The sequence below is a fragment of the Stegodyphus dumicola genome, chromosome 1, assembly GCF_044657685.1.
Source record: "Stegodyphus dumicola isolate Sdum_Otavi_A_Nest chromosome 1, ASM4465768v1".
Lineage (NCBI taxonomy): Eukaryota > Metazoa > Arthropoda > Arachnida > Araneae > Eresidae > Stegodyphus > Stegodyphus dumicola.
The window spans coordinates 288,039,503-288,183,681 of record NC_140768.1 but is presented as its reverse complement, the minus strand read 5'-3'; the positions used below and the strand labels follow the sequence as shown (position 1 = coordinate 288,183,681).

At 33.0% G+C, this 144,179-nt stretch overlaps 1 protein-coding gene across 3 annotated transcripts; it reads left to right on the top strand.

Moving 5' to 3' along the window:
* Positions 1-73,182: 73,182 nt before the first annotated feature.
* LOC118205910 (homeobox-containing protein 1-like) lies at positions 73,183-134,239 on the top strand. Of its 3 annotated transcripts, XM_085808346.1 has the most exons (7): positions 73,183-73,358; positions 78,631-79,112; positions 80,206-80,940; positions 93,579-93,784; positions 112,263-112,460; positions 115,429-115,542; positions 122,845-134,239. In XM_085808346.1, the coding sequence occupies exons 3-7, from the start codon at positions 80,243-80,245 to the stop codon at positions 123,150-123,152; spliced, it is 1,524 nt and encodes a 507-aa protein (XP_085664472.1). In that variant the 5' UTR covers positions 73,183-73,358; positions 78,631-79,112; positions 80,206-80,242; the 3' UTR covers positions 123,153-134,239. The 3 variants fall into 3 exon arrangements, with proteins under 3 accessions (XP_085664472.1, XP_085664473.1, XP_085664469.1); XM_085808347.1 differs by lacking the exon at positions 78,631-79,112 and having other exon boundaries at positions 73,185-73,358; positions 115,441-115,542; XM_085808343.1 differs by lacking the exon at positions 78,631-79,112 and having other exon boundaries at positions 73,185-73,358.
* Positions 134,240-144,179: the final 9,940 nt, after the last annotated feature.

Sequence of the window (144,179 nt, the reverse complement as noted above, 5' to 3'; positions counted from 1 at the left end):
TCTTTGCCTTGGTCAGTAAGTGTTATGTGTTTTTTCTTTTAACTCCATTTCGCAGTTTCCTTCCTTTATCCCAGGTATTTTTCTATAAGTAATTGGTTCGTGAAGGACTCGGATATCACAGGAAAATCCAGTATTCAGATTCTTAAGAGTTATTTCGCATAGTCGGTAATCTTGTTTTGGTAATGTTGATCCTCCAAATACCGAATGTATGATACTTTTAATTTCAATGAATTACAGGTTCATTTCCTTATTTGTTCTCTGCAACAAAAAAGACCTCTGTAAACCATTATCAATAAAAGCTAAGATTCTCCGTGGTGTGCCTTCTGTCTAAATATGAAATAGTAAAGTTTGAAGGAGAACTCCTTCACAGCGTCTCTATTAAAAAGCAAGCATTGTACATTTAATTTACAAACTCTTGATTGATGCCTGGTATTAAGCAATTAAAACAGCATTTCTTGTATTTTAGAACTTCTTATTTTTTCTCCAAGTCAAGTTCTTTAGAGTAGTAACATTCTCTGTTTTCGTGAAGTACCTCACAAAAGACAAAGGGAGCAATATTTTTTTTCTTTTTTCTACTCCTTCTACAAACAAATCTGTAGTGGGGGACAGAGGAGCTGAACAATTTGTTTTTTCTTTATTCTTATTGCAGCCCTCGGGTTAAATCCACGAATTATTTCTTCTCCTTCTATTCCGTTTTCAAAAAAAGCAACAAATTTTTCAATTTTTCCATATAAACATTATTTGATGAGTCATCATCGGAATTTATAATAGGATTACGTAACCATATTCTAAAAATATCTTCCAGTATGTAAGACTCAACGAGAGGGAAAAACATTGCTGAATACTAGTCAGATTTTAAACCAATTGATTCTAAGGCTCTTAACTGTGCTCCTAATCATAAATTTGTGAAGTGCTTAATTTTCGTTTTGCTTCCGTAGCGTTGATTATAACTAATTTAAGTAGCTCACGAACCTTAGAATAATTTTCGTTTGTCGGTGGATAGCTGCTTATAATTTCACTTGCTCTTGTTCCTTCACTTACGGACTGGATCAAATTTTGAAAAATATCTACATTTTCTAATTAATCTTCATCATGAATGCGTTTAAATTGGCTCCAGTAAGCTAGTCAATTCTTAATTTCGCCGTTAAATTTAGTCAGTTCTATTTTTGGTAGTTAAAGGTTTCGTTTAATCTGTGGAGAAACTGTGCCAACGCTTCTACTTCCCGAGTCAGAAAGTTTATTCAAATACATGTCTACGCTTTTACGTCAATCATTTTTGTATTGTACTCCTAGATTGCTGCATATTCTGTTTCATGCTTTCCGTTAACCGGATTTTCTAACAGAAAACAGTATTATTTAATTATCTAATTCCGGTATTTACCTTTTCAATCAAAACGTAATACAATCTAGTAAAGTTACCCCTAATAGGTGCTCGTTTCTTAAAAATTCTTTCTTCAGTAAAAATATAGTACTTTAAATTTAACGATCAGATCAGGGTCACCACTTTATGTTGAGACTCTATCTGAATTTCGTTTCATTCAGTTGTTTCTTCTCTTAAATTACGTTTGTGTTGTGTCGTCAAAAGAAATATAACCTTAATCTGATTCAATGAGTTTTTTCATTCATATATAAAAATGGATGTCATTCCCAAAAAAGAAAATTTATTTCAAGCCGAACAATAAAACTAATTTCGCCTAGCACTAAGCGCTCATCACAAATAATATAATTTTTAGTTTCATTATGTTTAATTTGTGGTTTCTTTGCATTTATTTCTTGATTAATTATCTTCTAGATTGCTTCTGCATTTTTCAGTTAAAAGTTAGCAATCACATAAAGTAATTATTCTTTTGTTCCACTCATTTGGTGGAAACGTTTTTACATCCTTGTATCGTCCGATTTTTAAGTTCCAAAGAAGATGCTGGATGTAAACAAAAAATGCCACAACTCTCTTAGAAAGTTAACGGGCATATAGAATTAAAAGCTGACAGATGTATACTTATTCATCCATTTCACATATACGTACACGAAAACACTGCACGAAACACAAGTGAGACCGGAAACAAGTCTACAGGGCCTATATATCTCAAATTGTGTAGATTCGTAATCTTCCCGCCATGGGAATCTTAAAACATCCTCGTCTTCCTTTTCAACAGAAATTTGAAGAAAGGCTTTTTAATATCCAAAACTACCCTAATATAATTCAGTTTGAACTTCCTTGATTCAATGGTAGGCACTTGCCTATTCAGCAATGGCCACTCCTAAGGCCAGAAGCGGTGCCATTTTATTGTGAAGGCACCTAATAAATAGCCACCGTTTCCTCCTATGAAGGGCGGACAGTTACTACCATGCCTTCTCCAGGATTCGAAACCGGGTCCTCCGAATTTCATTAAAATGGGTGGAATTTACTGTATGAGATTCGGTCCCTTATCCACACAATCATTAAAGGATGCAGCTTTCTTGTCACGATACGAAGCGTCAAACACTGGATGCAGTTTGTAGAGGTTTCTTTAAAAATAACTCTATGAGGCAAATAATAGCTTGACTTTCCTATCACATTTTCAGGAATTTTCTCAATTATATCTTTGTCAAGCCACTCTTCGAAAACAGCCTCATAGTCTGTAAACTTCCCTTTATCGTTGAACTTCTGGGAAGTTCGGATATTACGCTGTTCAGCTATGGATATGTTTTCTTGTAGAATTTCTCTAGCTTTTATGTAAGCCAATTTGACTATGAATCTTCCATTTTCATATGTCCGCTTTTTTATTTTCAAAAAGTGATCCATAGCATATTTTACCATTTCTTCTCCAGACTTAGATTCAGCTTGATTCTTAATACCCAAAGTTTCTATCTTCCAAAGATCAGAGATAGAGTTGTTTTTTATTACAATGAAGTCACCAGATGAGCAGAATTATTCTCTCATTTTTTACCAAGAGCTTTGCTCATGATTAGAAAGCCTAGTTTTGTTTCGCATGTGACGAATCCATATTTCGGTGGATGTATTTTACCGAGAGTAAATGTCAACAAAAATCTGTTCCTATCAGCAGCTCAATGCCTGGACAATGTCTGACCAAGGATCGATGTCTTTGCCTTGGTCAGTAAGTGTTATGTGTTTTTTCTTTTAACTCCATTTCGCAGTTTCCTTCCTTTATCCCAGGTATTTTTCTATAAGTAATTGGTTCGTGAAGGACTCGGATATCACAGGAAAATCCAGTATTCAGATTCTTAAGAGTTATTTCGCATAGTCGGTAATCTTGTTTTGGTAATGTTGATCCTCCAAATACCGAATGTATGATACTTTTAATTTCAATGAATTACAGGTTCATTTCCTTATTTGTTCTCTGCAACAAAAAAGACCTCTGTAAACCATTATCAATAAAAGCTAAGATTCTCCGTGGTGTGCCTTCTGTCTAAATATGAAATAGTAAAGTTTGAAGGAGAACTCCTTCACAGCGTCTCTATTAAAAAGCAAGCATTGTACATTTAATTTACAAACTCTTGATTGATGCCTGGTATTAAGCAAGTAAAACAGCATTTCTTGTATTTTAGAACTTCTTATTTTTTCTCCAAGTCAAGTTCTTTAGAGTAGTAACATTCTCTGTTTTCGTGAAGTACCTCACAAAAGACAAAGGGAGCAATATTTTTTTTCTTTTTTCTACTCCTTCTACAAACAAATCTGTAGTGGGGGACAGAGGAGCTGAACAATTTGTTTTTTCTTTATTCTTATTGCAGCCCTCGGGTTAAATCCACGAATTATTTCTTCTCCTTCTATTCCGTTTTCAAAAAAAGCAACACATTTTTCAATTTTTCCATATAAACATTATTTGATGAGTCATCATCGGAATTTATAATAGGATTACGTAACCATATTCTAAAAATATCTTCCAGTATGTAAGACTCAACGAGAGGGAAAAACATTGCTGAATACTAGTCAGATTTTAAACCAATTGATTCTAAGGTGCTCCGATGATAACTGTGCTCCTAATCATAAATTTGTGAAGTGCTTAATTTTCGTTTTGCTTCCGTAGCGTTGATTATAACTAATTTAAGTAGCTCACGAACCTTAGAATAATTTTCGTTTGTCGGTGGATAGCTGCTTATAATTTCACTTGCTCTTGTTCCTTCACTTACGGACTGGATCAAATTTTGAAAAATATCTACATTTTCTAATTAATCTTCATCATGAATGCGTTTAAATTGGCTCCAGTAAGCTAGTCAATTCTTAATTTCGCCGTTAAATTTAGTCAGTTCTATTTTTGGTAGTTAAAGGTTTCGTTTAATCTGTGGAGAAACTGTGCCAACGCTTCTACTTCCCGAGTCAGAAAGTTTATTCAAATACATGTCTACGCTTTTACGTCAATCATTTTTGTATTGTACTCCTAGATTGCTGCATATTCTGTTTCATGCTTTCCGTTAACCGGATTTTCTAACAGAAAACAGTATTATTTAATTATCTAATTCCGGTATTTACCTTTTCAATCAAAACGTAATACAATCTAGTAAAGTTACCCCTAATAGGTGCTCGTTTCTTAAAAATTCTTTCTTCAGTAAAAATATAGTACTTTAAATTTAACGATCAGATCAGGGTCACCACTTTATGTTGAGACTCTATCTGAATTTCGTTTCATTCAGTTGTTTCTTCTCTTAAATTACGTTTGTGTTGTGTCGTCAAAAGAAATATAACCTTAATCTGATTCAATGAGTTTTTTCATTCATATATAAAAATGGATGTCATTCCCAAAAAAGAAAATTTATTTCAAGCCGAACAATAAAACTAATTTCGCCTAGCACTAAGCGCTCATCACAAATAATATAATTTTTAGTTTCATTATGTTTAATTTGTGGTTTCTTTGCATTTATTTCTTGATTAATTATCTTCTAGATTGCTTCTGCATTTTTCAGTTAAAAGTTAGCAATCACATAAAGTAATTATTCTTTTGTTCCACTCATTTGGTGGAAACGTTTTTACATCCTTGTATCGTCCGATTTTTAAGTTCCAAAGAAGATGCTGGATGTAAACAAAAAATGCCACAACTCTCTTAGAAAGTTAACGGGCATATAGAATTAAAAGCTGACAGATGTATACTTATTCATCCATTTCACATATACGTACACGAAAACACTGCACGAAACACAAGTGAGACCGGAAACAAGTCTACAGGGCCTATATATCTCAAATTGTGTAGATTCGTAATCTTCCCGCCATGGGAATCTTAAAACATCCTCGTCTTCCTTTTCAACAGAAATTTGAAGAAAGGCTTTTTAATATCCAAAACTACCCTAATATAATTCAGTTTGAACTTCCTTGATTCAATGGTAGGCACTTGCCTATTCAGCAATGGCCACTCCTAAGGCCAGAAGCGGTGCCATTTTATTGTGAAGGCACCTAATAAATAGCCACCGTTTCCTCCTATGAAGGGCGGACAGTTACTACCATGCCTTCTCCAGGATTCGAAACCGGGTCCTCCGAATTTCATTAAAATGGGTGGAATTTACTGTATGAGATTCGGTCCCTTATCCACACAATCATTAAAGGATGCAGCTTTCTTGTCACGATACGAAGCGTCAAACACTGGATGCAGTTTGTAGAGGTTTCTTTAAAAATAACTCTATGAGGCAAATAATAGCTTGACTTTCCTATCACATTTTCAGGAATTTTCTCAATTATATCTTTGTCAAGCCACTCTTCGAAAACAGCCTCATAGTCTGTAAACTTCCCTTTATCGTTGAACTTCTGGGAAGTTCGGATATTACGCTGTTCAGCTATGGATATGTTTTCTTGTAGAATTTCTCTAGCTTTTATGTAAGCCAATTTGACTATGAATCTTCCATTTTCATATGTCCGCTTTTTTATTTTCAAAAAGTGATCCATAGCATATTTTACCATTTCTTCTCCAGACTTAGATTCAGCTTGATTCTTAATACCCAAAGTTTCTATCTTCCAAAGATCAGAGATAGAGTTGTTTTTTATTACAATGAAGTCACCAGATGAGCAGAATTATTCTCTCATTTTTTACCAAGAGCTTTGCTCATGATTAGAAAGCCTAGTTTTGTTTCGCATGTGACGAATCCATATTTCGGTGGATGTATTTTACCGAGAGTAAATGTCAACAAAAATCTGTTCCTATCAGCAGCTCAATGCCTGGACAATGTCTGACCAAGGATCGATGTCTTTGCCTTGGTCAGTAAGTGTTATGTGTTTTTTCTTTTAACTCCATTTCGCAGTTTCCTTCCTTTATCCCAGGTATTTTTCTATAAGTAATTGGTTCGTGAAGGACTCGGATATCACAGGAAAATCCAGTATTCAGATTCTTAAGAGTTATTTCGCATAGTCGGTAATCTTGTTTTGGTAATGTTGATCCTCCAAATACCGAATGTATGATACTTTTAATTTCAATGAATTACAGGTTCATTTCCTTATTTGTTCTCTGCAACAAAAAAGACCTCTGTAAACCATTATCAATAAAAGCTAAGATTCTCCGTGGTGTGCCTTCTGTCTAAATATGAAATAGTAAAGTTTGAAGGAGAACTCCTTCACAGCGTCTCTATTAAAAAGCAAGCATTGTACATTTAATTTACAAACTCTTGATTGATGCCTGGTATTAAGCAAGTAAAACAGCATTTCTTGTATTTTAGAACTTCTTATTTTTTCTCCAAGTCAAGTTCTTTAGAGTAGTAACATTCTCTGTTTTCGTGAAGTACCTCACAAAAGACAAAGGGAGCAATATTTTTTTTCTTTTTTCTACTCCTTCTACAAACAAATCTGTAGTGGGGGACAGAGGAGCTGAACAATTTGTTTTTTCTTTATTCTTATTGCAGCCCTCGGGTTAAATCCACGAATTATTTCTTCTCCTTCTATTCCGTTTTCAAAAAAAGCAACAAATTTTTCAATTTTTCCATATAAACATTATTTGATGAGTCATCATCGGAATTTATAATAGGATTACGTAACCATATTCTAAAAATATCTTCCAGTATGTAAGACTCAACGAGAGGGAAAAACATTGCTGAATACTAGTCAGATTTTAAACCAATTGATTCTAAGGTGCTCCGATGATAACTGTGCTCCTAATCATAAATTTGTGAAGTGCTTAATTTTCGTTTTGCTTCCGTAGCGTTGATTATAACTAATTTAAGTAGCTCACGAACCTTAGAATAATTTTCGTTTGTCGGTGGATAGCTGCTTATAATTTCACTTGCTCTTGTTCCTTCACTTACGGACTGGATCAAATTTTGAAAAATATCTACATTTTCTAATTAATCTTCATCATGAATGCGTTTAAATTGGCTCCAGTAAGCTAGTCAATTCTTAATTTCGCCGTTAAATTTAGTCAGTTCTATTTTTGGTAGTTAAAGGTTTCGTTTAATCTGTGGAGAAACTGTGCCAACGCTTCTACTTCCCGAGTCAGAAAGTTTATTCAAATACATGTCTACGCTTTTACGTCAATCATTTTTGTATTGTACTCCTAGATTGCTGCATATTCTGTTTCATGCTTTCCGTTAACCGGATTTTCTAACAGAAAACAGTATTATTTAATTATCTAATTCCGGTATTTACCTTTTCAATCAAAACGTAATACAATCTAGTAAAGTTACCCCTAATAGGTGCTCGTTTCTTAAAAATTCTTTCTTCAGTAAAAATATAGTACTTTAAATTTAACGATCAGATCAGGGTCACCACTTTATGTTGAGACTCTATCTGAATTTCGTTTCATTCAGTTGTTTCTTCTCTTAAATTACGTTTGTGTTGTGTCGTCAAAAGAAATATAACCTTAATCTGATTCAATGAGTTTTTTCATTCATATATAAAAATGGATGTCATTCCCAAAAAAGAAAATTTATTTCAAGCCGAACAATAAAACTAATTTCGCCTAGCACTAAGCGCTCATCACAAATAATATAATTTTTAGTTTCATTATGTTTAATTTGTGGTTTCTTTGCATTTATTTCTTGATTAATTATCTTCTAGATTGCTTCTGCATTTTTCAGTTAAAAGTTAGCAATCACATAAAGTAATTATTCTTTTGTTCCACTCATTTGGTGGAAACGTTTTTACATCCTTGTATCGTCCGATTTTTAAGTTCCAAAGAAGATGCTGGATGTAAACAAAAAATGCCACAACTCTCTTAGAAAGTTAACGGGCATATAGAATTAAAAGCTGACAGATGTATACTTATTCATCCATTTCACATATACGTACACGAAAACACTGCACGAAACACAAGTGAGACCGGAAACAAGTCTACAGGGCCTATATATCTCAAATTGTGTAGATTCGTAATCTTCCCGCCATGGGAATCTTAAAACATCCTCGTCTTCCTTTTCAACAGAAATTTGAAGAAAGGCTTTTTAATATCCAAAACTACCCTAATATAATTCAGTTTGAACTTCCTTGATTCAATGGTAGGCACTTGCCTATTCAGCAATGGCCACTCCTAAGGCCAGAAGCGGTGCCATTTTATTGTGAAGGCACCTAATAAATAGCCACCGTTTCCTCCTATGAAGGGCGGACAGTTACTACCATGCCTTCTCCAGGATTCGAAACCGGGTCCTCCGAATTTCATTAAAATGGGTGGAATTTACTGTATGAGATTCGGTCCCTTATCCACACAATCATTAAAGGATGCAGCTTTCTTGTCACGATACGAAGCGTCAAACACTGGATGCAGTTTGTAGAGGTTTCTTTAAAAATAACTCTATGAGGCAAATAATAGCTTGACTTTCCTATCACATTTTCAGGAATTTTCTCAATTATATCTTTGTCAAGCCACTCTTCGAAAACAGCCTCATAGTCTGTAAACTTCCCTTTATCGTTGAACTTCTGGGAAGTTCGGATATTACGCTGTTCAGCTATGGATATGTTTTCTTGTAGAATTTCTCTAGCTTTTATGTAAGCCAATTTGACTATGAATCTTCCATTTTCATATGTCCGCTTTTTTATTTTCAAAAAGTGATCCATAGCATATTTTACCATTTCTTCTCCAGACTTAGATTCAGCTTGATTCTTAATACCCAAAGTTTCTATCTTCCAAAGATCAGAGATAGAGTTGTTTTTTATTACAATGAAGTCACCAGATGAGCAGAATTATTCTCTCATTTTTTACCAAGAGCTTTGCTCATGATTAGAAAGCCTAGTTTTGTTTCGCATGTGACGAATCCATATTTCGGTGGATGTATTTTACCGAGAGTAAATGTCAACAAAAATCTGTTCCTATCAGCAGCTCAATGCCTGGACAATGTCTGACCAAGGATCGATGTCTTTGCCTTGGTCAGTAAGTGTTATGTGTTTTTTCTTTTAACTCCATTTCGCAGTTTCCTTCCTTTATCCCAGGTATTTTTCTATAAGTAATTGGTTCGTGAAGGACTCGGATATCACAGGAAAATCCAGTATTCAGATTCTTAAGAGTTATTTCGCATAGTCGGTAATCTTGTTTTGGTAATGTTGATCCTCCAAATACCGAATGTATGATACTTTTAATTTCAATGAATTACAGGTTCATTTCCTTATTTGTTCTCTGCAACAAAAAAGACCTCTGTAAACCATTATCAATAAAAGCTAAGATTCTCCGTGGTGTGCCTTCTGTCTAAATATGAAATAGTAAAGTTTGAAGGAGAACTCCTTCACAGCGTCTCTATTAAAAAGCAAGCATTGTACATTTAATTTACAAACTCTTGATTGATGCCTGGTATTAAGCAAGTAAAACAGCATTTCTTGTATTTTAGAACTTCTTATTTTTTCTCCAAGTCAAGTTCTTTAGAGTAGTAACATTCTCTGTTTTCGTGAAGTACCTCACAAAAGACAAAGGGAGCAATATTTTTTTTCTTTTTTCTACTCCTTCTACAAACAAATCTGTAGTGGGGGACAGAGGAGCTGAACAATTTGTTTTTTCTTTATTCTTATTGCAGCCCTCGGGTTAAATCCACGAATTATTTCTTCTCCTTCTATTCCGTTTTCAAAAAAAGCAACACATTTTTCAATTTTTCCATATAAACATTATTTGATGAGTCATCATCGGAATTTATAATAGGATTACGTAACCATATTCTAAAAATATCTTCCAGTATGTAAGACTCAACGAGAGGGAAAAACATTGCTGAATACTAGTCAGATTTTAAACCAATTGATTCTAAGGCTCTTAACTGTGCTCCTAATCATAAATTTGTGAAGTGCTTAATTTTCGTTTTGCTTCCGTAGCGTTGATTATAACTAATTTAAGTAGCTCACGAACCTTAGAATAATTTTCGTTTGTCGGTGGATAGCTGCTTATAATTTCACTTGCTCTTGTTCCTTCACTTACGGACTGGATCAAATTTTGAAAAATATCTACATTTTCTAATTAATCTTCATCATGAATGCGTTTAAATTGGCTCCAGTAAGCTAGTCAATTCTTAATTTCGCCGTTAAATTTAGTCAGTTCTATTTTTGGTAGTTAAAGGTTTCGTTTAATCTGTGGAGAAACTGTGCCAACGCTTCTACTTCCCGAGTCAGAAAGTTTATTCAAATACATGTCTACGCTTTTACGTCAATCATTTTTGTATTGTACTCCTAGATTGCTGCATATTCTGTTTCATGCTTTCCGTTAACCGGATTTTCTAACAGAAAACAGTATTATTTAATTATCTAATTCCGGTATTTACCTTTTCAATCAAAACGTAATACAATCTAGTAAAGTTACCCCTAATAGGTGCTCGTTTCTTAAAAATTCTTTCTTCAGTAAAAATATAGTACTTTAAATTTAACGATCAGATCAGGGTCACCACTTTATGTTGAGACTCTATCTGAATTTCGTTTCATTCAGTTGTTTCTTCTCTTAAATTACGTTTGTGTTGTGTCGTCAAAAGAAATAAAAGCAAACAACCTTAATCTGATTCAATGAGTTTTTTCATTCATATATAAAAATGGATGTCATTCCCAAAAAAGAAAATTTATTTCAAGCCGAACAATAAAACTAATTTCGCCTAGCACTAAGCGCTCATCACAAATAATATAATTTTTAGTTTCATTATGTTTAATTTGTGGTTTCTTTGCATTTATTTCTTGATTAATTATCTTCTAGATTGCTTCTGCATTTTTCAGTTAAAAGTTAGCAATCACATAAAGTAATTATTCTTTTGTTTCACTCATTGGTGGAAACGTTTTTACATCCTTGTATCGTCCGATTTTTAAGTTCCAAAGAAGATGCTGGATGTAAACAAAAAATGCCACAACTCTCTTAGAAAGTTAACGGGCATATAGAATTAAAAGCTGACAGATGTATACTTATTCATCCATTTCACATATACGTACACGAAAACACTGCACGAAACACAAGTGAGACCGGAAACAAGTCTACAGGGCCTATATATCTCAAATTGTGTAGATTCGTAATCTTCCCGCCATGGGAATCTTAAAACATCCTCGTCTTCCTTTTCAACAGAAATTTGAAGAAAGGCTTTTTAATATCCAAAACTACCCTAATATAATTCAGTTTGAACTTCCTTGATTCAATGGTAGGCACTTGCCTATTCAGCAATGGCCACTCCTAAGGCCAGAAGCGGTGCCATTTTATTGTGAAGGCACCTAATAAATAGCCACCGTTTCCTCCTATGAAGGGCGGACAGTTACTACCATGCCTTCTCCAGGATTCGAAACCGGTTCCTCCGAATTTCATTAAAATGGGTGGAATTTACTGTATGAGATTCGGACCCTTATCCACACAATCATTAAAGGATGCAGCTTTCTTGTCACGATACGAAGCGTCAAACACTGGATGCAGTTTGTAGAGTTTTCTTTAAAAATAACTCTATGAGGCAAATAATAGCTTGACTTTCCTATCACATTTTCAGGAATTTTCTCAATTATATCTTTGTCAAGCCACTCTTCGAAAACAGCCTCATAGTCTGTAAACTTCCCTTTATCGTTGAACTTCTGGGAAGTTCGGATATTACGCTGTTCAGCTATGGATATGTTTTCTTGTAGAATTTCTCTAGCTTTTATGTAAGCCAATTTGACTATGAATCTTCCATTTTCATATGTCCGCTTTTTTATTTTCAAAAAGTGATCCATAGCATATTTTACCATTTCTTCTCCAGACTTAGATTCAGCTTGATTCTTAATACCCAAAGTTTCTATCTTCCAAAGATCAGAGATAGAGTTGTTTTTTATTACAATGAAGTCACCAGATGAGCAGAATTATTCTCTCATTTTTTACCAAGAGCTTTGCTCATGATTAGAAAGCCTAGTTTTGTTTCGCATGTGACGAATCCATATTTCGGTGGATGTATTTTACCGAGAGTAAATGTCAACAAAAATCTGTTCCTATCAGCAGCTCAATGCCTGGACAATGTCTGACCAAGGATCGATGTCTTTGCCTTGGTCAGTAAGTGTTATGTGTTTTTTCTTTTAACTCCATTTCGCAGTTTCCTTCCTTTATCCCAGGTATTTTTCTATAAGTAATTGGTTCGTGAAGGACTCGGATATCACAGGAAAATCCAGTATTCAGATTCTTAAGAGTTATTTCGCATAGTCGGTAATCTTGTTTTGGTAATGTTGATCCTCCAAATACCGAATGTATGATACTTTTAATTTCAATGAATTACAGGTTCATTTCCTTATTTGTTCTCTGCAACAAAAAAGACCTCTGTAAACCATTATCAATAAAAGCTAAGATTCTCCGTGGTGTGCCTTCTGTCTAAATATGAAATAGTAAAGTTTGAAGGAGAACTCCTTCACAGCGTCTCTATTAAAAAGCAAGCATTGTACATTTAATTTACAAACTCTTGATTGATGCCTGGTATTAAGCAAGTAAAACAGCATTTCTTGTATTTTAGAACTTCTTATTTTTTCTCCAAGTCAAGTTCTTTAGAGTAGTAACATTCTCTGTTTTCGTGAAGTACCTCACAAAAGACAAAGGGAGCAATATTTTTTTTCTTTTTTCTACTCCTTCTACAAACAAATCTGTAGTGGGGGACAGAGGAGCTGAACAATTTGTTTTTTCTTTATTCTTATTGCAGCCCTCGGGTTAAATCCACGAATTATTTCTTCTCCTTCTATTCCGTTTTCAAAAAAAGCAACACATTTTTCAATTTTTCCATATAAACATTATTTGATGAGTCATCATCGGAATTTATAATAGGATTACGTAACCATATTCTAAAAATATCTTCCAGTATGTAAGACTCAACGAGAGGGAAAAACATTGCTGAATACTAGTCAGATTTTAAACCAATTGATTCTAAGGCTCTTAACTGTGCTCCTAATCATAAATTTGTGAAGTGCTTAATTTTCGTTTTGCTTCCGTAGCGTTGATTATAACTAATTTAAGTAGCTCACGAACCTTAGAATAATTTTCGTTTGTCGGTGGATAGCTGCTTATAATTTCACTTGCTCTTGTTCCTTCACTTACGGACTGGATCAAATTTTGAAAAATATCTACATTTTCTAATTAATCTTCATCATGAATGCGTTTAAATTGGCTCCAGTAAGCTAGTCAATTCTTAATTTCGCCGTTAAATTTAGTCAGTTCTATTTTTGGTAGTTAAAGGTTTCGTTTAATCTGTGGAGAAACTGTGCCAACGCTTCTACTTCCCGAGTCAGAAAGTTTATTCAAATACATGTCTACGCTTTTACGTCAATCATTTTTGTATTGTACTCCTAGATTGCTGCATATTCTGTTTCATGCTTTCCGTTAACCGGATTTTCTAACAGAAAACAGTATTATTTAATTATCTAATTCCGGTATTTACCTTTTCAATCAAAACGTAATACAATCTAGTAAAGTTACCCCTAATAGGTGCTCGTTTCTTAAAAATTCTTTCTTCAGTAAAAATATAGTACTTTAAATTTAACGATCAGATCAGGGTCACCACTTTATGTTGAGACTCTATCTGAATTTCGTTTCATTCAGTTGTTTCTTCTCTTAAATTACGTTTGTGTTGTGTCGTCAAAAGAAATAAAAGCAAACAACCTTAATCTGATTCAATGAGTTTTTTCATTCATATATAAAAATGGATGTCATTCCCAAAAAAGAAAATTTATTTCAAGCCGAACAATAAAACTAATTTCGCCTAGCACTAAGCGCTCATCACAAATAATATAATTTTTAGTTTCATTATGTTTAATTTGTGGTTTCTTTGCATTTATTTCTTGATTAATTATCTTCTAGATTGCTTCTGCATTTTTCAGTTAAAAGTTAGCAATCACATAAAGTAATTATTCTTTTGTTTCACTCATTGGTGGAAACGTTTTTACATCCTTGTATCGTCCGATTTTTAAGTTCCAAAGAAGATGCTGGATGTAAACAAAAAATGCCACAACTCTCTTAGAAAGTTAACGGGCATATAGAATTAAAAGCTGACAGATGTATACTTATTCATCCATTTCACATATACGTACACGAAAACACTGCACGAAACACAAGTGAGACCGGAAACAAGTCTACAGGGCCTATATATCTCAAATTGTGTAGATTCGTAATCTTCCCGCCATGGGAATCTTAAAACATCCTCGTCTTCCTTTTCAACAGAAATTTGAAGAAAGGCTTTTTAATATCCAAAACTACCCTAATATAATTCAGTTTGAACTTCCTTGATTCAATGGTAGGCACTTGCCTATTCAGCAATGGCCACTCCTAAGGCCAGAAGCGGTGCCATTTTATTGTGAAGGCACCTAATAAATAGCCACCGTTTCCTCCTATGAAGGGCGGACAGTTACTACCATGCCTTCTCCAGGATTCGAAACCGGTTCCTCCGAATTTCATTAAAATGGGTGGAATTTACTGTATGAGATTCGGACCCTTATCCACACAATCATTAAAGGATGCAGCTTTCTTGTCACGATACGAAGCGTCAAACACTGGATGCAGTTTGTAGAGTTTTCTTTAAAAATAACTCTATGATGCAAATAATAGCTTGACTTTCCTATCACATTTTCAGGAATTTTCTCAATTATATCTTTGTCAAGCCACTCTTCGAAAACAGCCTCATAGTCTGTAAACTTCCCTTTATCGTTGAACTTCTGGGAAGTTCGGATATTACGCTGTTCAGCTATGGATATGTTTTCTTGTAGAATTTCTCTAGCTTTTATGTAAGCCAATTTGACTATGAATCTTCCATTTTCATATGTCCGCTTTTTTATTTTCAAAAAGTGATCCATAGCATATTTTACCATTTCTTCTCCAGACTTAGATTCAGCTTGATTCTTAATACCCAAAGTTTCTATCTTCCAAAGATCAGAGATAGAGTTGTTTTTTATTACAATGAAGTCACCAGATGAGCAGAATTATTCTCTCATTTTTTACCAAGAGCTTTGCTCATGATTAGAAAGCCTAGTTTTGTTTCGCATGTGACGAATCCATATTTCGGTGGATGTATTTTACCGAGAGTAAATGTCAACAAAAATCTGTTCCTATCAGCAGCTCAATGCCTGGACAATGTCTGACCAAGGATCGATGTCTTTGCCTTGGTCAGTAAGTGTTATGTGTTTTTTCTTTTAACTCCATTTCGCAGTTTCCTTCCTTTATCCCAGGTATTTTTCTATAAGTAATTGGTTCGTGAAGGACTCGGATATCACAGGAAAATCCAGTATTCAGATTCTTAAGAGTTATTTCGCATAGTCGGTAATCTTGTTTTGGTAATGTTGATCCTCCAAATACCGAATGTATGATACTTTTAATTTCAATGAATTACAGGTTCATTTCCTTATTTGTTCTCTGCAACAAAAAAGACCTCTGTAAACCATTATCAATAAAAGCTAAGATTCTCCGTGGTGTGCCTTCTGTCTAAATATGAAATAGTAAAGTTTGAAGGAGAACTCCTTCACGGCGTCTCTATTAAAAAGCAAGCATTGTACATTTAATTTACAAACTCTTGATTGATGCCTGGTATTAAGCAAGTAAAACAGCATTTCTTGTATTTTAGAACTTCTTATTTTTTCTCCAAGTCAAGTTCTTTAGAGTAGTAACATTCTCTGTTTTCGTGAAGTACCTCACAAAAGACAAAGGGAGCAATATTTTTTTTCTTTTTTCTACTCCTTCTACAAACAAATCTGTAGTGGGGGACAGAGGAGCTGAACAATTTGTTTTTTCTTTATTCTTATTGCAGCCCTCGGGTTAAATCCACGAATTATTTCTTCTCCTTCTATTCCGTTTTCAAAAAAAGCAACAAATTTTTCAATTTTTCCATATAAACATTATTTGATGAGTCATCATCGGAATTTATAATAGGATTACGTAACCATATTCTAAAAATATCTTCCAGTATGTAAGACTCAACGAGAGGGAAAAACATTGCTGAATACTAGTCAGATTTTAAACCAATTGATTCTAAGGCTCTTAACTGTTCTCCTAATCATAAATTTGTGAAGTGCTTAATTTTCGTTTTGCTTCCGTAGCGTTGATTATAACTAATTTAAGTAGCTCACGAACCTTAGAATAATTTTCGTTTGTCGGTGGATAGCTGCTTATAATTTCACTTGCTCTTGTTCCTTCACTTATGGACTGGATCAAATTTTGAAAAATATCTACATTTTCTAATTAATCTTCATCATGAATGCGTTTAAATTGGCTCCAGTAAGCTAGTCAATTCTTAATTTCGCCGTTAAATTTAGTCAGTTCTATTTTTGGTAGTTAAAGGTTTCGTTTAATCTGTGGAGAAACTGTGCCAACACTTCTACTTCCCGAGTCAGAAAGTTTATTCAAATACATGTCTACGCTTTTACGTCAATCATTTTTGTATTGTACTCCTAGATTGCTGCATATTCTGTTTCATGCTTTCCGTTAACCGGATTTTCTAACAGAAAACAGTATTATTTAATTATCTAATTCCGGTATTTACCTTTTCAATCAAAACATAATACAGTCTAGTAAAGTTACCCCTAATAGGTGCTCGTTTCTTAAAAATTCTTTCTTCAGTAAAAATATAGTACTTTAAATTTAACGATCAGATCAGGGTCACCACTTTATGTTGAGACTCTATCTGAATTTCGTTTCATTCAGTTGTTTCTTCTCTTAAATTACGTTTGTGTTGTGTCGTCAAAAGAAATAAAAGCAAACAACCTTAATCTGATTCAATGAGTTTTTTCATTCATATATAAAAATGGATGTCATTCCCAAAAAAGAAAATTTATTTCAAGCCGAACAATAAAACTAATTTCGCCTAGCACTAAGCGCTCATCACAAATAATATAATTTTTAGTTTCATTATGTTTAATTTGTGGTTTCTTTGCATTTATTTCTTGATTAATTATCTTCTAGATTGCTTCTGCATTTTTCAGTTAAAAGTTAGCAATCACATAAAGTAATTATTCTTTTGTTTCACTCATTGGTGGAAACGTTTTTACATCCTTGTATCGTCCGATTTTTAAGTTCCAAAGAAGATGCTGGATGTAAACAAAAAATGCCACAACTCTCTTAGAAAGTTAACGGGCATATAGAATTAAAAGCTGACAGATGTATACTTATTCATCCATTTCACATATACGTACACGAAAACACTGCACGAAACACAAGTGAGACCGGAAACAAGTCTACAGTGCCTATATATCTCAAATTGTGTAGATTCGTAATCTTCCCGCCATGGGAATCTTAAAACATCCTCGTCTTCCTTTTCAACAGAAATTTGAAGAAAGTCTTTTTAATATCCAAAACTACCCTAATATAATTCAGTTTGAACTTCCTTGATTCAATGGTAGGCACTTGCCTATTCAGCAATGGCCACTCCTAAGGCCAGAAGCGGTGCCATTTTATTGTGAAGGCACCTAATAAATAGCCACCGTTTCCTCCTATGAAGGGCGGACAGTTACTACCATGCCTTCTCCAGGATTCGAAACCGGGTCCTCCGAATTTCATTAAAATGGGTGGAATTTACTGTATGAGATTCGGTCCCTTATCCACACAATCATTAAAGGATGCAGCTTTCTTGTCACGATACGAAGCGTCAAACACTGGATGTAGTTTGTAGAGGTTTCTTTAAAAATAACTCTATGAGGCAAATAATAGCTTGACTTTCCTATCACATTTTCAGGAATTTTCTCAATTATATCTTTGTCAAGCCACTCTTCGAAAACAGCCTCATAGTCTGTAAACTTCCCTTTATCGTTGAACTTCTGGGAAGTTCGGATATTACGCTGTTCAGCTATGGATATGTTTTCTTGTAGAATTTCTCTAGCTTTTATGTAAGCCAATTTGACTATGAATCTTCCATTTTCATATGTCCGCTTTTTTATTTTCAAAAAGTGATCCATAGCATATTTTACCATTTCTTCTCCAGACTTAGATTCAGCTTGATTCTTAATACCCAAAGTTTCTATCTTCCAAAGATCAGAGATAGAGTTGTTTTTTATTACAATGAAGTCACCAGATGAGCAGAATTATTCTCTCATTTTTTACCAAGAGCTTTGCTCATGATTAGAAAGCCTAGTTTTGTTTCGCATGTGACGAATCCATATTTCGGTGGATGTATTTTACCGAGAGTAAATGTCAACAAAAATCTGTTCCTATCAGCAGCTCAATGCCTGGACAATGTCTGACCAAGGATCGATGTCTTTGCCTTGGTCAGTAAGTGTTATGTGTTTTTTCTTTTAACTCCATTTCGCAGTTTCCTTCCTTTATCCCAGGTATTTTTCTATAAGTAATTGGTTCGTGAAGGACTCGGATATCACAGGAAAATCCAGTATTCAGATTCTTAAGAGTTATTTCGCATAGTCGGTAATCTTGTTTTGGTAATGTTGATCCTCCAAATACCGAATGTATGATACTTTTAATTTCAATGAATTACAGGTTCATTTCCTTATTTGTTCTCTGCAACAAAAAAGACCTCTGTAAACCATTATCAATAAAAGCTAAGATTCTCCGTGGTGTGCCTTCTGTCTAAATATGAAATAGTAAAGTTTGAAGGAGAACTCCTTCACAGCGTCTCTATTAAAAAGCAAGCATTGTACATTTAATTTACAAACTCTTGATTGATGCCTGGTATTAAGCAAGTAAAACAGCATTTCTTGTATTTTAGAACTTCTTATTTTTTCTCCAAGTCAAGTTCTTTAGAGTAGTAACATTCTCTGTTTTCGTGAAGTACCTCACAAAAGACAAAGGGAGCAATATTTTTTTTCTTTTTTCTACTCCTTCTACAAACAAATCTGTAGTGGGGGACAGAGGAGCTGAACAATTTGTTTTTTCTTTATTCTTATTGCAGCCCTCGGGTTAAATCCACGAATTATTTCTTCTCCTTCTATTCCGTTTTCAAAAAAAGCAACACATTTTTCAATTTTTCCATATAAACATTATTTGATGAGTCATCATCGGAATTTATAATAGGATTACGTAACCATATTCTAAAAATATCTTCCAGTATGTAAGACTCAACGAGAGGGAAAAACATTGCTGAATACTAGTCAGATTTTAAACCAATTGATTCTAAGGTGCTCCGATGATAACTGTGCTTCTAATCATAAATTTGTGAAGTGCTTAATTTTCGTTTTGCTTCCGTAGCGTTGATTATAACTAATTTAAGTAGCTCACGAACCTTAGAATAATTTTCGTTTGTCGGTGGATAGCTGCTTATAATTTCACTTGCTCTTGTTCCTTCACTTACGGACTGGATCAAATTTTGAAAAATATCTACATTTTCTAATTAATCTTCATCATGAATGCGTTTAAATTGGCTCCAGTAAGCTAGTCAATTCTTAATTTCGCCGTTAAATTTAGTCAGTTCTATTTTTGGTAGTTAAAGGTTTCGTTTAATCTGTGGAGAAACTGTGCCAACGCTTCTACTTCCCGAGTCAGAAAGTTTATTCAAATACATGTCTACGCTTTTACGTCAATCATTTTTGTATTGTACTCCTAGATTGCTGCATATTCTGTTTCATGCTTTCCGTTAACCGGATTTTCTAACAGAAAACAGTATTATTTAATTATCTAATTCCGGTATTTACCTTTTCAATCAAAACGTAATACAATCTAGTAAAGTTACCCCTAATAGGTGCTCGTTTCTTAAAAATTCTTTCTTCAGTAAAAATATAGTACTTTAAATTTAACGATCAGATCAGGGTCACCACTTTATGTTGAGACTCTATCTGAATTTCGTTTCATTCAGTTGTTTCTTCTCTTAAATTACGTTTGTGTTGTGTCGTCAAAAGAAATAAAAGCAAACAACCTTAATCTGATTCAATGAGTTTTTTCATTCATATATAAAAATGGATGTCATTCCCAAAAAAGAAAATTTATTTCAAGCCGAACAATAAAACTAATTTCGCCTAGCACTAAGCGCTCATCACAAATAATATAATTTTTAGTTTCATTATGTTTAATTTGTGGTTTCTTTGCATTTATTTCTTGATTAATTATCTTCTAGATTGCTTCTGCATTTTTCAGTTAAAAGTTAGCAATCACATAAAGTAATTATTCTTTTGTTTCACTCATTGGTGGAAACGTTTTTACATCCTTGTATCGTCCGATTTTTAAGTTCCAAAGAAGATGCTGGATGTAAACAAAAAATGCCACAACTCTCTTAGAAAGTTAACGGGCATATAGAATTAAAAGCTGACAGATGTATACTTATTCATCCATTTCACATATACGTACACGAAAACACTGCACGAAACACAAGTGAGACCGGAAACAAGTCTACAGTGCCTATATATCTCAAATTGTGTAGATTCGTAATCTTCCCGCCATGGGAATCTTAAAACATCCTCGTCTTCCTTTTCAACAGAAATTTGAAGAAAGGCTTTTTAATATCCAAAACTACCCTAATATAATTCAGTTTGAACTTCCTTGATTCAATGGTAGGCACTTGCCTATTCAGCAATGGCCACTCCTAAGGCCAGAAGCGGTGCCATTTTATTGTGAAGGCACCTAATAAATAGCCACCGTTTCCTCCTATGAAGGGCGGACAGTTACTACCATGCCTTCTCCAGGATTCGAAACCGGTTCCTCCGAATTTCATTAAAATGGGTGGAATTTACTGTATGAGATTCGGACCCTTATCCACACAATCATTAAAAAATGCAGCTTTCTTGTCACGATACGAAGCGTCAAATACTGGATGCAGTTTGTAGAGTTTTCTTTAAAAATAACTCTATGAGGCAAATAATAGCTTGACTTTCCTATCACATTTTCAGGAATTTTCTCAATTATATCTTTCTCAAGCCACTCTTCGAAAACAGCCTCATAGTCTGTAAACTTCCCTTTATCGTTGAACTTCTGGGAAGTTCGGATATTACGCTGTTCAGCTATGGATATGTTTTCTTGTAGAATTTCTCTAGCTTTTATGTAAGCCAATTTGACTATGAATCTTCCATTTTCATATGTCCGCTTTTTTATTTTCAAAAAGTGATCCATAGCATATTTTACCATTTCTTCTCCAGACTTAGATTCAGCTTGATTCTTAATACCCAAAGTTTCTATCTTCCAAAGATCAGAGATAGAGTTGTTTTTTATTACAATGAAGTCACCAGATGAGCAGAATTATTCTCTCATTTTTTACCAAGAGCTTTGCTCATGATTAGAAAGCCTAGTTTTGTTTCGCATGTGACGAATCCATATTTCGGTGGATGTATTTTACCGAGAGTAAATGTCAACAAAAATCTGTTCCTATCAGCAGCTCAATGCCTGGACAATGTCTGACCAAGGATCGATGTCTTTGCCTTGGTCAGTAAGTGTTATGTGTTTTTTCTTTTAACTCCATTTCGCAGTTTCCTTCCTTTATCCCAGGTATTTTTCTATAAGTAATTGGTTCGTGAAGGACTCGGATATCACAGGAAAATCCAGTATTCAGATTCTTAAGAGTTATTTCGCATAGTCGGTAATCTTGTTTTGGTAATGTTGATCCTCCAAATACCGAATGTATGATACTTTTAATTTCAATGAATTACAGGTTCATTTCCTTATTTGTTCTCTGCAACAAAAAAGACCTCTGTAAACCATTATCAATAAAAGCTAAGATTCTCCGTGGTGTGCCTTCTGTCTAAATATGAAATAGTAAAGTTTGAAGGAGAACTCCTTCACAGCGTCTCTATTAAAAAGCAAGCATTGTACATTTAATTTACAAACTCTTGATTGATGCCTGGTATTAAGCAAGTAAAACAGCATTTCTTGTATTTTAGAACTTCTTATTTTTTCTCCAAGTCAAGTTCTTTAGAGTAGTAACATTCTCTGTTTTCGTGAAGTACCTCACAAAAGACAAAGGGAGCAATATTTTTTTTCTTTTTTCTACTCCTTCTACAAACAAATCTGTAGTGGGGGACAGAGGAGCTGAACAATTTGTTTTTTCTTTATTCTTATTGCAGCCCTCGGGTTAAATCCACGAATTATTTCTTCTCCTTCTATTCCGTTTTCAAAAAAAGCAACAAATTTTTCAATTTTTCCATATAAACATTATTTGATGAGTCATCATCGGAATTTATAATAGGATTACGTAACCATATTCTAAAAATATCTTCCAGTATGTAAGACTCAACGAGAGGGAAAAACATTGCTGAATACTAGTCAGATTTTAAACCAATTGATTCTAAGGCTCTTAACTGTGCTCCTAATCATAAATTTGTGAAGTGCTTAATTTTCGTTTTGCTTCCGTAGCGTTGATTATAACTAATTTAAGTAGCTCACGAACCTTAGAATAATTTTCGTTTGTCGGTGGATAGCTGCTTATAATTTCACTTGCTCTTGTTCCTTCACTTACGGACTGGATCAAATTTTGAAAAATATCTACATTTTCTAATTAATCTTCATCATGAATGCGTTTAAATTGGCTCCAGTAAGCTAGTCAATTCTTAATTTCGCCGTTAAATTTAGTCAGTTCTATTTTTGGTAGTTAAAGGTTTCGTTTAATCTGTGGAGAAACTGTGCCAACGCTTCTACTTCCCGAGTCAGAAAGTTTATTCAAATACATGTCTACGCTTTTACGTCAATCATTTTTGTATTGTACTCCTAGATTGCTGCATATTCTGTTTCATGCTTTCCGTTAACCGGATTTTCTAACAGAAAACAGTATTATTTAATTATCTAATTCCGGTATTTACCTTTTCAATCAAAACGTAATACAATCTAGTAAAGTTACCCCTAATAGGTGCTCGTTTCTTAAAAATTCTTTCTTCAGTAAAAATATAGTACTTTAAATTTAACGATCAGATCAGGGTCACCACTTTATGTTGAGACTCTATCTGAATTTCGTTTCATTCAGTTGTTTCTTCTCTTAAATTACGTTTGTGTTGTGTCGTCAAAAGAAATAAAAGCAAACAACCTTAATCTGATTCAATGAGTTTTTTCATTCATATATAAAAATGGATGTCATTCCCAAAAAAGAAAATTTATTTCAAGCCGAACAATAAAACTAATTTCGCCTAGCACTAAGCGCTCATCACAAATAATATAATTTTTAGTTTCATTATGTTTAATTTGTGGTTTCTTTGCATTTATTTCTTGATTAATTATCTTCTAGATTGCTTCTGCATTTTTCAGTTAAAAGTTAGCAATCACATAAAGTAATTATTCTTTTGTTTCACTCATTGGTGGAAACGTTTTTACATCCTTGTATCTTCCGATTTTTAAGTTCCAAAGAAGATGCTGGATGTAAACAAAAAATGCCACAACTCTCTTAGAAAGTTAACGGGAATATAGAATTAAAAGCTGACAGATGTATAGTTATTCATCCATTTCACATATACGTACACGAAAACACTGCATTAGCAGTGAAGGAAAAATGTCTTCTGTTCTTTCTGCGGCAAGCCGCCCAGACGGTACAGTTGTTAGGGGAGCCGATTGCGATACCTAAAGGACCAGGTTCGAATCTCGGAAACGCCATGGATGTAAAATATTTGCCCCCTCACAGAAGGTAACGTTGGCCGTCTGCCTCCAAAAAAGGCAAGTGCCCACCATTCGATTAAAAAAAAAACTTTCCATGGCAGAGCGGTAAAGTCGCTGAACACTGGTAGTTCGGTTCGGGGATCGAATACCGGCGACTAGGCCGGCTGCATTTACGTTTTTAGGATTTTCTGCATTGTAATGTATATACGTGCAAGTTTTTCTTCGAAAGTCCTCCATTAAAGCATCCCTGCCCTTAAGCAGATAACCCTCCAGTTCCCTGCCATGATGAAATAAAACAAACCTTCTATTCCTTTCTCCATCTTGCTCTCAAGAGGATCAAAGGTAATGGAACTGTATGCTCAAGGTAACTTATTTATTCTGATTCTCTTTCTTCTCTTCACAATTTGAACAGTGTTACGAGCACAGGCAAAGTGGAAATCGAAACCCTCTTCCCTGTCAGTTCAACTAGAGGAGCTGATATTCGTTTTGTTTATGTGCACTGTCCTCACGGCATTTATGGAAATGAAAAAGCTGATTGTAATATTGGGCATATCAAAAAATTCTTTCCTTCTGTTAAATACATACTACATTCGAAATGTTTCTTTACAAATTTTAAAGTACCTCCATTTAATTTTCGCCTAACTCAACTTATCTGTTTTTATAAAATCTAGACAGTTATTCTCTGCTCTTGTTTGTTTTATTAATGCAAAGAATATTTACTTAAAGCCCATTTTAAGCCCCGAGTTGTACATTTGAAATGCAGGGAAGTTTAAATATGTTTTTAAAAAGTAAGTTTACTAATTATAAAATTAAACACTTGGTTTAAGAAGTGATAATTTAATTTATATTTGATAATAAGTAGTTCTTTGGTTCTACATGGCATATGCATATCAGCTGATATACTTTGTTTAATTAGCAGTTTCAGTGAGTTCTATGAAGAAAATCATATGCTTAGAATTAAGATAACACAAATTACTTTTTTTTCAAGTTTTATCACATTAAAAATTTATTTTAATATCGACATCGTATAATTATAATGAAATATAACAAAATATCTTCATTTTTAAACCTAAAAAAAACTAGATTACAATTGATAAATTTTAAACTGATATAACTTATTCTTTTCTTAGAATAAAACTTGCTGAGTATCTTTAAAGCTAATTAACTGCCTTAGGAAAACTTTATTTTGTACTTTGTTAATACTATTTTTACTTCCTTGTACGAAGTAAAGGAAATTCTATAATCACGAAAAATTCCGAGAATCATATTTTAACGAAAGTATCCATTTTAACTGCTATCGAATGCAATTTAACGATGTTTTGTCGTGACATCTGTGCGTAAGGACAGAATAAAGGCTTCCTTTTTTCCAAACTAATTATAAAACTACTTTAAAATGGATTCAGAAGACATTTTTTCGTGGTGTCTGTACGTACGTATGTATGTATCTCGTGTAATTCAAAAACGAGTAGCCTCAGTACGTTGAAATTTTGTATATAGAACTGCTATATTACATAGTTGTGGACCTTCCTTTTTGGTTGCAATCGGCGCACCAAAAGTATATAAATAAGGCTCAGGGAACTCGATTTCTTTATTCTTATATGTTGGTAAATTGCACATTTTTTGCTTTAAAAATCATTGAATTATGTTGTTCTTATCTTCCGGTTACGGTTTTTATGCCTTTAGTTGTAGAATTACCAACAATTTAGAAGTTGTTTGAGTGCGTGAGATAGTTGTAGAATTAACAATAATTTAGAAGTTTTTTAAGTGCGGCTAAGCCAAATTTTTCTAACCGTAGTAGCCATATTTGTTTACATTTGAAACTTAGCAGAGTAGTGAATTCAATTTCTGCACCCTCAGTGTCTTTTTGCCGAGTGGAACCAAAATTAAACTTTCATTTTTGAGCTGCGAAAAATCTGCCTTGTTGCTTGCTGGCCGAATTTGGCTTCTTTTTGCGTAGAAACTAAAATTTTAATTGTCACAATTGTTGTTTTAATTATTTTTAACTGTAGTTGGTGTTTTATTTTTTCTATATTTTACAGCTTTCAATGAAGATATTTTGATTTTTTATGTATTTATGCCTTGTCGCGAACTAAGAACACAATTAATTGAATCAGAAATATATCTCTAACGAAATTCGAGGAAATAAGTGTTTCGTATTAGCAGCAAATAATGTCGCCAATCTGTCTCGGACAGAGGAGAATGTTTACGAGTATTGCATGAGCATTAGCTAAGCGGCGCTGAATCGTCTGTGAAAAACTGTTTCTTTCTTATTTGTTTAATTTCTTTCATACATCGTTTAAGATTTATTATAGTATTTGAATAGAACATGTGGCAACGATTAGATAATTCTTCAGATAATATAAGTTTGTGCATTCTGAGTTATATAAAATGAATAAGATATAACGCTGTTAAGTCAACCTAGCGCCAGAGCGTCGCTAAGGTAAACAAAAATAATGAATTTTAAAGAATGCATTTATTCTGTTGTGGTTTATGCGCTATTGATGAAATAGATTTTATTCAATTCAGTAAGTTTAAATGAAATGTAGGAAAAATGTGTATAATTTAATATTCCGTACAAGCAAGTCATGTGACGTACACATCAGATTATTTTAAATATATTTGGTACCATTTCCTATTTTAAGCATTTTTTAAAAAATTTTTAAGGAAGTGTAAACTGAATTAAAAAGAGATCCAAAATAGCAGTTTTCAAGATGTTGCTACTAACAAGTACAAAACCTTTCAAGGAATTGTATCTAATATTTTCCCATTTAAAAAAAAATTAATAATGAATTAAAATATAAACAAATTTAGATATCTATATCTGAACAAATTTAAATAACTCAAAGCTAAGGATAAATAAAACTGAGAATACTATTCTTAAAATTTCCTATTAAATATTCATTGAAATGTAGGTGGGTGCTTGCAAAAATTTTATGGTACCAATTTATAAGGCATTCTACGCCGTACAATCTAATAAGTTCTTATCTTCAAATAAACAGAAGAGAGATAAACAATCAGAAAGGCTAAACCATTGATATGACGAATACAACAGAAAGTAGAAACAATTTTTTAAGGTAAAATTTGTAACTTAATCCGATGGTCACACACGGAATTTAAGAAATGTAAACGAAGTGCATATCAATCCGAAAGAGAGAAATATATATATATATATATTTTTTTTTATCAAATTAGCAGCTTTGCTTGGCTTTCACTTACTCCCGTAGTTTTTCGATCAATTTTGCTATTAAAACCCTTCAAAGTAGCAACGATAATTCACAATATTATCGCCAAAAATAACATAATAAAGTTACGCAAGGTCACTATACAGTTGCGTCTAAGATTAATGTATTTAGGACTCCAGCTGTCTCACATCAAATAGATATTTTCACCAGAGTAGATATTTTCCGTTGGGTTTAAAAATAGTTCGTCAAATAACACTTGATTTAGAAGCAAACCTATTTCTAATTTTCATTTTCTATTTTGCTGTTAATATGGGATATTTTCTTAGATTTCGAAAACACAGAATAAAAGTTTTGTTTTTAAAGTAAGGAAAACAATCGACTGGAGGTAATTTCAATTCTAAAGGCTCCATGCAATAGGCAGTTATTGCTAAAGCTACTACTTAAAGGTTGAATTTTGCTTGTTTTTAATATAGAAATTAATATCGCATGCTGTAACAAAGTATCCATCGAGAAAATTATTTTCAAACACTCCTCGAATCAGTCTGTTACCATGGTGACTAATCTCTCGGAAAAAATACCTAACTATACCTCAAAGCAAGTGTGTAGCAAGTCATAAAGAAGATGTGAGTTTGTGCGCTGTGTTATTTTTCAGTTTTCATTCACAAAAGACTAAAACATATATCGCGTGCTTTAGTCATTTCTCAATATCACAGAAAACAACCAATAGTTACACTTCAACTTAGTAAAAACGTTAAGCACAACACAATGCAAAGCGCTTCTAAGAGGCGAAACTCTTACGGATATCTCAGTCAATGTTGCCAGATCGTGCGATTTTGCGCAAATTTGCTACTTTTGACAAACTTGTGCTACTAAAATTTTAGTATTTGCGATTTGCGAAATTTTTGCGACTTCAAAGATTTTTATAATATATCGCAAAATGCTTTCATTTTAAAATAATTTATCTATTAAATATAATTTATATTAAAAAGTAGTTCATTTAGGCTTAAATAGAAGTTGACATCTGGCAATCTTATTCGGATGTGGACTTTCCTTTTCAAGGCTGCACAGCCTGATGACGTAAGGGGTAAGGGAAGTGAAAAAAGTAAAAAGAAAGAAAAAAAAATTGCTTCGGGACCTCTCACCACCCTCCCTCGTCCCTCGTGCATTTTGTTTTTAAGTCAGTTCCCGCCTTCCAGTTCTATGGTGATAATGGATCGAACCGAAGAACTTGCAGCTTGCGCGCGATCTATTGGGTACCCAAACAGAGAAATAAATTAAATTCATACTCCTGATTATAATATTGCTAAGAACTAATCAATGGAAATGACTTAAAAATCAAAGCAACGGCATTTTTCTAAATAACAACAAAAATGAATTTAAAAGTGAAAGATAAGGCTTTCTTAAGGAATCAGAATCTGAAACAGATCCAACACACAGAACGGAAAACTCACTGAAAAGTATTCCTCAATTAAAATGTTTACATTTAAGCAAAAAAACAATTAATTAAAAGAATTAACTGCCAACTAAATAATTTAATGCAAAAGAGCTAACAGTCTAAAAGTGAGGAATATCTTAAGAATGGATATCAGCAAATTAAAAATTGAAACTAAATTAAATGAGAATTAATTGAAAAAGAAATGGCTATTTAAACAATTGAAAATGAGCAATACAGTTTTAAAATTTTTGCTAAAGCTAAGATATGTAATTAAAAAGACTAAGAATTGAATACAGTCTTTAACGTCAGAGGTCATGTGAGCCTGCGTAACCATGACGCCACAAAAATCACGTGATCTCTGACGTCATTTGCGACTTTTTTAGTCTTCTTTTGCTACTTGAACTTTTTTTACTACTACTTTTTTTAGTCTTCTTTGCTTGAACATTTTCTGGCAACACTGATCTCAGTACTCCGAACTAACAACAACTTATAAACAGATGTGCTCCTCGGTATTGTATGGTTTTCTTTCGGCCACCGAGAGATTTCCAGTACCTTCCACATCTCGAAACTACTGAAAAGCCTATGAGGGCCGGATATGTTACAGATACATGTAGCATAAATTATAGTTATTCGTTTCCATTACAGTTATACCGGAACCGCACGCATATTTCACAAGTGCACATCTGTGTAGCCACCGAGGGAGTGGCTTCAAGAGCGGACCAATGAGCATCCAATAATATTTCTGTCATGTCACATGATGTTTCGCGTGCTTTACGATTTAAGGAAGATGGTTAAAAATATTCTGCCACGCAATTTTCTATACAAAATAATTAAAGCATCGTGGATTGCTTCTGAAACTTTTCATTGCGAAGTTAGATCAAATATAGGCAATTATGAAGATTTCACTACCTGGTTGAAATAAATACAAACACATGTTGGATACTTCGCAAAAACATCGATGTGAAATATTACTTAATAAGTCGTAAATAAGATGATGAAAGAAATGTTTGATAAGCATAAAAATGCAATCTTTACATAAACTATGCGCATGAGAAAAATATTTACACCAAATATATATGTAAATAGAAGTTAGCACTTTTTATTGCAGTCTATATGAAAAAAAATGTTCTATAATAATAACCAATGCAGAATTTTATTCAAAATGAACTTTTCTAATTTGCATTCGTATACATTTAGTGCGTTAAATTTCACATTTAATAAATGCTCACTCTTAAATGTACTGCTTACATAACATCATCAAACAGAGTGAATTTATCGTATTCACAACGAGTATATTCAATTTATTCACATATAATTTTTAATGTTAACAATGGATATAATCAAATTATATGTATTCTGAATCTTACACTTTAAAAATCAAAAGAACACAAGCACTGAAATAAGAAAACACTAGATTCATTGTAACACTTTCAGTCATTCTCAGCTCAATTAAACTTGCATTCTCTTAATCCACATAATATACCGTGAACATCAATCTTAATATTAATGCGTAATAAAAATCTCGAAAGTGAAATATCAACGATTAATCAAACTCAGAAGATGAAAGCACTACGAGATTTTCTACTATTACGCCATATATTTATAACTGCGAAACAAATACAAATTAAAACGTAAACAACATACGCTAACTTGCACGAAGATTTAGCGTCACAAGAGCAATAGCAGCTCATTGGTCCATTTTCGAAACCCCTCCCTCACTGGCTACGCTGATGTGCACTTGTGAAATATGCAAACCGGAACCAAAATGTCGCCAAGTAGTCGCAAAGTTTGGCGACTTTTAGCAATCTCTCGCCAAATTTGGAGACAAAAATTAGTTGATAAGGCTGTCGTCAACTTGGCGGTATCTCGCGAATTTACCGAGATAGCCATTTACGCGAATTTGAATTGCCCCTGTACTCTACTTTTCCGGTAAAGCTTTCCGGTTTAGATTTTCATGATACATTGTACTTAAATAAATAAATAAATAAATAAAGCTTTTAGATTTTGCATTACGCCCAAAGCGGCTGTTTTTAACGTTTTGTGTATTAGCTTTATTTATTACATATCATGTAATTCAATTCAACAGCAATATCACAAAATAATTTTAAAATGAGCAAAGCTTTAGAATTCCCGATGCACAGTCTTGCACGCTTGTGATAAGTTTTTTTTTTTTTCCTCCCCCGTAAAGTGTTGCCATTGCTCGCTTTGAAATCATGGAGTTTGTGAATCAGAAATTTGTTAAAATGTTACATAATATGAAATCCACAATATCAAATTCCGAATTTGGGCTTCCGGATGTCCATATTCGGTGGAAGATTTCGTTATTCAAAATTAGATGGCTCTAGGTATCGTTATTTTCTCACAATGCGAGAAACATAGATATATTTATGCAGATTCTTCATTATTTATTTTCTTTAAATATAACACAGGTCGATAATATTTAGTGGCAACAATTTGAAAAGTGAACTGACATTTATAGTGAACCAACGCAAAATGCCTAAACGAAATTAATAGTCCTTAATTAATTCCCAAATTCATAGTCCTTCAGGGCAAATTGCCCCTTTGGACTAACAAAATAAGAGTCACATATAATTTCAATACAATTTCTTACATATGTACAAAATTCGTAACAATAAAACGAAACATCACTGCAAAGAGCCTGGTTGCTGCTATGAACAGTTCTAATCGTTAATGTGTACCCGCAAAAAAGGACGTAGCTTCACATCTTTTGTTATATATAGCCTCTATTATAATCAAGTGGTGAATTTTTCTTTATAATGCGTGCCTGTTGTTAGATTACGGAATTAAAACGCAAATATGATACTGTTTATGTCAGAAGATCGGAGCTAATAAACATCATCCTAATGAAAAAAAAAATAAATAAATATAATTGTTATCTTTAAGAGCTCAGTTATTAGAACTAAGAACATCTTCCTGCTCATCCAGTGAGATTCCACTCAAAGTCATTTCTTTAAATCCTCCAGAACACATCTTTAGCAAGTACGAAAATATTCCATTCAGAAATCGCAATGCTTTCCTCTGTGTAGTCATTTAATTGTCTTTTACTGATCATATCTAAAGATCAAGGCAGTAAAAGTTGTTTCTTGTCTTGTTGTACAGTAACAGTGTATTCATTCCTGGAACTGTTAAAGACAATTAGAGAACGCGTCCTGTTGTTTTAACTACTAAATAAAACATCAGCAACTCGTAAGATGGTTTAAAATAAAAACCTTTTATTTAGTCGTCAGTCTAACATTTACGCATTCTATGAAGCAATCGGAATCCAGAAACAAAATCTCAAGTAAAATTAATATTTTATATTGGAAAGGTAAAGGGTACCTACATGCTTTGAGCAATTATGGATAGCAAAGCTAAAGCCGAATTAAGTTATCCAAGGGGCCGATTTAAGTTATTAAAAGAGAAGTAATCTAATGATAGTCAGAGATAGCTGTCAGACGTTCTCACTCGAACTCAAGAACTCTATACTTAAGTGCATTAACTAATTTGAATCTTGGCGGGAGCTGACAAAAGTAGAAATGAAAGTATAATCAAAATTATAACATTATAATTTAATTTAAAATTCTACTAGAACTAAAACAATTCATACACAAAAGTTTAATAAAAGTAACAGAGAATTTTTTTAATTATAAAATTGAGTATGAGCCAAAGCTTTCATAAAGCTTACAGAAACTATGCCCGAAAATTTACAATCTAAAACTAGATGGTATAATATCACAGCTCACCTTTCTAGTGCGTCTTCCAGCTAAAGAAAAATAGTTTGTATGATATGCAAATAATTTTACAGATATAGATACCACAAATAACATTTGATCTCTATGCAATGATTAATTTAACACAACCTGACAATTACCCAAAATATTAAGAATTATAGAAAATCAAATCTCTCAGCTTACGGAATATTTAGAACTAATGCTTCAGTCAAAAAATACAATATTACTTAGCCTAAATATATTTTTTTTCAGGCTTCAGTATTTCCCCGAAGCAATCATGGCTAGCAAAGCAAAAAAAGACGATAATCAAATATGAAGGAAGAAGTAAAGGACTGATCTTTGCCAAATAACTTCAAGAAATTCTGAACTTAAATATATTGCCTAATTTGTATCCTGGTTGAAGATTACGAAATCAAAAAAGAACGTATGGGCCAAATAACAAGGTAATTGTCAATTAACATGAAAAACTCTACAATTTCATCTTAGATTTTAAAAATGAGAAAATCACTTATTATTAACTTGAATTATTGAACTTAATAAAGAACTTTAAATTTGAAAACTACGAGGATCCAAATTTTCAAACTCTTTGTAAATTTACAGAATAAAAAGCTGGCAGCTTAGAATTTCCTTCCAGCTTTCCTAGAAGAAAACCTACTTAAGTATATCGTCCAAAAGGCTTTCTTTACACGTTTACCTCTATGCATTAACATTTAACATATCCATAAGAATTTACCTTAATTCACATAACAGTTTCAGTTCTCCATTTTCATGTCTGTGTGAACACATGTGTGTCTATGTTATATATACGCAAATTAACCTCCTGCCAGAACTTCTGCATGGATAGTTTACTCGGCACACTAGAACTCAAAGGTGATTATCCTTCAAATTTTAAGTTAATGTTTAAGTTTTGTTTAATTCAGTGTCGAAGCAAAGTGTTTTTGGTCGAATTTTCTACTAAAATTTTCAATACATTTTCATTATGTCCTTCATTACAATGATTAAATTTCTAATTTAACATATATAATATACAAAATTTCGTACAGTAGGTTGCTATTGTTCCCAATCACATAACTGTAGGACTTTCTAGCTGTTTATAGTCATAGAAAATTTGAGGATTGAGGTCACAACTTTTGTGGCGGGGGAAAAAAAAAAAAAAAAAAAAAAGGTAAATATTAAAGATTACACTAATTTTTATAAATGAAAGGAAATTCTAGCTATTGCTTAGAACTCAGAAATTCTTATTTTTACTTCCTTGTACGAAGCAAAGGAAGTATTGTAATCACAAAAAATTCCGGGTACTATATTTCAACGAAAATATCCATTTTGACCGCTATCGAATGCAATTTAACAAGGTTTTTGCGTGACATTGTTAAATTGCATTCGATAGCGGTCGTTAAGAACAGAGTAAAAGACGTTAAGGACAGAGCAAAAGAGTCTTTTTTCCCCAAAAAAATTATGAAACTGATTTAAAATGGATGTTGAAGAGATTTTTTTCCGTAGCGTCTGTACGTACGTACGTACGTATGTATGCATGTATATATCTCGCATAACTCAAAAACGAGTTGCCTCAGAACGTTGAAATTTTGTATCTAAACCTGCTATAGGATGTAGTTATGCACCTCACTTTTTGGTGGCAATCGGCCGCACCAAAGCAAAATAAATACATATATATATATATATATATCCACTCAGTGACTCGGCTCCACGAGCTCAGTTTTTTTATTCTTGTGTATTGGTAAATTTCGCAATTTTTGCTTCAAAAATGATTTAATTATGTTGTTTTTATCTTCCGGTTAAGGTTATTATGCCTTTAGTTAATCTGCATGCGATAGTTGTAGAATTAACAACAATTTAAAAGTTAAGTGCGGCTAAGCCAAATTTTTTTTTAGCATAGCAGCCATATGTGTTTACATTTGAAACTTAGCAGAATAGTGGATTTGTTACCAATCTAAAGAAACTAAGCTTCGTAACAACACTGATAACATCTTCTTTTACTATTGCGAATTAAATCATGCTCAATCCATTCTAGAATCAGTTAAATTATTAAATTGTCTCATATACTGACAAATTAAGTCAGTTTCTATGCTTTCAGTATGTTTTCGCCGAGTGAGACCAAGAGTAAATTTTCCCTTTTGTGCACCGAAAAATTTCCGTTCTTGCCTGTTGGCGGAATTGCTTGTTTTTGCTTAGAAACTCTAATTTAAATTGTAAAAATTGTTCTTTAAATTATCTTAGCTGTATTTATGTTTTATAGTTTTCTGTATTTTTCAATTTTTAATGAAGATATTTTGTGGTTTTATGTATTTTTGCCATGTCGCGAAGTGAAAACTGTATTAATTGAATGTGAAATATATCTCTTATGAAATTCGAGGAAATAATGAAATGCAGGAAAAAATGCGTGTAATTTAATATTCCGTACATTGAAGCCATGTGGTGTAAACATCAAATTTTTGGTAAAAGCGTAGTGACTAGTGATTTGCTATATCGATATATACAAGTAAATGAAGTTCTATTAAAATTCTAGGAAAAAAAAATGAGATTGTCGTTAAGCTAGTTGCTCTTGTTAGCTGCTTTATTCTTAACTGGAGCTCGAGCTTCTATCACAATGTTCTTCACATTTCCTCTTTATCCTTGTTGGCTAGTCGCTAAATCTCTTGGATCTTTTCAGTCTTCAAAATTTCCAGCTGTTCGGATGTCTTGATCTTTTTCTCCACTCCTGGCATGATTGACGGCGGAATCCCTTAGATTTTAATATTATTAATTTTAATATAGTCAATTTTAATTTTAATATAATTAAAAGATGCCTCCTAGATGCCGAATCTGTGGTTTGAAATCGGCTCCAAAGTCTATGAACCACAGAAGGACTCACATTTAGCCATCTGGCCACTTCTGTTTGACTTTATCCTGCCTCTAGTCTTCCAATGGTTCTCCATCGTAGTTCTGCAGGCAAATGATGCCTGGAAGTCATTGTTACGAATTGGCTATCTCAGATTTCTGATGTCACTATCACAGTGAAGTATGGGGCTTGCTCTCAAACATGGACTTTTATTCTCCTCGCAGATGACGTATTCCGAGTGCAGCGCCACTAATCTGCATATTGCAGTTTTACTCAGCTACTCTTACTTGGCAACGTATTCAAATTTTACACGGTTTGGCTTATTTTTGAGGGAGTTATCGCTATTTTTGTGAGCTTTCCTTAATTTATGATATCCAGTGTATATCTTCCGTTCTGGTGGGCTGATTGACAAAATTCAAATTGCGTTTTAAATGTCTCGAAAGCACGACTTAGGATATATATTAGATTTATATATAGCACTGTTCTAATATAGGTATTTGGACACAAAATCGGACGTTTTCTGAAATAACATAACATTTTCCCCGTATTTCGATCCTACGACTCAAATTATGCCTACATATTAAATTTTGTAAATTTTTTTGCGAAATTTACGGAGAAATTCAACAATTTATCTCATCCTTTTTTTTTTTTTTTTTTTTTTTTTTTTGTAAGTTTGCGCCAAGAATAATTCACTTGTCAAACTTCTTAATTTATAGCAACATATTTTCCTTTATTTATTTTTTTTTCGTTGTAGACGAGCTGGAAAAGTCGTCGTTCATACTTTCAAATAATTTTAAGAAAAGTGCGTAAACCACATTTTACGTTATTGTCGCTTATAACGAATATGCTAAATTTCAAAACGCGCCGATACATAAATTCACGTATATCCTAGGAAAATTTGATTATAAAACTCTAATTTTTTTCAGGTATGCTTAGAAATACACCTACTTTGAGATTCTGGTCAAAGTTTTATAGGTTATAATTAAAAATGTTTTTCGAAAAATTTATAAAAATTATTTAAGAATTGAAATTTAAAAAATAAATCATAAAAAATGGGCGAATTTCATTTGAAATGAACCTAAAGTTCGAAATGGGAAAGGAAAAATCAAATAAATTTAATAAAAAGAGAGATATCAATAAATATAAATCAAATTCAATTAACATTGAGGAGCTAAAATTTTGAGAGCTAATTTTTTAAAAACTACTCGTGCGATTTTTATAAAACTTGGCAGTTTGGCATAATTTGAGCCGTAGAATCGAAATATGGAAAAAGAGTTGACATGCCATTTCAGAAAAAGTCTGATTTTGCGTCAAAATACCTATATTAGAACAATTTATATAAATCTAATATATATCATAAGTCGTGCTTTCGAGTCATAAAAAACGCAATTTGAATTTCGTCAATCGGCTTGAAACGAAAGAGATAGAAATGTCCCCCCCCCTTTTTTTGGCGCAGTGTACATTTCTATTCTAGACTATCTATATATGCTATTATTAGCATACATCCATTCATATTATTATTATACAATTATGGTATCCATCTTACTGTTATGTTCTAAATCTACAATGCTGGTGTTTGTGTTGCACAAATTTTTACGCAATATACTATTTATAGTACTATACGTCACAAGTTCCTATAATACTCGCTACCTTATACAGTGCATTTAGTTATTCAAAAAAAAAAAAAAAAAAAAAAAAAACGTTTCCAAGTACATTACACAAAATATTAAAAGTTGTCCATTAAATTACATGCATTATATCTAATATATTATCCAAATACTGCATAAATTATATTTTCATGCTAAACGTTATAATTAATACATTAAATAGTATGTTCTATACTTGCTTTACATTATTTCTGATTCATCTTGCAGTTGCATTGCACTTTCTTTTCATTCTATTCGAAACTATTTACATTGTGCATTACTAAAACTACTGTTCTATCATGTGCTAATTACATTTCAACTCAAACAAAGCAGATTTAAATGTCTATTAAAAAGCGAAATTGTGAAGTGCTGATACATAGCACTTTTTAGATGTTCTAATTCACTCCCTGGCCACTTTCTACATTTTTAGTAGTTCATTATTACAGTGTCAATCATTTTTCGGTTCAGAATGTTATTCATGGAACCAGACTTAGGTAGCTATCATACAGGTTCACTCATAATGGTTACGTAACTTGTATTGCTAGTATTTAGAGTAAAAGTATTCTCCTGTTACATTTGAATATTCCTGCATGTAGGTGGATTTATTACTAGTAATTTGCAAATTTTGTTGCTGAGTGGCTAATTATTTTATTAAGTTTCTGCTTTCCCTGCCCATTTTGAGTAAGATCTTTAGTCCATGCATTCCACTTTGTGTTGTAACACCTGCTGTGGGTTCCAAATAACTTACCTTAGTTCAATGACCATAAAAATAAAGCGCTACGTTTATTCTGTGAAGTACTAAATTATCAACACCAGAATATCTAACCATCAGACAAAGAGGCACAGAATAAAAAACTTTACATTTACCTTACCTCAGCACTTGTGAGTGATTAAACTAAAATATAGAAATATTAAATTACCAGCCAATTTAAAGCTGGTTTCATGACAAGCTGTTTTTTTTATAATTTCTATCAGTTCAATAATTTTAATCTAACCTCGGCAGAGACTACGAACTTTGCGAGAGAAATTCAAACACACTTCTAAACCGGCGTATAACGTCAATCTACAGCGCTTACCGTAAGACCAGCACTGGAGTCACAAACACACTTTAATCGGCAAGCAGCAGAGTGCAAGCTAAACTTTCGCAATCCTCTAAAAGTATACATAATATCTCTTCTCCTCTCAAATCTACATAAATTCTAGAATAAGGAACTAAATTTAATAACATTCCGTTAGTAAAACTTTAACATAAATACCACAGTGTCACTGGGTTTCCTCAGGCGAAAGGTGAAAAGAAAATGGTCACCTGTGTCTCTGTATTCACAGCTACTTGAGTTTCGGAGTTTGAAGAGTTTCAGGTAACTTAGAAATGCTCCATATCTTACTGGATCATTCTTGTATTTTCTATTTACAGATTCTAGTCTACCCTACTGAAGAACCTAAATGGCCTTCTTCCTTGAGACTCTTCCCACAGTCTGCCATTTTGTTGTTAGTAGTTTCTTTGTAATGTGCTTTTCCCTGATTCATCACGATGATAGGCCTGGGAGAACGTCCGGCGGACTGTGCAAGGCTAAGAAAATCATGAGTGCGGTCTCCTCACAAGTCGCAATCTTCGAGCTGTTACGAATGTGAGCCGTCATGCGTTGACATTACAAAAGCAATAACTTGTTCATCTACTTGAGACTAGAAAAGCCACGACCAATGTCAGAAAATTTTAGTGATCTACACCCTGTCATTAAAGCTTCTCGATTTCAGGAGACTGACCAGCCAGTGACTCTGCAACTTCTTTGATATCATCTTCAACTGTAAGAGGGTGTAAAATACAACCCGAAAAATTTAAAAGGCTTGACTAATTCCGTCTACAAAATTTTCTTGACAGAGCAAGAACGCAGAACTGTCTAAACTTTTCGTCTAGAAAGACACTTTTTTACATCTAGCAACATCTTTGAGTAAAATAACGATATTTATCTTTCAGATAATTGCTTCTATGCATTTAATATTGATAATCGATTTTTATTATAATATGCTGATAGTGCTTTTCGTATATTTATATTAAATGGGGTTTTAGTGCAATGTTAGTTTAATAAGCAACCTGACCGAAGCTCAAACCAGTCAGCTGCCAGTCATTACGATGGAATCGCCTCACTAGCGCAGCAGTGACACATTATTCCAAGTATTAAATTGGGAATAATATATACAATAAATTTGGAATATCTACACATTTACTGCATAAGCAGAAGCAGTATGATCCGCTGTTTGTTGCTATCAATACAAAGCGTTATTGCTGTGAATCAATGAAGCGCTCGGAAGAGTAATTTCTCTCGGGCTAATATTTGTCCGATATTAGTTCTAATATTTCCCGACTCCTTATATTTGTCCGATAGCAAAGCGGCTTTGCAGGCTATCTCCAACAATAAATGTTGCACTTCCAAACAAATTTACGAATGTAGGAAGATTCTCAACACTGTGGCCGACTCAATTGTCTTGCAGTGGATTCCTGCTCATTGTGGCATCCATGCAAATGGAAGAGCTGATTTCCTGGCAAAGAAAGGAACAACTATTCTAAAAACCACTAATAACCATGTGACATTAAGTTCTGCAAAACTCCTGATTAAATTAGAATTTAAGAAGAGGTTTGCCTTCTACCTATCAAATGAAGCTAAGGAAAAGGCCTGGGAGTGTCTCTCCAGGTCAAAGCCAGTTATTCCAGATTTCCCTCGTCCCGTAGCCGTGGCATTATTTCGCCTTTTGACTGGGCACGATTGTCTGAATGCTCATCATTTTAAAATTTGACTTAAGGACTCTTCAAGACTTAAGGACTTAAGGAGCACATTGGCGAAGGCACTGCACTATTATCTTTTAATTATATTGTATAAGCATTGAAAAGCAAGATCAAGACTAATGGCTTAATGGCCAAATGCTTGGCATTTATATAAATAAATACAAAGCATTATGCAATTATAATGAGCATCCAAGACTGTCACGTTCATCAGATCTCCTAACTTATGATGTGTTCCTCTGGAGGCACCTGAAACAAGAAGTCTTCAAAATTAATCGCCAGACCACTAATCAGCTCATGTACATAATCCTTGAAATGACAGGGAAAGCTACGTAGAACTTAATGGCTTGGTTAAAGAGGAAGTATGGCTTAAAAGCAGGCATTTTGATGATATCACTGTTAAAATGAAACAAAATAAATCTTTCATAATGCTTACATTCTTGATAACATTCTGTATCCACACGTAATTCCCTCTTAAAACAGTGATAATAAATAGTTCTGCACGGATAACCCGTAACTATCTTCAATAATTTTTTTCAGTTTGCGTTTAAAAAATAACGCATATTTCATCTTGTGATTTCCATTTTGTATGGGAATGCCGGATTTCGAGTAAGAAATCCTCCTGCTGGATTTTGGATTAATTGCTTTGTCTTTTGGCACAAAGAATTATAAATATACATCGATAATAAAATAAATGAGAAATTAAAAATTGGAAGTGATTCGTAAAATTAGAAAACTTTAGGAGCAACCATAAATAATGCACATAATAGCCAAATTTTCCTTCTCCAAATTATCTTATCAACTAGATCTGAAAAAAATATTCATTTCAGACCTTGAAAAGTATTACTGAATGCAGAAAATATCCAATAATTTCCTTGTCGAAATGCATCAATGCTGAAATATCACATAAGAACTGAAGGCGAGAAAAACTTTCGGTGTATCAGTCGCAGCATTTTTTCTGCACTCCTCAAGTAGAAAAGTAAGTTTTTTATTTCTCGAAACTAGACATCTTTTTATATCACTCTATCCATCTATACATGTGTAATACAAGTATTATATAAATTATTGTATAAAAGGTTTATATAATCCGACATCCGATTGAAATTTCTTTCTGAGATTTTGCTTGTATTTCACTGTAATGGGTGCTTTCTTAGAATTTTTTCTATTTCTTATTAATGCAAATAATATATTTTTCTGAACAGTTTCCTTTCGTGAGCTTTAAACCCTGCGCTCCAGTATTTTTGAACATTTTTTATTCCTTCTCTCTAAGACTTTTTACTTCCTTGTACGAAGTAAAAAGGAACTATTGTAATCGTGAAAAATTTCGTGTATCGTATTCCAACGAAAATATCCATTTTGATCGCTATCGAATGCAATTTAAATATGTTTTTAAGTGACACCTATTACGTAAGGCCAGAATAAAGGACATTTTTCTCACCCCAAAAATTATTAAACTTATCAGGCTCAATGTTTCTTCTAACCTTCTTCGGAAACATACAATGACCTGACTAGAACAGAGAGCTTACTAAAGCTATGTTCACTAATTGTAGTAAGTAGACAGGATACAGACGAAGGGTATACAAAACCCTTTATTTTTTTTCTTTATATACAATGACTTCCGTATTTCGGAATACAATGACCCTCCACTCGGGGTCTAACTTAAAAGATATCAAAATAAAACTAAACTCTAATTTAACTTTAGAATAAGATTGGCCTTATAATAACAGGAAGCGTATGTAGCACAGAGACTGTGAACACTACAATACGTTTAATTTATCAAGAGGATTAAAACCTCTGGCCTGGAAGGCAAAGTAGCAACTGCGTAACTTCTAAGGTAAGCGGCCTGCTTCGAACTCACGGCTTCCTCTCTTCTGCTTGGCAAAAAGGCCACACTTAAATACTTGGCGTTCGCCAGACACTTTGCATAAACTCCTTCACGCTTATAATTCTGGCCGGAAGTAGAAAATAAGAAGTGATAGTAAAGATTTAAAATTAAATAAACGTTAGTAAAACTTAAGATCCTTACATACTTCCCGCCAGAGTTAATTAGTTTGAAACTGAGGTCTAAAACGACCTTGTTGAAAACTTTTAGCTCTAGAAACTAACGCGAGGCCAAACTTTTACAATCATAACTTAGCTAGAAACTAGAAAATTTTAAAAGAAAGAAATTTGTTACAATAGCAGCTCCCGGAATATACAACAATCTTTTTTCTTTTTCATCTGTACTGCATCTAAACAGGAGCTTTATTCAATTCTGGTTCCTTCCAGAGATCTGGAAGGAAAACTAGTTTAATGAAATGTTACAGAATGACATTGAAAATAACATATAGAATATACTTTTCTTAACATTCTTATTTCATTCATGACTATTTTAATTATCTCTCCCCGTGCTCTCTGACATGTGTTGTAAAAACACCAAACACGAATGTGTTTCTGTCTATGTGTTCAACACTTCCTCCTACAATCAAAACACTAACGTGTTAAAATTCAACATACGAGACCTCTTAACACACCCTAATTTCAACTCTAGACCCTGAGGTACTGTTCTGAAAGTGGCTAACTCTAAAGTGTAGCGTCAGAGAGCCTAACTACATCATTCAACCTTTAACACATATTCACCATGATTTAATCTTTACAGTCACACGAATAACAAATTTTTTAACATTACTTTCACTTTTACCATATCACGTTATTTCTAAACATTCAAAATAACAGTTCACATGTATACAAGAACATATCAAGATGCCGTTAATTTTACACATTTGAAAACATACATTAGTAGTACATTGTTAACTTCTATTCTTTTCAAAGCAAGTGCCAATTCTTTCTACATTGAAATAATACTACATTTCAAAAAGTCTTTCAGACTAAAACTTCTTTCTTGTTAGAATGTTTTAAATAAAATTTATACAATAACTTTTTACAATATTTAAGTCTTTATACATCAACTTTAGTTTTACGCGCGAGTAATTGAAAAACATAATAAGAAAATCGGTCACAACTCATTTCTCGCCCTTTTGGCGATAAAGGTAGACCTCGCATGAGGTAAAACTTCTTGAAATCTGCCACTTGCAGTAAGAATGAAAGATTAACTTAAGTTTGTAAAGTAACATAAAATTTTACTTATCTTTGTAATATTCAGACATCCTTTTCTGGGCCCAGTCTTTAAAGGTGCTGCAGACCGTAGCTTGGTTGATCCTCCTTCTTGTACGGGCTCGCCCTTCAGTGCTTTCCTCTGGAAGCTTCCGTTTTTCACCACTACGGCCACCCTTGAACATCTTCCTTCTGTCCTCTGCTTGTGGTCTTGGCCGTTTGAAGGCAGCTGGTCTTGGTGGAACCGGGAAACTTCTGTCGTGATCCTGCTTGGACCTCGTTGTTGGCCGTTCAAATTTTTCTTGTACTTTTTCCTCCGCCGCTGATGGCCCTTCCGCAGTTCGGCGACTTTTGCTGCGGAGAGTTCTGTCGGATGAGTCAATCTTCCGTTTCACAGCCGGGTTATAGTTGCCGTCCTTTCTCCCTTCTTCATTCTGGGGGTGTTCGTGAACTCTGTTTTTTGGACGGTGGAACGGCTTCTTTTTCTTTGTACCTTCAATTTTTCCGCGGGGCAATTTTCTTTTCACTTGCTTCTGTCTCTCATTGGCTTGCCCTTGTACTTGTCGTTTTCCCACCTCTGGAACTTGTACCTGCGGTGTCTGCCGTACCGGATCCTGCAAAAGATCTGAAAAAATTTGCATTTTATTACGGTCATAGAATGGTTTTATCTGGTCAATGTTTGCGGAACAGGTTTCACCATTTCTTGCCTTTAACACTACAACAGCGTGAGTTATTTTTTCTATAACATATGGTCCTTCAAAGCGTGGAAAAAATTTGGCAGTTTTATCTTCTGGTGCTGAAGAAAGTGAATGCTTAATTTTTAGTACTTCATCCCCTACTTTATAAGTTACTCCCCGTCGTTTCAAGTCATAATACAATTTTTGTTTTCTTTGTGCTACTTCCGTATTCTTTTTTGCTTCTTTTATTAGTTTTTCTATATCACCCATTTTAAATTCTGGGGCTCTTTGTTGCACATAAAATAGTTTATCTAACGGTGTTATAACCTTTCTGCCTAGAAATAACTCAGCAGGAGTTTTGCCCGTTGTATCATGTTTTGCGGTCCTAAGGGCGAAAGCAAATTCATTGACATAGTTATCCCAGCTTTTATGAAAATTTTTAACATAACTACGGATAATTTTCACTATATTTCTGTTGACCCGTTCCGCTATATTTGATTGCGGCCGATACGGGACCATTTTTAAATGACGTATGCCCAGTTTTTGGCACATGTCTTCAAATATATTACTTACAAATTGAGGACCATTATCCGATATAACTTTTAGGGGCGCCCCGTATTTTAAAATATATTTATTTAAAATAGAATCGGTAACTAATTTCGCGGAGGCTCGTTTTAAGGGAACAATTTCGGTCCATTTACTAAAATGATCAACTATAACAAGGAGATAGCGACTTTTGTTTAACTGACTTTTTGGGAAAGGGCCCAATAAATCGATGCCGATTATTTCATTTGGAAATTCGGATTTAATACTATTTAGAAACCCGGCCGGGCGGAAATTAATATAATTAACGGCTTGACATGTTGGGCAGGACTGGACATACGCCCTTGTTAACTTTTGCAGTTCAGGAAAGTAGACTGCCTCGCGTACGCGTTGAGTAGTTTTTCGAATACCAGCATGAGAAGCTAAAGGGCTGTCATGGAGCTCTTGCAGGATATTTAATCTAAGACTAGCTGGGATAACAGGTCGAAATTCGTTGTTGGAATTCGTAGTTTTTGTATAAAATAATAGACCATCTATTAGTTCGTAATGGGCCGCCCTATTTCTTATCGCCACAATATCTTGGTGGCTAAAATTTTCAGGATCCTTCAAATACTCATAAATACTTCCAAACTCAGGATCCTTACCCAGTTCGGTTATTACAGTTTCTCGGGAATTTCTTGTACACGCTGTCAGCATTGCAACTTTTACGGTATTACCCTGTTCGTCTAATTTAATTCGTGACAGGGCATCTGCTACGATATTTTCCTTTCCGGGGGTATGCTTGATTACCAGATTATATTCTTGCAGCTTGAGTGCCCATCTTATTAACCTTGGGGATAAATTTTTTCCAGAGTACAATCTAGTTACCGCCGCATGATCAGAATATACTGTTATCGGCGCCTTTCCAAAATAGACTCGGAACTTTTGCACTGCTAACAGAACTGCAAGTGCCTCTCTCTCGGTCGCGGAATAGTTTCTTTGTGTTTGATTTAAAGTTCGGCTAAAAAATGCCACTGGCTGCTGATTTTGCGAAAGTACCGCTCCTACCGCATAATCCGAAGCATCCGCTGAAATTTCTAAATTTTCATCCTTTTCAGGAAATTTCAACACAGGGGCTTGCGTTAATGCTTGTTTTAATTTTTCGAAAGCACTATTGGCTTCGGCCGTCCACGAGAATCTTGCCTTTTTCCTTTTTAATTTTAACAATGGCTCAGCGATAGCCGCAAAATCTTTTATAAAGGACCTATAATGTGAACAAAGTCCTAGAAAAGAAGAGAGCTTCTTTGCCGTGTTTGGAGTCGGATACTTTTGTACAGCGATTATTTTTGATTCATCTGTCTCGATCCCTTTTTGCGATATTTTGTAACCTAAATATTTTAATTCAGGGGCTGCAAATTTGCATTTTTCGACATTAACTTTTAGACCGGCCTCATTTAATAAAGAAAACACCTGTCTTAAATCCTGTACATGTTGGTCCAGATTATCACTAGTAATAATGATATCGTCTAAATAGATAAATGTAGACTTTCCGAGAACAGGTCTTAACACAATGTCCATGCATCGCTGAAATGTTGCTGGGGCGCCTGAAAGGCCAAACGGCATTCGCAAAAATGCATAAGTGCCAGACTTGGTTATAAAAGCAGTCTTAGGCACGTCCTCAGGCCTGATCCCTATTTGAAAATAACCATTCGTTAAGTCTAAAGTTGTCATAAATTTGGTTGATTTTATGTTCCTTAAAATTTCTTCTATAATCGGTAACGGATATACCGGATATTTCGTTATGGAATTTAATTTACGGTAATCAATAGCGAATCTCCACCTTTTTGGATGCTCCAAAGGATAATCATTATTTTTCTTACATAAAACCACCGGACTAGCATAACTACTTGAGATAGGCGTTACGATCTTTTTATGTAGCATATCGGTAATATGCCATTCTATAATTTTTTCCTTATTCTTATCATACCGGTATGGTTTTTGACGAACCGGCAATGCATCTCCGGTGTCAATACTATGGTTAGTAACCTGGGTAAATCCTGGAATATCACTAAATAAGGAAGCAAATTCACTTACCACTTGTCGGATTCTATCTTGCTCGTCATTAGGCAGGTGGTCAAGATTTAACCTCGGCGGTTCAGCCTTTTCTTCTCGAACTGGTTTCATCGTCAGCTTAAGAGACGCTTCATTAAAATCCAGCGTTGCTTGTGCGTCTGAAAGAAAGTCTATTCCTAGTATTAAGTGTGCTTGCAAATTCTTTACTATAAAAAACATCACCTTTACTTGTTCGTCCTTGATACGGATGTACAAAGGTACTTTACCTACGCACTTACATTGTTCTCCTTGCGCCGCTAATACTGTTGTATTATCCGCATTATATATGCGGTATTTGCGAAAATACTTTCTAAAAAAGACTTCTGCCACACAGGAACACTGCGCGCCGGTATCCAGGAGTGCGGTGGCCGGGATATTATTTACCAAGACTTCAATCTTCGGAAGAGTTAAATTTTTCACCATTACTGTATTTAACTTGTAGGAAGAGGGGTTTTCGTGGCCTTCGGATTTCCGCACCCTCTCGTCAGCAGAAATCCGTTTTAGTTTAAATTATTTTTTCTTTCGGTGCTTTCCTTCTTTCTCCACTGGCCTTGAGACTTTTTTCCTGGGTTGCTATTGAACTGTCGACGTTCGCCGGCTGTTTTTGAATGCTCGGGTTTCCTTGCCCACTGATTCGCTTTTTCTCCGTAGCCATGTGCTTGAGTTTGCTGTAGTCTTGGCGTACCAAATTGGTTTCGCTGTTGATATTGGCGTCTTCTTTCGACGTCCGCCGTTCTTCTACTTTCAAACTGGATTGCTAGCTCAAATAATTTTTCCAGTGTAGTCGGATTTCTCAATTCAATAAAGTCTTGCACTTGGGGTAGTAACCTCGGCAAAATCACTTGAATTATTTCAGGATCCGGACGGTTTCCATACAAGAGCTTGAAAACGTGAATTTTTCTTAAAATAAAACTCGAGATGTTTTCCATTCTTTGTTGATATATACTGAAAAGTTCTGTTTCTAATTTCGCACGATCCCTTACAACAGGGAAGGCTTTTAGTAGGGCAGTCTTGAAATTTTCGTAGGTATAGGTGGGACTTCCAGCTTGACCCAAGAGACTTCTGCCGATACATTTGAACCAGTTAAGCGCTTGGCCCCTCAAAGCGCTGGTAGCTAAGGTAACTTTTTGAAACTCGTGCACGGGGTAGAGCATGAAGTGGTCATCCAATTTTTCCAAAAAACTGGTTACCTGTGAGTTTCCATTAAACGTTGCTTCTGGTTTCATCGAAGCGCGCATGGTCTGGACAATATACCCAAATCCTTCCAGGGCGGCAGCTGGCATTTCTGGATTCTGAGCTGTTTCTGCAGGCAGCACAGGTTCTTCTTGAAACTCGGTCATGGTTATTCTTCGTCGGGCGCCACTATCAGGTTCAATGTTTCTTCTAACCTTCTTCGGAAACACACAATGACCTGACTAGAACAGAGAGCTTACTAAAGCTATGTTCACTAATTGTAGTAAGTAGACAGGATACAGACGAAGGGTATACAAAACCCTTTATTTTTTTTTCTTTATATACAATGACTTCCGTACTTCGGAATACAATGACCCTCCACTCGGGGTCTAACTTAAAAGATATCAAAATAAAACTAAACTCTAATTTAACTTTAGAATAAGATTGGCCTTATAATAACAGGAAGCGTATGTAGCACAGAGACTGTGAACACTACAATACGTTTAATTTATCAAGAGGATTAAAACCTCTGGCCTGGAAGGCAAAGTAGCAACTGCGTAACTTCTAAGGTAAGCGGCCTGCTTCGAACTCACGGCTTCCTCTCTTCTGCTTGGCAAAAAGGCCACACTTAAATACTTGGCGTTCGCCAGGCACTTTGCATAAACTCCTTCACGCTTATAATTCTGGCCGGAAGTAGAAAATAAGAAGTGATAGTAAAGATTTAAAATAAAATAAACGTTAGTAAAACTTAAGATCCTTACAAACTGATTTAAAATGGATTCTGAAGACATTTTTTCGTGGTGTCTGTACGTACGTAAGTATGTATTATGTATCTCGCATAACTCAAACAACAGTTAGGCACAGAGCGTTAAAATTTTGTTGCTATAACATGTAGATGGGCACTTCCTATTTTTTTAGTTTTTTTCATTTATTTATTATTTATTATTTATTATTATTTTTTAAGCCAAGCGGCCGCACCAGAAGTATATAAATATATGTATATATATATATCCACTCTGTTATTCAAATCAGTGAGCTCAGTGTCTTTATTGTTATATGTTTGTAAATTGTACATTTTTTGCTTTAAAAATGATTGAACTATGTTGTTCTTATCTTCCGGTTAAGGTTTTTATGCCTTTAGTTAACCTGTATGTTATCGTTGTAGAATTATCAACAATTTAAATGCTGTCTACGTGCGGTTAAGCCTAATTTGTTTACTATAGCAGCCATATTTGTTTACATTTGAAATAGCAGAATAGTGGATTTGTTGCCAGTCTAGAGTAACTTCACAACGACAAAGTAACGTCTTCTTTTATTATTGCTATAATTAAATTATGCTTAATGCATTCTGGAATTGTCATTTAAGTTATTGAATTATCCCATATATTATATTGACTCAGCGTAGCGTCCACAACAAATTAAGCCAGTTTCTACGCCTTCAGGGTCTTTTTACCTGGTAAGACCAAAGTAAACATTCAGTTTTGTGCATCGAAAAATCTGCCTTCCTGCCCGCTGGCCAATTTGCTTGTTTTTCCGTAGAAACTGTAATTTTAATTGTAAAAAATTGTTTTAACTGTACTTGCTGTTTTATGTTTTTCTATATCTTTCAATTTTTAATGAATATGTTTTGAATTTTTCCCTTGCCGCAAAGTGAGAACTGATTAATTAGTAGCGCATGCGCATTAGGTAAGCGGCGTTGAATCGTCTGTGAAAAACTGTTTCACTTTTATTTGTTTAATTTATTTTCTATATCGTTTTAGATTATAGTATTTGAATAGAACATGTGGTAATTCTTCAGATGATATAAATTTAGTGCACCCTGAGTTATAAAATGAATGAGATGTAACGCTCTTAAGTCAACCTAGCGCCAACATGTCGCTGTGATAAATAAATATAATGAACTTTAAAAAGTGTATTTATTTTATTGTGGTTTATGCGTTGTCGACGAGGCAGATTTAATTCAAAATTCGTTAACTGCTAATTCAATATGTTTAAATGAAATGCAGGAAAATTGCCTATAATTTAGTATTCCATACAAGGAAGTCATGTGGTATACACATCAGATTTTTTAAAAAATTTTGCTGATTGTTTGACACTGCTTTCCTTTCATTCTCCATCAAAATTCCTCGGTGAAATATTTAAGAACAATTAGGTAAAGAGTCCGTTAAAGTGGAGATGAAGGCTGTTCGAGAAAAGAATGAAGCTGGTCAAGTATCCTTTAAAGAAGATATAAAGGCGGGTCAAGAATCCATTAAAGAGATGATAGCGGGCCGAGAATCTGTTAAACAGGGGATGAAAGCTCTTGCTATTAAAGTAGAGATGAAAGCAGGTCAAAAGGAAATAGAAATCGAGATTACCTGTATAATAGAAAACAAATTTGAAGCTATGCAAGGCAGAATTGGCGCTGTTCAAAATAAAGTTGGACATATTGAAGAAAGAGTTTCTTCTGTAAGAGAACAAAGAGTTTATTCTGCAAAAGAACAAATGGAAAAAAGGGTTTCTGCCTGTGGAGCAATGGATCGAAGGATGAGTTTCTGCTGCCCAACAACAAATTGATGACAGGGTTTCTGCTGCTGTCGCCAAAGAAGTTGACACCTTAAAGAAGTGCATAGCGACAGCAGGAAGCAATTCTGAGGGTTTTAAATTTTTATTCATGCCTGTTCGTTCGTCTCTGAAGTTATTCACATATGATGAAAAGACCTCTTGACAAGTGTATTAGACACAATTCTCAATAGTGGCGGAAGCGAACGGATGGGATTCCCAAGCTAAAGCCTGTCAGCTCGCCGCTTCACTGAAAGCAGACTCAGCGGATATCCTTCAAACTCTCCCAGAAAACCAAACGCCAGATTTCGAAGCTCTATTCGTCGCACTGGAGCTTTGCGAAGAAATGTTGGAAAGATTACAGCAGGTTCAATTAAAATCCCGTCAACAGAAGCCTACGGAAACACTCCAGGAATTAGCTACGGATGTCGAAAGGCTGTCTCATCTCGCCTTTTTGGAATGCTCGACAGAAACAAGAGAAATCCTGTCAGTGCAATACTTCATCGACGGCATCCGGGATCCTGACATACAGAAAGCTCTGCGAACGGCGGATGTCAAGGACTTAAAAAGGGCTCTGGTGTACACCATGAAATTGGAGGCAACCCAGCAAGCAACTTGTAGAGACCGCCAACCAGTCAGAGCTGTGCATGTCCACGAGCCAGTTGATCAATCGATGGCTCGTTTAGATTGTTTATCCAGACAAGTTAATGCTTTGATAGAGTAGGAGAGAGAACAAACTGCCTCTAAAGTGTTGGAAATGTGGTACTGAGGGCTACATACGACGGCATTGCAGAACACCCCAGGGCACGGAAAATAAAGCAGATAATTTGGCCAGACAATTCAGCGGCTTGAGACGGAATAGGAGTGAAAGAATCCAATCCTAATGTGCTGGAAATGCAGTGCTGAAGGTCACATACAAAGGAACTGCAGAACACCCCAGAGCACGGAAAATAAGACAGACGGTTTGAACAGACAGTTAAATGCCATGAGAAAGAGAAGGTGTGACAAAAAACCAAAGTACTGGAACTGCGGAGCTGAGTGTCACGTACGAAAGAACTGCAGAACACTTCAGGGCGCAGAAAATAAGACCATTTTCCAGCAACGATGCAGAAAACAAATTAATGACCATATCGTGGAGCGTAGTTTGAACGATAGTGGAAAACCCCATTTTAAAGAGTTCAAGATTTCTGCAGTGAGTGGCAGCAGTAATGGACTGTTCATCAATGGGCATATCGATGGAGTTCTTTGCAATATGATCATTGACACAGGAGCTAATGTTACCATCATTTGGAAAGATTTAGCTCAACAATTTAAAGATAAACTCATTTGGACGCCATCCTGTGTTACCCTCCAGACTACGTCTGCTGATAAAATTGACATAGATGGGAAGTTAAACGTGAACATCATATTTGGAAGTGCCGGGAAACGCGGACGCCTTGTCTGAGACACCCTGCTTAGAAAACTGCCGAAATCATACTAGGGTGGAAGAGAAACACCATACCACCGGCTATTCTGCATCCAAGATGCTCTTTGGTCGGAACCTTTGTCTGCCTTGTGATCTTTTGTTTAATCGCCGTCCGGATGCGCCTTCATCTCCTGAGGAGTACATCCAAGATCTCCAGCCCGGTTTGAAGTGATGCACAATTCTGCAAGAGAGCGAATCAACTTGGCTACAGAAAAGTTGAAGACCCGATACGACACGAGAGCTACTTGACATCGATTCAACGAAGGAGACAAGGTGTGGTTGTGGTATCCGACTCGACGGAAAGGACTCTGTCCTAAACTACACTCACCTTTGGATGGTTCTTACACAGTCCTAAACAGGCTGAAAGACGTCGTGGTTCGGATTTGTAAGTCATCGAATTCTAAGCCCAATGCCGTTCGTTCATTACGACAGGTTAGCTCCTCACTATGGCCATAATACGTAGTGTATATAATATAAATAGTATAAGACCATGGTCCTTTTTGTTTCTTAATTTGTATTTAGTATTAGATTTGTTTTAAGTTGCTTAATGTAGTTATTGTTTATGTTGTTTGTTATCGTAATGTAATGTGAATTATTGAATTGATGCTTTAGTTGTAAATATGGCTACCTGTCCAGAGATTGTACAGGCCGGGACGTAGAGTCCTTGGGAAGGGGGTAGTATTACGAATTTTGTATTTAGTTAGATATTTTTAGTAGAATTAGAATTAAAATTGCTTTTTCCCCTTGCAATGCAGCACGTGACAAATTTTAAGAGAAAGCTACCCCGCAAAAGTAGAAATACAAGAGCACGTGCATTTAACATTGAATAAAATTTATCTCTGTAACTGATATTTAATTCTAATAAATGTAATTGACTACTATGTTAGCTGTAACCGTAATTCTACTCTTTTTGCTTTCCAGAAATTTCTAGATGTCTCGCGGGCCGATTTAAAAAGCTTTAAAAAGCCGGAAGGAAAGAAACATCTCAGTTGCTGTTTAGATAACTGATATTGATTGTGGCGAATTCGCGGTGAGATCGGATTAGCTTTCTCTGCGCTTTGGATTGCGTTCTATTTGATGTTTTAGTTACTGATTAATTAATTAATGCTACTGATTATACTGCCTTATATTTTGATATTATACGATTATCTTTGATGAAAAATCCAGCTTTTTGTTATATTTCTTGTGATAAGAACAAAATTTAACTTTTTATCGGACTTGTGCATTCAATCTATTACACACGCAGCAATATTGTAAATTTTAAGACTTATAACTTCTTCAATGATTTTGAAGTTGTCTTAAATAATCCAGCAGAAGTTTTTTTCTTCTTTAACTTGTTCAAAAACTTTATTACATATAGTTTTAAGTAAAGTGGTAAAAATATTATCAAAATTCTTCTTGAAGTTTCTGGTACTATTGGTTATAAATCTAAACTTTACAGGATTTTGATGAAATTTTAGGAAGGCATAAAGATTTACAAATCTTTCTCTCTTCACTACGTAGTGAAGAGAGAAATTCACCATTTTTTTGTGAAAAGCAGAAATTTTGTTAGTAACACTTCTGTCTTTATTTTTGCAGATACTATAGGTAGAAGAATTTTTCAGTTCATTTTTAATTAGATCATTGTAGAACGTTTTTCATAAAATACTGAAATTATTGTTTGTTTATCAAATTTTGGTTATGGTAAATTGTTTCTTTTATCTGCGAAAACTTCAGAAGCAAATTTTTCCAGTTTTTAATTCCTTGAATTTTCTCAACTTTCTTTTTGCTTTGAGAAATAATCTCATTCTTCCATTCTTTGAATTAGATGTGAAGGTAAACTAAGTGGAAAACTAACTTTCCAGATAAAATTATCAATATCTGTAGAAATACTTTCTACGCAATGTAATTCATTAATGAATTTAATAGGTACAAAACTTCATTCCTTTTTCTATAAGCATCTAATCTCTTGATCTTGAATAATATCCAGATTTCCTATTATAATATGCTTGTACTATTCGTCAACAAATGGCAGAAATTTTTCTTCATTACAAAATCATTATGTTACAAAATCTTCTTCATTATGGTTAGAAATAAAACTACTTAGTTTATTGTTGTACTTGAAGTAAACCGAAATTTAGAATTTATTGCAGGAAATTTTGGTTCTGCATGTTTAAAAATCTTATGAAGTTGAAGATCATCATAACTTTTATGTAGAAAGTTAATGGCATAGATTTTTTAAAAAATTTTTTTGGATGAAGCACAGTTGAATTTGAATTTTATGAAATCAAATACTAAATCGTATGAGATTATTTCCTTTGAATTTATTTTTGACAAAATTTTGAATGATAATAAGATGTCTGTGAGGTAGGGAATGATAATAGTTAATAATATTTTCTTGAAATGTTGTTCTTCAAATAAATCTTAAAATTTTGTCTGTAGAATATTAGTATTAAGAGAATTTTAAAATTTTTTTCTATTTCCTCCGGTACCTCTTTGCATTTTTTTACTAAAAAGATTGAATTGTTCGTAAACGATAGCATAAAAGGCAGAGTTACTATTAATACAAGAGGGATAAAGAGTTCCTAATTGCAAAACATATAGAAATTCTTTAACAAGTCTATTTTTAAGGTTAGGTACTACATCTAAAATTTTGATAGTAATATTATTAAGACTTGAATTTTAAAACGTTTAAGTTCTTTGGTAGTGTACTCGTAAAAATTACTATTCTTGCTGTTTGAAATTTTTTTAATGTGGAATCTATGGTTGTTTATTGTAATGCTAAGATTATTCTTAGTTAGTTGTAGAATTATTAACAATTTAAAAGTTGTTTAAGTGCGGCTAAGCGTAATTTTTTTTCCATAGCAGCCATATTTGTTTACATTTGAAACTTAGCAGAAAAGGGAATTAACTATTTCTGCACCTTCAATGTCTTTTGCCGCGTGGGACAAAAAGGAAACTTTTAGTTTTCTGCACCCTAAAATCTACCTTCTTGCCTGCTGGCCGAATGGCTTGTTTTTGCGTAGAAACTGTAATTTGAATTGCAAAAACTGTTTTTTCAATTGTTTTAACTTTATCTGGTGTTTTATGTTTTCTATATTTTTCAATTTTTAATAAAGATATTTTGAGTTTTTATGTATTTTTGCTTTGCCGCGAAGTGAGAACTGAATTGATTAAATGAGGATTATATCTCTAGTTAAATTCATGGGAATACGTTTAAATGAAATGCAGAAAAAAATGCGTATATTTAATATTCTGCGCAAGGAAGTCGTGGGGTGTACACATCAGATTTTGTTTTCTACACGTTAAATTTTTGGTTCATCTGCAATCTATGCTGAATAAAATGTTTGTCCACGCCAATGATAATTATTAAAAAAAAATCTGAATTTCAACCTCAAATGTTGATTTACCATTGGTAAGGAGAGCTGTAAAACTGATAGTGAAAAGAAAAGATGATGACTAAAACATTCAGAAAAACAGAATGCACTGCTTATTAATTACAGAATTTTTTTCTTCGAATATTTTTTAGCAAACTGTATTTAAAACTATTCGCCATGTTTCTTCAACTGTTTGCTAATATGTTTTCCAGAAACTGGTATATGTATGCTCAAATATTTTCGATGCTCTTTAGATGTTTTTATATAATATAAGTATAGTATAGTGAATGTTTGTTTATGCTTTTTATATAGTATTTTATATAGTATAACAAACTGGGAATCGAAAAGAAGTTCCATGCAGAAATAATTCAAGAAGTCATAATTAATATCACATAAAAACTCAGTTAGATCTAATGGGTACCCTCAATATTACATCGAAAGAAATATTTCCGAGAATCTTAGATTCCAGTAAATCTAACCTGTTTGATCGAAAACCAACTCTGTGGCGAAGACATCCGCGAGACAGAGCATCCCAGCGAAGTTCGCCAGTGTTGAAAAATATTCCTCATACATTGTCGGAGCAAAGCTTAAGCGGTGATGTTTCGGCTTGGAACCCAGCCGTGTAAACCATGGAGGTAGGAAGTAAGATAGGAAGTTTATTCTTAACTCCAATGGTTTAAACCAAATACTGGAGAGAAACTCTCTTCTCCGATAAGTTTCATCTAGCGCCGCTCGTTGCTAGCTACAATAACCCCGTTAGTAGTAGAAAATTTCTCCGGGTTCTGCGACTAAATGATGCATTTCAGAGAGCTGGTTTAAAACCGGAATGGCCAGCAGGAGCCGAGTGGTCAAGTTGTTGAACACTGGTAAAAGTTCGGTCCGAGGTTCGAATCCCGCGAACGGGCTTTCACGTTATCACATAAAACAAATTAAATCCAGAAGCTTTTGCTGTATCAGGTGACATGCATAATTGTATCACTGCAAACTTTTTATACAAGACAAAAAAGAAACACGCCAAAGTAAAACATAAAATTAGGAAAGCAACAACCTTGTGTTTGCCGTAGATTTTAATCAAAATTCTATCGATTTCGAGGGCAAACAGGTACAGGTCCCTCTGTATCAGAAGCAAAGAAATCTGCAACAAAGGAAATGCTACGGTTGTATTTATAGCCATCAAGAAGCAAAGTGAATGAGAAGGTGTAGCCAACTCTAGGCAGAAATAGCAACGGAACTTGAAAAATTAATAGAACTTTAAAAGCGTTAGGAAGGACTGGAATAGAATTAAAATCATTAACTAAACAAGGTAAATATTTGTGAATGTGAAAAGCTTCAAGAAAATCCAATTCACTAAAGGAAGCCTCTTTTTAGGTAATTTTTGCAGACCTTTATTCAAAATCTTGGTTAAATTTGAAACCATGTACCATACGCTATAAATTTCCCAAGAATTAAAATCAGAAATGGAATCATTTACAATTAAACCATGGATTACCTTGTTGAAGCGGCCGCCAAGAATGAATCGCTAATAAACAGAAGTATATCGCCGAAATCTCGCCATGTGTTGGTTTGGTAAGACATTTTCGGTTTGCTCTTATTTGCAACAAAATTGTATTCGCTACTTCGCTACATGTTACATTTTTACACACCGTGTGTTCTTATATTTCATTTTTATTAAAGGTTTTGAACTCGCATTACTTTAAAAAAAAATATATTTCTTGCTTTTTGTATATATGCGGTTAACAATCTTTAATTTACCAAATAAAGATGTTGAAGCCATATAATTTTATCAAGAAGTCTTTTACCTTGCAAGCGAGTATGCGAAAATACCCACAACGTGAAAATATATATTAACAATCGAACTATTTTGAGGTTCAATGTTAAAAATTTAAAAGAAAGAAGGTCTTCCGTGCTGGAAATTGGTTCAATGGTTCAAGAATATCATTCGTCACTACTTGTATACTTATGCATTCTTGAGCGGAGAAGTTGCAATTGATTGGGATAATTACATTCGCAAAATGTAACATATGATGCAAAAATGCAATGGGAGAATAGCTGGTCCCAATAAAGTAGTTGAAATCAATGAAAGTTTGTTTGTCCGACATGAATTGATGAATTGTTGAAAGCAATGTCAGAAATATAGGCTTGTCTTAACGATTATTAAAAAACTTTCTTTGGAAACAACATGTTGCTGACTCATGACTAATGACTCTACAGTACAATAACACCAATAACAACATGTATTATTGCTATTATTGTACTGTAGAGTCATTACGATTTTTCGAAGCAGAAGAAATGAACAATGCGATCGCCGGTACTCGAGCCTAGACCTCTCGAATACGTGCCGAATGTGCTAACCGTTACGCCACGAAGGCATGCAGAAAAGAGGGAGAAAATACATTAAGCCGTTTATTTTTATCTTCGCGCTTCACAAGCTGGCGAGATATCTCGGTTGATTAAGGTCCGATCTTGGGAGGTGCTATAATAAGGAAGTACCAAATTTTTATGATTTTTATGAATACGATGCACATCGCTTGCTTAGCGATAGGTTAAATGCCGAAAAAGCTATTTTCTCTTTTTAAACATTCTTTAAACTGTAATTTAAACGCAATTTACTTTTACATTTATAACTATTTACATTTTTTACTGTAACTATCGAGTTGATTGAAACGTTTATCGTTTAAAATAATCCAGCCAGTATAATGCAGCGCAATCAGCTTACAATTTACTGCTGTATTATCGAGAACGAAGTTATGGTTGGCTCAAAGTCACGGTTAATTTGAGGCTGGTTAAAAAACACTGGGGAGAGGAATAATTCGTGATACTCTAAACAAACAAGAAAAATACTTTTAACAATTTTTTTCAAACAGGTTAATCAGAAGAATAAATTAATTTTGGTCAGCAACTTAACTAGAGGGACGAAGGGAGTGTGCTGCCACAATCAACCCATTTCGGAAGGGGCGGAATTTTCCATAAGGGACATAATCTTGTTTTTGAAAATTTCGTTACTTATGTTGAGTTTGATTATTTAAGTAGTTATTCATTTTTAGCTACTATACATTTCATTAAAAGAAATAAAAATATAAATCTAACAAAGCAAATATTTTTTTTTCTATCACGCTACATTTCAAATTTTGAAAAGTTCAGCTCTTAAAGATATAAGCTAGGGATCATTTAATTGCTAATACGAGGTGGCTGCATTTCAAAAGCCTGCCGTACAGTCAACACATATTGTGGAAACATATTACTTTTTTGCTGTAATGTCTGTTCATTAGTAGCTTTTCCAGTTTTCTGCATATTTATGAGCGTTGCGATGAGTTGTTATCGCAAGCGTTGAAAAAATATTTATTGCATTATTCCTGAAATAAATAATTTTGGTCTAGAGCTCCAGCTGTAATCGCCGTCACCCTTATGTAGCAAAGGAATATCTGAAGTGTCACTTTTGAGACGAAAAGCATTTAAATGTAGTTTTCAATTAGTTTCAATTAGGTATTTTCTCTCTTTTTATCCAGCATACCTTCGTGTTGTAACGTTAGCATCTTCGGCTCGTATCCGACAGGGCCAGGTTCGAGTCACATAGAGGCCGCTGCCCATTTTTTCACGTCTTCTGCTTCAAAATAACCTAATGCCTCTACAAGTTGAATCTGTAAAATGGACAAACAATTTTTCGTCACATAGGCATGAAATTTTTAAGCTTTTAACTAAGTCATTCTTGCAGTAATGTATTTTGCTCTTAAATCTGTAAGGTGTTTAAAAATTCCAAGTTTCTTGTATCACTTGTTGTTCTGCTTTTGCTAAGACATTTTCGGTTGTGTTCCCCTCTCCCGAATTGCCCTATAAGTGGGAGAGAATATATGGAATTAGTTTCCTTCCAGGTGTGTTTTCTAGCACAGAGGTCGGCAACCTGCGGCTCGCGAGCCACATGCTGCTTTTTGGATGTGAAGCTGTGGCTCTTTAGTTCCACATGGAAATATTATTTATTTTACCAAAAAAAAAAAAAAAAAAAAAAAAATATTTAAAAATCGTTTTGAATCGAATTTTTAAAAATCGTTCTGAATTTTGAAATTTTGTAAATTGTAATTTTTGACTCTTCCAACTCAAAAGGTTGCCGACCCTTGGGCTAGCACATCTGGAAGCTCCTGAGTTCGAATCCCGCGGAGGTCATGTCTGGCTTTAAGTCTTTTACTGAAGTAATTTAATTAGCTTTACAACCTTGAATATTAAATTTACGGAAAAACATCAAGAAGCATTTTAATTAAAAACCGAGAATTTAAAAGCTGAGCTGTGTTTCCGCGATTGCTGGTTGTGCACTTTCAAATGCTGAGTTTAAATTTAAACTTTTCTTTTGATTTTTGATTCAATAGAAGAAATCTTTGCTTGAAAAGTATTATAGACTTTTGGATTCTGAAGAAACGGATACATTCTCCTTCTTCAAATGAAATTGCCAAAATTATTATTATTTATTATTTTTTTAAATGTTAGCTATCTGCTTTTTTTTTCTTTCTAAATTAGTTTTATAATTTTCCTAAGTGTTAAAATTACTTAATACCTGGCATGCAGAATTTCATTCGTCTAATGAGAATCTCATTAAACGAAGTATCTCAGTAAAGAATAGAAATTATTTAATTTTTAACTTTAAGATTTGTTCTATAAACGGGTATCTCGTAATAAATTCATTATTCCCTCTAATTTTACTATTAGTTGCATGGGGCAAAAATACTGCATTGTTTCTGTCCGATGCAGAACCAAAGAACTGGGAAATTATATCGTTTTGGAATCATAAATATTTCGTATGCTAATGTTGTTTCTCTGCACAGAAAATAAAAGTCGCAGAAATCAAGTGCCACACACTTGCAAAAAGAGTAAATGCTTTTCTCAATAATAAATTTCATGTAAATTATGCAGTTTTCATATTTAATAATGATTATTACTATAATAATATTTATTCTTAATTATTTAAAAGTATAATTTACTAATTAAAATACTAAGTGTTGACTGAAAACAATAGTTGATTAAGACCAAAAATAGTGTTATTAGTAAACAACTGCTTAAAATTAATGATGAAGTGGTGTAATAGATAAATAGGTAATAAATATTTTTTCAGAAAGACTGATAAAAAAAGTCTTTATGTGAGTTATTCAGCATTTTCCCAAAATATGTTGAAAATAGTAAGAAGTAAGCTTCTTTGGAACGTTTGCTTAAAAAAAAATAAAAATAATAAAAAAAGGAGAGAAGAGAAGAGCTTTATTCCCCAAATTCAGGATTGGTCGAAATACAGAAATTTAAGATAGAATTTCTGAGATTTTCGTCTGTCGTCATTTGGGCTTTCACCTGTTTCCATACAGCCGGCACAAAGCCGAAACCTTGTATCAGCAAATATTTGCTTCCTTGGAATTATGTTTAAAAGAACTCTTTCAAACATTAGTAAAAATCCAGTTACTGGTTTTATATAATAATTATTTTATCTGCGTCTCTGAGATCTTTGAAACACTTTAGAAATCAACTTAACTTAAACCACCAAACATACGCTAAACCTTGATTTTCATCATTGAAAACCTAAATCGGATTCTTAAAGTAATTCCCCTATATACCGCACACCCTCATAACAATTACTGTATTGAACCTTACAATTATGCAGTTTTCATATTTAATAATGATTATTACCTTGACTTTCTTAACAATTGAATTACTTTTAACTTGGAAATTGAATTACTTTTAACTATTGAGAAGAATTTTCACATAGTAAAGTATTATTTAAATTCGAATTAGCCATGTCTGTGAGAGAGAATTCAAAACAAAATCTGAAAATATACATAAAATTAATATTCAAGCATGGAAATGAAAAGTTTTCTTCCTTCTCTAATTCGGAATATAAAAATTTCTCAGTTTGGAATATTTTTTTCCAGTTAGTATCATCATTATTTTTTATGAATCTTAAAAGGCTTTTAGTGTTCTAACCTGAGCTAAGAAATGTGCATTTCAAATTGACATTATTTTATTTCATACTGAATTCTCACCCCATCCCATTTTTTTTTATTTCTTAAAAAAAAAAAAAAAAAAAAAAAGAATAATTGACACTCAATTTACCGCAATTAGTAAATAATATCATGCATAAGCGTATTATCCAACATAGTAGTTGACTTCAAAGTTTTAATACATTCATTTTAACTTAAATTTAAAAATTTTACTTAAAGTTAACAAAAGTTAACTTAAGTTAGTTAATTAACGCCCTTAAAAGTTAACTTAGCGTTCCCTTCCAGCACGCCTTCGTGGTGTAACGGTAGCACACTCGGCGCGTATTCGAGAGGTTCAGATTCGAGTCCCGGCAAGGGCATTGCACATATTTCGCGTTTTCTGCATCAATAAATCTAATGAGTCTATAACTTTAAAGTTAATTTTAAATGGACATTACCTTATTTAACGTTGAACTCGTACAATATTTTGAGAAAATTTGACATTTGATTTTTCCTGGATATCATCCTTACCAAATAAAATGATGCATAAATAACATACATAACCGGTAATATTGGCATGAACGGTATATAATGATCCAACGTAGTTGGTAACTTAAACGAACTTTTAACACAGTTTAGTAGAATTAACCTAAAAAAGGCCACAATTAAATACTTGAGCCAAACCAAATATACAGTCAAAAGTCTTTAATCCGGAATGATCTATAATCCGTACATCAAAGCTACAAACTTTCTGCGCATGCGTAAACGCACAATGAGTTTACGCATGCGCATAATACCTTTACGTATACCCATAGTACCTTTACGCATGCGCGTTTAATGTATAACGGACGGTATAAGCTAAGCTAAAATTATCTAATTATCTATTTCAGTTAATGTTGCAGATTGCGTTGTTCTTTAATCTTCGAATTGGATCCGGCTTATTTTTTTTTGCAGACTGTTAGAACAATTTTATAAAAGTAAGCTTGAACTTTCGATTATGTCAGAAAGAATTTCCGATTCTGGAGCTGCCAAAGGATCTACAAAGCGAAAGCATGTTTCGATGTCCATCAAACAAAAAGTGGAATTGCTGCAAAAAAATGGATAAAGGCATATCCTTTGTTTCTCTAATCATTCTGAAATCTGTTTATCAATTTCACGCTACTTTGCGGGGGGGGAAACGTCGCGGCGCGCAATGAACTGGAAGTTGATCTGTCAGCACTATCCTTATCTTCAGGGCAGATGTTTTTATTTTATTCGGCTTATAATTCCTTACTAAATGTAGGATTTCATCTCGATGTACTCCGATATAATTTAAATCAATTTCATCGTCATTATAAATATCACGAATACTTATCAAATAGTTTTCTGGTAGCAATTTTCTTATTTCGACTATACATAATGTATGCTTTACGCATACGTGCGTTGAAAGAAATGTTTAATAAAGTAAACAAATAAATATTAAGCTTCTTAAACAATTTGACGTAAACTCTGATGGAACACACCAATAACTTTCACACTAAAAAAAAATGGTGACATAAAAACAAGAGAAGAAAGTTCTGTAAGATTCACCTTGTAAACGATTTGTATCTTGGTTTCCTTAGGAGCCAAAGACACCAGTGAAACAAACTTTCCTGGAATATCTAGTTCAAGCATGGCCTCAATAAGTAATTCCCTATTAATGCAATCATACACAATTCTGAAATCGATAAAATGATTGTGTGTTTCGATTCCAAATCTTCTGCACTTTTCGAAAATCTGCCTTAGGTAGGAATTCTGCTTAATAGTCGACCTCCTCTCTTAAAGCCGCATTAATAATCGTTGATCGCGTTATCAACATAAGGTAAAAGTCTGTTAAAATAAATAGTTGAAAGCATTTATTAGGATGTACACAGAAAACCAATGCCTCTATAATTATTTCAATCAAGCACATCGTCCTTTTTTGTGTATCAAATAAACGGTAATAAGTTTCCATTCCATTGGAAGTGTCTCATAATTCCAGATGACTTGAATTAACTCTTTGATTAGTAGAATACAGCTAGATTCCGCCGCTTTTAATAGATCTAAAGGAATATTGTCTGGCCTAGGAGATTTATTTATTTATTTATTTTTATTATTATTTCTTTGTGGCATGATTCACATTTTCCAGATAGGGCGGATCAACAGGTTATAGGTTTTTGCTTCCTATTTCACTATTCTCTGTATACAGATAGCGATTTAACAGCTCATCGAGGTGCTCCCTCCATGTCTATAGGATGTCCTTCTTATCACTTAAGATAGAACCATCTTTCCCCATGCAAAGCCTTGTTTTAGTTTTAAAACGTCTCCGCCCAGGATTGATTCATGAAAGAAAGCTTTGTTTTCTCCTTGTTCCATAAGATGTTCAACTCTTAGAAGATTTTCGTGAAAGTTCCTCTTTTTAGCACGGTGGATAGTTTATTTTTTAGCATTTATATCCGTCAATAGCTAACCTAGTAAAATTTCTTTGAAGCGTATTCTTATACGCCTTATTTTTAACGTCAGTGACAATCCTACATTCTTGAACAAACCAGTCATCACTCATTCTATTTTTTGCTCTTTCTAAGACGCTGTTGCCAGTTTCAATAATGGTCATTTTTAAAGGATTCCATTTCTCATCTATACACTCCAATTCCTCCCATTTCGTGCTTTTTAAGCTGAGTTTCCAATTCATTCTTGCATCTTTGCTTTATATCTTTCTCGTTTAACAGGAGACAGTTAAAGGCCCTCAATGTTAGGTCTGAATCTATTTTCCTTCCTTATCTTAAGATTTGCATCTCCCCGCACAGTCTTGATATCATGTTTTGGGCTGGCAGAATACAGTGTATGGACGTTTTCGTGAAAAGTATCCTTCTCCTCCTCATCCTTATCTTCAGCTGGTATTATTTAAACTATAATAAAGAATTTACATCTCAATCTATTCCTGCATTTCCTGCACAACCTGGGAGACTTGGCCTCTAAACCTATAATAATACGTAGAATCCTCTTATGAACAATATGACTTCCATGCCAAACACATGTTTTCCAGGATCACAGCTATAAAATACAGTGTAATTTCTGCCATTCTGAATTCCTTGTCGACTCCATCTCCCTTCTTGAAGCGTCATCAAGTCAATTTTACAATCATCCATTAATTCCGTTGAAACAGGAGGTCCCTTGCTTCTATAAAGCGAAGCAAATTCCAAGTTCAATTCTCAGGTCCCTAAAATCGCTTTCAAATCGCCTTCGCATAGACAGTCCAAAAAATTCTTCCTTTGATTTCGTGTAATAGTAGGATTTTTACGGGACGAGGTTTTTAGCCTCACGCTCCCCCAACATGGAGGACCAGTACCCTGAGGCAGGTACCCCCAGAGGTAGGGAACTCGGCTATACCCCAGGACACTGAGTAGCAATTTTATTTATCATTTATGACACGTATGTGCTACGTTGGGACTATTCTTTCCTACCCAGTCACCACAAATGTGAATTTTCTAAGTGTTTGGAAGATTCAGCTTGAATGGAATTAACCTTAGTGTTCTACTGTAACTGATCAAGTATCCCTGACACTGGTGTATTCGTATGTAGGTAACGGAGATTTTAACCCACCTCATATGGACTTCGAATCTTTTCTCAGTTATCCCGATCCCTGATTTGCAGTACCGTACATTTTGAATTAATTTCATATGAAACATAAACTTTATTTTAATAAAAATTACTAGCAGAATAAGTTTATTATTTTGTAAATTGTTTCTCCTTGACTCAAACATTACTTTTTATCTCACTCGAAACGAACTCTTAACCATATATAAGGCATTGTATGGTTAAGAATTCGTTTCTCCCTGCCATTGATGGCCAAGACTATATTTTAACTTATTTTTTTAGGTCTTTCTAAAATTTTTGAGATACTCGCAGACAATAAGTGACAGAAAAAAATTAGGCTTAGATTTGAAAATATGAAATTTTTAAGCCTATCAGATAATTTTTTATTGGACACTTGCAAGTAGTTTAGCGTAGAATAAATTTTAGGCAGAAGAAAAAATGGAGTTGACGTGAGAATATTATCGTGCTATAATTTTCTATGATTTTTTAAAGTGGGAATAAACCAAGAAGAATGTGTGCAACGTCTACAGTTAGCATTTGGAAATGAAGGTCTATTTCGTGCTACTGTATTCAGATGGTTTACAGAATTTCACAGAGGTCGTAACACTCTCTTCAGGATGAAAAACACACGGGAAGGCCGTTGCCAGCAGTAATCCCGGAAAATGTGTCTACTGTACGGAAGATATTAATCGAATAATAATCGCTGCACCTACCAAATGATACAGAAGGAACTTAATTGAATTCGCCACCATACGTAAAATTATTCACGAAGAATTGCATATAAAAGAATAATTTGCCGTTGTGTTCCCCAGAATTTAACTGAGCACCAAAAAAAAAAAAAAAAAAAAAAAAAGGAAAATGGCAGAATCAGTAAAGATACCCTTAAGTTACTAAAGATGGTGGCTACTTCATTATTTCTAAAATTTCAACTGGTGATGAAACTTAGTACATACCATTTTTTTTAACGTTCCAACATGTCAAAAAAGTAAAGCATGAGTCTTCGAGGATGACCCCATTCCCACACTGGTGAAAAGACAAGGTCCATGAAAAAAGTAATGTATGTCATTTTCTTCAGCTATATAGGACTGGTCAAAACAATCAAGCTGGAAGAACAGAAGACAGTCACAGCTAACTAGTACATTACTAAGTGTCTTCCAGAAATTCTTCAAGAAGTGAATGCTAGAGGATTCATGCTCTACCATCACAACGCATCTTCTCATTCAGCAAGATTGGCACTTGAGTTTTTTGAACAAAATCACATCAAAGTGCTAGAACATCCACCCTATTCACCCGATCTAGCTATGTGTGACTTTTGTCTGTCTTTTAATCTAAAACAAACGTAAACCCAGTTTTTGTCCCGAAGATGAGCCTTTAAATGCATTTTTTTCATCGATTCCAAGGAATGAAAGGCTTGAGGCGTTTATTCTTTGGAAAATTCGGCTAAAATATCATGGTTTTCCTCTATCTGTGCAATTTCAAGTCGATTTTTACGAATGCAGGAAAGTCGTTACAGCAATTTTAGTAAAAACTTAAAGATTGAATTGAATATGCCACTGCCAGTTTGGTAGGTTCTGATTTTAATTTAACAAAATGAAAACATTCACAACTTATTGCCGACAATCATTTATACACGTACTTAGCTATACTTTTTTGATTAATTTTCAAAACATTTGCTTTATCTGCGAAATTTTATTCGTAGTCCTATGCTTAATTATTACTTCGTAGTCCTATGCTTAATTTTCGCTTTTCCAGTGCATTTTGTATATGAAAAACGCTCAATATAGAAAATTATGCTTGCTTATACCTTGTATTGTGCTGATGGGTTGGGAGGCTATATTTTAACTTTGTATTGCATATCACGCGAATATTTAATATTGGTATATGTCAATGAATTTTATTATTTTTTCTGTGAATTTTAGTCTTATAATGTTTTTAAATACTTAAAAAAATGGAAATAAAAAACTTTTGTCAAAATTTTAAACCGTGGAAAGAAACGAAATGCAAAAATGAAATTTGTTTTTTCACAAAACAAAAAGCACGGAGTGAAAACTAATAAATTTAATTTAGTGAAAGAAATGAAAATGTGTTTACATGTTATGCAAGATGCTCGTGTTAAATTAAATATAATGATACGTTCCAAGAATTCTATGGATTTGGTGTTTAACTGAAATAATTCTTGCCCTTTGTGGATGCATAAAAGTATGAAGCTCTTGGGCACGCTGAAATAGACTTGCGCAGTCTACCAGACTAGTTCCGTGATTGTTGTTTTCGCTGCTAGACAAGGTCAATAAAGATTGGCTTTGCTGCTACGCGCGCGTCTCCCTTACGAAGAGGTGGCAAGTTCGAATCCCAGGTTTTAGAATTTAATGGAAACATTTATTGTTTATTTTAATAAACAATGGAAGCAATTAAATATGATTAAAAATAATGGCATATTACATAATTAAAAATAAAGGAAAATTAATTAAAACTACCGTTTCCCATAAAAATGAAACAAAATCGCGTTTACCACAAAATGGAACATTGAAAAAATATTCTCGCTGCACAAAAATAAATATTATCAAATATGACATACGTGTGTGTCACGTGTCAAGTCTGGCGACGTCACTTCCGGGTACCACGTGATCCAGGATTGTGGAGGCTGCACATCAAAGGCGAGACTCCATTGTTCTCTTGTTAAGTCACCTATCGTTCTATTATGTAATGATTTCCGAGGCCTTACTTCCTTTGGCCGTACGAAGACCTGCGCTTACTACTACCCTACACACCATTTCCTAGTGTTGAAATGGCTAAACTACCGATGGGGTCGCCCGTTCCCGATGAAAATTTAACCAAAAAATGTATGTTCTTTGGACATGTAATTTTTTTAAAGTATTAAAAAATGTTTGCCAGCATAAATTTAAGATCTTAAATGAATGCTTTTCAAATATATTGAAAAAAAAAAAAAAAAAAAACTTAGTAAAATTATTTCACTCAAAAATAAAAAATGATGTGAAGTGGTGCACAAGAATACGATTTAAAAATGTCTTATCTTGACTTTCTTTATGTCGTAGCTCTTTTTAAACAGCATTTCACTTTATAGCCAAGATCGTTCCTAGGCCATTGGCTGCCCGCGCACTTTCCTAAGATTGCCGCCTGCCCCCAAAAAATTGTTCAATGATTAATAAAATTTTTATTTCATAGTCACTAAGTACTTACATATGACAAATTGTATAAAAAGTACTTATATACGACAAGTACTTACAATGAATTTGATGAATTTAAAATATTTAAGGGAGAGTCCGGCCGCCCTGATTTTAGCCGCCCGCGTACTTTTACCCCCTGCACACATGCTAGGAACAGCCCTGCCTATAGTGTAAGTGTTGCGGAGTACCCATCGCAAAAAAATGACAGTAACAGTAACTTTCATGTAATTAGGCACTACTTTGCAAATACTTAGCAAAAGATTTAAATTTAACAATATGCGAAAACATTTATAATGTTTTATAAGTAACTTATAATTAAAAATTATATAAAATTAAATTGGGCCTTTATATCATTCTTCGAAATAACATTTTTAAATAATGTTGCGACAATCTTAAAGGTATCTTAAAGTCTGGTGATATCTTAATGATAATCTTAAAGTCTGGTGAAATGGTAAGTTCCATATTTTAAAGTTTCCTAAGCTTTATTCCATATTTTAAAGTTTTCCTTCCATATTTTAAAGTTTTCTTGAGTTTGCCTTTTCTTTATGAGAAAAGTATATGCATCTAATATTTTTTTCCGAGTATTTTCTAGGTGTTATAGCGTATATTTTAGTACTGTGCGTATCAAAGTAGTAGTTCAGTTTATAAGGTATTTCTCTCGCCTTCTTAGTATGCCTTCGTAGAGTGGTGTTCTGCACGCTGGGCGCGTATTCCAGAAGTCCGTGGTTCGATTTCCGGCGAAGGCGTAGCTCATTTTTTTATCTCTCTTCCTTAAAAAAAAATCCTAATGTCTCTACAGTGGCGCCCGAACTAAAAGGGTGATGGTTGATGATTCTCCACACCCAGGTTTTTGCGATTGGGTCCTCTAAAACCCCAGTCGCTCTTTAAAAAGGGGGAGTGTATAAGGTATTTCTTCCGCCTTCTTAGCATGCCTTCGTAGTGTAGTGGTCTGTACGCTGGGCGCATATACAGAGGTCCGCGGTTCGATTCCCAGCGAAGGCGTTGCTCATTTTTCATCTTTTCTGCTTACAAAAATACCTAATGTCTCTACAAGTTAGTCAAAAATTCACTCAGAAACCTTACTATCTCAAATTAGGAATGCCGAAGTCGTATGGGAGGCAGTCAGCAGCAGCGAACTAAAATAAATATAACAAAATAATATTGCATGCTTAAATAAAATTAAAAAAGATAGATAACAAATTAATGAAATTAATTAAAAAATTAATGAAGTTAAATTAACGATGAAGAGGTAAAATATAAATTAAAGTATCATAACAAATAAAAGGCATAATAAAAAAATGAAAATTGAGTAAAATAAGAGTAAATTTTAGAAAGTACTATTAAAATTAAATAATATTATAAAACAGTTGTAAGATGAGTAAATAATATTAACAGTACATGGTACCAGTGATAAAAGAAAAGTAAATATTTTAAACAATATTTTTCTAAGCTAGAAAAAAAAAAAAAAAAAAAATCTCATTTTTATTTTTGCTTCTAATCTATTTATTTTTGCTAAAGAAAAAAAAAAAAAAATAAAATTTGCTAAAGAAAAAAATAAAATCTCATTTTTATTTTTGCTTCTAATCTATTTATTTTTGCTAAAGAAAAAAATAAAATCGCATTTTTATTTTTGCTTCTAATCTATTTAAGGTTATCTTAACCAGATAAAGGCAGCCCAAGTCTGCTTGACCGTATGGGTGCAGTTATAAAAATTTTCATTTCTGAAAGGATAGTATTTTGACTCGAGGATTTGCTTCCTCAGCTGTTCAAGTTTCACAGAGTATTTTACTTGTACTCTGAAAAGGAAGACATTCATTCAGTATCTCATATTGTCGCGCTCGAAACAAATCACTCAACGCTGGTAATTCGATCCAGTTCAAATGGCAGATGGGCTGGCTGCCTGGGGGTCTTAGTAATTTCCCGCATGTGTAACGTGAATATGAGCCAGTTTTTCTTTGCCGTATCTGAATAGTCCAGTTAAATACAATTAGAAACTGTTGAAATACATAACTGTTGAAATAATAGCAGAATTTTCTCTCAGTGTCGCAGTTTGTTTTAGGAAAGCAGTAGAGTTCGTCATGCGAGAATTTAGAAGAACCGGAGTTGGATTCTGGGAAGGGTGGCTCTCTGCTTAAATTTCGTCTCTGGGCCTCAATTAGTAAGGTTTTCTAATTTAAGTACACGCATTTAATTTTCGTTATTTAAATCATTTTTCCCTTTACAATTGTAAGTTTTTAAAAAATATAAACGTAGCTCCACTAATTAATGTCGCATTGTTCAGGTTATTAGCCAGATTTATAAAGGAAATAGCTTCGTGAGAAAATAAAGAAGGGGAAGGGAACTGAAAATTTTCAGAAATTAAGTCCAAAGAGACTTTTTTTTACCATTTTGTGTGTTATCTTTATTCATTAAATATCACGTTCTTCGCACTTAAAACATAAAATTCTGTTCAAAAACAATATCGCAAAATAATTTTAAATTGAGCATATCTTTAGAATTTCCGATATACAATCTCAGGCGTTGGAGATAAAAATATTTTTTCTGTACAACGTTGCCATGCCTCGCTTTGAAATCCTTGAGCTTGTTAATCAAAAATTCGTTAAGTTTTACAAAATATGAAATCGATCATAAAACAAATTCCTAATTTCAAATTTGGGCTTCCAGATGCTCATATTCGCAATAGGATTACGTCATTCAAAATTGGATGGCTCTAGGTACCGTTGTTTTATCCCAATGCGAGAAACATACATACATTTATGCAGATTCTTCATTATTTAATTTCTTCAAATATAATATAATACAGGGCGGCCCTTTAAGGGCCGTTCCCACTGGGGTTTATCTAAGCTAACGAACACAACTAACGTAGTCGACCCATCTCCAAAACCACTTTTTTTCCATAGAGCAGCAAGTTGAAAGATCTGAACTGCAGGCACAGCGGAGCTAGTTGACACATGGAACCGACTCCGTTAGCTCAGATAAACCCCAGTGGGAACGGCACTTAAGGGATAGTCCCTAAGCCCATTTGGACTAAAAAAAAAAAAGAAAATTTAGATTGGCATCAATTTTAAATAAAACTCTCAATTTCAAGAACAGTTAATATAGTCCTCCTATAATAGGAACAAGTAAGCAAAAAAATAATATTAATAATAATAATAATAATAAATAAATAAATTCTTCTTAAATTGGCTGTTTTTTTGCCTTCCTGAAAAAATAAGGGTTAAACAGAATTTTATTTAAAATCTACAACATATTGACCCAGCAGCGGCCGAGCGGTGAAGTAGCTGAACACTGGTAGTTCGGTTTGAGATTCGAGTCGGGCGAACAGACTGGCTGCCATGGACGTCTTCGTTGTTTTCCTCATTTGTAACGTGTTAATATGAGCCGTTTCCCTCAGAAAATCCTCCATAAAGGCATCCCTACCGTATAGTGTCTTAGGGCGGATCGCGTAAATAATAATAATACAAAATACCCTTTCCCCAAATTTTGTATTTTACACTAGCATTTTTTCCTTCCATAAAAAAAATAATAATAAAAAAAAAAAGTTTTTTGTAGACCAGAAATCAGTTAATTTTTTTGTTGTTGTATCCAAATTAAAAACAATTTTTTTTTTTTTTTTTTTTTTTTTTTAAATCTTAATACAGCAAAAATGAAAACAAAATTATTTGTTCATTTTACAGCTTACAAGATAAAAATTTATTTCCTTGTTTAAGTTTCGTTGGCATAGTTGTGTGTTTATGCGAATAAGAAATAATTTCGTATTTTTAATTTATTAGTGTTTTGTATTTTGCTTAACAGAAATATAGTTAAAAAAATTCACCTTTTTTCTTAACTGCATGATGTTTGTTGAAAAAATATTAGTTACGGCAGATTTAAAAAATATGGCAAATATGTTAGAATTTAGAGGATCACCAAGCAGCAACAAATTACGGATGGCGTAATTTTTAGAATTTAAGAGAGGAACTGAGCAGCAGAATTGAAAGGCGGCAACATTTTTAGAATTTAGGGAAGTACCGGGCAACGGAATTTAGCTGCCAATGATTGCACCGGACGTAGCGATGACCATGCCCTCCAACACCTATTCAAGGGCCGAAAGGGAGATCCTGGCCAATAACAATACAACGCCAATTAACGCATTGTTTTTGGCCAGGTAGGACTCCCTAGCCAGCAAGGGTTTAAAAAAGTAACATACAGGAATCTCAATTACTTCGGAGAAAAATCGCACTTACGACACATCTGCTTCTTCTTGTCATTATTTCTCCACTCCTAGACTTTACCCAAGGGAAAACATTTTTTATTATTTTATTTATTTATTTTTGGCTGGTGGTCCTGAGGTTCAAATATTGGACGTCCAGATTTCGGACATTCTACTGTGTTTGTTTTTACAGGGGAAAAAGGAATCTAATTACCTATTTTTTTTTTTTTTTTTTTTTTTTTTTTTTTTTTTCATTATATACTTATGAGTACGGTCCCAGTTATTCCAGATATTTTAAAGTTCAGTTGTACCATCGTTACTGTTTTGGGGCTATACTATTTAAGCCTTCCCTAAACTTGCGATTTTAGTTTTTTGGATTTGCTTTCAGTTGATTAATATTATAGGCATTTATGAAAGAAATATTTACAGTTAATTGCTGTTCTAAATTAAGGTCCACTTCGTAACTCTTCAAAGAGGTTAAATTCAAAGAGCAATTAATGGAAACTAATTATTTCAACTTTTTCTTACTGTGGTCGTTCAATGTCTCATCTCAAATGGTCTCAGAAATGCATACGTAATAAAAATTTGGGATTATTTGTTTCGTTTACATGCCAACATGAAATCTCCGATTAAAAACAATTCTTCAGTGGATCGCATCAATGAAAACATTGAGCACCACTGATATACGGCGTCAAAAATTTCATTCACCCCACAATAAAATAACCATTGTTCTTCAAGTAATTTAGCGGATGAGCGTTAAATAATAAAAACGTGATTTTCATTCGTTCCTCCCCCCCCCCCCCGCTATAGACAATATTCCGACAACTGTCTTCTTTCATGATGATTTGCAATTGCTGATCAAATTATATAAATATTCAAATTAATAACCAATTCTGAATCTTTACAACGAACAAAAATATATTAATTAAAATTACCCTCAATAAAACAAACTGCCGAATGGAAGAGAAATTTCATTTTGTGTTTCTTTTTGTAATTTTCATTTCAGTTGTTCATTTCGGCTGTCACCGGTGAGCGGCCGCTTAGTCGTTAGGTTCGATTCCTAACGGTGGAAGAGCCTCGGAGCGCAGTGTGCAACACAAATGCTCCATTATTTGAATACCATGAAGTATTTTCTCATTGAAAGATATATGCAAAATTATGAGCTTTAAGCAAATCATCTTCTGCTATGCCGCGAGGAATTACTTCTGTCCGTATACAGATGATAACAACTATAGCAATATTATTTTATGGAAACCACCAAATGCAAATAATTCCACGCCCTCCAATTCATCTTTTGCAGTAGCATCATAACTTTCGTAACTTTTAAGGCGTATTTCACAAAGGCTCTTTATTTTTTAATTCATTAAACGCTATTTATAATTTGTCGCTTTCCCCCTCATATACTTTGTCAGAATAATTTTATATCTGAGTTTAGAAGTTTAATTTCAGATTATTTTCCTCGTGGTTTTGCGATCAAGTTACTAAATAAATTATTTTCGCGAGTATACAGAACAGGTTTAAAATACGGAGGTTCACGTCAGAGTCGAATAAAAGATAACGAGCGAGGAAAAAATAAAAAACTCAACTACTTATATTAACATGCAGCTCGGGTACTATATCCTGCCTTAAACAACTACATCACACAATGACGAAAATACCATTTTCTTTCAAGCAGAAAAGAATGTTAAAATAATGGGAATATACTTAAGTTAGACTGACGAATTTTTAACTTGTAAAAATGACTAAGAAATGCAAAAGAAAGGGTTGAGATATACATGATATTTGATGGAATATGACTAGCATTTCCATCAATTAAAATTTCTGGTTGTAGATACTAGAATTTTAAATACTTAAAATACACGGTATTGCCTGCGGGTCAAAATTTACTAGTAATATGACCTTGGACTAGATGGCGCTGCTGCGAATATGTTTAAAGATGGCAGCTTCCTTTATTGTGTGGAGTAAATTATGGGTTGACATATTCTGAATCAGAACGGCTGTGTGTAATGATTATGGCAAGTACCTCAACCCGGTGGAAAGCAATTAGAAGGCCTGAAACTGTGGCCCCGGTGAGAGCATGGACAGTGAAAGCTATGATGAAAGTCACATTTGTTCAGGTAAATAATTTTAATTTTAAAAAATGAAATGTAATCAAGTTCAGTTTGTTAGAATTGAATATCCCGTGTACGTATCGTTGAAGAGTTACTCTGCGTCGCCGACATTTTGAATATCGGCATATGCAATTATCATATTTGAACAAAGCAACATAACTATTATTTAATGGAAAAATGTGTATAAGAAAAAATTATTAAACTAGGCGTGGCTGTATTTTTCATTTTGGGATTACTTATTTCTCATTTCAGACCATCTGCAACATTACCTTCTTTAAATTTTTAATGTGTTTAAATAATGAGGCATACTTAATATTGTTTATTCAGTCATATAAGCTGAGTAGATATGGTTTCGGAGTTCATTCTTTGTTTTTTCAAGTACGTAAAATTAAAATACAGTATCATAGGAAGGTCGTAGAGTACGAAAGTTACGATATGGATTTTTAAATTTTGTGCATAATTAGATCATTACCCTTTTGCATGATTGAAGTGATTTTGTTATGAAAGGGATCTTTAACTGGGCGTTTGTAGATTTTTCTTGCGATTTTATAAGGGATCATTTCAATTATCTTACAAAAATAAAGAGGATTTTATTAATTATTAACTTAATTTTTTTTAACCATGTAAATGGAGGAATAACTCGCTCGGATTAAAATCTGATTTACGAAGAAACCATTTTTAGGGTGGTGGCTAAACAGCCAAAATGATGATGTTATTTTAAAATTTTAGTTTACTATCGATAATATTACCTTGCATTTCGATGTTAATATATTTGATTATAACGCTGCCTATTTACATCTGCTTAGGTTCTTAAAATATTTTCCACATGCATATCGTAATAAAATTTATTTTGTTTATGCATGAAAGTAATAATTATTGTATAATAATAACTGTTTTATTTTTTATTGGATAAATATTTTTGTAATAGCTGTTCCATTTTCTTTTGAATAAACATATTTTAATACTGTATTATGTAAATTAGCAATGGACTGAATTATTTAAATATTTTAAAATTCGCTTGTATTACCAAGTTTGCATGTGTATTTGTAATAAATATGCATCTTGAAAAATTATTAATTAGATCTTTTAAATTCGGAAAATTTGTATGCAGATTTTTGTGTTATTGTATGTCTGTTATTTGAGACAATTGTGTTAAATTGAAAATATTTAGATTCTGCCAAAAATTAAAGCTATAATTTTTTTGATGATATTGTGTTATAATTATGTCAGAATTTGTACTAATTATTTTGATATCATTGTAAAATTTGTTTTTACTGCTAAGCATATGTGCATAATTACGTTGAGTGCATATCTGAAAAAAATATTGGTGTTATTTAGCTCTTACAAATTTAGGAAATACATGTGGAGATATTTGTGTTATTGCATATCTCTTTATGTGAGACAAATCAAATTGTGTTAAATTTAAAATGGTTATTTTAAAAATTTATTAATTTATTTTTACACTTATCCCATTATTTGTTCTCTTAATGCTTAATTGAGTAGTGAGGGATTATCAAATTTATGATGTAATGGTGATTGATAAAGTATTCAAAACTTTGATGCATTAGTTCTTTAAAACATTCATATTTATTGTGTTATTTAAGATAATTCGTAATTTAAATATGAATTATTTCACAGTAAACTCTTTTGTTTAACTTTAAAAGGTTTTGCAACTAATGGTTTATTTGTGAATATAGCAGGGCAGGGAGAAATCGAACAGTTAATAAAATCAAAAGGTATGTCAAAATTGAGGTATTTATTTAACATTGGAAAATGATGAAGATAGTTTATTAGTTTACTACTTAACTTGCAAGTTCACGTTATCTAAAAGTGCATGTTTGGATAGATTTTATGTACTCTTTGGTTCAGTGCAGTTCCTGAAAATGAAAGATAATGATTTTTAACTCGGGTTAATTAATTAAAAAATGACATAGTGTATGTGACTGATTCGAGAAATTTAGCAAAATCAGTTTGTTGCTGTAAGATGATCAATTAAACTTAATCAAAACTAATACTGTTGGTGTTTATTGCAAAACTTTTTTTATACAAACAAGACTTGGGGAGATAAGAATGCTGTCAGTTTCCAAACATTTCAAAATTGCAAAACGAGATGAAAATTTCCTTGCCATCGAACATGGGGTTGCAAATCATATTTAGTGGGTATAAATAGCAAAAGTAGATATCAAGATGACAATTAACTTGACAAAGAGGTGGCCAAACAAATATGAGGATTTGAAGCACTGCAGTCAAGAAGAAGCAGTGAAAATTTCCGGCGTGTATGGGAGAAATAAAAGCAGCAGTCGAGAAGAAACCTTCTTGTATGCAAATTTTCTGCAAGTATTCCAATGCTTCCAAATAACGAGACGTAATGCAGGGCAGGGATGCAGTATGCACACGGCTGAAACTGAAAATTGAATATTGCAATGGTTTGCTATTTCCCCATGGACCAGTACATGATCGGTTGCACTTGGACTGGATATTCAGGACAAAATGGTGTTGAAGCTTCTGCATATAAAAAACATGCAACCCTTTCACTTGCAGAAGGTCCAACTTTTAAATAATGCCGATTATCCCCTTCGAATAGAGCTTGTATGCTGTATGCTGGATGCTTGATGCCACACAGAATGACTTTTACAGATTCCCGCCTTTATTTTATTCTCAGATGAAACCTGCTTTACAAAAGAAGGCATGAAAAACATGCATAATGTGCATATGTTGTTGTCCAAAAATCCCCACTGCATGCGGTGTGCAAGACCATGTTCTATAGCAGTTTTTCATCCTTTTGATACATAATATCACTCATCTGAATTTGTCAATCGAATTCGTGAACATCCTGTATAATAGAAACAAACGTGCTTTTGTCATGTATAAACAGAAATATTTTTTTATACACTTGGGACTCGAGTATTAGAATGAATACTTTTATGTAACTTGGGATTCCAGTATTGAGCCTGAATGTGATCTGTGCTGCTTTAACTCTTTTTTTTTTTTTTCCCCCCGCATCTGTATTGTTTATACAGTTCACAGTATTATATGTTCTGTGGATGCATTATATTTATTTGTGGCATATTAATGATAAACATTTGATATACTGCCTTTCTTGGAATCTATCTGTTTGAACAATGTACTATTTAGCAGCATTTATATATCATTTCAAACATAAGGTTGTGAGTTCAGTGCCCACATAGGCTTGACCATTTGTTGTTTGTCCTTCCCAATCTGAGTGTAATATTGCTCTACCCCCTGTAGTGCACCCTGGCAAATTATTCTCAAGCAAATGTCTGTCATTCATTTCTTGATGGTTTCCTTGTTCAGAAATTTAAAACAAATTTAAAGTACCCAGAAATATAGTCACACTCTTCAAATGGTCCTAATTAAAATGCTTAAATTAATGATTTTTTTTTTTTTTTTTGGTATTATCTCGTCAATCAGTCATGTAGTGCGATTTGTACTTTTCCATTTCGCCGGCTCAAATCTTGCCAAGCAGACTTTGTTGGTGACAACATACAGTATACACATAAAAAATGTTAACAAACGTTAGTTCTAAGAATTTTTTATTTTGAAGGCATAAACATTTTAATATGGTTTAAAATTTTGTAAAAAGACAGTAATTTAAAAACTTTCTATGCTTTCATGGCTCAACATCCTGTTTCGACGATTCGTATCACATGACCCCAAGTTATCTCATATCACGTAAACTACGCGACAAAAATCTAACTCTCTCAGTAATTCTCTACATTAATTTTAAGTTAAATCTTTATTTGGAATACAAGTTTAAATGCAATAATTATTTCAATTCGTACGAATAGCTTAGTCAGAAGTTATGTAAAACCGCAGTGCTTTACTTCGCTAGTGCATTCTCATTAGAATGGATGAACTTAACCCTTGATTTTGCCTTTTCTTTATTTTCGCCTTCGGGTGAGCAGTGTGATTGCATTCTAATTGATTTAATTACCGCAAATGGTCTTAGGGCATAAAATTTAACTATCTTGTAAAAATTCTATGTAATTGTATGCCAGTATTGAAAGAAACGATCAATTTGATAAGAAATGGCTGCGACTTGTTTTGAAAATAAGGCGTAAAAGGTTACCAGCAAAGATATTGTGTTTGGTATCGGCTATACCATTGTTGGTGACTTTATTGTTTGCGCCTTCAAAACGCAAAAGTACCGTGAGATTTAGAGCCAATTATGGATGACTATGTGCTTTAGAATTCCTCAGTAATGATTAATGACTGTTGCTAAAATTTCCACCAATGATCGTCGGAAGAATACATAAGTACCACTTCTTTCCCTGCAGAAAGGGGAAAAGTTCTCCCTAAAACTGCCTAATTTCTAATACACAAATTAATAATTTTTCGCCGAAGAGAAATAATACAGCCCTAGAATGGCTGCATGCAAAATTTACATATTTCTGGTTTGAACATTCTAGGGTGATATTAATTTTATGAAAGTTATGGAGGGAGGAACTTTCTTTAATATTACTCACATTACAATCATTTCTGCACATACGATTCTTAACAATGTGGTTTACATAGCCCACTCACCCTTGCTCTTTTTATTACATACCTCTTGAAAAGGTCGTGGTATATTAGCTGTTTTCCCGTTGGTGGGTTTTCGATAAATTCAGAAGAATCTGATTCCGTTATATGTTATTGGAAACAGTTTTCAACAGCAGCTCCGCAAACAAGCTAGAAATGGGTACTTGTGCCATAAACAACTGGAAAATGAGAACGTGGATTATAGACTAATGAACAGGTATGTGATTGAATTATGATGAAGCATAGACAACAATATAAAAACAAGTTATAAGAGTGTGCGCATGTCCCCTTTTAACAACTTCTGCTAATTCGACCTCTCGTTTCACCCCTTGTGCATAGTTCTGAGATTTTTATGCAGTTTGAGAAACTTGGATGTGGTGAGGCTGTGTCTTCACTTTTTGTTCAAAATCTTTTTCTCGTGTGTCTTGATGTGAGGTGAAACTTTTATAAATATATAAGTTAGATAAAAGAATCAGAATATTTCAATTAAAAAATTTTGATTACAATTACCCATACTTCAGCTGGCTTACTCTGTATATCTTAACATGTTCCAGGCATGGAAAGGAGTACTCATCCTTTGAATTTAGTGACCTAGTTAGGCCTGCATTCTTTTCACTGAGTAGTATTAATATTTCTAAATGTTTTATTTCCCTTAGCTTACATTTTTTTTAATGTGTATTGGTAATTTCTATTTTATCCATACATGCCTCTGATTTTTCATAATCTTTTTTTAATTTAGGAAAAGAAGTCATCAAAGCAGCTTATTTTCATTAAAAGATTGGTTTACTTATATAAAAAGAATAAAAGTATAAACTGATGCATACCTGTATACATAATACAATGGGTAGAATGAAATGGTTGCCGAACCGGAATAGTGGTTAGTGACGCTGACTGCCGTACTGAAGGGCCTGCATTTGAATCCTGGAGAAGGCATGGATGTTTGTAAATGTAAAGTGCAGCATGGAAGCACTCTAAATATGCAGCAAGCCGGAAGTCCTCTTGAGTGGTAGGGGAAGAGGGGTGGGAGACCCGTCTTCAAATTTTCAGATCAATATTGACATCAAAACTGGACAAAGTCATACTGTCACCCGTATGGTGCCCAAAGCTCTTGTCAATGACAGGCTGAATCTTGACTCCTTGCCACGATGAATTTTGTGGGCTTGCTCTGATTCCAGAGACCTGATCGGGTGGGATAAGTCCCAACAACAACAGATTCAAATGGTTAGCATCAGTTGGAGAAAACTGCTTTCTGCAGTGTTTCTGGATTGGTGAATTGATTTTTAAATTTAAATTTTAATCTTTGTTTAAGTGATTATACTTTTTTAAGCTGCAGACTGATTGTTTATAGAATTATAGCAAATTATTGCAGAATATATATATATATATTGAATAGATTTAATTTAACATGCAGTTTGATCATGTGTATCATATTTACTTTCTGAAATAAAGCAAAATAAAAATTGTTCCTGTTTTAAAAATCAGTTCAATAAAAGTGTATCATGCTTCAATGGAAACAATTATTTAAGTTATTACTTGTTATTTAATCTTATTGAATCATAATTATTTATTTGGCAAAAGTAATTAGATAAATACATTATGTGAAATCTGTTTTTATTTTGTGTTTCTTAATAGATTAATTTTTTAATGCATTAAAAATTTGCAATTACAGTAAAATAAAGCTGCAGTAGGAAGCAATGTAAATCATTTTGAAAAGATAGTCAAATAGTGAGAGACTTGCAAATGTAAAAGAAATATACTTTCAAAATTGGATCTTCAATTCCACGTTTAACATTAAGTTAAATGCTCATTTGGTATGCTTTCTCAATTTTGTAGTCTGTGAGATATGTTATAATTTTTATTTGCTCCTGTACTTTCAGATGTTAGATCACTAAGTCTGTACGTCCGATACATTCTCATGATCTAACATTTACTAGAGTGCTGCTGATAATATACAAGTATTTTAATCATCACAAATAGCAGAAATTAAATTTTCTCTGTTAAAATTGCTGGAAATGTACACCATTTGAAATATATACAAAATTTGATTGAAGAATACAACTGAAAATTATATACAAAACTTTTAAGTATGAGATACAGGAACTTATACTTGAATTCTTTCCTTATTTTGAAATTTTTCTTATAACCTGCATCAAGTAAGTAATATCGGTTATAGTTTTTTCCCAATCATGCTTTGATTTGAAAATGTTTTCAAATCAAAAAATAGTTTTGTGAGTGTTAATTATGTTTATATTATTGTTTAAAATGGATTCAAAATGTGTGTTTCTCTATTAAAAATCCTATATATTTTTTTCAGATTTCAGTTGGTGTGATGGATATTAAAAACAGACTTAATGCCTAACAGAGTGGGTAACATCTCTACAAAAATGTCAGAGGCTTTGTTCACCATCGAACAAATTGAGTTACTGAGGAGATTACGGAACAGTGGAATAACAAAGGAACAAATAACTATAGCGTTTGACCAAATGGACCGCCTTGATGCAGAGCTCGGAAGACCATCGACTTCCTCTATCCGCCCCAATATACCTCATTATAATCCAAATGTCTGCTCATCTTTACAAACCATAGACAGAATTGAACGAGATCAGGACTCTAACCCTGCTTCTGTCCATGGCCCAATTCCAAATGGAGTGTCAAAGACTGATGTACCTCCTCCACTCCAGCCTTTTTATAAGCAAGGAGAGCTACAGTCTTATTCCCGCCCCCACAGTAGCAGTAACTCTTCTACAGATGGGGTTACAGATGGAGGCAGCAGTACCCAAAATGGGGATGCTTCGCCTTCAGCCGTTGCCAACTCATCAGTCGCCTCGCCTACCTCCCGACTGTCAAGCGAATTGACAATAATACCTCTTTCCTCATCGGCATCATCAGTTCCTGTATCCTACTCCTCGGCCGATGGAATTACAGTACAAAGCCACATTTACAACAACCGTTCGGCCGAAGGAGCTTTAAACTGCGTCCCCATTCAATGCTTAGTCAATCCCCTCGATCTTTTGCAAGATGAGTGCTATGAACTGGACGAGCTTAAGAAGTATGTGATTCGAATTTTTATATTCTGTAATCTCTAATAGTGGATGATTACATTGCTTAAAGAAGGGGGAAAATGTGTTTTAAGTATTTTAATTATAAATATTATATTTTAAATGCTCTTGGGCCATTTTACCTGGAGCAGATTCACAAATCTCTATATGTATTTTTCCAAAAATGCTAGGAACAAACAACTTTGCAGGCACTAATATATATGTATTATTTGTTAGATAATTTTGTTACTGCCTGAAGATTAAAAATGGAAGAATTAGGAATGTTAAATGTCTTTCTGAATCTGTTGTGAATTATTATTCAGAGAATTATTATTTATCAGAGGGGACTGGATCCAAAAATGTATGTATGTATTCATGTAAACGCAAATGTATGTGCTTATACATATACACATAAATGCACATAACATATATACATACACTCGCACATTTTTGAATCTGGTCCTGATATGTGTGTAGTGTTGTTGAATTTACAGTAGTAAACTGAGGTTTCATATGAAACAGCTCAAGAAATAAGTGTTTATGATAGGAAACATTTTTCTAATTTCGCTGTATTTTACAGTCGAACCTCAATTATCTGACGTGGGATTGTAACTATGTTGTATAATCAAAAACTCAATTAATGGAGACAAAATTTCAAATTGTACCAATTTTTCTTCCAGCAAATCATTAACCATTCTAAAATTGTTTATTTTAAATTATAAAAGTAAGTGCACAAGTACTACTATTACTAAATAAAATTTATTTCCTTCAGTTACTTAAATAATGCTACGAAATTTTATTTCATGACCAAAAATAGTTCCGAAAAAACTGAATAAACATACTCTATCAAAATTTATGCAAATTGCAGAACATACTCAAATTTCTCAATGTATTTTTATGAAACATTATTATTTCAAGTCTGTTGTTTTGTGGCAGTTTTATAACTAACTTTAACCAGCCACTGCACTATCATGTCATTTTTTATCCTTCTCAAGAAATCCACTGGAAAAGCATCAGGATATTGCTTTTAAAGTTGAAAAGTTGTATTCAATATTTCATTGGTGAAAAATGGTGGAGTGTTAAAATCACTAAATACTGGTATTTCAACCAGGATTTAAATCCTGGAAACAGACTGATTGCATGGTAATTTTTTTTTTTTTTCCTGAGCGTGTAGTGTGAATATGAGCCAGTTTCCTTTAAAAGGTCATCTTCAAAGCATTATATCTCTTGGACAGATAGATAGCTGCAGTTTTCTCTTAGGCAGATAGCTACTGTGTGCTCTTCCTGAATCAGAATAATCCAAAACCAAGGCTTCATCTTGGCTAATTCTCAAATTTTCTCAGCTTTGCTCTCATTACTACAAGTTTTACTACAAATAATTTGTTTTTCATTCAAAAGGCTCACTACATGGCTCATTTTATTGTTTCAACGTTTATCCATTCCGAAGCATTTTTGCCATTGATGTCTCCGCATCTCTGGTACTGTTCTGTTATCAGAGGGGACTGGATCCAAAAATGTATGTATGTATTCATGTAAACGCAAATGTATGTGCTTATACATATACACATAAATGCACATAACATATATACATACACTCGCACATTTTTGAATCTGGTCCTGATAACAGAGGTGTACCCAGATTTCACGAACAACCATTATCGTTTGGCCTTTTTTTCAGAAAAAAAAAAGGGAGGAATACTGTACAGTAAAGATTAGCTGGGAGTAGCTTTTTATTGCTCATATTTTAACTAGTAGAAATAGTAGAAAGTTGATTCCTCTGATTCTGTTATAGTTTAGCATAAAGATATTTTCTCTCAAATTTGGGGTTAGACCACATGTGTAAATGTTTAAAATCATTATTTTCGTTCAAAATAACTAAGTATTTGTTATGGTAAATGTGTTCCTAATTGTTAACTTATGCCTATAGACTTATAATTCATAATTTATTGTGGTTATATGTAATATTTCTATTTTTCTTTTTCTGGAATGTACATGATTGGCTAAAGATGTGAAATAATTATATCATAATTAAGCTATCATGTAAACATTGTAATAACTATTGTGTGTTAAGTAAATATATTGGCTCAAAAAATTCAGCAGACACCTGCATTTTTACATATTTCCTTTTAACCAGAACTTTTCCGTTCTATCTTTAATTGCACTTACATATATTAAATGTGATTTAGAAGGTTGAAGATCATGATGAATCAATTTTTCTCAAAGAGGGCAGTTGATATGTATGTTCGTAGCATGAATTCTGCAAGAAAATTTATAGTAATGCAGTACTTTTTTTAAGGTTATGTAGATACTTTTTTCTAATACAGCACTTTTTTCAAGCTGAGTTTTATTGTAATTTGGTGGTTCAACCCAGTTTTCTCGACCACGATATCGCAGTGAATGATGGAAACTGATATTCTAAATAAAAATTTTTCTTTGGAAAAACTAGTTGCCATTTTGTGTAAACAGAGGCATTTTAAAGAATGGGAAAGAAGATGATCATAGTTTCTAATTATTATAACTTCTAAGTTAAGTAAATTTTTCCTTTAAATTTAAAAAAAAAAAAAAAAAATGCATTTTTTGCAAACATCAGAATAGTTTCAATGTCATAATTTCAGATAAAATACCTGTTGACATATTTTGTCATTAAAGTATTAACATGCAGTGGCAAGAAATTGTGACTTTACTATTAATTACTGCTGTATGAGGGAGGGGGAATTTCATGTTGGTTTAACAAAATATTTTTTTCTCTCTTAATCTTTTGATAAACTATGTTTTCATTTCATGTAATTGTCGTATAGATCCAATAGAAAATTATCTTTATATTTTAATATGGATGTAGTGTTTTTTGTATTCAGTTTACAGTTGGCCATCATCCAAAAATGTATGTAATTTATTCATTGTTGAAAAATTGTTACAGAAATTTTGGATCATCATAATGCAGCATATGTCCCTTTATTATGTTTATGAAAGCCATTCTTTGGGCCATAGGATCATTATAACCAGCTTCTCGGAGACTTCTGTTGAGAGTTGCACCTGATGCAGGCCTTAAGGATATTTGATATTCGGATAGCAATTTTTCTGTGGCTTGTTAGGTGTTTATGTACATGTGATCACTTATTTGATTCAATTGTTTTCATCCACATTCTGTACTTTCAGTGATCTGCTGTTCTAGTTCTTTTGAAATTCTTGTTTAGGACATGAATGGAAGTAAACCTTTTTTCTATGAAAAATGTAATTTTTTCAGGAATTGGATAATTAATTTTTGGACTTGACTAATCATGTTTGTTTTATGGCTGTTTTATCACATCAGCTTGGGAATTATTGTGACAAATTCTGGCACAAAGTTTACGATTTATAAGTTCTGTTCTAAAATGAAATTTCTAATTACGTATATATCTTTTTTTTTTTTTTTTTTTTCCTTTCAAATATTGGGTCATCTAGAAACTTATGTAGTTTTTCAAATTGAAGTGTTTTTCTTCTGTTTGTTACTGCTGATATTGAGTGATCTCTGTCAAAGCAGATGTTTAATTATGGCCTTTTCGATTCACTTTGCTTAATTATAACATATGGCATAATTTTTTAATGCAGTTCTAAAAATTGGGTCAGTTTCATCATATTACACTTTTTGATTTTAAAAAGGAATAAATGCCAGTCATACTGCTTGTAAAATATGTGCTATTTTTGATATCACACTTCGAAAATTTGAGAAGTGGAAATTCAATCAGGAAGATGTTGCCTGCTTTTGAAATTCGTCCTCTGTAAACAAGACCTATTAAAATAAGCTATCACGGAATACCAACAAGAGCTAACTTAAATATTCCAAACAGTATGGTATATTAGTGGTCTCAGATTGGCAGCGAAGGGCCACATGCGAGCCTCAAAGCAATATTATACTGCGCACAATTTCAATTATTTATGAGGGTGAATAAAAAAAAATAATAAAAAAAAAGGTTACGAGGGAAGTTTTTTTTTTAAATTGAGAATAGACAGAAAATACAAAAGGGAATTAAGAGGCATACTTTCGTATCATTTTTCCGTATACAGTCAAAAGTCGTTAATTCGGACACCCATAATCCGGAATGATCTATAATCCGGACCTCAAAGCTACAAACTTTCTGCGCATGCTTCGCGTTCACGCATGCGCACAGGCGTTTACGAGAGCGCGTAAGACCCTTACGGCTGCGAATATGTTTGTGCGCATGCGCGTTTAATGTTTAACGGAGTTATACGCTAAGCTAAAGTTATCTAATTCAGTTAATGTTGCAGATTGCGTTGTTCCTTAATCTTCGAATTGGATCCGGCTTATTATTTTTTGCAGACTGTTAGAGCAATTTTATAAAAGTAAGCTTGAACTTTCGATTATGTCAAATAGAATTTCCGATATATATTTACTACAAAGCGAAAGTATGTTTTGAAATCCGAAATCTGTTTATCAATTTCATGCTGCTCTGCGGCAGAGGTGGGGGCAGAAACATCATTATTAGATTATGATAGATTAGAAAGATTATGTCAAATAGAATTTCCAATATATATTTACTAATATGTAATTTGTATCTACAAAGCGAAAGTATGTTTTGAATTCCGAAATCTGTTTATGAATTTCACACTGCGGATTGGAAGTTGATCTGTCAACACTATCCTTATCTTCAGAGCAGATGTTTTTATTTTATTTAGATTATAATTCGGTACTAAGTTTAGTATTTCCTCTCGAGTCTTTGATATGATTTAAATCAAGTTCCTCGTCATTATAATTCGCTTCCGATAGTGAAGAAAGTGACCCAGAGGTTATTGAAAATGAAAAGATTTCGATTGACAAATTAGTCGGTATTCTCAACACAGCAATTATAGGACTTGAACAGCGGAACTTTGTAACTAAACGAGAAATTATGTCTGTTTAATAGAATTAAAGAGAAAGTATTATCACATGAAACGAAGCAACTTACATTGAAGGAAATGTTTTAATAAAGTAAACAAATAAATATTAAGCTTTTTCTTTTTGTAAATTTTGATACCCTTTAGATCATAATTGTTCTTTATTTCATAAATTACGGTTTCATATTTTGTAATTTTTGCATGCCATCTTACCAGATTTAAACTGATGATCTATAATCCGGAATCGCCGAAGTCCCGACGAGTCCGGATTAACGATTTTTGACTGTACAGTACAAAGTTTGTAATCTGGACTCATCGAGACTTCGGCGATTCCGGATTAGGGGTTTTTCCGAATTATATATCATCAATTTAAATCTGGTAAGATGGCATGCAGAAATAATACAATTAAAAATATGAAACTGCAATTTATGAAATAAAGAGGAATCATGATCTAAAGGGTATCAAAATTTACAAAAAAAAAAAAAAAAGCTTAATATTTATTTGTTTACTTTAGTAAACATTTCTATCAATGTAAGTTGTTTAAGTTGCTTCGTTTTTTGTGCTAATACTTTCTCTTTAATTCTATAAACAGACATAATTTCTTGTTCAGTTACAAAGTTCCACTGTTCAAGTCCTGTAATGTCGAGAATACCGACTAACTTGTCAATCGAAATTTTTTCGTTTTCAATAAGGTTCTCTGTGACTTTCTTCACTATCGGAAGCGCGCTTGCGTAAGTTTGTGGCTTTGAGGTCCGGATTATAGATTGTTCCGGATAATGGACGTCCGGATTAGAGACTTTGTACTGTATTATCTTTATTGAATTATGTCAGGAATACATTTAAAACAAAGATTTATCTGAATGCAGAACCAATTTGTTTAACCTGGCTTTGTAGAAGTCGCATCACTGCCCATTGAGGCAGCTCTCCATGGCTCTTTTCACATCCCTTTTTGAAGGGATTCTCTTGGTGAAAAAGTCCCTTGGTGAAGGCACCACTAAAATATGTTTGAAGGGATTCTCTTGGTGAAAAAGTCCCTTGGTGAAGGCACCACTAAAATATGTTTGAAGGGATTCTCTTGGTGAAAAAGTCCCTTGGTGAAGGCACCACTAAAATATGTTATTTCTATAATCCATAGTTCTATTTGGGAGAGCTTTCGATTTGTATATTCGATTCAAATCACTATTTCAATTAAGTCTTAATGACTTTTATTTACACATATCTTTTATATTACAATAAATTATACATAATTCGAGATTAATTTCAAATCAAAAGATGGGGATAACCCCCCTTCGTATCAAATTCTATCAAGAGAAACTGAGTTAGTGGCCGTTCTCTTCCAAGTTTGTTTTTCGACTCTTCGTTGCCACTGGCAGAAGAGAAACTTTCAGTCATTTTGTGTTCAAGTTGTAACATTTCTCCCACCTTTTGATTTTTGACAAAGTATGAAAAAATCAAAACAATTGAGAAATGAAAATTGAAATACGAATATAAGATGAGTAATTTAAATCTTACCAAAATCAACAATTTTATCTAGGCGTAACAAATATCTTGAATATTTTAAACTTACTTAATATTTTGCAAACTTACATTCTTTAAACAACAGGCAAAAAATTCTTTTCTGAAAATACTAGTAAAGAGATTAATTCACTTAATTCACTTTAACTGGAAAATCAAATTGTATACAAAATTTAAATTCAAAGAAAGGAATAAAGAAAACAAATAGTAGTGGTACTGAAAACAAAATTAAACTAATTAAAGTTCTTTGGTTTCACAATTTTTCTGCCATATCTACTAAACTGAATGTTTTTATCAGAATTTTCAAGTTTACAATCTTTGGTATCAATTACTAAATCATTCATTTTACCAGTATTTCTTGGAGATGTGGATGATTCAGTAGTTTTAAGCTCGAAGATAGATTCTTTAATGTCTATCTCCATTGGAAATACTCTTTGAACTAGTCTTAACAGTTCACCACTAGATGTTTTTACTTTCACCACTCTGATGATATTGTCTTTTCCTGGGTATGTTTCGATCACATGACCCATAGGCCAGTCTGTTCTTTTTCCTTTCATCGTCCTCTACAAACACTAAATCACCTTTCTTGATGATTCACGAAGGTACAGTCTTTGGTCGATGTACTAACATACCAAGATATTCATCTCTAAATCTTTTACGAAATTCCACACGTGACTTTTGGTGGTATCGCCATCTTTTCGATAAGTTGATTTTATCCAAACTGTCCAGATCCGGAACACCTTCAGTTCGCACATCCTGAATAAACATAGATGGAGTGAGTGCACATAAATCGGTGGAATCTTCTGACTTGTATGTTAATGGTCTGGAGTTTATATTTGCTTCTGCGTCACATAGGATAGTTAACATTTCTTCATATGAAAGTAATGCTTTTCCCAGTACTCTTCTCAATAATTTTTTGATCATCTGAACCAGCTGCGGTTGGTGGATTTAACTTCCACTGAATTTTCATTATCGAAGAACTTCTGATAATTTGGTTCCAGTCAACAGATCGGAGCAAATTCGTTGCCCCTACAAAATTTGTGCCATTATCGCTGTATACTACTCTAGGCCGTCCTCTTCGTGCTATGAATCTTCTAAATCTGAGAAAAAATCCATTAGTCGATAAGCTTTCAATTAATTCTAAATGAAAAGTAAAAAGCAAGATTCAAGCTTTTCTATTTTCTTTTAAATAAAATGGTCCTGCTATATCAACACTTGTCACCTCAAATGCATAAGCATCTCTGACTCGATCTTCTGGGAGAGCACTGTATCAAGAGCTTTCGCCGAGTGTCTCTTTGCACCGAACGCACTTTGATATGACTCCTTGTACTGTTTTTCTTCCTTTTATTATCCAAAATTTTTGATGAATGTTAGTCAAAAGAACTTGAGTACCAGCATGTAAAAGTTGTAAATGATAGTCTTGTATCATTCTTTCTAATAATTCATGTTTGGATGGAAGTACAATGGGGCACCGGAAGTTTTCATCATCATGTCTTCTCAAAATCTTCGTTTTTCAATCTTATAATCCCTTCTTCGTCTCTGAAAGTAAAATGTCCCTTCAACTGATATTCATTAGAGAATGCTTCTTGTTGAACAATCTTCACTAATTTCTTTTCAGCAATGTCTAATTCTTCAACACTCCAGGTGATTGCACGCTGAATTTTCTACACCTTTTGATTGCGATGCTTCAGGTTTTTTCTCATTTTTGTAACAAAGGGTTGCATTATCTTTTTTGTGGCAGTATACACAAGAGGCTTTCTCAGAGCAATCGGAAAATCGATGACCTTGAGCCAGAAAAATATAACATCGACCTTGTAAATCTCGGTACATTTCGTTTTTTATTTACACTTTTCACTATTATGTGTGTTATTTTTGCAAAAAATACAGTTTTCTTCTTTTACGGGAGCTAATAATTCTGCCGCGGACGAGGCGTTAACTTTAGAGTTAAACTTATTGTTTGTGTATTTATAATTACTTTTGTGTTTGTTGAAGTGTTTATTCTTGCCATTCAATGGAACGAGTTTCGGTTCCGGTTTGTTACGTTTGTTCGCGGCATTCAATTTTGTTTTTCAAAAAAGCACTTAAACCTGCAACATCAGATTCCTCTTTTGGATCACGCTTTCGGTGATATTCGAGAATCAAATCATGAGGCAATTATTGGATTTAACAAGTGTCCGTATGAACCTGAAGTTACTCCTAAATTACTTAAGCTTCGAATGTTTATTTCACAAGCATCGTGTAATCTTCTTAGTACGTTTAAGTTAGAAGAATTTTTAACTGGTTTTATGTCCAAAAGATTATTCATATGTGATTTTGTAATTTTCTCTGGTTTTCCAAAGCGTTCTTTTAAAAGTTCTAAGCACGAATCATAATTTTGTTCGGTTAACTGAAATCCTCCAACGACATTATATGCTTGCCCTATTAATAATGATTTCAAGTATACGAATTTTTCAATCTTGCTTAACGCTTTGTTCTGATCAATCGCAGCTTGAAAACTGTTAAAAAATTCTAACCATTTTCCTGCATCTCCTGAGAATTTTGGAATATTTAACTTTGGCAATTTCATAGCCGATGACGATACATTTATTTCAAAAACAGAAGTGTTCAAAGAATCTGCATCTGATGCATTTTTCACAGACAAATTTTCATTACATTTATTTAATCTTATTTTAATTCTAAACTTTGCAGACATAATTTGCTCATCGTATTTATCACTTGCAGAAATATCTTTTTCAAATTCTTAAGCATCTTTTAACCGAGTTTCGATTTGTGAATTCAACATTTTCAACATGTTTCCTCTTTCGAGAATTGTTTCATTCATCTCCTGCAATTCCTCGATGTTCGTGTTTTCGATGTTTTCTGATAACAAAGATTCTATTTTTGTAATTAATTTTCGTAACACAGCTGCATTCATTAATCCGTTTCTGCTTCAGTTTGTTTAAAGCTTCCATGTTTAAAATTGATTAATCGCAATATTGAAACTCAGTTTTTTCCAAATTTTCAAAGAAAAAGGGAATTGCTTACCTGTTTACAGGTAATCCGTCTGCTAATCTTAGAAATTCTAATCCAAAAGTCCCTTGGTGAAGGCACCACTAAAATATGTTATTTCTATAATCCATAGTTCTATTTGGGAGAGCTTTCGATTTGTATATTCGATTCAAATCACTACTTCAATTAAGTCTTAATGACTTTTATTTACACATATCTTTTATACTACAATATATACATAATTCAAGATTAATTTTAAATCAAAAGATGGGGATTATCCCCCCCCTTCGTATCAAATTCTATCAAGAGAAACTGAGTGAGCAACCTCTCTCTTCCAAGTTTGTTTTTCGACTCTTCGTTGTCACTGGCAGAAGAGAAACTTTCGCGTTCGAGTTGTAACTCTAGACTTCCCACTTAAACTTTTGCAGCAATTCTTGAGTTTGATGAGCAAGTATGGGGCTGGGCAGTGCCATGCAGGAGGATGACACCATCACTCAACTTGTATCAGATGGCTCCATGTAACCTCGTCTAAGTGGCACAATAACGATTGACAGTAATGGTGTGGCTGCAGGCACTTGATCAGGGCAATGAATCATGACTCGCAACTCCAAGCAAGATCACTTTTCTAAACGTCTTGTCATTTCACTTGCTCTGACACATCTGCTAACTTACTCTACCTACCCACACAGCCGCTGCTAGACAGCTAGTGCCATCTGCCGACACAGGGACTAAAATTTTTGTCATGTGATTCTTCGATGAAAAGAAATAAAGAACTGCCTCTCTTGAAATGCCTCGTTATTGAAGATGTTAAGTGAATACTATATAATAATGTTACTAGAAAGAGATCTTAGGGATAAGAAGAACCTCCTGTAGTAACATCAAGAGTCAGGCTCTATCACAGAAAAGTAATGCATCACGTATAGTGGAACTGTGGGGAAATTACTACTAATTGAGACGTTGTTTGGAAAAATACTTTTTCCAACAAATTGTTTTAAAGGCAGAAATTGGTCAGTTTTCAGAACTGACCAATGGTCTGGGTATTGTTTTCCATCATAATAATGTTTGGACTTACATTTCTATGAAGGTGAAAGGCTTATTGAGTATGGCTGAAGTGTTTTATGTCACCCATCTCCCTCTGTATTTAGCAGAACTTGCTCTCTTGGATTTTCATCTCTTCAGATCACTTATGTGCAGTTCTTTGACTGACCTGGAGTTTACTGTTTTGGAGACTGCCATTTGGCACCTTGATAACTTTATGAATAAACCTAATGACTTTTTTAAAAAAGGAATTTGTCAGCTCCCAGAGAGGTGGGTGTGTGTATTGGTGTATTGTGAATATGGCAAAGCACACTAGGGCTATCTGCCTAAGGGGAGGGATGCCTCTGTGGAGGACTTTCTAAGGGAAACTGGCTCGTATACACATTACACATGGGGAAAACCACGAAAACGCCCATGCAGCCAGCCCGTTCAAGGGATTCGAACCTCGGATCAAACTACCAGTGTTCAGCGATTTTACCGCTCGACTGCTGGGTGGGCTTAGCAGAGAGATGGAAAAAAGTCATAGAATGAAATGGTGCTTATGTGATTTAATAAAAGTTTCATGTTTTTTTGTTTTGCTTGATTTGTATTTATCATCAAGGAAGGAATTTAAAAATTGTCCTGATGATCCAACATTTCCTCTGTTCTGTTATATTGTTTTATATGCATCCATAGAAAACGTATGCATCAGAGGTTACTTAATAAATCTTTTATTTAAGTAATATTTTGTACAATATGTACATGATCATCTTTTTATATAAAAATAAAGTTAGGATAACACTTGATTATCAGCTTACAAAGTTTTTGGAAATGAGTTACAAGGCGTTTGCTAAATTTTATAATCTGAATAATGTAGTATTTGTGCAGACTGTAGTACAAAGATATATCTTTGTGAATATTTTAAGAAATTTAATTTTTTGGAATCTGAGGAATGTAGTACAAAAGTATATTTTTAAGAATATTTTATGGGAAACAAGTTCTTCCTTTTCTTCCTTCTCACCGAGCCAAAAAAATGTCTTTAGCTTTTATGTGGAATGAAGCAAAGTTAGCACATTTTTTCATTATCATGGTGAGTAGCAATAAGATGTAAGTGGATGTCACATTGTACAATATCTTGAACTTTACCAAAATAGTGAAAATTAATTTTAAAATAAAAAATATCTACATTTCAGCAAATAAATACCGTTATTAGCTCATATGAGACTTGAATTTAGTATTTGTTTTCCATCAAAGCATTTAGGAATCAACATTAGGAGCCCGAATACAATTCAGAATAAAAGCTATAAAATTATATTGAAATTTAGAAATATTAAAAGAAACTTTTGTGGAGAATTTACTATGTAAAGTTCTTTTGCAATTGTGTAGCACTGAAAGAAAGCATAAAAATAGTTGCAGATTGTCCAGTTATTTGTATAAGTCAAACTAAATGTGAAAATATCAATGTTCTGTAGTTTTAACTACTGTGTGCTACATTTAACTAGTATGTGACAACAGAGTAGCTACATTTAACATTGCTTGCAACATTTAATTTCTGTGTGCTACATTGCTACATATTAAATACTGTCTGCTACATTGATGAACTTGGTATATATGTATATATATAAAATATCTTCCTAATAATTCTGATTCTTTTATTGAATTATGGCAAAAAGATGTAAAACTAGTCATTTTGTAGTTTATGTAAATGATACTCTTGAAGGATGCTTTAAACGGATACATAACTGAGCTTAAAAATAAGTAAAAACTGTAATTAACAGTATATTTTGTACTAATTTCAAATATAAGTAGTGGGAATTACTTGTAAAGGTTATGTAAGTATTTAGCTAAATTTTATAGACATATTTTCAAATGTGGTGCAGTGACTGAAGGTAGAAATAAAGAAGAAAGAAGTCTGACATATTTAGCGTGTTTAAACATAAATATCTACTTTATGTTTGTACTTAAAAATTTTTGCTTTATGCTCATCATATTAAAATGCATTTTTTAGTATTTTTAACTTATTTTGCTATCATTTTGTTTGTTAAGCAGTGATACATGATTCAGAGTTTGACGTATTTAATGTTACACTGTTTTTCTTGGTATTTTGCCTTGTGCTTTTTGTTTTAATGCATTTTAAAATTTTGTATATTTAAGAATTTGCCACATAAATAAGCTTCTGAATTTAATGAATGTAGTGCATTAATATTTTTGTTTAAAATTTTTAAAAAATTTAATAATTTTTATATCTTTTTTTTAGAAAAGGCGAAATGACAATATTATCTGAAATCCGTAATTTTGTTATGAGGTACAACATCAAACAAACCATGATTGCGGAAATGACCAAAATGAGTCAAGCCTATGTCAGTCGTTTTTTTCGTGGTGATATACAAGATATGTCTGATCGTACCAAGAATGCCTTCTACATGTGGTATTTAACATGTAAAAATAATCCTTGGAAGCTCAGTAAGTCTTCTTTTATTAAATAATTTTTAACATTATGTTAATTTAAGTATTAGTACTTCATCGTAATTATACAAGATCCTGCTATTAATTTTCACGACTCATGGAGTAACTCAGAAGAAAAAAAGGTTAAACACATAGCCATTTAATATGATTCAAAGTAATCCCCATCAGCCGTAATGCACGTCTGTGCTCAGCTGTACAAATTTCGGAAAGAAGTTTTAAAGTCCTCTTTTGGAATGCTCTTTAATAGTGACGTTACAATTTTCTTGATGGCTTCGACATCCTGAAATCTTGTTCCCTTCAGCGAATAGAAAACAGGAAAAAGTCTGCGGGTGCTAGGTCTGGAGAGTATGGTGGATGCTGCATTTCAACGACACCATGCTAGGCTAAGAATCGCTTCACAGGCAACGCAATGTGTGGGCGGGCATTGTCATGTAGTAGCAGCCAACTCCCATTTTGTTGAAAATGAGGCCTCGATCTACGAATTCGTTTTCGAAGTCGGTCAAGAACTGTGTAGAACTGTCCATTGATAGTCATGTTAGGAGGAAGAAATTCATGATGAACAAGTCCATCGCAATCGAAGAAAGCGATTAACACGACCTTGATTTTGGACTTTTGAAATCGAAATTTTTTCTGCCTTGGTGAATTTGTAGACCGCCATTCGGAGCTTTGATGCTTGGTTTCAGGGTCATATTGATAACACTAAGACTCATCTCCCGTGACTATCCTATCCAGGAACACAGGGTCAGCATCAGCGTTGTCGATAAGTTCGCCACATGTGTCCAGTCTCAATTGCTTTTGTTTGTTCCTTAAATGGTGAGGAACGAATCTGGAACAAATCTTGCGTTTGCCTAGGTCTTGCATCAAAATTTGCCGAACCATCTCTTTGTGCATGTTGAATTCATTGGCAAATACTCAAATAGTCAATCGAAGATCACATTTCACCATATCGCGAACTTTTTCAATTGCTTCCGGCATGCGTATGGACAGCGGCCAACCTGTGTGTGGATCATCTTCGACGCTTTCATGCCCGTCTCGAAAGCGTTTAAACCATTCAAAAGTTCTTGAGCGGGATAATGCTTCCTCGCCATAAACTTGTTTTAACATTTCGTAGGTTTCCACAGCTGTCTTGTCCAATTTGAAGCAAAATTTAATGTTAATTCTTTGCTCTATTTTTGTTTCGGCAGTAGGAATTTAAGAGCTATGTTTTAATGCGCCTTTCCGCAAGAACCACTTACTTCAGAATGGCGCTGATTGCACTGCACATGCGTAACGCACTGCACATGAAAACGCTGTTCAATATGCAATCATTAGCGTCATCTTCTGACTTTTTGTTCTCCTACAGTTATGTCAGTCCTGGAAATTAATAGCCAGACCTTGTAGTATTTTAGAAGTATTTATGACTAAATTCCATTAGCCTTTATTTTCTTATTTGAAATTTTTAGTTTTTTTCTGTCAGTGTAATCAAATGTTTCAATTTCACATGGGTTTTAGTATCAGACTTGTTGAACAAAATATATTATGTTTTTGAAGATAGGAAATTTGTTATTACTCTAAAAATGATTTCAGATTTTTTTTGTTTGTTTATCTTTAAGCCATACATAGATATTTAATAATTTATTAATTTTTTTGCTTGAATATCTAATTTTTAATGGTTTTTCAGATTTGTATTCCTTGTATTTGTAATTATTTTGTTGCATAATTATAAAAATATCGGTTCTGGAGGTATGAAAATTCTGTGACTATAATTTTACTTTGTGAGTATTTGGGTTATCTAGCAACTGCTTCAAAAGAAAAGATAATACAGTCAAAAGTCGTTAATTCAGACACCCATAACCCGGAATGTTCTATAATCCGGACCTCAAAGCTAAAATCTTTCTGTGCATGCGCCGCGCTGACGCACGCACATAGGCGTTTTACGCGTGCGCGCAAGACATTTACGACTGCGCATACGCATCTGCGCAAGCGCAGAAAATGTTTTCGCGTGTGCGTTTAATGTATAACGTATGGTATAAGGTAAAATTATCTAATTATCTATTTCAGTTAATGTTGATTATTGCGTTGTTCCTTAATCTTCGAATTGGATCCGGCTTATTATTTTTTGCTGGCTGTAAGAGCAATTTTATAGAAGTAAGCTTGAACTTTCGATTATGTCAAATAGAATTTCCGATGCTGGAGCTCCCGAAGGATCTAGAAAATGAAAGTATGTTTCGATGTCCATTAAACAAAAAAACGAATTGCTACAAAAAATGGATAAAGGCATATCCTTTGTTTATCTAACTGTTCTGAAATCTGTTTATCAATTTCACGCTGTTCTGCGCGGGGGGGGGGGGCGTCGCAGAGCGCAATGAACTGGAAGTTGATCTTGTTGGCTTTAGTTTTCCACATGCAAATTTTGATTGGAGGTCGATCGGCGGTAAGCTAACGTGGTTGCTGCTGATTGGCCGATGACGTCAAGATCGGCAGGTCGGCCGAGTATAATACATATGTACGCCGGTATCGGCGGAGCTTGTTCTTGTTCTCTTGTGTGGTTATCAGTTAGCATTATGCTAGTTTGCTTTCAATCAAATGATTTTAAATGTAAAGGCTACAGTGTTAGCTCTTTTATTTTATTTACGGAATAAAGCATGAATTTTATTTAGTCTTAGCTTTATTTAAGGAAAGCAAAATATGCTTTGCCTTTATCACCACTGCCAACAGGATTATGGGCCCAGCGCCAACAGCTAATCAGTCATCCAGTTCAACTCAGCATTGAAGGAATGTAGGTGAAGAGGGCCGTTATCCACGAAAAGAAGCTGACCTGTCTTAGAAGTTTGTTCAAGTCGTTGTGCTCACAATTAATTGAAGATGTCATTATTACCTGAAGGTTTTGAGTTGTTAAACCATGACAACTGAGATCGATGGAAAGTCAACATGAAAATGCTGTTACTGGATAGAAATTGTTAGAGCTTCATAGAGGACAAAGAAGAAGAATTAGATAAAAGTGCAACAAGGCGTGAAAAGCAGGAGTTCACACTAAGAGAGAACAGAGCCTTCACTACATTATATTACGGAATTAAAGCTGAGTTCAGGCCACGCCACTGATACAAGAATGTTCAAGTGGTAAAGAAGCGTGGGAAGTTCTACAGAAGCAATTCGAACTCAAAACAAGAGCAAGGATAATTCAGTTACTGGATGAATTTTTTAGTATTAGATATACGCCAAATCAAGAAATAGGATTATTTATCGCGAGGATAAGAATGACTGCAAAGAAGTTGGCTGAAGCTGGTCCCAACTTGGCAGATCTTTTTAAAGGATTCCAGGCAATAAGGAGATTACCCCAGGAATACTCCGACATTGTACAGTTGATATATAGGTGGAAGGACAAAGATTTTACGCTGGAAAGAATTGCTGAAGAGCTGGTAAGGGAAGAAAGCCGACTTCGCCAGGTAATTGCCGATTTAGAAGACAGCAAGGTAAGCGTGTTTAATACTATTAGTTTAAACGCAGGGAAAGATAAAGTTGAAAATAAAACTAAATCTAAGAAAAAAATGGGGAATATGAGAATAGGACCTTGTTTCAGATGTCATAAATTTGGGCACTTAATTGCTCAATGTAAAGAAACTGTAAGTAAAAATCAGTTTAAAATAGACGATAAAAATGGACAGTTTAAAGATAAAGAATTAATGTTAGTAGAAAATTATGTAACAACTACAGATAAAGGAGGTAACGCAGATAAATTTAATTGGGTCGTAGATACTGCAGCTACAACTCGTTTCTGTAATAATAGAAATTTAATGACAAATTTCGAAGAAATAAATGATATATGTATGTCTTTAGCTGTAGGAAATTGTGAAAGTAAAGTACTAGGAAAGGGTACTGTCAAATTTGCAGTAAAAGTAGGCAGTCGAATAAATTGGATTGAGTTAGATAATGTGTTATATAATCCAAATCTAAGAAGAAATTTATTATAGGGAGCAAGGTTAGAAAAGGCTGGTGCTCATTTTGTGATTTCAAAAGGGAAGATGTGGATATACTTTAATAATTGTGATAGATTATGCTACGCTAAACGATATGACGGACTTTATCACGTAAAACCATTTAGATATGCAACAGGTAAAAGGGAAGCTGGTTACGGTACAGAAATTGGAAAGTTAAATAAAGTAGACGATGCAATGCTATGGCATCGGAGATTTAGCCACGTAAATTTTGATTATATTAAGAAAACTAGTAAGAATCAAAGCGTGAAAGGATTACCAGAAATTGAAAAACCAATAAAGAGGTGTAAATCGTGTATTATTGCTAAATCTAGTAGAATAACTTTTAAATCTGTTCCGAAGAGATCGGGTAAACCATTGCAGTTGGTTTATTTAGACGTTTGTGGCCCACTACCAGTTCCATCTAAGGCTGGGAGTAAATATTTTCTTGCTATTGTAGATGACTATAGTAGATTAGTAACAGTGTATTGTATGAAAAATAAAAACGAATCATTCTACAACTTTAAGAATTATCATAGGCAAAAGGAAAGACTGACGAATAGAAAATTAATAAGTATACGCAACGATAATGGTGGGGAATTCTGTAACAGGCAATTCGAAGGGTACTTAGCCGAAAATGGAATTAGTGTTGAACGCACGAACGCGTACACCCCAGAAGAGAACGGTGTGTGTGAACGTTTTAACCAAACGGCATTAGACGCAGTTAAAGCTATGCTTAATGATGGTAAAATGGGAAAAGAATGGTGGGCAGAAGCTCTTGGCTGTTTCGTACATACGTGGAACAGAGTATGTCATAAAAACAACCGAACCCCTTATGAAATGTTCCTAAGTAGAAAACCCAGTGTATTTTGTTTTAAGGTATTTGGTTGTAAAGCCTATGTTGGCGTGCCAAAGCAGATTAGGAATAAATTAGAAATGAGTTGCAAAGAAGGAATCATGGTAGGATATGCGAAGGAAACTAGGGGTTATAGGATATGGCTGCCAGAAGAACACAGATTAATAGAAACCTGTAATGTGAAGTTCGATGAAAAACTGTATGCAGCAAATGGCATCCTGGAACAGAAATCAAAACCTAAATTTAAAAGACTAGAGGAATCCGAGCTATTAGCAGAATCAGATGAAGAACAGGAAATTTCTAGAGGAGAAATAAAGTTGTCAGATGACAAATCTACTCCGAAAGAAGTATCAGACTTAAACTGGCAAAGAAAAGCAGTTAAAAGGCCAGATGGAACACGTACAGATTATTATGTAGAGGGAACAGACACCCGTTTTAGATCTTACAATGATATTGAAAAGTATTGTGAGGCAAGAAATATTAAATATGAAAAAGATAAGTTCGATTTTAGTGGAAAAAACGAATACTCGGGGAAAGTTAATTTTGTAGAACAGGAGACTAGCTCTGTGTCTGAAGAGGCAAATTCCGTAGAAATAGTTATCCCACAAAATTTTAAAGAAGCACGAAAATCAGTAAATGCCGAAGAATGGGATAAGGCAATGAAAGAAGAAATCGACACAATAAAGAAAAGAAAGGTTTGGGAATTGGTCGAAAAGCCAGAAAATAAAACTATAATAGGAAACAAATGGGTCTATACGCTAAAAAGAAATGAAAAGAATCAAGTGGTTAGATACAAAGCACACTTAGTAGCACAGGGATTCAGGCAGAAAAGAGGTGAAGATTTTGATGACGTTTACAGTCCTGTAGTAAATTTTTCAATCATAAGAATATTTTTCGCTATACTGGTATGTTTATATGGATGAACTAATTGTCAGTTAGATGTAAAGAACGCATATTTATATGCAAACCTAAATGAGAAAATATATATGACCCAACCAGAGGGATTTATCGAAGAGAAAAATAAAGTATGTTTATTACACAAGGCCATTTACGGTCTACATCAAAGCGGCCGTGAATGGTTTTGTGAATTTGAAAGTACTTTAGAAAATACAATGGTGTAATTGTGTTTATAAGGGTTCAAATGTAATTCTCTTGTTATATGTAGATGATATTGTGATTTTTAGTAAAGATCAATATAGTATAGATAAAGTAATTTCACAGCTGAGTGAGTTTTTTGATCTTAAAATATTAGGCAAAACTAAAACGTTACTTGGAATTGAATTCTTAGAGAATGAGAATGGGGTTTTTATACATCAGCAAAAATATATCGAAGAAATTTTTGAAAAATTTAAACATTTCCAGATACCAATAACTTCACTTCCCATAGCTAAGGCCACTATTCTTACAAAATTAGATTGTCCATCTACAAGTGCAGAAGTTGCGGAAATGCATATATTACCCTTTAGAAATCTGTTAGGATGTTTAGTTTTTGTAGCTAACAGGACAAGGCCTGATATTACATATGCAGTGAATATCTTATCACAATTTCAGGAGAATCCTGGAATTAGACATTGGGAAGCATTGTTGAAATTGCTTGGTTATCTCAATAGTACTAAATTATATAAGTTAAACTTATCGAAGATTAAACATCTAAATTTATATTGTTATTCAGATGCTGATTATGCAAGTAATAGAGATGACCGCGTGTCCATGGGAGGATTTATATTATATTTAGATGAAGTACCGGTAATCTGGAAAACTGTTAAACAAAAATGTGTAAGTTTATCAACCATGGAAGCGGAGTATATCGCCTTATCTGAAGCAGCGAAGGAATTAATGTGGACAAAAAATGTCTTACAAGATGAAATTTTAAAGTTTAATTTAAGAGAGTGTAAACTATTTTGTGATAACAAGTCTGCCATTGATTTTTCTAGATCGCCAATAGAAAATCGCCGAACTAAGCACATAGACGTAAAATATCACTTTGTTAGAAGACTAGTAAATGATGGAGTGTTTGACCTTGAATTTATCACCAGTAAATTAAATACTGCCGACTTATTTACAAAAGCAGCGCCTGCTGTTAATTTAAGAAAGTTTTGTTTAGATGTTTTCAGTGTTTAAAGACAATAAGTGTTTTTGTATAATAGAATTGAACTATGAACTTCTGTGAAAGTTTTGTTTTTATCTTTGCATGGGGAAAAGAGGGCCGTTTGTTGGCTTTAGTTTTCCACATGCAAATTTTGATCGGAGGTCGATCGGCGGTAAGCTAACGTGGTTGCCGCTGATTGGCCGATGATGTCAAGATTGGCGGGTTGGCCGAGTATAATACATATGTACGCCGGTATCGGCGGAGCTTGTTCTTGTTCTCTTGTGTGGTTATCAGTTAGCATTATGCTAGTTTGCTTTCAATCAAATGATTTTAAATGTAAAGGCTACAGTGTTAGCTCTTTTATTTTATTTACGGAATAAAGCATGAATTTTATTTAATTTAGTCTTAGCTTTATTTAAGGAAAGCAAAATATGCTTTGCCTTTATCACCACTGCCAACAGATCTGTCAGCACTATCGTTATCTTCAGGGCAGATGTTTTTATTTTATTCGGCTTATAATTCCTTACTAAATGTAGTATTTAATCTCGATGTACTCCGTCTTTGATAAGATTTAAATCAAATTCCTCGTCATTATAAATATCACGAATACAAATCAAATAGTTTTCTGGTTGCAATTTTCTAATTTCGGCTATGCGTAAGGTATGCTTTATGCATGTGCGCGTTGAAAGAAATGTTTAATAAAGTAAACAAATAAATATTAAGCTTCTTTTTTTGTTAATTTTGATACCCTTTAGATCATAATTGCTCATTATTTTATAAATTACTGTTTCCTATTTTTAATTTTATAATTTCTGCATGCCGTCTTACCAGATTTAAACTGATGATCTATAATCCGGAAAAATCAATAATCTGGAATCGCCGAGGTCCCGACGAGTCCGGATTAAAGACTTTTGACTGTATTTATTTGTTGCGCCACACTGATAGTTTTTGTAGTGCTTATAATCTTGTGCAAATTTTTTAATACAGTACAAAGTCTGAAATCTGGACTCGTCAGGACTTTGGCGATTCCGAATTTGGGATTTTTCCGGATATTAGATCATCAGTTTAAATTTAGTAAGATGGTATCTAGAAATTAAAAATATGAAATTCTGAAGTATTTATGTTCTAAAGAGTATAAAAGTTTACCAAAAAAAACTTAATATTTATTTGTTTACCTTATTAAACATTTCTTTCAATGTAAGTTAAGTTGCTCTGTTTTTTGTGCTAATTCTTTCTCTTTAATTCTTTAGATAGACATAATCTCTTGTTTAATTGCATTGTGGAAGTCCTGTCACTGCTATTTTGAGAATTCCGACTAACTTGTCAATTGAAATTTTCTCATTTTCAGTAACTTCTCTGTCACTTTCTTCACTATCGGTAGCGATATTTTCTGGATTTGGAATTATACTACAGATTTAACCATTCATTAATTGATTGATGTTTGAGAAGCATTGTCATCACAATGAAAAACTTCTTTTATATCATCTTCATTTATTACCACTTCTCCACATTTCTTTACAAAATCTGTTAATTGGAAAATGTTACCTTTGTTTTGCGATGTCCAAAAACCTTTAAAATTAGCCGCTATTGTCATCAAGTTTAGCTGTCCTTCACTATACATATTTGGCTATGCATCGTGAGCTTGGCGACTAACGCCAAGTTGTTCCATTAAATTTTATCTTGCTTCTATTGCACACTGAGACAATTAAGCCTGAATTGTATTAGTTTAGTTATTTAGTATACTTAGTCTGTTTCATGCACATGCTTATCAGAGTTCTGAATAAATAAATTCCCACATATACTTAAGCCTTATTGAGAGCTGGCGCTAGATATCTTACTGTCTGATGCACTCTCTGTGGGTCCTTAATTCTGCGACTCCGTGCGGCCATACGAGCTCTGCCACTGGTTCTGGGTTTATGTGGATAACAAATCAGTTATTCTTAATTCAAATAGCTCTAAATGTAATCTTTGGGTCCATGAGTATCATCAACAAAATCTATTTTTAGCATATGGAAAGAAATTTTTGGTAAATTTCTCGTCAACACTTTTTAGCACTTTTAACTTAAATCTGTAATCATCACCAAGCGTAATATCAACATAAAATGTTACCATACTCCTTTATTATTCAATTACTAACTTAAAAAAAATTGTTTAGGCATCACTACATGAGTCATTACTCAAGTTGTCATGTTTTGATAAACATGCGGTGATGAAAGGAAAGTATAATAAATAATGATTCGCCATGTTGGCATCAGATCAACGCCGTATCTATGTAGAATATTTCGGTTTGAGATGTTGGCCAAGCAGATACGCAGCAATGGAGCCAAATTACTGATCTTACAAATTTATTAGATTGTTTCTTCAATAGCAAGTTATTTTATTTAAGTGTCGAAGTGAAATTAAGAATCGGTACTCTACAGATATTTTATTATGCGCGGAGAGGGGGATCAAATGCGCATGTGTAAGGCCTACTAGAAAAACGTTTTTGATGGTTTTGAAGTCCGGATTTTAGATCATTCTGGATAATGGGCATCCGTATTTTGGACTTCGTACTGCATTTAAAGCATTTCTAATATATGAACAGTCAAACTATTGCAAAATGGACAATATTTAAAATTTTGCCATGTTCTTTATTTCTTTGGTTTGAAATGTTTTGATAATTCATTATTGCATTTTAAGGAGTTTTTTAAATCCAAGAGATATGTCATGCTTCATGTATTTTCCCATTTGCTTTATTACGTATGAATTTTCACTGTTTTTTACTCAGAAGTAGCTGTCAGCACACTGGTGCTCAGAATTAAGAAAATTTTTACGTTTGGTCGATTATCTCCTGAATTGATGAGTAGATTTAATGAAATATGGTATAACGGAGCTTGATGTAATTTTAAAAAAAAATCGCACAACAGTTATGGTACTTAAACATGATTGTGCATAAAGTGTATCAGCTCAGGAGGATCTAAAACAGAAGTTACAAAAAAGAATAAAAGAGGCTAATAAGGAGTGTAGTCACCTCTTACAGCTTTCACTATGTAACTTCATACTGAAAATGAGTTCGTTTACTAGACCCTGTGATAACTGGTCTGACTCTTGCAACATTGTTGTTTTCAGATTTTGAAAGGTTCTGGGAGGGGGAAAAGGAAGTTCTGTTTTCCCTTTCGAGAGCATCCCAGGCATAAAATTTAGGTCTGGAGATTTGGCTGGCCAATCCATCTGGTTAAAAGCCTCACTTTTCTGAAGTTCATCCACTAGATTAGCCATATATGGATAAGCATTGTCACCTGTAAAAATAAACTGAAGGCTAGCTGCATCTCTGAAAAGGTGAATAGTATAGAGGCTTTAAGCCAGTGTTTCCCAACCTTTTTTTTTTTTTTTTTTTTTTGTTATGCCCCACCTAATCCTCTCTAAAATTCTTATGCTCCCTTTAGCATATTCATAATTTTTAATATTAAAAAATTTAAATGTTCAATGAAGAAGAAGCTTGAATGATAGGTTTTTGGAAGAAATCACTAGAAAATTTTGTGAGCAAACACAGTAAGTGAACTTTCAAAACATAATGGAGAACTGAAATTCAAGTACAAAATAATTTTAATTAAAATAATTTTAATTGAAAGTTTTTTCTATATTTAAGTAATTATTTATTATTTAAATTTAGTGAGATCCTTGTGCTTGGTGCTTGCTGCAGAGAAATTTTATGTCAGGTTACAATTTAGTTAAATTCAGTCTCAAGTCTCCCTCTTTTATTATATTCAGTTGATTTCTTTTTCTTTTTCTTTTTTTTCCAGCAGCAAATCATTTATGGCACTAACTGCGCATTCAGCTAAATGTGAAGATGGAAATGGTAACAACAGTTCTCTTGCACATTTGATTGGATTCGCATATTTGATTTCAGTTTACTTCATAAAGCCATTCCATTGGCCCTTTTATATTAAATAAAGCTTTAATTGACTTATCATTTTGCATTTCTGTGGGTTCTTGATATTGCATATTTGAAATATCAGCCAAATCTACTAACATTGGCTGCATCATCCAAGTTGGCAAATCAATTTGTTTCAAATCTGAAAATCTTCCTTTTAAATTAGCTGATAAAATTTTCAAATGATGGGGAATAACATGTATAGCGATTATCAGTCACTTCACATTTTTGAAGCCAGTGAAATTTTTCAAAATCTTTGTCGTAAATGTATTCCTGACATAATTCGATAAAGGTAATACAGTACAAAGTAATCTGGACGTCCATTATCTGGAATGATCTATAATCCAGACTTCACAGCCACAAACTGTTTTTTATGCTTTATGCATGTGCGTTTAACGTTTACACATTCGCATTTAGCCCAAAGAAATTGAAAGAAATGTTTAATAAAGTAAACAAATAAATATTAAGCTTTCTTTTCTTTTTTTTTTTTCTTTTTTCTTTTTTTTCTTTTTCTTTTTCTTTTTTTTTTTTTTTTTTTTTGTAAATTTTGATATTCTTTAGATCATAATTGCTCTTTATTTCATAAATTACGGTTTCATATTTTTAATTGTATAATTTCTGCATGCCATCTTACCAGATTTAAATGATCTATAATCCGGAATCGACGAAGTTTTGACGAGTGTGGATTACAGACTTTGTATTGTACAAGAAAATATCTCTGCTTTTACATCGACAAGACTTTTATTTGCTTCCTAAAATTTTTTATTTAATGTATTTAGTTTTTCAAAGATATTTGTTAAATAAATCACAAATGCCTTACTATCAACCATTAACAGATTTTTGATTTCAGGCTTGGGGCTTAAAAAATAACTAAGAGTATCAGATAGTTCCATAAATCTTTTCCAGCAGTTTTCTTTTGACAGCCATCTTACATCAGGGTGAAGTATAAATCTGATATAGTCTTCATTTTGTTCTTCACAAAATAACTTGAAGAGACGTTCACATTTAGCACTAGCTATAATAGCATTGATACACTTTATAACTAAATTTAGTCCATCATTTAGAAGAGGTGAAATGTTTTTAGTGGCCAGATTTTCCCTAAGAATAACACAATGCCCAAGAAGCATTTCTGGATTCTCATCTTTCATCAATTTAAGGCAACTCTTATTCTTCACCATCATATTAGCAGTACCGTCTGCAGCATAAGTTGTTATATTTTCCATTGGTATATTTTGACATCTAAGTAATTTTTTAACTTACTGTAAATATCTTTGGAGGTAGTGGTGCTTTCTAATGATTTACAAAACATTTCTTTGGCAAATCCTCTTTATCAATATATGATATGTACATTATAAGTATGTCCTCATTATCTCTCAAAGTTGATTTATCTATTTGAACCAAAATTTTCTTTTCTTTTCAGCTTTTCAACAAGTTGTATTTCAGTATCCTCACTCATTTCATCTATCCTTTGGCTAACAGTATTGTTACTTAGTGGCGTAGCTTTAACGTCTTTGTCATCATTTTCTAGAACCGTTTTAAGAAGTGCTGATATTGACGGTTTGATTAAATTCTTCCGTATAGTATGATTTTTCCGAGATTTAGCAATGAATAATGAAATTTAATAACTAGCCTCTAGAGTACGATTAACAGTTGCATTATTAGAAGTAAATAGAGACTTTAATATTACTCTTTTTTCAAATTTTTCTTTAAAATTTGAAGATAATTCAAATCGGAATTAATGTGAGTATTATGTTTCGCCTTCAAATGACGACCTCATTTCATTGATTTGTTGGTCTGATTTCATTGATTGCTAGCATAAAAGACAAATGGTGATCGTTCATTGTATGTGTGAAATGGCGAGTATGAAACCAAATATTAAATATTCCTTTTGAACATTGACAAACTTTTTTTTTTTTTTTGCTTTCACCTCTCAGTTCACTATGAACTTAAAGGAATAAATATAAGATCAGTTAAAAGCTTCAACAATGCTAAATATAAATAAACCTGAAGGAAGCAGCTGTTGCAGTTCCTACAGTAAAAAATAAAAGGAATCCTTTGAATCCTTTGGCTGACATGTGTGAAAAACATTTGGAAAGCATAATGTGTCATCTATTTAAATGTCCGTGTCTACAGCGAAAATCTTTATAAAATACTTATAATGCACTTTAATTAAAATACTTTTTTATGTATGCATCACTTATATTATTCTTCATTTGGGGAATAAAAAATAAAATTTTGACTTCTTGAAGAAAATTTGGAAATTTCAACGCTTCTTCTTCCCTTAAATTCTGGATGAGTCCATCTTTGAATTGCACCCCCTATGGAGCGTGGGAAACACTGCTCTAAGCTCTCTTTCCTGTACATTGCAATAGTGACTGAACCTTTCTCAAAGACATGATTATCATATGTGCACTCATCGAACATGATGTTTGGCAAGGCCATTAAAACTTTGATGACATACTCGCTTTTTCTCAGATGTTGGAAAGCATGAAGCAGATCTTTGCCCAGATGAAGATACAGTAGACACCGCCCCCATAACACAGTAGATACATTTCGTGTTGTACAAATCATTGTTTTACGAGTCACTTAGATTTTACAGATACATGAGCCATTACAGCCTAAAGAGATTAGCTTGTTATATTGAATATAACTTTTAGTTCAGGCTTAAGACGCTGCATGGCAACAAATTTTATGGCTGTTGAGTAATAAATGTATAAATATTTATCAGTACATATTTTCTACCTTTTCTTTTATGGACTTAATCGTTTTTGCAAATGAGCAGCTCACATATAGTTTACTTAAGCATAAACATACACTTATATAATTACTACATAGCAAAGATGTAAAATAAATATTTAATATATAAGATAAAATACTTTTTATTTCTCTTCAAAACATACAAAATATTGTAATTTAAAAAAAAATTATTCATTTTGTGGTTTTTGAACATATAAAACACTGTGGTTTGAAGAACAAACATTTATTACAGAGCAAAAGAAGAAAAATACACACACACAGAGAAAAGGTTTACAGAGGTTTTATATATAACTTTACAGCAGATCATGGTTTAACGAATCACAAACAAGATACAGAAAACAACCAATCAAAAATAACATAAAGAAATATAAACAAATAAAGTATAAACAAATAAAATAGGATTAAGTTTCAGAATGCATCAGACGTGACAGAAAGCTATAATTCCTTTTAACCAATAAAAATGCGATTACAAATATCTCAACACTCCCCCTTAATCACATATTATAGAGAAGATAGAAGAATTACACAATTTTTAAATAGCTCAATGACAATGGATCATAGAATTTTGTTTAATAGAGCTTTAGTTAACATATCTGCAGTTTATAAACTTGATTGTACATATTCAGTTTTGATATTATTTTTTTAGCAGTCTTACGAGTGAACTTTAATTTTATATCTATATTTTTCAACCTGCCTCAAAAGTTTTCATTAACAAATTATTCATTTTATGGTTGTTGAACATATAAAACACCGTAGTTTGAAAAACAAACATTTATTACAGAGCAAAAACAAAAAATACACACACTCAGCGAAAAGACTTAGACACTTAGATATGCCGAACTATTGCCTGCCGCGACATTGCTGGTTCATGAAATCAAGTCCTAGGGCACATGACACACCTTGATGGGGATAACATCTCTGAAGAGAAAACGGAGGAAAGGAAAAGGAGAGAGGTACCAAGAGAAAAAAGGCCTTAGGTATCTGGCAGGTAATAAAACATGACAAGAATGGAGAAAAATCCAAAAGGATCCAATGACAAATGCAAAAAATGGTTCAATAAACACTACTATACAGTAAAAAAATCAATGCTACAAAATAACAATACTGCTTTAACCCATACAACTTATTTACAACACAACAATAGTCAGTACCACATCAACATCAGTGAGTACAACATCACAAGAAAAGTCCAAACAACTTAGAAAACAACACAGTTTAAATCAGATAAAATGGAAGTATAAACAGCCATCGATTGAAGAGCTAAGATAAGAACTGGTGGTCTCCATCCATGATAGTGTGTGTTGCCAATGGATGTATGTTATGATCATCAAAGAGAATTTAAGTTAGTTAAAGACTTGAGAATAGTTCACGAAGTTGCATCGGTCTGCTTTTGTGAAGAACTTCTCATTTGTTCTTTTAATATACTTGGTGATGGTATCAAGCTTGAGATCTCTGAAAAAGTTCGTTGTGGATGAGAAAGTCAGCATCTGTAATAATGTGTAGAAATTTATTCTGCACCACTTGGAATTGATAGAGCTGATTTGGAGAAGCAGTATTCCAGGCAGGAGATGCATAATAAAGAATTGGATGGATGCACGTTGTGTAACTATGCTTCTTGGTTCTTAGACTAAGGTTAGAAAATTTTCCTATGACTGGAAGAAATCTGCACATAATTCCAAGGGCTTTATTTTTTACATTCTTAATATGTGTAGTCCAAGTGAGAGTTTGGTGTAAAATGACTCCTAAGTATTTAGCTTTTTTAACTAATGGATCTGATTCTTGAAAAAGGAAAAGTTCTTTAACATTGCCACAGCGAAAAGGTTTACAGAGGTTTTATATATAACTTTACAGCAGTTTACAGATCATGGTTTAACAAATCACAAACAAGACACAGAAAACAACCAATCAAAAATAACATAAAGAAATATAAACAAATAAAATAGTATTAAGTTTCAGAATGCATTGGACGTGACAGAAAGCTATAATTCCTTTTAACCAGTAAAAATACAATTACAGATATCTTAACAATGATAAATAAAAAAAGAAGTTAAGCATCCCCCCTCCCCATATTTATTGAGAGCTATTATTAATTAGGTTCCAGTGGCATCTATTTCTAAATGTTGGTGGTGCTATTTCATAGCTTGAAGTTTCACTTGTTTCTTCTATATTATTTTCGTTGCTTAAAATGGTATCTTTTTATGCTTTCAACAGTTTATTATTGTTACTTTCTAAATCTTCTTTTACTTCAAAAAGCTAAATAATCGTTCAAATTTTCCTTAAATTCCTCAGAGCGTTTTGTTGTGCAAAATTTTCTAGATTTTTTGCCAGTTTTATTTAATCCTTCATTTAAGATTTCTAAAGTAAAGTGTTGTTCTATCTCACAGAAAATTCATAATAAGTTTTCTTTGCCACTTAGATGACTATGGAGGTGCATAAGTTGTTGCTCATATTGGTTCATATATCTCCACGCTTTTTTGGTACATTTTTGAACAAAAATTTTCTTTATTGAAAACCACTTTTTAATCAAGTATAATTTATTATCTATGACTTTTTGCCATTTTTTAGGTAGCTTCATAATTCCATTGGTGTAGAACTTCTGTGGTTTATCGTTGAGAAACTTGGCTAAGTGATTTTCAGTAGTGCTTCGGTCGGCCAATTTTTTACCATCAAGAGTTTTGCAGAGACCGAAACAAATGGTAGTCAGATAAAGCAAGGTCTGGGCTATACGGTGGGTGCATCAAAACTTCCAACCAAGCTCTGTCAATTTGTTCTGAGTCATCAAAGATGTGTGTGGCCGTGCATTGTTGTGATGGAACACAAGTCCCTTCCTGTTGCTCTTTCTGGATTGCTTCGTTCAAACAGTTGAGTTGTGCACAGTACAGAGCCGAATTGATGGTTTCACAGGTTGCAGCAGCTTATAATTGACAATCCTTTTTTAATCCCACCAAACACTTAACATAACCTTATTGGCGACAATCCAGGATTTGAAGTTGTTTGTGGAGGGTCGCTGGCCTTTGACTATGATCACTTGCATTTCTTGTATTTCACCCATTTTTCATTGCCTGCTATGATTCACTTCAAAAATGGTTCGATTTCATTCTGTTTCAGCAGCATTTCGCTGATGGTAATTTGGTCAATCAAATTTCTTTGTGTTAATTCATGTGGCACCCAATCACCGAGCTTCTTTTTGTAGCCTGCCCTTTTCTTATATACTTGGTGATGGTATCAAGCCAAGTAATGATTCCAAACTGTCATGTGGTTGATGTTTAGTCCCTTGGCTATTTCCTAACAGCTTGCAGGCTGGCCTTGCTCCACCAGTTGTAAAATTTCATCAATTTTTTCAGTGACTGGCTGTCCAGAGTGAGGTGCATCTTTGACGAAATTTCCGGAATGGAATTGAGCAAACCATTCCTGGGTCCTTCGTTCACTTACAGCATTCTCACTGTATACTTCACAAATTTTTCGCCTTGTTTATGCAGCATTTTTACCTTTTTTTTAGTAAAAAAGCGTCATATAGCATATTTCTTCAGATATTTCACTCTTTCAAATTCATATAACGTTTTACACAAGGAACGAATTAAAATCTGTCTTCACAAGCTGAATATCCCCTTTTAAGCACATGCTCGTTTGAGACTATCAGGTGAGTACTGCCATATATATAGGCATCAACACCATCTAGTGGCAAAAAAGCGCGGAGACTTTTTATATAATTCAATATTTGTTGCTTATTAGTTCGGCTAATTAATTCAATAACATCTTCATTTATGTCGATGAATCCCTATCAAACTAAGGTGTGAGCAATATTTATTATGCAGTTTGCCTCTGTTGTCATGGAAGTTAAACAATTTCTTCTGTTAATGACTTCAGGCTGTAATTTTCCCCCAACTGACATTCAAAGATTTTAGTTCCTACGGAGATAACGAAATAATTTCAGTGCTGTTTAAAACTGAAAAATCTTTCTTGCAATTCTGTCTATTTAGATTACAATTTATATTTTCTAAAAATGTTCAAATGTTTACCAGTAAAAATGTTTCCTGCATGTGCCAAACAGCTATCTTATACACAGAAGTAAGCAGGTCTTTTTGCTAATAGATCTTTTGTCATGTAACATTTTGGAAACAGTAATCCATGAAATTTATCTTCTTGTGGCAACACAGAGATTATGAGAGATCTGTAAGGCTGTTGCACTCCTGTTATGCTGAACTGGAGACATATTAATCTTTATTAGCCAGCTTAGCTTATTGACAATTTCACCCAGGCTTTCTTTTAATGATCCAATATCCTTAAACTATTTCCTTATCCTGGACATCATTACATTCAAGTTTCTAGCAATCTGTATTCAAAACTGCTCTGTATCCAGCTTTCTGATTGTTCTATATCTCATTTCATCATCTAAGTGTTTTGTGGTTTCTCATTTTAACCGTATGCTGTTGAATTTCACTAACTGTTGTAAAAAAATAATGAAAGCTGTGAAAGAGTGCAAGGAAATGAAGTGCTGAAAATGCAACTTGTGCTTTTAATGATTCTTCCTTTGAATATTCTGCCCACATACATATGTATGCTTGTGTGTTTGATGATAAAGATTTGCATTTTTTTTTTTTTGTATGAAATCCATAATTTGTACCTTTTTACCACTTTTTGAGAAAATTGTCAAAATATGCCATTCTACTTAATTCTGAATGTATTTTATGAATGGTAAAATAAAATTGATTTCTTTATTAACTGGATACAATGGAAGTATCAAATGTGTTCTAATTTCATAAATAAAATAATTTTCCTTAGGAATATTAATAATGTCGATGTATTTAATTCTATTAATTTAGGCCAAGGTAATGAATTTTATTCTTCTTTTAAATGTAAACTTTGTTGATAGGCATAATATTTTTAAATTATTTTCTCACTTACAGCTCAATTGTGCCCCAATTCTGGGGTAAAACGCATGGTTTCTGAAAGTGGCGATCTCATCCCTCTAAAAAGGGAACGTTTCACTTTCAAGGCTGCTCACCTTGCCGTGCTGGAACGCTATTATGAGAAGGATCCGTATCCAGACTCGCAGACTAGGGAACAGATAGTAGACGAGTGCAATAAAGCTGTGGAGAGAGCAGGTATCATTCTAATATATGTTTATCTAGAGCAAGTCTGCTCAATTGTTTTTCCTATCAGGCGCTGTCAGGATATACTGAAAAAATATAAAATTTTTATAATTTTTATAAATTATTAGCTTACAAATAATGACTCAAAGCATGCTGCAGTTAATAGATTAGTCGCCCTCAGTTTAAATCATTTAACAGTATTTATACAAATGATGTTCAGTTTATTAGTATTCATAAGGCATATTCGAAACTGTCTGTTATGTATGTTTTGAAAGTGGTAATGTGCTGCTTACAAAGTAATGAAAAAAAAAAAATTATGTTGCAAGACTCTGCATTTTTCAAAGACTAATGCCAAGTATTTTTAATTTAGTATAAATGACCGGTAATTTGATATACCATAGGTACTGCTTAGAATAAGGTGCATTTGATGATCATAAATTCTTTATAGATTGCCAAAAGTAAGGTATTTTCCACCAAGATTTTACTTTGAATACATTTTTACAAGATTTTTTTTTTTGTTTGGAATTTTGATAAGATTCGCAAGTATTGGTGCATCTCTGTGTTAATGCTGTTATTGCATTCAGTTTTGTTTTTGGTTTTGTTATACGACTCATTTTATTTCAATTTGGCAGTAGTTCTGTTTTGAATTAAAATATGTAAGTTTCCTATCTGCCAGGACTTCTTTTGACACACTGTTTATTCTGTGAATAAATCTATGTGCAGTGATGAATGAAATCATCTAAAATGTTAAGAATATTTTTATACTTCCCTTAACAGTTGAGTAGAAGTCAGTAAATTCATCAGTATTCCAATAGCTTTTATATAATTTTCTACATCAAAAAGAAAAAAAAAAAAAAAAAAATGCTCATCATTTATTTCATAAGGATTGAGCAATAAGCTAAGAGCACAAAATATGAAGTTTTCAGAGACAGATTGCATTTCATGGCCTTTTGTGACTTCAATAAATCATTCGCTGTGCTTTAACAGTTATCTTTCAAATACTTCCTCATGAAATTCTTTGCAAATGTTATTATGCAACTCTTCTGCAGGATTTACAAATTGTATATTTGATACAAAAATGATATTCTAACTTTTGGCATCCCAGCCCCCCAAAGATCTACTTAAGGCAACCTGAACCTGTAAGCATAACTATTTTGAGAGTTCCCAATACCTACTTGCCTAGTTTCTGATGAGGGAAAAAAGGATTATCAGAATTAGAACAATTTTTAGTTTTGATTTTAACATTACTCATGTTAAAAAATTTGTTCTTCAGATATGCAAATCTCATCTGTTGTTCTTACAAAGGTCTTGTTATCCAAATGAAGGGACTTTTATACCATTTTTAGGATCCATTAGTGATGATCCATGGAATTAGTGATAGGAAGTGCAAGGAGATAACTCCTTGGATAAGAATCATTAATTTTTAGTCATGATAAATATTTTTTGTGTGTTTTTAGTACTCAAACACCTTCTCTTGGGAAATTTTCAATTTTTGTAAAATTCTTTCAGAAAGACTCTATGAACTGTTACTGGTGAACAGTTTATCTATTCTTTTTCTCCTCCTTTTTAAAATCAAGATGGTATTCTTATTATTACAGTTAATGGGAAGTTAGAGTGGAGTATAAAAGCCAGAAATTAAGTATGAAAAGAGCCTACACATTAAAATATTTAATTTTGAATCACACAATACCTAATGCATTTTAAACTTCAATATATTAACACATTTTAGGATGCAGATATGCATAATCAAATTATGACAGAAAGTAGTATTAAAAAAACTGTGGGTGATGGCAAAATGTGAAAAAATATCTGAAATTAGCCTGCACGAGTACATAGAAAGAAAGCCTTCTTTATTACATGACTGATTCTTTTTTTTACCAGTCTAACAATCTCTAAGCTTTAATTAAACAATTCTGTGTAGGATTCAGTTCACTTTATTTTGACAATATCGAATAATGCAAGGGTAGCAATTTTTTGTATCCGATCATATTAGAAAACAAATAAAGGAGCAGCACACAGGCCAGATTTTGTTAAATGTAGAGGCATTGTGAAGCAAAGGTGTTTCCTCTGTGTAAATGAAAAAAAGAGTTTTTTTTCGTTTACACAGAGGAAACACATTTTTATGATTCCCAACGCATAATTCTTTTGCATAGAAAAAGATTATTCTGTTCTAAGGGATAATATGTTTCTAATTAAAATGATTAAATGAGTTAAAATGTTTATTTAGTCTATTCATTACTAACACCACTTTATATGTATAAAAATGTCCTTTTAAAGTCCCCGTTTTAAGTTTTAAAAAATTGAAAACATTATAACATTTTTTGCGAATTTAATGTGAGATATTTCTCATGTATAAAGAAATAAAGTTTCAAAATCATTTTCAAAAAATAAAGTAATTTGGGACATAAAGAGTTAAAACTAGTGCCAATCAATCTGGTGATCAAAAATCCCTAAAAATAAAATATAGTCAAAATTGTCACCTTCTTTTCTTTACTAACTGAATGTCATGTAAATTCACTTAAATATGAATCTAAGTGGATTTGCTTTTCTGCAGTATCTTTTATTGTGCCATTTTGATGAACTTCACAGTCTTTTAATGCTTTGCCACAGTCTTTTAATGCTTTGAGTATGTGCATCAGTGTAAACAGTCCTTCAACTTTGAAAGTACTCTATTCCTTGCTGTTCTGTAGAAAGCAGATCCCAAATTTTTAAAATGAAAGAGAAAAACAGGAAAATAGCAATTATATAATTGCTTTACAAAAACTAATAAAAACAAAGCAAAGTTCATATGACTGTTTTTGATGTCTTACTTATCCATTTTTGATAATAAATTGCAGTGATTGGCAACATTGTCAAAAACAGTTGACGGTAAGATATATAAAGTACTCTATATTTTCTCATTATGTGACTTTTTTGGATATTATTTTGCTACTGTAGTTCATTTATAACAGTTTGCAGTTTTTATACTAATGAATCTTAGTTCGCATTTCAGATCGTCCTTTGGCGGAAAGGGAAAGAGTGACATTGCCTGTTGTGAATAATTGGTTCAATAACAGGAGAAAAGAAGCAAAGAAGCAGCTTAGACAGCAGCATGGTAAGTATATCAAATGTCGTGAATTCTCAATAACTTTATGACAAAGTAGCTGTTATTTAAAATAAATATTTAATATTTTCATTTAAAGATTTTTCGAGAAATATTATGACTTTGTTTATTTTTTTTTTATCCTGGCTATGAGTTTCCTGTTATAAAGTTTTCCTGTTATAAAGTAAGGTGCACATATTTTCAGTACTGTGGGTGGAAAGGCCTTGTAATGTAGCACCTTAATTTTTTTGTAGAATTCTTGTGTAGTAAAAATTCAAAGTAATAAATTATTAATTACATTTAACTGAAAATAAAAAGTTCTGTAATATGTGCAAAAATTTCATAGATATTCAAGAATGAATTTACTCAGATCACTTTTCTGTGCCTATTACAAACCAAAATTCAAGATTTTTATGCCAAATTTTTAGTAGCAAGTTTAGTTATTAATGATTCCATAAGGGATAAAGCAACACTCTTAAAATTTCTAACTAGTCTCATGATGGTATTAATTACATATATCTTTGGAAATGCACATAAGAAAGATGCGAAACTTTTTTTTGGGGGGGGGGGTTAAACTTTTAAAAGTATACAGAATATCTTTCTAATTGGAACTTTTGCTTTGTGTGAACTTTATAAGAAATAGGGTATTATGGTTTGTACGAATTTGTTTGGCATCAGTGCTGAAACTGTTTTCATAAAATTCTGCACCTTATTTTTAAAAAATCCAAAGTACATATCCTAAATCAGTATTCAAGGAAAATGTATAAACTGCTGATAAAATTTCTCATAAAATGTTTTCTCTAGATGGTGCAAAAGTATTATTCTATACTGATGTCTTGTAATATATGATATTAGAAATATTTTGATTGCATTCACAGTGCAATCAAAATAAAATTCATAAAAGTTAACTTTTAAATATTGGTCATCTTCGAATGTTCTGGGGTTTTTCAAATCAAAATGTGTTTTTTTTTTTTTTTTTTTTCCTAATTATTTTATTTACTTCTGATATGGAATGACCAAGATCAAATTGGATTTTTAACCCTCTCACCGTTACGACCGGAAAATTCCGTACAGAAGGTTGCCTTCCACATTCATTATACATGAAAATTTCTGCTAGCTTTTAATGTATCGGATTTCAGTTTGGATGTATATTGGAAGAAAAGGAATCAAGGTACAAAATGAAAGAGTCATTTTTTAATTAAAATCAAGAAAATATAACTTATTCGTGACATTTTGAGGAACTTTGAAATTTCAGAGCTAAAACCGTAACGCTCAGAGCGTTAAATACACTCTCGGCACTTATTGCTGGTTTTACATTCTAGCATGTGTTAGGATCTTTTATTTTAAAGGTGGAAAAAATATAATCAGATTACTTTAAAATCTGTGATATATATGGAAAAAGTCTTGTCTTTGATGACACAGCTTGAAGGTAGTTTGAGAAATTTATGTGTGGAAGTTTGAGCCTCAAAGATGCTAGCTCTGTACAAACATTCTATGTAAACAAAAAAATCCAAGTTATTCAGTTCAGGAAGCATCATAGCGAATAAATATTTCAGAGAATACAGTACATGATCATTTGAAGAAGACTGGGTGTTTAAACTACTTTGTGTAGGTACCCCCTATTTTAACAGAGCAGAATATGCTTACTTGAGTTTTGGCATGTGATTCTTCACTGAAAAAATGAAGAAGCTCTTTTTTTTTTTTTTTTTTATTTGTTCATTACTGCCAATGAAAAGTGGATACTATACAGTAATATTCTAAGAAAAATACCATGAAATAAACCAAAACAAGCTCTTCTAGTAACATCAAAAAAGGGTAACATTCCATAAAAATAAATCTATGTGTATGAAGGGACTATGGAGAAATTATATACTGTGAATTGGTGCCACAAAATCACACATTGTTTGGAAAAATACTGTTCCCCAATGCCAGTTTTAAGGGCAGAAATCAAAGTGCTCGAAGCTGACCAGTGGTCTAGGTATTGTCTTCCATCATGATAACCTACATTTCGATGAATGTTAAAGACTTATCACCCTCTATATTCCTTAGACCTTGCCCTCTAATCTTCATCTCTTTAGATCACTTCAAAATTCTCTGAATGACATGGAGTTCACTTGTTTGAGAGTGTCAAGCAGCAATTCAGTAACTTTATGAATAAACCCACTGACCTTTTAAGAAACCTAGAGAAATGACAAAAAGTTGATTGAATAAAATGATGCTTAATGTGATTCAATGAAGTTTCTTATACACTTCGCAACATTGAAAATACACCACCAAGAAGTAATGGCCAGAAAGTGATGAAACTCGGCAGACAAATAGAGACAGCAACGAACAAGTGATCTTTATTTCAAAATGATATATGCATAATACAGATTCAGAATAGCATCAGCTCAGTAGGTTGTAGGACCACCTTAGATGGTGGTACATGAAGCAATACATCTAGGTCTATGGGTGGTATCCTGAGGAATGGCTCTCCATTCCATATCAACCATTTGCTACAGTTCGTCTTCTGAATGCGGCACTGGTAGGGTCTGCAAATGGTGTCTCACATCCTAAATGTGTTCGATTGGTGAGAGATCAGGAGAGAACAGTGGCCAGGGAAGCATCTGTACACTTGGCTGATGTGAGCAGTGTGTGATTGGACATTATCCTGCTAATAAAGGGCACTGAGCTCGCCCTGAAGGTAAGAAAGTGTCACCTGCAACACTTCATTGGGCTGTCACAGTGCTCTGAATATGATCTATATGTGACCCAAAATCATACACAGTTGTGTCCCAAACCATGTTGTCACGCTATCGTGCAGTGGGAAGTTTCACAATTACTGCCGAATTGGACCTGTCTCCACCTCAATGTCACATTCGTATGCAGTGACTGTCAGTGGAGAAATAGATGTATAACTCATTTAGGAACACGACCCTGTGCCATTCCATCGTCCACATTGTTTGAGCCCGGCACCATTGCAGGCGTTGGTGTCTATGATGTGGGGTCAATGGAAGTCTTCTTAACAGATGCCATGAGTGCAGGCCAGTAGCCACCAATCGATGGCAAATGGCTCTGGTTGGTATGGGAATATCCAAGGTGTCTTGAACATACTGCAGAATGGAGGTAGAAGAGGTTTGCGGATGCATCAATAAACACGTGCTGACATCACTCTGGCTGCACCGGTACACCTCGAACTTGCCACACTTCTTTGTTTCAACCATCATTGCCATAGAGAGTGCACTGTGGATGCGTCCAAGTGTGTGTCAACTGAGATTTTGCCATATGGATCTACCCACCCTTCTCTACCATGCTGCTCGTAAAATTGTCTGTCTGCTGGAACTGCCTTTGTTGATGACAGCCTTGCATCCTCTGAGATGAACAAATTTTCTATGATCATTTCCCTAGCAGAAATAATGGCACGAAAATTTTAACATTCTGCAGGTTCCTTTCCTTATATCTTCCTCAATGTGTGCTGGAGAGCTGTGCATTTCACATCATTCGCATAACTTAATGATGTGTATCTACCCTGAAATTTGCATAATTTTCATGTCTTTCCTTCTTGGTATTGCATTTTCAGTGTTGAGTAGTGTAGTTTTGTGCTCCTTCACTTAAATTTATCTTGAGAAAAACACAGAATTTTTCAAATGTCACAATATTCAGATCTGTTATAAATCTCATCATTTCGATATATAATTGAAAACAAACTAAACCTGTAAATTATTGAAACTATATATTTTGCTTTTAAATAAGTTTTTTAAGCAAGATAAATGGTAGGTTTTTTATAGAATGTCAAATAGTAATACGTCTGAGAGCTGTCAATTGTCGTTCCGTATGGGTGATTATTACAGTAGTGAAAAATTGCATTGGCCAAAAAAGGAGGGGTTTAAACTATAAAAAGTTTTTGGGGGTAACATCAATAAAGCTTGTTAACCATGTTTTTCAGACATCTTGTATGTTGTTTACTATTTTGTACAAAGGGTTTTGAGTAAATCTTTTATAACTAATAAAATCTTTGTGTGTTCAATTGTAACATCATCTCGTCCAGAACGGTGGGGAGTCGAGTATTGAGAGTGGTATCCTCGGATTCCAAAAATTCATGGGAAGCCATTTAGACCATTTCATCTTCGTACAACTTTAATCAGCCAAGATTGTAACTAAAAGCTCTGAAAACACTAATTTTTGAACCCTGCTATTGTCTTTTTTTTACTGAACTTCATTGCTGTTCGGTGTGCTGGGTCAAACCATGTTTGCCTCAGTCTTTTCTAAACGGAGTAAAGTTTTTTATGGAATAGAACTAGTAAATTTTGGTTTGTCTTCAGCCCACTCATCTGATGAGCTTGATGTAAGAAAACTTTTTTTCAAAAGTGATGAATTCTTTCATAATGTTTTATTATGTATTATAGAATTTCATGTTTTTTAAGAAATAAGCCTCTAAAATTTGCCTTTATCACTGTGTTAATATGTGTCTAAATGATTTTCCCAGTGATTAGGAAGAATAAATGCTGTAGAATGAAATTAATTTTAGATATATTTGATAAATTCATGTAATGTGTAAACATTATTTTCTATTTTGTTACAATTAGTAAAAACAAAGTTTTGTCTAATAACTAATCCGTTATTATTAAAATATTCATAACTTGAAATCAAGTGGTAAAACAAAATATAAAAACGTAACTGTTCTATTATTTCGTTTTGGTGATAAGGGTTATTTATTTTATCATTAATATTGTTACATCTGTACAGGTTTGTAATCGATTGAATGTACACAGAACTGATGATTGCTTGATAAAATTGGTTCTCCCAAAAGAAACACTTTACAGTTCTGGAACTTTTCACAAAAGTACTCGTACAGCTCTTCTCAGTATGACAGAGCATAGTCAGTAGTTACCACTTCAAACTACTTAAGAACAATAAACATGACAATATAAAAAGCTTCAAATGCATAAGCTCACAGAGGGATCTCTCAATATTGTAACTAATGTGCTCACCCGTCTTATGAAGTTTTTTTCCTGCTGATAAATTTTTAGTGCTATTGAGTTCTCAAAATTGCTGGAAGACATACATAGTACAGTTACATAGGGCCAGGTAAAGTTAAACTACGAGGGGATCGAACTAAATGGTTACATATAAGGTTATATGTAATGGCCAGATGTGGTTACAGTTACAGTTAAACAGGGACTGGACCAAATGGTCACCAAGTTTGGTGACAAAAATTAGTAGTCAAAATCATGCCAGCTTGGTGCTATCTTGGTAATTTGGCAATTTACCTCAATATCTAAATAGATTTATCCTGTAACCCTGTTTTTCCAGCAATGCTTTACACTCTTGAGGTTGTGTTGCATTTTACAAGAGATGCTACAATTTAGATTTCACTAAAATTATTTAGATATATACAAAAATTGTAACAATATATGTTTCATTCCTTATGAATTTCTTTCTTCTCAGTAGTAACTTTTAAAAGTTTGCATTTATTGGTGTATATATGATTTTAATTTTATTAGTTGTCGGACAATTAAGAAATATTTTATGTTGGCTATATTGATGAATTTATTATTAAAAGATTGAGGATAGATGTTAGAGTGTAGAAACAATAATTTTCAAAATTCAAATTGTGTTTGGCATAAAGCTCAAAAGTCAGTTTTCAGTTGTTTTAATAATAGTTATAGAGTGAATTTTGTAAATTATGTTAAAATTGAAGAAAACTTGCAACTTATGTTGCATGTGAGGGCAGGAAGAATTTTTATGGATTTCTTGCTTAAATTAGTTTGCTTTCAGTTTTATTTATGCATTGATTTAGCTTCTAAAGTATAGTCTTTCAATATTCAAAATTTATATTAGCAAATTATTAAATTTTATTTGAGAATTTTGCTGATTATTATGGCATATGCTTTATTTTTTCAGACTGTTGACTTTCATATTCAGTAAATCGTTTTTCTTTCTGCATGCATTTATATATCTATAAAACTTTTAAGAGAAAACTCTTAACAAAATGAATGTAAATTTCATAATACAGTGTGTACCCCAAAATAGCAAATGTATTCATTCTAGCTCTAGAACTGCTTTGTCAGAATGCACACAATTAGAATTAAGTTAGAATTAATTTATCAGAAGTTTGTTTGCAGTATTACGAGGGCTATCCAGAAAGTAGATTACGTTTTGGAATAAAAAAATAAACAAAGTATAGGAAACAAATTTTATTATATACAGATGAAAGCCACACTCAAATACTACTTTTCTACATAGTCACCATACAAATTAAGGCATTTATCGTAGCGATGTACGAGCTTGGAAATTCCTTCGTCGAAAAATTCGGCCGCCTGCGCCTTCAACCACTTCGTTACCTCATCTTGCACAAAACTTGTGGTAACCAAGCTTTTCGCTGATGATTTCGTGCAACAAACTTCGCGAAATTTGTGGAAAACTCAAAGAAAGTTCCGTTATTGTGAAATTTCGATTTTCACGGACTTTAGCATCGACTTTTTCGAGAAGTTCGGCGGTCACTATGCTGGGTCTCCCACTTCGATCTTCGTCGTGAACATTGGTTCGGCCATTTTGAAATCTTATGACCCACTGATGCACTCCACCTTCAGTGATAATGTTGTCCCCATACACTTCACGAAGCTGCCGATAGATTTCTATCGGTTTACAGTTTTTTGCAGTCAGAAACCTTATTACTGAGCGCAGCTCGCGGGATTTTCAATTAACGCAGACATTTCAAACCGTCACAGTATCTGAACGGAGCACAGCACGAACCTCTCACTAGCACGGCTAGATGCAGACTGAGCTGCGCAACGCTCTGACCACAAGATGGCCGCGCTAGCCCCGCCCCTAGCGGACACAGACGGAAACGTAATCTACTTCCTGGATGGCCCTCGTAGATATGCAGAAACAAACTGTGGCCAAATTAAAGGTTTGTTATTATTATGGAATACATCTCTTGATGCAGAACTGAGATATGTAGGAACACTTCTTGTTCCAACTGGAAAATGCATTTTTTTATAATACACAAGGTAGATGAGTGTTGTATGCCTAAGGAAAGTGTTATCTTTATCAAAAAAAAAAAAAAAAAGTTTTGGAGAAAATAGACTCATATTTATGTTACATATGAAAAAAGTCATGCAACCAGTCTATTTGCCAGGATTCAAATGTGAATCAAATTCTCTATTCAGCAGTTCACTTATTCACTTGGCCACTGATGAGTAATTTTTGTAGAATAAAGAAATCAGTGTCTTATCTGCTCTTTAAACATTAGCTTACAAAAGGGAAGTATAATTAATGCCTTCATGATGTATTCAGTTAATCAAGTAATTTTATGTTTTTTCCCCCCTTCAGCTGCGGCAATGGCAGCCGTGTCAGTGAGTATGTCGCCTTTAGGTCAGTCTCCTCATGGCCTTCCTCCAGTTGCCTCAATGCCTGCTCTTGGGTGGCATCAGTCACCCACGTCAGCCGCCCTCGGAGGGATCCCCAGTTATGCCGGATCCCACCAACCTGCCTTTCACCCAAATGCTCAGCTTGATCTCAGTAGTGAAGCCATGGACAGCGATAGTTCTCATGACTCCAATGCTGATTATGGCAATGGAGAGGCATTGCCAGTTGATTTAGAAGGTGAAAAAACAACCAGCATCAAACAAGAGGTGTGATGACAAGATTTCACTTTTGGGTGAGGTGGGACTTGTCCCTGTGAACATCGGCATACTTGGTCTGCTATTTTAAAAGTAATCAGTCATTCTTACCCGATGATATCTATTTTAAAAATCATACTTAATTTAAAAAGAAAAGAAAAGAAAGAAAATTTACTATGACTGATTATACTAAAATGATTGCATCTAATGTTTTTCAATGTATTAACTATGTGGTTTGATGAAAGCTGTATATTTACTATTAGAATATTTATGGTTTCCCTATAGTACAAAAATATTAGTTATCACACAATAGATTTTTTGCAAAATGGCAGATGATTTGTCTCAAAGGGACTTAGCCTGGGACCACCTATCAACTGGTCAGCTTACTACCACTAAGAATAATAAGGAGCTTTTTAAAGAGTGTGGTAGACTTTTTTTTTGGGGGGGGGTAAGAAAATAAACATACAAAGTCTTTTTAAGTTTTTCAAATTATATGTTTTGTTAACTTGTTTCTGTATTTTCTCAGGATTAGATTGATTTTTATGTATATATTATATGAAAAAGTGCAAAAGAAAGTTTGTAGATGGAAACTTTTTTATTTATATTTTATTAATTCCTCATGAAATGACACATGCATCATTCTGTATAAAGCTCATGCATTTAATTTCTTTTTTGTCTTTTTATGAACAAATTTGTGGCTCTTTGTGTCTGCAAAAAATTGAAAATTTGCAATGCATTTTATTAATCAAATACACATTAATCATTTCAGGAAGTATTAGAAATGATTATGAATTCATGTTCTGTTGTTTTTTATTTTAAATTTTCTTCTTGTTCTAGGAATATTGTGCAACTTCTTTACATTTTTGAAATAACAGTTTAAAAAATTATTTACAGTCTGTTATATATTTTTATTTCTGTATTTGTTAATAGATCAAAAATTTTGAATTGTAGTATTCATAATAAATTATACATGTACAAATTATATGCAAGCTATGATTAGCTTGATGTATTGTTTATATGCCTTTCATCTGTTATCTTTCATAATGTGGTTGAGGCAATCAGGAGTCAGTTATTTAGCTTACTTTATTGTTTTGTTTGTTCTTGTTTTGTATAGCTAAGTCTATTTTGTAGAAAGTTTTATCTGAGTACCTATATATTGTTTTAGAATTTAGAATATTTGTCTACCACACTCTTTAGTGCCCTTTTCACTGGATAAAGAAAAAGACTGTTTTGAATTCTTGCCAAGCAAGAATTTTATGTAAGTTAACATATATGGCTTGGCCACAAACTTAGTATTGTGTTGTAAGTGTTTGTCTGTAAGAAAGCATTTAGATTTTGTCATTGTGATAGATTTCCCTAAGGTAGTCAATGTAACAATTTTTAGTCCTTGAGAGGTAAAAACTACATCAAGGAGTGTGCTGTGCATTACGATATAATGATTTTGATGGGCAGTTTTGTAAATAGTGAGTATTTGTTTAAAGGAGTATGATAAATTGCAATAAATAGGAAGATGGGTACTGATATGATACTTCTAAAAAAAGTTCATTTATTAAGATATATGGCAAAATATACCGTGTAACTTATAATTCATTTTACTGGTGTATAATTCCTAACCATGTAAGAAATATTGTATATTGTAAGTTTAATATTAAGCAAGCAAAAAGTTCAAATTATTAATGTGTTACTAATGATATCTTTCTAGTTGCAACTATGAAAGAAATTTGGGGGGTGGGGAAATGTCTTACTAAATATCTTCTAATAAATGAACTTTTATTTCATAATGTAATGTGCATGTGTAAGATTCTGTTAGAAAGTAATTGAATGATACTGGCTTTTCCAATATTGAGCATTTATTTTCAATGAAATATCCAAAATTACGTCTTGAATCATTGTTGGAATGGTTTCAAAATGTAAACTTACTACATATTTGATTGTATGCCGATAATCCAGTGGAGTTTTTCTTTTATGAGTTTGAGTGCTGGTAACTGCCAGTGGTACAAGAAAAATGCACAATTTTATTATGACACTAAAACTCAGGTTTGATAAAATGTTAGTGTACATTGTTTATGTACTTTTAGAATCATATGATTTTAAGGACAAAACATGTTTTGTATAATTTACCTCATCATGAATACTACTAGTTTGTCATTAAAAAACAGTACCTGCACTGAATGTCAATAACAATTTATGTAACCCAGTGTATATGTTCATATCTTATATTTCTGGGTTTATTTTTGTGTTCAGAAATAACCAAGTGCTCTGGACAACATTGGGAGTGTAAATGATGCTCATTATCATATCATTTAAACTTTTAAAATGTTGATTCTCCCCTTATTTGTAAGGTCACCTTTTAAAGTGGTATTATTGCATTTTATGTTCTTGTATGTATTCTTTTTTTTTTTTTTTATTAAACATTGAAGGATTTTAGAACTAATAATCTACATCATATCTGTTTGTCATATTCAAATTCTTGTATAAGTTTAAATTGAGAGATGCATATAAAGTATTGTTCTCAACATTCATATTCTCAGCTTTAGAGCTTGGATTTTTAAATTGTAGTTTTTAACCAACATTACATATTTGTGGCAGAGAAACAAATATGCATATAGGAGGAAATATGTGGAGTATTTTACTTCTTTAAATTATATATATTCAGCTTATAAGCAGCATATATAAGAAGTTTCTTTAGTGGTTTTGTTGCATGCTATATTAATTATCCATTTGAATATGTGATTAGTGTATCATATCTGAAGAATTTTAAAAAAAGTGGGAAAATATTTTTTCTTTAAAAATATTCTTATTTTTCAAAACTTTTGATGAGATATTCAAAAGTTTGTAAGTCACAAATATAGCGAATCTTTGCCCATTGATGACAGCAGTTAAGATACAGTTTATAATATGTATATATATAATAAAAGTAGGCATATTAATAAATTTTACACTCTCAAGGAGTTTTTTTTTTTTTTTTTTTTTTTTTTTTTACTAAACCACCAAAGTGTGCCTGATGTTTATCAGTTTAATATTATTAAATAAAGAGCATATATTTATTAAAAATTGGTATAATAATTGGAATTATGAATTTAAAGAGCAGAAATTTAAACTAAAATTTACAAATTAAGAATTTGAAATCTTAATTTATCTAGGAAATAAAAAAAAAAATCATCTAAAAGAATTACCCTAATTAAATGCATTGCGTATAAAATAAATTTTTAGAAGGAGGGTTTATTTTTCTTTTTAAGTTATTTGAAGGCTTTAATTTCCATGTTAGCAACAAAGATTATTTTTTAGTTTCTCTAAGTATGTATAAGCAAAGGGTGTCCCCCCCCCTGAATTCTGTGACATCAATTTTTGTAATTTCTTTTATGTTAATTTGAATCAGCATACCAGAATTACCTAATTTGTATAATATAGCATATTGATTATGAATACAAGTAGTAGATCATTTGATAGGTACTTGTCTGAAAGATACCCATTAGTGTAGATAAAATAACATTATGTATATAGTATTATATGCTGTATTATCGATTACTTTTAACGTAAACTAGTAATGAAATGAAAGCAATGGTTTAATAGTTTATTCTAATTTAAAGAAGGGGGGGACTGCTTTTATCTGTGTTGAAATTCATTTAACTCTTCCATTTACATTTATTGCCAAAAGGTTAAGTTTGCCAGTTATTATAACATGATGTTTCAATTAAATTCCCCCCCCCTTATTTTTAACTACAAATTATAAAATACTTCACTTAAATATTTCTTTTACTTCTTAAGTAAGTTCTCTTCTTCTGCAAATATTATTGACAAACTCCAAATTATGCCTTATGGTATTACAGAGTTCCACAAAAATTCATTTTACATGTGAATGAGTTGGAATATTTGTGAAGCAATTAAAGTGTAATTAAAAGTTTAGTGAATCCATGAGCACTATTGGTTATTTCTCAACTTCCTTGTGCCTCGCAGGATAAACTTTGGGTAATTATTTTAATACTTCATTTATTATTGCTTTTTTACTGTTATGTGTGTACTTTAATGAAGTTACGTGACCTATTTTTTATGGTTCCAAATCCCTAAAAGTATTCAGGTTTTGCTGCTTTCAATAAACAGGTATTTATGTGTATCAAAGCTTAATTTTTTATCATGTAATATTTATTCAGTTTGAAATGTTATTTCTGACGCTTTTTTAGTTTTCAACATTTACAGGATGCTTTACAATTTTCAACATTGTATAGGAACAAATATTACAATAGGGTTAATGTTTCATAAAAGCCATTATGACCAGCATTTGAGGGAATCATATCACAGCCAAAAGTTGTGCCAAAGGATAACCAGGGTTTCATGTAATTGTTTTATGTGCCATTCATCATATTTTGCATTTTGCTTTGGTAAGCTTTGCAAGATCTTTTGTCCTATTATGAAAATAGTAAGGCATAAACTCAGGAATATTTTCATTACCTTATTTAAAAAAAAAAAAAAAAAGAAGAAGAAGAGGTGTTTATTTTGTTGTGTTGGTTGGTATCGATCCTTTAATGGCGGGTTTTGGCAAAATTATGATGATCTCATGTATTGGTCATATGTAGTTATTGAGCATACACATTTTCTTATGTGAATGCATATTTTCATGTATTTGAATATATTGTCATGGAGCATAATATTCTTTGAATCCTCTTCCCTATCCCAAAACTTTGAGGAATTCCACTCTTCTCACGAGAAGAGTTTTTAAATTCTTACTACTTAAATTTTTTTAAGTAAATGCTCATTAAATATAGAAAAAAAAAAAAAAAGAGAAAACAAGTTTGCAAAGATTTTAGTTTGAATTACTATTTAAATACCTCTTTTACTTGCATCATATAAAATTAAAAATTTTGTTTCTTGCAATTAATTTTTTAGTGAGAAAATGCATTTATTGTAATTATGCTGATGAAAAGCACTGTATAAATGAATTTTATCTTTTAAAATTATTTTATCCATTGTTATTTTTGTATAGTTTTAAAGGAATATGAGACGAGAGTTGATTCCTTGTTCTTATTCTTTGTTTTTTAGTTTAATAATTCTCATTGGAAAAGAATAAATTTTTAATTTTTTAAAAATATGAATTTTTTATGTATTTGGTGTTTTTTAAAATGCATTGATGTTATAAAAGTAATTTAAGTACTTAATATTCTGTTTATAATATAAAAATCAGTGTGGCATATTAATTTTCCGAATTAGTTATTGTTCCCTAACCATTCAATGTCATTTAGAAATGTATAGGAAGTAAAATACACTTTCATAATTTGTCTTAGTACTTTATTTGAATTTCATAATTTTATGTTGTAAATAACATATTCTAGTTAAAAGTAGTTCCCATATCTAGTAAGAAATATTTTATTCTGAATCATTTTGTTCTAAATCATAAATTTTATTTGAATCACAAAATTGTTGCTTATTTGTTTTTCAAAGTATATTGCACTTTTTAGTTATATGCAAGCAAAAGAAGAGCAACTGTATTTTGTAAATGTGCATTATTTTACTTTTTTAAACACTTGGTGACTTTTTAAAAGAATATAATTGTAGTTTATCAAACCTTGTCTCTCATCTTTAATTAGATTATATATATGTATGTATATATCTATGTATACACATTCACATACATAAGTTACCAGAAATTGATTGGTATTTCTTTTAGATGTTCAGAACTATATATATATATATATACTCATTACACATAAGGCCAAAATATGCATTTAGTATACAAATAACATCTCTATTTTTTAAGAAGTTTTCATAGTTGGATAAGATGTACTGCGCTCTTGTTTTAGGCACAGTAGACTTTTTTAACTTTTGAAAACCATGATTTCAAATCACTCTGACAATTGGGTCAGAGTTCGATTTAATATCAAGTAAGCAATCAATCAGTCATACCAATTCATCTAACACTCAGCATGCAAACATCAGTACCTGGTTTTTCTATTCAACGAACAGCCTTATCTACGTTTGAGTGAATATTTACATTTTCTAATGTCATTTCTTTCCTATAATGCCAACACTCATGTTATTATGTATAGGATTTCTAAGTGCTGTTTTTTCTTTGAATATAGTTAGTGATTGGTATAAAATGTGTAACAAAAATGCCTTTATATATCTAATTTTCTGTCTGATTTCTTGTAAACATGCCTATTTATTTTCCTTGTCTTTGTAGACTTTGTCAAATACCACAAGTCATGTCATTTTTTGAGGAGCTGTTGTACCTATATTTTAATGATGCTCCTGTAATAAGATTTATCAGTGTACCATTTGCATGAGATGTTTATAAAAAGGCAAAGCTGTATGAACGTATAGCTGGGGGGGGGAGAGATATAAAATTTAAAGAAAACTTCTAATTACATGTAAAGCCAAAGTGGTTGAAAGAGAAGTTAGCTATTGTTAATTAATTATTATTTTTTCTGTAAGCATAATTTTTAAAATTTTAAGGATTAAAGAGGTTGTCAAAATCCATTGAAAGGAAGATAAGGATTTTGTAATAAATTATTTAATGGTTATATAGAATTTTAATTTGGCATGTTGTATCTCTGTTATAACCAAAGATAATTGAAAACTATGAGGATATTAATTTATGCTATTGCTGTAGTGAACATTTAAAAAATGTATTTCAGAAATAAGATAAAATTTGCTAAGAAAAGTACCTTCAAACTTTACTATGCAATTATTAATGTATGCATAATTTTACTAATACCTTTTAATATTCTAATCGCTAGTGCAATAACATTTTACATATAAGTGGTTTTTAATTTGTTGTTTAATAGGGATATTTTATTAATCATATTTCAATGTATTTCTGTCACAGAAAATTTAACATGTGTCAGTTTCCTGTAAATTTAAAATGTCGTAACAAAAAATAGCTTAAGCTATTTATGAAGTGCTCACTAGCATCATTTTACATGCAGCATTGTCTTTTTTGTGAATATCAAACAAGTGGTATTTTACTTGCAGTTAGTCAAATCTGCAAGCTGTCATTTCTCTTGTTGACGTGACTCATGGTGCCCATTAGTGTGATTTGCTAATCTTGTGGAGGTATAGTACAAAACATAGGTGTGTAGCTTATCAAAATAATCCAGAGTGTATTGTATTACTATACCTATATATTATGTCAGTAGTGTTGCTTTGTGATTGTTTTGTGGCTTAAATGTTGTGACTAAATAACCTATATAAATAAAAATATCTATAAATGTGAAGCTTGCATACCATCAATTTTAATGATGGATTGTGAAATTTAATCTATTATAAATTCCCACCTAACTTTTACAATAGTTGCTTGGATCACAGTGGTCTGCTTACAAAAATATGCCTTTGAATTTGTTTAAAATTTTATTTTCCCTTGTACATTATGCTAAAAAAGGAACTGTTTGTGTTTATAAGTATATATGTATTTTTAAAATTATGACTTTTATGTCTGCTGCAATAGAATTCATGGTGTTAGTATAATTCGTAAAATATTTAGCCTATAAATTAATTTGTAAACTGAACCTTTTAGCAAAATTTAAAGCCTGTACAGAGTCTTAGATTGAATTTAACCCAAGAATTATTAAATTTATTTTTGTGGAATAAGAAATAAATAATTCTGTTAGTGATTCAGAAAGTTAGAATATTAAATATTATAAAGTTATTTTTCTTCACTTTGCTTTAAGTATGAATAAATTTGAATAAAGTTATTTATCGAGGTATGGGCATATCTTGTTTTACAGTATTGCAATGAGGGAAGTTTTGGGTACTTTTTGCATTGTGCCTTTTTATACAAGTTATTCTTCCGTACTCCTTTGCTAGTTTTATATTTGTATCACACACCGGTAATTCTAACAATATTTTAAACATTTTCATTATTACTGCATTGGAAATTGACCAATTGGGTATTATTAATATAATAAGTCTTACAGTAATCTGTTAAAATGTTTAATGATTAATATGGTATTTTATTATTCAAATGTTCAGAAGACCATTAGTTTTGGCAGTTCTTGAAATTGTCCCTCTTATGAATTTTCATTTCTTCAGACTACTTCAGTATTTCTGTATATTCTTACTTTTTATTTTGTAATTATTTTTAACCAATATCATACTGAAATTAAGAGGTTTAAGGTTTATTTGATTATGACAAAGCACACTAGGGCTACCTGCATAATGGGAGGGATGCCTTTGTGAGGGAAACTCTACTCATATACAGATTACACATGAGAAGAACCACAAAAGCACTCCTGTAGCTAATCCATTTGCTTGGAATCGAACCCAGGTTGGAACTACTAGCGTTCAGTGGTTTTTTTTTTCCTCCCTCTATCTGGCTACTGGTGGGCCATTGAAATTAAGAACTGTACTGTTGGCTTCTGAGTGTTTCAGTTGAAGGAAGAATTCCTTGTCACATTCAAAACTCAAAGCCGTAAATGATTGATCTTAAGATGACTCATCAATTAGAGGAATAGATAAAAAATTGGGACCTTTTCTACCAAGCAGTTAGTCTTTTTTTTTTTTAAAGGAAATCAAATATGTTACTCCAATTGGAGTTGTATATCTGATTATTACATATAACATATTTACATGGAAAAGCTTTATTGCTTGATAAATAACTTTATTGTTTTACTGTATACTGTAATTGTAATTTTTATATGTACCAGGAAGTTAAAAAATTCATGATTTTTATTGTGATGGTCTGGAATCGACACTGCACTATCTCAAGGTATGCATTTTTTTAAAGCTTTTATCATTGCTTTTAAATGTTATATATTTTTAACTTCAAGTGAGTTTAATTAATTAGGAAACTATAGCAAACTAAATTAACATTACTGTGAAAAATATGAAGTATGTGAAAATTTAAGCTGTAAATACGTAATTGAATTTTATTTTTAAAAAATGAATAATGATCATTAAAGGGAATTTTGTAGGCTTTTGTCGAGTCTTAGACTAAAAAAGTTCCAGGCAGAATACTTATATTCTAAAAATGCAATATAATGTTATCTATTTATTAGCTAAGTATTTTTACACAGCTAGTGGATTATTTTGTAGTTTAGTGAATTTGTAGAATTTTCTTATAAAATGTAATTTTTTTAAAAAGATTTAAAGATTAGTCAGATTGAGAGAAATGTTGGTATTATTTTTTAGAAAATAACTTTATATAAAAATATTACACATTGTGTCTTTCCTTCTCCAGAAATTTTCGCTTTTATGTTTAAAAAATTATCTGGTTTAATGCTATGCTTGAATAGAAATTCTTATTGAAAAATAAAATGCAAAGGCTTGATGACTGCATTGAGGATTAGTCAGAGTCTTGTATATTAATGAAATTTAATTTACTGCAGTAGCTGCCCCCAAATAGTACTTAATTAGAGATCATAGTTTTATCAATTTTATATTTATAACCTGATTATGAATCATAACATATTTTATAACTACTTTTGTACATCTAAATGAATTTATACCAACACCTTGAATTCTGTTTTAGCAACATAATTTTGAAATTGATATTTTAATTTATTTCACTTTTTTACTTCATTGAAATCCAAATGAAAATTGTACTTTTCAGATTAACAATGTGATTTAAGATATTGAAATATGAGAATTTTGTAAATAGTTATTTCCACAGTAACTTTAAAGTTATTATCAGTTTTAGCATGTAGTCTTTAGCAATTTTTTAGAGTGCTAAGTATTTGAAAATGCAACCAGTTCGTCCAAAATTCTGTGATCTGTCTTAACCGTATTTCTTAATTTTATTTCCTTACACTTAGTACAAAGCAAGCGAATTCTATCTTCTCTATTTTCGCTAATCATCGTTGACTATTTTTGTGAAGACAAAACCATTTGTAATGGAGAATATAACCTTAAATGTATATGGAGCAAAAGAAGAGAATACTTCCATAGCTAGATTGTAGTATCAAGTTCCTAATAGATTTATAATATGTTAATTTCCCTCATCATTTACTGTGTAACCTCCTCTTATAATTTTAGGAATGAATCCAAAAATGCATGGATATTATTGTATATTATTATTAGTATCTTCAAGGTATGATAAAGGGAACCCTTTGCAAAAATTATCCTTTAGCATTTTCATTTTGAATGAAGATCTATTTTTAATGAATTTGTTTTCTTTATGTGTATATTATTTCACAAAATGGTTGCCACCGCTCAATTTTTTAACAGCAAAACTTGTAACTTATTGGCATACCAAATATACACATACAGATTTCACAAGCAAGTTAAAAAGACGAGTTATTATTATTTGTTAAATTTTTGATTGATTTAAATGCAAATTAAATCACAGAAATGCAACTTTAATCTAACTATTGCTTATGTAGCTGATTTCTGTAATCAACTATCAATCAGAAGTATAGCATTAAGTATTGCTTTTAAAATAAATAGTGTCAGAACTAGATTTTTATTACCATTTCCAAATTACTGAAATCAAATTTTAATCATTGCATTGGGTATCCTGAATTTTTTTTCAAGCTAGCAGATATATATATACATTCAAATATGCTTGCAGTTGATCTTTTCAACACTACTATTCAATATCTGATCCTAGTTGCCAAAAGTTGCAAAAATTTAAATATGTATGGCAGGCAGGTCAGGTGACATCTTGCATTTCATTTTGCAGTTATCAGCAGAGGAAGGTCTTTGGGGAAAACACGATCATATTGGACCAAATATTTAGATGCAGAATATGCATTGAACCTGAGCTTAAAATATTGCTTACCAGTTTAATTTTTTATTATTTATAGAAATTTTTACATCCAGTAAAATGTTGCATTACCTACACGTAAATAGGTTTCGGATTAACTTATGCTGCAGATACAAAGAGTATTTTTATTTGACTTTCCTTTGCTGATGCTTCTACTGCTTCTGTATTAACAGTGTGAAAAGAGCACAAGGAAAAAAAAAAAGAAAAAAAAGAATATAAAGTTCCTGTAGCCAGACACTATACCTCCGTATATGGCCAATATATTGTACAACCATTGTTTATGATGGAAGTGTGAATGAATGGTTTTAAATATGTTATGAATGTGTGAGTAAATGTAGATGCATGTATTGGTTTTGTACATCAATCGGCCTTCTTTGTACAAGCTCTTGCAATAAAAGTGTTTGTACGAAAATCTTTTGTAATTTTTCTTTGTACTGAAACAAATATTTCATTTTAAAATCCTGTTCTGGGAAATGAAGACTAGCAGTAATAAGATATAATATTGGAGTCATTTTTATTCACAAAAGTACGTAATTTGCAATATAGAAACATTGCTAAATTATGTTTCACATTCCTGTTGAAATATTAGAGTAACTTAATTTTTATGATATTTATTCTTCTATTTACAAAGACAAATGGAAGTTATTTTCCAGATTAAGCTATTTGAAAATACAGCTCACTTGTTAATACACTGCTGGCCATCAAACTTGCAACAGTAGGAAGAAATGATCTGAGGAATGTCAAAATCACATGAAAGGAAGAAGAGGTTGGGATATACAAATGATTAGTATTTTTAGTGCATTTAGACGATATAGGAGGTAGAAACAACATCTGCACTGCATAAAGAAAAAGTTATGTAAAGGATTTCTCATTGTGAAAGTGCTTTGTAAGGTCCGGGTTTGGTCAGAATTCGATAGAGGTAGAATTGTTGCCTATCAAGAGTATGGATTGTCGTTCCGCGATATTGCCCATCACACTGGTTGACATCCTCCACTGTCATGCTAATATGGAATCAGTGGGTTGTACAGAGTCATTCTGAATGGCATGCAAGATCTCAATGCCCTTCCATGAATAACACTTGAAAAGATAGACATATTATTAGGTCAGCAAAACCGTACAACCATATCACGGACCATTAATCAGGAAATGGGCATGTTTGCAGTATGCCCAGTATAAGCTCGTACGGTGCATTGATGTTTGTAACAGCATGGCGATGATGTTGTCTTTTCAGATGAATTCTGGTCTGATATAAGAGACCACACATCACCTGCTTGCATTCGATATCGGCATAAAAACCCTGTACCTGGTGTGATGGTTTGGGCAGCCATTTTTACAGGACATGCACATCTCCAGTTTGAATCGACTGTAATTTTAACGCAAATGGGTACATTTCTGATATCTTATGTCCAGTGGTTGTGCTCTATCTTCGAGGCCTGCCAAATGCCATCTTTCAACAAGATAATGCAGACCACATGTTGCACGTCTTGTTCTGACCCTCCTGACCAGCAGTGTAGTTACCTTCCTTTAAATTGAATGAAAGGCTCGAGACTGCCTTTCATTCAAATAGTCTCCCAAAACAGTCAAGATTATGATGTTGTTTCCTTCCCTCCCCCTAAGGTTTGTGTAGTTACTCCAAATGTAATGTATCATTCTATTGCAGATTGTCCTAAAAGAAATTGTTTGTGGTTAGTTTCTTATCTTTATTGCTTAGGAAGTAGAAAGGATGTCATTTGAAATCTTCACACTTCTTTGTGCATTAATGAATGGGGAGGGGAAGAAATTGCTGTGGATCTCGAAAGGCATTTCGGCTGTTTTGTTATTTTATGCATTTAGGTTAGCAAAAGCTTCGGATTTCTAAGAGTTGATTATAATGTGAGATATTCTTTAACAGCCCATGTATTTAACTATTAATGCCATCCCTAGTAAACCAAGAATTGACTGTACTTAATGATTTTATGAAATTACAAAGAAAATAGTTTATAAATTCATATGGTTAAGAGATGACTAATCAGGTTGCATTTCAATTATGCACCATAGTGGCCACAAACGAACACAGCTCACATTACAAATTTACGATTGACACATATCGCATGTATTTGGGAAAAAAGAACTATTTAATCTCACAACCACCAATGGGTTAAAGCAGTTTAAACTTTAGACCAAGCATAAAGAGGGAAAATTTTTTTTTAGATAAAACTTGCTTGGTATTTCAGCTCTTTATCACTCACACCTACGATTCAAGATTCCAGCACTGAAATTTCCTAGTCCTGAAAAATTTGACATCAGTTGTTAATTGCTGACAAAGACAAATGTAACAACACTGCAGAAGAATCTGTATAACTCCACATTTTATGGCATCTTTCAATTCTGACAAACATCTTGTACACCTTAGATTGCAGATAATTGCAGAATGAGGTCGAGAGATTACGGTGGCCATAAAAGATTGGCTGAACATGTCTGGAGGAGCACCATCTTGCATCCATTGAATGTCATTAACAACATTTTATTGCTGCAATTCTGGAATTGCCTAATTCTGCAACATTGTTGTATGCTGATCATTTGTCATGGTGCACGTTTCCAAACCTGTACAAGTGATCTCTTCATAGAGAAGTACGGACTGAATACAAATGTGCTTGCGATATGTGCATCCAATTTCTTTAATTTTTATACCAAATCACCTTGCACTGCTTCGATAGCATTTACCCATTCAGAACAAGCCACTTTATCAATTCACCTCATTGTTTCCCTGTTGTTATCATGTTAGTAGGAGGTTTCATCACCAGAAAAACGTTGATAGTGAATTTAAACCTGGCATAAGAAGCAAAAAAGAAAAACTGAAAGGTTTCGGATTTTAAATTACGACCAAAAGGTCTTTTAAACGTTTTGTATATTACATTTATTTATTAAATATGTTCTTTGCACTTAAACCATAAAATTCAGTTCAGTAGCAATGTCGCAAATAATTATAAAATGAGCAAGCATATCTTTAGAATTTCCAATACACAGCGTTGGAGATAAAAAAGTTTTGTTTTTCTGTGTAGAGTGTTGCCATTGCTCGCTTTGCAATCCTTGAGTTTGTTAATCATGAATTCGTTAAAAGTTTTACAAAATATGAAATCGATAATAAAACAAATTTCAAATTTGGTCTTCCACATGCCCATATTCGTAGGAGGATTAAGTCATTCAAAATTCGATGACTCTATGTATGTGTAAATTGGTGTTTCATTGTTTTATCACAATGAGAGAAATATACATACATTTATGCAGATTTTTCATTATTTAATTCTTTCAAATATAATGCAGGACTCTTAACATTTGGTGGCAACAGTTTGAAAAGTGAACCGACGTTTATACTGATTCAACACAAAACGAAAACAATAGTCTTTTGGGACAAAAGCCCCTTTGGACTAATAATAATGCTAAATTTGGATCTTGGTGTCTTCAGTACTATTTAATCGCTATTTATTTGCAAAATTTTAAAGTATTGAGTGAAAAGGCAATTTTGATCCTAATTTTTTAACTCTTAAATAAAATAAACATCACCAATTTTTTGCAATATTAATAAATATTTAATTTGTATTAATATCTTAGTTTTATAAATAAGATAAAAATCACTTTTAGTGTAATAAAATGCAGTTTCAACTATAATTTTAATCTCAATTAACTGAGAAAGCCGTATCTGGCAAATTTTGCTGGCGCAAACGATTAAAGTCGCTAGTAACGGTACAACTGATGCCAAAAGGAATATCTTCGCTGGTAACCTTTTAGCCTTCATTTTCAAAACAAGTTGCAGCCATTTCTTATCAGATTGTTTCTTTCAATACTGGCATACAATTACATAGAATTTTTACTAGTTAAATTTTATGCCCTAAGACCATTCGCAGTAAATAGTTAGCATACTTGCCAACCTATGTATGACACTCAAAAATCAGGAGATTTTTCACAATGTTAAAAAGACTTTTTAAATGATGAAAATATAGTTTTTGATAATGAATTAACTTTAAATAGTAACTAATTCTTAAATGCAAGCAACACATACACATAAAAAACATTTTTATTACTTGCATCGTAAAAAAAAAAAAAACTAATCAGTTTTTGTACAAATGTTATAAACAGTGGCAGATTTTGCTTTCTTTGAGAAAGAAATTTTATAATTTTGTTCCTAGCAATTGCCACGTAGGCCTGCTTTGGCTAATAAAAGTTTTTCTGATTTGTCATCACTAATATTAGATCTAAATTTAATCCTCATTTTCCAACAACACTGAAAATCCTCTCACACTCTGCATTACTATGGGGAACTGTCAAGATGGCCAACATAATTCTAGACAGTTCACTATATTTTAAAATTCCATCAGCATCTTTCAGTTTTCCAATTAAACTCCACTGGGTGTCAGTCCTAGCTGATTTTATAACTTCATCCAAGTTTTCTAAATGTAAACTGCTGTTATGCAGCTGTTGGAACTGTTTTAATTTTTCCTTCCTTTTAGAACTCCTTTCAAGATAATAATAAATATCAACAATGTGTTCGTCCGCATTTATTGGTAAAGAAGCTGCCCCTTTTTCAGCTGCTAAATTTAAGAGGTGACAGGTGCACCTCATAATCTGCAAATCTGAATTTTCCTTTCTCAAGATGCCTGCAACACCAGTCTTCAAGCCTACCAATACTGGTGTATTATCGGCACTAAGTGCTAAGCAATTATCCAGAGAACTGCATTTTCTTTTAAAGTTTTAATAATTAACTGTGCTATATTAAAACCTGTCAAATGTCCTTCTAAAGTGGGGACAGAAAGTAAACTGCACTCAATTTCTAAAGACTCTGGATTAAAAAAAGAAACAACAATTGGATACAGTTTTGAATCGGTATTATTGCTTCCGTAGAGAGGCAGAACGGAGCTGTTTTAATGCAATCAATAACTGAAGATTTATTTTTAAAATCCAGTTCTTTAACAATTGCACCTGTTTTGATTCTTGAGTATTTCTTATTGATTTCACTATCGGGAAACATTTTTCTAAATAAAACTGCAGCGTGATCCGATGCATTCAGTGGCAGGTTGTGCTCCAGTAAAAAGGCAGAGAACAGATATTCTGCATTAATAACTTTTTGGTCCTTTGTTTCCGAAGAAAAATTTAATTTTTCGTTTTTTTCGAAACAATTCCTGTTGTCCGTGTGTTTTTGTGTACGCACATTTTTTAGAACATCCGCCCTTCCACCACGCGAAATCGAAAAATCACAACGACAGGCGGTACACATCGCAAATTTATTACATTTCCTTGAGAAAATAATGGAAGGAAAGTCAACTGTGTACGATTTTTGAAACATACACGAGTATTTCACCTTTCTCACAGACATAACAAAAGATGATAATTTCTAAAACTATTTCCTGAAGGCACGTGTACTCACACAACTCAGGACAAAATGAGAAGAAGAAACTAAAGAACATCCAAATAACAGCTTGCTTTGTCCTCATTGGCTAATATATGCCAGATGACACGCAGGTGGAGCACGATGCTCATTGGAGAACGAAGTTTCTGGATACGTATATGATCTCACTCACAAAGCAGAAGTTATCTAATTCGCAAGGTTTTGTTTTAGATATAATCTAGAGAAAATTCAATTGCTTTCAGACGTCCAAATCCACTTTTTTTTTTTTTTTTTTTTTGTTTTTGTTTGTTCATATAACAAAGTAATTAAGCCAAGTTCCATAAAAATCGTGAGAACTTTTAAGAATAAGAAAAAGTCGGGAGAAACATATTGTAAATCGGGTTGGCGGGAGAGCGGTCGAAAATCGGGGGTCTCCCGCCTAAATCGGGAGAGTTGGCAACTCTGAGTTAGGATGCAATCACCCCGCTCACATGAAGGCAAAAATATAGAAAAGGCAAAATCAAGGGTTAAATTCATCAAATCTAATGAGAATGCACTAGCGAAGTAAAGCACTGTGGTTTTGCATAATTTCTAAGTAAGCTACCCATTCAGAGCTATTCGTACGAATTGAAATAATTCTTGCATTCCATAAGATTTAACTTGAAATTAATGTAGATAATTATTAAGAGAATTAGATGTTTGTAGCGTAGTTTACCTGAGATAAGATCACTTGGGTTCACCTGATAAAAAACCGTCGAATCAGGACGTTGAACGATGGAAGCATAGTAAATTCTTAAATTGGCTTTTACAAAATTTTAAATTATATTAAAATGTTTATGCCTTTAAAATAAAAAATTCTTAGAACTAACATTTGTTAACATTTTTTATGTGTATAAATGCTGTCACCAACAAAGTCTGCTTGGCGAGATTTGTGCCGGCAAAACAGAAAAGTACCAATTTTGCATCTGATAGCAGCTTACTCAGAAACACAATGAAATGTAAAACCAGAGTCTAATTTTTTTAAGATCCTACTTCAGACTTAAAAACATTTAAACAGAATTTTGAAATATTAAATAATAGGTAAATTTTATAATCAATAACAGTAAAATTAAATAATAGTTAAATTTACACTTGTACATGCCAGTGTAACTATTTATAATACAATGAACAAACACAAATGCCTAATTGCAAAGCTGACACCTAATATGCTAGTCATTTCATTCAAGAACTTTCACAAGGATTTTTTTTTAATTAATTGATATGAAAATATCCATTTTGATAAATAATACTTATGTAATTTCAATAGAAAACCCATGTATAAACTGGAATTTAAAAAAAAAAAAAAAAAAAAAAAAAAAACCCTGAAACTGTGACGATGAGTTCAAAAATGTTGTCAAGCAAGTAAAGGAGGGGGGGGGAAATATCCGATCAAATTGCTGTAAAGTAAAATGCCAGTGATAACCCTGTATGAAATTAGCACATTTTTTGCATTGATGGGTTGTCTTCCATATGATCTCTGGTATCTGTGCCAGTCTTATTTTCTCTACCATTTTATTTTTGTCAGAAGAATGAGCAGAAAGAGAAGTTCTTATACATCAAATTTCAAACTACATATGATTATGTTTGCTGGAAATTTTAACAATTGTATGGTTTCGTAACATTTCTCCAAACTAAAAAATAACTAAGAGAGTGGAGGAAAAAAAGTCTTAGGAGCAGAGATGCTAAAATCCATAAAGGTGTTGTGTATTTGTTTTCTTATTTTATTCACAAATAAGAAAATACGAGGCATTTTCAATATGCTATAAATATGCACACAAATTAAATTAAAAAATGCATCTTCCAACGATATGTTTAATTTCAAAACTCATGTTTATGTAACAGGAGAATCGCACTTTGTCAATTAAATTGATCTTTCACTTCGTAGCTAGAAGCATCACCAATGCTTTTTTTCAGCTAACAGGAATCATTCACTTTTCATTCAAATACTGATAATATGCAGTAACGCTAGGGTGAATGTCACGAAGTTTTTTTTTATAAACTATCTGTGAACATCATGTATGCATTCTAATTAGAAGATTTTGGACAATCTTAACCGCTTGCCTGATTATCCCAGGTTCGTATACTGCAATTAATTACTATCCCGATAAAACTCGGGCGAAGCAGAATTTGTCAGTACGATTTGTTTTAATACGGTTTTACTCGGCCTGGAGGAAATGAAAGGAAATATTCGGCTTTTATTGGCAGTTTACCAAGTTCTGTTGGTTTCGCGGTTCTTTTGGCGGGACTAGTCACGTGTTTTCCCTATCATCTAGTATACGTCAGCTTGTGGATTAGTTACGTATAAAGAATGATAGTTGCGTTGAAAAAAGTAAAATAAAATAATGGCGATGATTATTTTATTTTAAATAGCAAAAGCGATGATTTTTCAGATAGTGATTATAACCTCAAGGCATTTTCCAGATGTTATTCCTGCTATTGAAAAAAAAAATCAAATCCAATGAGACAGTGCCTCTGTGCTCCCGTAAAATAGATTCCAGAGGTAAGCCAGTAAGAAAAGAGACCAGATTATCGGTGTATAGAATGTCAGGTATCACTGTGTGTTGTCCCTTGTTTCAAAAACTATAATACAACAACTAATATTAATTTTTTTTTATTTGCCCGAGATAACTCGGGATAGTAAACTAATATTAAAACTAAATGCTTTTACACCTGTAAAAAAAATTAAAAATTCAACTTAAAACCTATATATTTTGTTTTGTTTCATTGTATTTAATAACAAAATTTTTTTAAAAAATGTAATGATTTTTTGCAATTTTTTGAAAAAAATTTGTAAGGGAAGCGGTTAAAAAATGAGACAGAGTAATACTTCCACCCTTTATCAACTGGCATTCGAAATGGAACATTATTCATTTACAATATCTCTAAAATAACAGTTCCCAACCTTTTTGACTAGCAGAGGCCCTTTAAACTGTTTTACAACTTAATGATGCTAAGAATAGTATCAGGGGTAATCAATCAATCAATATATGCTAACCCCTCCTGCAAACTTAATGCAACTAGGGTGACACCCGAAATCAACCTCCGTATCAGGCGGGAGGGCCGGACATATCCGCTTAGACCTCTTAAAGAGATTAAAACTAGTACTCTTGCTACGCCGGGGTGCCTCAAATCCCTTCGCAGACGTTTTAGAAAACTCTCTCAAATACTCCGGGGCTGAACCGGGCCGCCGGATGCTTACACACCACGGGTCTCGGAGACCACCCCGGAGGGAGGACCTCTACAGATCTTTGTCAATTTGGCGATCTGACCGGCCGTTGATGCGCACCTGCCAGTACTACACGGCTGCCCGTCACCGAAGGTCATTACCCGGAATACGCAGACTGACTACGCTACCAGATCCTCCGGTTCTGGGACTTCCACAATCCCCCTTGGTCCGGCCGTATAAATGACCTTCCCTCAGGTTCTGGAACCGCCAAGCTCAAAATGCTTTTACCCCAGAGTACTCTGTCAGGATATAGGATACAGCCAGTTGCACCCCAGGGGGTAAGTATCAGGGGTAAGAAAAATGTACAGATAGATTACACTATTGTTGAAAAACATCATCAGGATCATTACAATTAATTTGGTTAGCACAAGCTCATAACAGGCAATTCAATTCAAATACATGTTTCCTAATTACTTATTATTTGAAATATTATTACTCACTGCAGCAGACATTAAAATTTAATTTTACTATTATGCAATTAAAGTCTTCAGTATAAGCCTAAATTAAGATACAACATAAAAAAATATTTCATGAGACACTTATTGGTTGTATAAATTTAGGTTAACTATTGGTAACTGCAGGTTACTCTGCATTGATGCTGATTTTCTGTAAATTGCTTTGGTACCTTTATAGGCAGAATATAGCTTTACAGGGATGTGTAGTTAAGAAAGACAGAACTAATTTTTCTTGCTTAGATAAGATTTTGAATTTATCTTGTGTGCAGCCAAAACTCTGAGAGACTGGTTTTCAAATATGATTTTTTAATTTGCTGTGAAATGTCAAATTTATGGGGATATTATATTTTGTAAAGTGTAAGTTGTATGGTTTTTTTTTTTTTTTTTTTTTTTTTTTTTTTGTTTACAATGAAGAAAATTAAAATGAACCTTTCGAAATGCACCTGCATATTATTTTGTATTTTTTCTTTATGTTATTTTCTTCCAAGAAAATTTTTATACGAGGTTAGCAATCATTATCTTCCTTTTTCCAGCACTTTAGGCTAATATGTCACTTTAAACACCATATCTTCATCATTTAAGCAGGAGGAACTCATGGGGGCTTCTTGAGTCTGCTATTAAAAGGTTGCAGTCTTATATAATTTGTTACTTATCTCCAATTTTATACGGTTTATTATTTATCAACATTTTATTAGCTCTACAATTAACCTTACAAGGAAATCAAATGCACAGGAAACTTGTGGAAAAATTGTTAAGAAATCACAATATTATCGCTCTGAATATTCAGTGTGAAACAATTCCAAATCGACTAGCCATTGGAATTAATATGGGGCTAGGCTTTCAAAAAGCATCAAGCATATTTCAGAAATTTTCAAAGTATAAAAAAACTACTGGAATGTGCAATTCAAGGAATGGTCAAGCATCACCTGCTACAGGAGTCGCAAACTGAATTAATTTCCGTGTTCAGAAAGTAATTTCTAAATTTATTCTTTTTTTATTTATTTGATCACAAGGACCTCTGGGAAGTCCACATGGAGCACACAGTAGGAACTGCTGCTCTTGAGGATTAATTTTGTTACAATCAGATTGTTAAGATAAAAGATACCAGTAGGATATTCTAGAACTGAACAATTAGTCTTCTGCCAATCCGAGTTTTGAAAGTGATGAGTTTAATAAATGATAGTTTTTCTATTTATTAATAAATACTTTTCTTTTTGTGGGAATTTAAATGCAAGTGGCTGATTTTTTTTTGACAGAAAATTTATTAATA

Bases quoted from the DNA above. Each gene is read 5' to 3' on its own strand.
- LOC118205910 (XM_085808346.1), top strand. From the start codon at position 80,243: ATGCCTAACAGAGTGGGTAACATCTCTACAAAAATGTCAGAGGCTTTG. The intron at 80,941-93,578 runs GTATGTGATTCG...TCTTTTTTTTAG, and splicing joins GAACTGGACGAGCTTAAGAA to AAAAGGCGAAATGACAATAT. The intron at 115,543-122,844 runs GTAAGTATATCA...TCCCCCCTTCAG, and splicing joins GCAGCTTAGACAGCAGCATG to CTGCGGCAATGGCAGCCGTG.